The sequence below is a fragment of the Homo sapiens genome, chromosome 1 (genome assembly GCF_000001405.40).
Source record: "Homo sapiens chromosome 1, GRCh38.p14 Primary Assembly".
Lineage (NCBI taxonomy): Eukaryota > Metazoa > Chordata > Mammalia > Primates > Hominidae > Homo > Homo sapiens.
In genome coordinates, this window is record NC_000001.11 from 39,822,356 (window position 1) to 39,940,669 (window position 118,314).

Genomic DNA, 118,314 nt, shown 5'->3' on the forward strand with positions numbered 1-118,314 from the left:
TGGCTTTCAAAATTATTCATGCGGGTGACCACATTGAGGTCTAGTTTGGAAGTTGAAAAACTAAATGTTGTTTTTTCCCCTTCCTTTGTGCATTCCTACTATAAAAATACTAATTCTTGAGGCAATGGAATGCCTCTGGCTGACGAGGGAAAGGGTCACATACAAGGAAGTGTGGAAAAGAAACAGACAAATACTAGTATTTCAAGATGTTTTCCTATTACACATAATCAAATAATTGAAAATCCAGTGTAGTAGGATCTCTGGTTAGGGGTGATGGAGTTTAAGGGCTGCAGTGAAGAAAGCAGCGGACTCACCTTGCTGTGGTGTTGGGGACAGCTTGGAGGCCAGTGCAGAGGAGATGATGCTTGAGCTAGGCCTGGAAGGGATGGGTAACAATTTCCAGGGAAACGAGAAGGTGGGTTGGGGGAGAGCACTCCGGGCAGCATTAATGAGACTGAAAGAACAAGGACTAAAGAAGGAAAAGCTAATGATGTGCAAAGCACTGTTTGTTTGTTTCATTTATTTATTTTATTTTATTTTTATTTTTTTGACATTGTGTTTCAAAGTGTCCCCAGTCTAGAGTGCAGTGGTGCAATCATAGCTCACTGCAGCCTTGACCTCTTGGGCTCAAGTGATCCTCCCACCTCAGCCTCCCGAGTAGCTGGGACTACAGGCACACGCCACCAAGTCTGACTAATTTTTGTGTTTTTAGTAGAGACAGGGTTTCGTCCTGTTGCCCAGGCTGGTCTTGAATTCCTGGGCTCAAGCAACCTGCCCACCTTGGCCTCCCAAAGTGCTAGGATTACAGGCGTGAGCCACTGCACCGGGCTCAAGCACTGTTTTAATAGATACTTTTAAAGTATTAATTTAATCATCACAACTTTTGTGGGACTTTTAAAAGATGAAACTGAGGCACAGGGTGCTGGGCGTGGTGGCTCATGCCCGTAATCCCAGCACTTTGGGAGGCTGAGGCGGGCAGATTGCTTGAGCTCAGGAGTTGGAGACCAGCCTGGGCAACACGGCAAAACCCTTTCTCTACAAAAAATACAAAAATTATCCGGGCTTGGTGGTGCGTGCCTGTAGTCCCAGTTACTTGGGGGGCTGAGGTGGGAGGATTGCTTGAGTCCGGGAGGTTGAGGCTGCAGTGAGCCAAGATCTTGCCACTGCACTCCAGCCTGGGTGACAGAGTGAGATCCTGTCTCAAAAAAAGAAAAAGAAAGAAAGAGGGAGAGAGAGAGAAAGAAAGAAAGAAAGAGGGAGAGAGAAAGAAAAAGAAAGAAAAAAAAGAAAGAAAGAAAGAAAAAGAAAAGAAAGAAAGAAAATAAAGAAAGAAAGAAAGAAAAAGAAGAAACCAAGGCACAGGCATGTTAAGTTACTGGCCCAAGAATTCTAGTTTGGCAAGCTGAGACCCAAGCCTGAGATGTGTGGCCTCAAGGCTGGGCACGGTGGCTTACGCCTGTAATACCAGCACTTTGGGAGGCCAAGGCAGGTGGATCACTTTGGGAGTTCGGGAGTTCAGGAGTTCGAGACCAGCCTGGCCAACATGGTGAAACCCTGTCTCTACTAACAAAATAAAAATTAGCCAGGCCTGGTGGCATGTGCCTGTAGTCCCAGCTACTCAGGAGGCTGAGGCAGGAGAATTGCTTGAACCTGGGAAGTGGAGGTTGCAGTGAGCCGAGATCACACCACTGCACTCCAGCCTGGGCAACAGAGCGAGACTCTGTCTCAAAAAAAAAAGAAGCTCTAAAAGCCTCAGGAGCTCTAAAAGCCACACTATTCTCTGTATTGAAGCATGGAAAATAGCTTTGTGATGGCAAGTGGGGGATTTGGCTGAAGGAGTGAGCAGGATAAAGACCTCAGAAGACCTCACACACCATCTAAGGCACTCAGACTGGAGGATCCTGATGATAACAGGGAGTCAGTACAAACGCAGAATCAAGAAAGAGACACAGAAGATGCTATTAGAAGGATCATGGGTTGAAGAGGGTAGGACCAGAGGCGGAGACCAATTAGGAGGCTGTTTGAACAGCCTAGAAGGGAGATGACCTGGCCTGAAGAGCAATGACAGCTGGAACAGGTGAGTTCTGGAATGGTAAGTGGTCAGGATGGTGTGGAAGATGTCCACATCCTAATCCCCAGAACCTGTGACTGTCATTTTAAATGACAAAAGGGACCTTGCAGATGTGACTAAATTAATGATCTAGAGATGAGGAGATTATTTTAGGTTATCCAGGGGCCCAGTGTAATCATAGGGGTCCTCCACAACAGTGAGTAGGAGGAAGGCAACATGACGGCAGACACAGAGATCCAAGTGATGTGGCTATAAGCCGAGGAATGCAGGCCACCTGGAAAAGCTGGAGGGCGGGGAGTGGACTCTCCCCCAGAGCCTCCAGAGGAACTGACCCCGCCGACAGCTTAAGTTTAGTGCACAAAATTCGTTTCAGATTTCTGATCACCACACCTGTAAGAACGATCCTAAATTTGTGTTGTGTTAAGCCATAAAGTTTGTGGTTAAGAGTTGTCCCTCACTATCTGTGGGGGATTGTTTCCAGGACCCCCTAAGTATGCCCAAATCCATATACTCAAGTCCTGAAGTAATGGCAGGTACATGTGGAATCCACTGTATACACAGGCCTCGCATCCTGCAAACACTGTATTTGTGATCTGCAGTTGAAAAAAATCTGTGTCTAAGTGGACCCATGCACTTCAAACCCTTGTTGTTTAAGGGTCGATGGCATTTGTTACATCAACAATAGGAAGCCAATACAGATGGTTAAGACTTTGTGACCAGGTGGTTATCAAAGAAGGAAAGGGAGGGGTCCCAGAAAGGGTTGAGGAAGAGGTGAGGATTTTGGCTTGGGTGATGGGGCTGGCAGTGAGACTATTACAATCAGGACTGTGGATAGTGAGGAGGGGGTGGTTGGGGAATGGTGGGATGGTAACGTGTCCTGTCTTGGACATGGTGAGTCTGAAGTGTGCATGGGACATCCAGAAGGAAGGTCTGGAACCTAGGGCAGAACTTGAGAGTGATCAGTACACACAGGCTCCAATCTGAAAACTGCTGGGAGAACATGTGGCCAAGGACATGGGTTTCCTTTTTTGGCTCATACTCTGTGATGTGAGACCAAAAGTCTCTCCTAAATGCAGCTGTTGGGCACTTAAACCACCCTCCTAGCACCCTTCCTTACTCACTTCCCTCTTTGACAGTGAATAGAAGCCACATAGACTCTTCCGAGGAGTACCCATGTGTCACTTCTGGGACAGGCAGCCTCACTCCTGCCAGGGCCGTGCAGGGCAGTCCACAGGCCAAAGGTCCAAGTAGATTCAGCGCTGCTGAGTTGCTTCTGGGTAAGCTCTGCTGGCTCCTGAAGAGCCACCCCTGTCCCACGGGTGCATGCGAAGACGCTTTTTAGTGTGTGAGCCAGTTTAACTCAAGCTATACCTGTGGACAGCACCAAGGTATTTCTGATAGTAACAGAAATATCTGAGGGGAATTTCCCATGGGTCAAACTGAACATGCAAGCACTGAAGACAAAGGGCACGGGATAATAGTCACATATCATTAAAAAACAAACAAAAAAGCCTGCTCATCCTGCAGAACAGGTGGGAGCCAAAGCCTGAGAGTAGATGAGATCATTCAGGGAGGGCTTGCGGCCCAAGAGCAGAGGAGGGCCCAGGAAACCGATTTCTCTAAGGTGGGCAAAGTGAGGGACGGGGACCATGACATGTTCATCTTCATATACTCAGGGCTGATACACAGTAAAAACTCAAAGGATGCTTGATGAATGAATTCATTTCTATTTTATCTTCTGTAGGATATAAAAAGGAAAGAGGCCGGGCGAGGTAGCTCACGTCTGTAATCCCAGCGCTTTGGGAGGCTAAGGCAGGAGGATCGCTTGAGCTCAGGAGTTCGAGACTGGGCAACATGGCAAAACTCTGTTTCTATAAAAAAATACAAAAATTAGCCAGGCACTGTGGCACATGTAGTCCCAGCTACTCGGGAGGCTGAGGTGGGAGGATCACTTGAGCCCGGGAGACGGAGGTTGCAGTGAGCCAAGATCGTGCCACTGTACTCCAGCCTGGGTGACAGAGTGAGACCTTGTCTCAAACAAAAACAAAAATAGAAACAAAACAAAGGAAAGAAAGAGAATGTGGGAAAATGCAAAACCAAAACCCAAAAAAAGAAAAAAAAACCAGATACGTTTATTATCCAATAAACTGAATTGAGTATTTAAGTTTGAAACTGGATTCTACCCAGAAAGCACTTAAAATGTAAACAACATGAATATAAAGTTATCTTAGGAAAATGAAAGTCTGACCAGGAAATAAATGCAAAATCAGTTACCTTTAAGATAACCTCATAGGCCCATAAAACTAGAAAAAACAAGGCAACAAGGCCCCCAGCTGGTGAGGCTGTGGGGAAGCAAGGGCTCCACCAGCCCCAGATGAGAACAATGTGGCCGTCGAGGCCAGGAGCCCGGAAAGTGCACACCCTGGAACAAGGAGCCTTGGGGGTAAACATAAATGAAATGCACTTAGGCGAAAATGGAAATTTTTACAAGGAAATAGAGGTATCTCAGGAACCCAAGGAAGCACACTAGGCCTCAGGAGGGTCGGGACCGAGGAACTGGGAAGTCAACAGGAATCTCTCTCTCCTTTCCTCATCTGGGATTCCCTCCTGCATTGTCTGCTTTTCTCCTTCTCTGAAGATCAGCCTTCTCTGTTTTGTAGTGCACCCATTCATAACAACAAATAGTTATTTCGTGTGTATGACCAAACACAGTTCTTGTATTTCTCTGTTCAAGTGTACCCAGCTAGGACTGAGCTGCAATTTGAAATTCCTGGGAGGAGTGTGATTGGCCTGGCTGGCCCTCCGCTGGTCTAATAAGCTAGGAGGCAGGGTAGTCATTCCTTTATGAAGTTATGATCTCTGATTCCTTTTTCCACAGGAAGATAAATCAGTGAATGTGATAAGATAAGATGGGGAGGGGATGCCCCAAGGCAGAGAGACAGCTCAAAACTTCGAGCTCCAGGCGCTGGTTCCAGCCAGAACATCCCGTTAACCTTTTTCCTGCTTCCACAGTCCACATCCTTGTTATGCCTTTACAGTCTATTTTCACAGAGCAGCCAGACTTATCTTTTAGCGTGTAAATCAGATCATATTCCTCCCCTCACTAAACGAACAAACCAGCCAGAAAACTCTTTAACTCCTTCCTTTAATAAAATCCAGGCCTGGCGCAATGGCTCTCGCCTGTAATCCCAGCACTTTGGGGGCCCGAGGTGGGTGGATCATTTGAGGTCAAGAGTTCGAGACCAGCCTGGCCAACATGGTGAAACCCTGCCTCTACTGAAAATACAAAAACAAATTAGCCGGGCGTGGTGGCAGCTGCCTGTAGTCCCAGCTACTCGGGAGGCTGAGGCAGGAGAACCACTTAAACCCAAGAGGTGGAAGTTGCAGTGAGCTGAGATCGTGCCACTGGACTCCAGCCTGGGTGACAGAGTTGAGACTCTGTCTCAAAAAAAAATTTTTAAATTAAAAAATAAATAAAATAAAATCCAAAGTCCTTATCTAGTGCCTGGCTACTTCTCTGACTTTGTCTTTTACAAATCACCCTGTCATTCACTCTTCTGTAGCCACACTAGCCTTCTTTCTAGCTTGTAAATATGCCCAGCCCAATTCCTATCTCAGGGCCTCTGCATTTGCTGCTCCCTCTACTCCATCTTCTTGTATGACCAACTCCACATCATTCCAGACTCAGGTGATGCCACCTCCTCAGAGGATCTTCCCTGAGCAACCCATCTGGAGTAGAACCCCCACCTCAGGCTGGGCATGGTGGCTCACACCTGTAATCCCAGGACTTTGGGAGGCCAAGGTGGGCGAATTACCTGAGGTTAGGAGTTTGAGAACAGTCTGGCCAACATGGCAAAACCCCATCTCCACTAAAAATACAAAAATTATCCGGGCATGGTGGCAGGCACCTGTAATCCCAGCTACTCAGGAGGCTGAGGCAGGAGAATTGCTTGAACCTGAAAGGCAACAGAGGTTGCAGTGAGCCGAGATCACGCCACCGCACTCCAGCCTGGGTGACAGAGTGAGAACGCCCACCTCAGCACACACACACACACACACGCACACACACACACACACACACACCAATAACTCTCTACCCTGTTTTTCCATTTTTCATAGGACTTCATACTGAAATTTTCTTTATTGCTTGTTACTTGCATTATTTTCTTTCTCCCTATGAGAATGTAAGCTGCATTTGGGCAGAAACCCTGTCTGTATTTTCCCAGCAGCAGAGCTAAGCCTGGCACTTAGTAGACACCAAAAAAACACTTGAATGAATGACTGAACAATTTAATTTCAATGTTATACTGAGGCAGCACAGCGCAGCACTTCAGAGCAACGACTTTGGGGCCAGACCACCTGAGTTCACCAGCTCCCCATCTCCTGCCTGCATAAACTTGCACACATTGTCTTACTAATCTGTGTTTCAGTTTTGCCATATGGAAAATGGGGTGGAGGGGGAGGATAGCAGTACCCATCCTTCAGTATTGTTATGAGGATTAAATGAGTTCACACATGTAAAGGGTTTGAAAGGGCTTGCCACAGAGCAAGCACTCAACATGTCCTCACTCTTATTATTCACTATTAATCATGAGTCCACTCAGTTGAATTATCAAAATTCATCTTTCATTGTTCTGCCCTCCATAGCTCCTCTTTTATCTTATTTTCATGTCTTTTATCAGTTTCCTGTGTTCTGGGAGACCATCTGAAGTTTGTTTTCTTTACTAAATTGATCTTCTGTGTTGGACCTGGCATTCGTTGCTTCCATGCAGTTTTAATTCAGCAGCCATGTCTTTAATCTTCTCCTAATCTCTTCTTATCCCAGATTATTCCAGTTGTAGGATTGCTGGTTCTAAGTGAATTATGTACCATCTTTTGAATCCTACTGAAACTTCAATCAGGTATCACCTACATTTTCTTCTATTATTTGCAACAGGTCTATTTTCAGAGGTAGGTACTCCTCTAAATCTTCAGAGAAAAGCTAAATCACAGTCTCTGCAACTGCAGACTGTGCCTTACCTAATCCTTCTGGAAGGAGGTCTCTACAAAGGGTGACTGATCATCTTGGTTTGCCCCCACTGAGGGGTTTCTCAGGACATGAGACTTTCAGTGCTAAGACTAGTAAATCCCAAGCCAAACAGGATGACTTGGTAACCCCACCTGTAGACAGTGTCAAGGAAGAGCTGTATTATATTAAGAAAAATGGTCTTCCAAATCTTTCACAAAAGGAGGAAACCATTTTCTAGTATTTAGAATGACTAGCTCCTTCCAATTAGCATTTTAAAATGTGAAAGTCTCTTAGAAAGGGGGAAAAAAAAAAACCTGCTTCAACCCCAAGCCTCCCTTTAGCAACCCCCTCTCCTTCCTTTCCTAACTTAGACACTCACCACTTTCTCTCCTCCCATTCACTCCTCAAACCACTGGAATATGGCTTCCATTTTCTAACCCTCAGCTGACCCCTCTTTTACCAAGGTTACCACTGATGTCATCACTAAGAACCAATGGATACTTCTCATTCCTTATTGTGCATGGCCCCTACACACTTCCCTGCAGACCACTCCCTTCTCAAAGCTCTGTAAAATGCTCTGTTAATGTTCAAGGCTCTGCTCTAGATTGTTTCTCTTCTCACTACACCCCCTGCTCGAGTGACCTCATCTTCCACGGCTTCAAATACCGTCAATACTGATGACTCTGAGATCCCTATCTCCAGCCCAGAGTGCAATCTGGGCTCAACTCGAATATCCAGTTCCATGAGGATTCTCTACAGATGCCTCAAACTCCCCAAGTCTCAAACTGAACTCATCCTCAACCCAAACCTGCTCCTCCTCCAGTGTTCTTATCTTGGCCAAAGGACTTGGCCACTGTCTAATCAACTGTTCAAGTCAGAAACCTCAGCCTCATTCCTGACCCCTTCCCTTCCTTCACCTCCAACATTTCATCAAGTCCTATAAATGCTACCTGCTAAATATCTAAACTGTCCCCTGCCTCTAGGCTGTCTGCAGCCAATCCATTCTCTGCATTGCACCAGAGTGATCTCTCCAGGAAACACGTCTGATGTTTTCTCGGGATTCATGGTTTACAGGGTCCTCTATGACCTGGGTCCTGCAGACCCCTCCTGCCTTTTCCCCGAACACTCTCCTACCTGGCTCCTGCCCATTATTCTCAGGTTTTTTGTTTGTTTGTTTGTTTGAGATGGAGTCTCACTCTGTTGCCCAAGCTGGAGTGCAGTGGCTGATTTTGGCTCACTGCAACCTCTGCCTCCTGGGCTCAAGCAATCCCCCTGCCTCAGCCTCGTGAGTTGCTGGGACTACAGGCACATGCCACCATGCCTGGTCTCGAACTCCTGACCTCAAACGATCCCCTCACCTCAGCCTCCCAAAGTGCTGGGATTACAGGCGTGAGCCTTGGTGCCAGGCCTCATGTTTTTTCAGATGCCATTTCCTCAGGAAAGCCTTCCCAGACTCTTCTAGAACGAGTCAGGTAAAATCTTGTGTATTCCCTAAACGACTCTATTACAGCATTTATCATATTCACTGGGATAGCATGCAAGACTCCAGCTCTCTGAAGACAGGAACTGTCTTGTTCACTGATATATCTCTAGCACCTAGAATAGTGAATGATAAGCACTCATTTAAGTCTGTTGAATTAATAGGTATTCCTAATTATAAAGCTGTTTGACTCCTAAAGTCCTCTACTTGCCTTCATATTAGTCCAGAACTGGTTCAACTTACCACGTACCTGATGAAAAATACAACTACTTTTTAATTCAAAATAACTAGAAGTGGCATAATCCAGTAAAAAGAACACTACTGCTAAACCAGGAGACCAGGGTTCCAGGCATAGCTCTGCTACTTACTAACTCTTTGTGTTGCTGTTGGTGACTTACTTAACCTCTCTGGGACTCACTTTCTCTGTCTGCTCAATTATGTGGCTAATCTGGATCAGAGATTTTCAAAGTGTGTCCCACAGCCGGGGGGCGGGGAAGGGGGTGGGCACTAAATCAGAGGGACCAGAAGACTGTGCACCCTACCCAGACCTGAAGCCAGTCTAGTTCAGTATATATTATATATTGCAATTCATGTATGACTTGGGAGAAGGAAAAAAAAAAAAGGATCCACAGCTAAAAACAAGTTTGAAAACAACTGAAACATGATCACCGAATTCTCTGCACCCTTTACATGCTGATATTTAAAACAACAGAAAGCCACGAATGTAGTAAGAAGGTAGTTTTGCCGGGCACGGTGGCTCACGCCTATAATCCCAGCATTTTGGGAGGCCAAGACGGGTGGATCACCTGAGATTTCAGGAGTTCGAAACCAGCCTGGCCAACATGGCGAAACCCCATCTCTACTAAAAGTACAAAAATTAGCCGGAGGTTGCAGTGAACCGAGATCGCGCCATTGCACTCCAGCCTGGGCGACAGAGAGAGTCCATCTCAAAAAAAAAAAAAAAAAAAAAAAAAGAAGGTAGTTTCTAAAAAGCACTTGAAGAGTCTGACTGCCAAAGTTCAGAGAGAGTAAGCTGACACTTTTGTCTGCCATCAGGAACCCACCAGTCTCCAAGCAACTTGACTTCATTATGCAGATCCAGCAAGACACAGAGACATTTTTGAATCCACAAATAACTTCTATGTAAGTCTTTATACCTTGGAGCCGGACACAGTGGCTCACACCTATAATCCCAGCACTTTGGGAGGTCAAGACGGGAGCATCGCTTGAGACCAGGAGGTCAAGACCAGCCTGGGCAACATGGCAAAACCTCATTTCTACAAAAAAACAAAATTACCTGGGCATGGTGGCAGGTGCCTGTGGTCCCAACCTCCCTAGGCTAAGATGGGAGGATCACCTGCGCCCAGGAGTGCCACTGCACTCCAACCTGGGTGACAGAGTGAGACCCTGTCTCAAAAATATAAAAAGTCTTTATACCTCGATCCCCTTCATATTAACAAGGAGGCTCAGGCAGAAGGCACAGACTTAAATGGTTTTCCTTTATGCCTTGCTTTCAGGTCATTTGTCACTTCACTTCTGGTGACTCAGAGTCTGACCCCAGCCTCACACTTGATAATGCACCATGCACGGTTCTTGCAGAGATAGGGCCTTCCTTTTGCATGGGAAGTACTCGGTAGTTACGGTGCGCTAGTCAGGGTTGTAGTCAGAGGACCTGGAGTTCTCTCATCTGCCACCTACTCTGTGTCACTGCTATGGACACCTATTATTTGGTCTACTCAGCACCAATCCCATCCCTGCCCTCTTCCTGAAAACTCTCGTGTTCCCTGGCTTCATTCTATCATACTGTTCTACAGGGAGGGCCATGTTCTTAGATGGTACGCTGTCCTTCTTAATCCAAGGGTAGACAACAGAATTCAGCTCTACTCAATTGCGTCTTTTCCTGGGGCTTTTAAACTTGGGATTTGGTCCACTTCTTTTCAGTGAAGAAAAGCTGTAAGATGTGAGGTGTGGCAGCTTCCAATGACCACGACCACGTGAAGAAAGCTGGTTTGCATGGAGAGAAACGTGAAATCGGCACGCTGAGAAGAGATGAGGCAGTGCTGGTAGTGTCTGAGTCCTTGGGAGCAATTGTTCCTGAGGCCCAGCTGCACCTTGCCTGTCCTTTCAGGAGAAGCTCAGTTGTTTGACTTTTAGATTCCATAAGCCAACAAATCGTCTTTTATACCTAAATTAGTTTAAACTGGCTTTCAATCCCTTACAACTGAACTAACACCAACCCTGTGTTAAGTCACTGAAATACTGTGAGTCTGTTTCTTCATTTGTAGAAACGACCTCAAATGTTTTTGGCAAATACTAACAAGATATGTAGTTTTGTTAAAACCATACTGGGCCATAAATTTCTAAGGAATGACTACTACAGATATCTCATGATGAAGATAATGGCAAGTACCACCCAGAAGGCATATGGACTTAGTTAAGCTCAGCCCTGCTGCTAGAAAACCAAGTGTCTTACTGACTAGCAGACAGCAACTCCACAGTGGACACAAATGCTTGTCTGCCCAGGTGCCCTCCCCTCCTACCAACCCGCTCACCCTTCTCCTCTGGGAATCACTCCACCTCCACTCCATCCTTTCCATGGGAACTGTCCTGTCCTTTCAGGAATCCATCTCCAGACTGGCTGATGGGCCTCAGGATAAGCACTAGACTCAAGCTGGGCTAAAAGATCCCTTTCCTGGGACTTTTACTTTTAAAAAATGGTGGTAAAATTCACTTTTAAGCTTATAGTTCAGTAATGTTAAGTGTATTACAGTATGAAAGTGTATTAAGTAGTTTTAAGCGTATAGTTCAGTGGTGTTAAGCATATTCACATTGTTGTGCAACTAATTTCCAGAACTTTTGCATCTTACAAAACTGAAACTCTATCCCATTAAACTTCTCCATTTACCCTTCCCTCCACCCCCAGCCAACACCATACTGTTTCTATGAATTTGACTATTCTAGATACCTCATGTAAGTGGAACTATACCATATTTGTCTTTTGGTGACTGGCTTTTTTTTTTTTTTTTTTTGCTTTGCTGCCCACGCTGGAGTGCAGTGGCGCCAAGGCTCACTGCAGCCTTGCCCTCCCGGGCTCAAGCATCATCTCACCTCTCATCCCCGAGTGCTGGGTAATAATTCTTTTATTTTTGTAGAGGTGGGTCTCATTCTGTTGCCCAGGCTGGTCTCAAAACTCCAGGCTCAAGCAATCCTCCCACCTCAGCCTCCCAATGTGGCATGAGCCACTGCGCCCGGCCTGACTGGCTTTCATGCAGCATAATGTCCTCAAAGTTGTAGCATGCGTCAGAACTTCCTTCCTTGCTAAGGGTGAATATTCCATCATATGTACTTACATTTTGTTTATCCACTCACTCTTATTTATTTTTGAGATAGGGTCTGCCTCATTCTGTCACCCAGGATCTGGAGTGCGGTGACACAATCACAGCTCACTGCAGCCTTGACCTCTTGGGCTTAAGTGATCCTCCCACCTCAGCCTCTTAAGTAGTTGGGACTACAGGCACACACCATCACACCCAGCTAATCTGTTTATTTTTTGTAGAGATGGGCTCTTACTGTGTTGCCCAGGCTGGTCTTGAACTCCTGGGCTCAAGCGATCCTCCTGCCTTGGCCTCCCAAAGTGCTGGGATAACAGGCACAAGCCACCATGTGCAGCCCTTAGATTCACTTTTTTTTTTTTTTTTTTTTTTGAGATGTAGTCTCACTCTGTCGCCCAGGCTGGAGCACAGTGGCGTGATCTCGGTTCATTGCAACCTCCACCTCCTGGGTTCGAGTGATTCTCCTGCCTCAGCCTCCCAAGTAGCTGGGATTACAGGCCTGCGCCACACCCAGCTGATTTTTGTATTTCTAGTAGAGACAGGGTTTCACTATGTTGGCCAGACTGGTCTCGAACTCCTGACCCCAGGTGATCCACCCGCCTCAGCCTCCCAAAGTGCTGGGATTACAGGTGTGCACCACCACACCCGGCCTAGATTCACTCTTGATGGACAACTGGGCTGCTTCTACCCCTTGGCTATTGTAAAGAACGCTGCTATGCAGAACAAGGGTGTATCTCCCTGAGACCCTGCTTTCAGGTCTTTGGGATATATCCCCAGAGGGGGGACTGCTGGATCATATGGCGGTTCCCTTTTTAATTTTCTGAGGAACTGCCATACTATTTTCCACAGCAGCTGTACTATTTTACATTCTCACCAACAGTGCAAAGGGTTCCAATTTTTTCACATTCTTGCCAACACTTGTTATCTTCTGGGTTAATTTGTTTTGTTTTGTTTTATAGCAGCCATTCTAATGGGTACGGGGTGTCCTAGGGCTTTTGAACTTAGAACCAGAGAAAACATCCGCACAATCTGTCCCCAGTTGTCAAGGCCATAAGAGGTGAAACACAGGTGCTACTAGCAGCCCTGTCTCCTGCCATGTAGAGAAAGCCTGTTTACAGTGAGAGAGGAGTGAGCTGATTTGCAGAGAAAAGAGAAAGTCTCTAAAGCCTCAGATTGGGTAGTACAAGTTGTGGCTGGAGCCTAGATACTTTCCTGCCCTTGAATTTGATGAGACACCTCATTAACCCAATCATAAATCCACCTTTTTACTTAAGTTAGAGTTGTTTCATTTGCAACCATGATTCTTGCCATAAACATCTTTGTACAAGAGTTAGTTCTTCAGTCTTTTCTTTTTTTTTTTTTTAACCTTTTCTTCCTTTGATTCTTTCTTAGAAGTAGATGGGATATAAATAATTTGTACATTCAAAAACCCTAAATTTGTACATTCAAAAACCCTAAAGAAATGCCCTTGCAGAAGTAGAGGGTTGTGGTTAGAGTATGAGTTTGGAGTCAGCCCAAACTGGCTTCAAATCCTAGCTCAACAAATGTTTATGGGATGTGTTAACTAACTTGATGGTGGTATAGATAGATAGATGGATAGACAGATAGATAGATAGATAGATAGATAGATACACACATACATATATACACATATATAAAATCACTTTATATAGTTTAAATATATATAATTTTATCTGTCGATTATATCTCAATAAATCTGGATAAAAATAAAAGGCTGACTTCAAGTAAAAAAACAAAAACACAAATAAGTGCTTTTAAGCAGCAGGCCCTTGTAGATGCCAGGGATAAAGCAGTGAACAACAGACAAACATCGCTGCCCTCACCAAGCTTTATCTCTGCTACTCGGCAAATATTTGCATGTTTACTCTGTGCCAACCACTGTTCATTAAGCTGTGTTTATAAAATGGTGATAACAGATTATCTTGTCCGTTTGTTTTAAGGAATCATTATAACGTATGCATGTGCTTGATATAATGCCTGACACACAGAAGCACTCAACACAGAGAAGCCATGTCTACGTTTAGACAGGGAGGTGTGTCTTGCAGAAATTAGCCTCGATATACATTGGGTGCCCACTATATGTTCCACAATCATCTTAAAATAGTACTCAGATCCTGGCAGAATTTACTTTCCAGTGGGAACAAGAGATAAATAACAGGTGCTATGAGCTGTGGCAAAATAATGAGCCAGAACAGACTCTGGAGCCACCCACCTATTTTCAAATCCCAGCTTGCCCTTGGGAAAGTCACCTAACTGCTCTACTCAGTTTCCTCAGTTGTAAGACAGAGACAACAAGAACAATGACAAAACTACCTCATAGGGCTTTGTGAGGATTAAATGAGTTAATATGTGTAAAAGTGCTTAAAGCAGTGCCTAGCTCATAGGACTACCTAAGCACCAGCTAATGTTAACACTATTACGTATTAACTGCTAGGAGGAGAAATTAAGTCTCCCTAGAGTCAAAGAAGCTTTTTCTAAGGAGAGGACATCAGATCTGGGCCTTGAAGGATGTGCAGGAGTTCACTAGGTAAAGAGCAGGGGAAAGGACATTTCAAGGGAAGAAAACAGTTCAAGCAAATGAGCTGACCCATGGAAGAAATCATATCATTGAAACAAACAAAACTTAACAGCTGAAGCCTAGGTGGGTGGCAGCTGAAGCCCGAGGCACCGTTTCTGGCCATTAGTACTATAGTCCACCAAACTAGTCAGTCTTAAGTCAGAGCTTGCCCTGATAACTTCCAAGAAATGATACCATATCATAAACCAACATTTTAATAGCATTAACAATTTTTCCCCAATGAAGCAAATAAATCCAATTTGTACTTACCATTTACTGGGCACTACAGTGCCAAAACACTATGCTATTTACAACAGGACCTCACTTAATCCTTACCATGTCCCGTGGAATACAGATAACTTCATTTTATACATGAGGAAACAGGCTTTTAAGCAATATTCCCAAGATCACACAGATAGTATATTAGAAAGTAAAGTGTTCAGCTGCAAATACAAATAGTGGTTTCTTTCTCCCCCTGTCCCCTCCCTGCCACATAAAGTCTGAAAGTAGGCAGTTAAGTCATTAGTTCAGTTATTCAACAATGCCACCAAAACACCTTCCATCTTTCCTCCCCACCATCTTTACAGTATGAGCCACTGGCCCTGATGTTTATACAGTCTCCCATTCCCTATAATGCTTTCTTATTCTCATCTTAAAGTCCTACCAGCCAGGATTTTCTCAAGCTTTACTTTTTGAAATATTTCAGAGGTCAGCTCAATACAACTCACTAATTTCACAGATGGAGAAATAGATTTGCCCCTAGCAAACTGAGTTAAATTAATTAGTTAAATGAGCCTGGAATTGAGTGCTCCTTCCATGATACCAATCTAGTGGTGACTGTAAGTTGCCCACCAAAACCTGTCCTCCCATTCCTTCTTGGCACATGGCTTGACTACGTTTCTCAGCCTTCCTGGCAGGTAGGTGTGGCCATCGGGCTAAGTCATTGCCAATGGAAAGTGAGAATGTAGGCAGAAGTATCCGTGCCACTGCAGGGTCCAGGCCTTGAGGCAGCGGGTCTACCTCCTCCCTGTTCCTTTTCCCCTTCCCATCAGCTAGGACCAGTGATGACCCAGCTTCAAGCATGCAGCAGATGAGGACAATGCTCCAGAGGATGGAGAAGCAACATGATACGAGGAATCTGTGTCCCTGAATGACCATTTGGTGCACAGCTGCCCCAATGACCTGGATCACTCACTTCAGACAGGTTAATTCCCTTCAGAGCTGTTACGTGAGAAAGAATAAACTTCTTTGTTCTTTAAGCCACTGTATTGTTGAGTCTCTTTGTTATAGCAACTTAGCCTTTTACCTGAACTAATACAAACATGCAGCTTCCTTTGTAAGCATTCAGAGTAGCTTTACAAATAACCAGTTAGCCATCATTTTAGAAAACAGCCTTAACTGCCCAAGTAGGTGATAATCAAATACAGAAATTCCTGCTGGTGGCTATCCCAAAATTTCTTCATCCTGGTTAAAAAGTATTTAACAATTGAAGCAGATCACTTATGTAGAGACCTACTTAGTTTTTATGCTTTCATGCAATTGATTCAACAAATATTTGACTGTGTCTAGGTGCTAGGGATATTGACAAGTCACTGCATTCATAAAAGGTTGATTTCATGCATGTGTGTTTGGGGGAGGGGGTTGTTAGTTTTATTTTCTTTTTGAGCAACATGGTCTTGCTCTGCCACCCAGGCTGGAATGCAGTGGCATGATCATGTTTCACTGAAGCCTCAATCTCCCAGGCCCAAGCCATCCTCCTACCTGAGCCTTCCACGTAGCTGGGACTATAGGCATGACCCACCATACCCGGCATGCATACATATATATATATGTAAGTATGTATGTATGTATATATTTGTGCTGACTGGGTCTCACCATGTTGCCTAGGCTGGTCTCAAACTCCTAGGCTTGAGTGATCCTTCTGCCTCAGTTACCCAAAGCGTTGGGATTACAGGCGTGAGCCACCACTCCCGGACTGTTATTTTTTAATGTTATACTGGGTGTTTTGTTTTGTTTTAAGCAAAAAAATCCTCTTTGGAACTAAAGAGAGCTAAGAGAGGACAAAAAATTACTGAGAGTTAGGAAGGATCAAGCCATATTCCTGGAATACAGATGAGCTGTTCTCTTGCTTAGCCCTAAGAATCAAGCAAAGTATTTTCAAGTCTAGATCTCTCTTCAGAATCAAAGTACTTTCTACCCACTTACAACAGCACTGCCTGAACTGTGAGAAGTATCTAAAGCCTAATCAAGATTTTTACTGACAGAAGCAGATGAACCTAATAGCTCACTGAGTATTGGAATTAATTGCCAAAGCCATTTAGATAGCACTGCTGGTGTGATGGACTGGAGGCTCTGGATACCTGGACTGGAGGGCTCTGCTTGCCTTGGGATTGCTATGGCCAGATGGTACAAAATGGCATTCCTCATTCTCACTCCAGGCTGAGCAAATAGCCCAAAGCTCTATGGTACTTTTCAGCTCTCAAATGAGATTTGGTATGAGATTTAGTAATAGAGTAAGAAAGGTGATCTAAGGTTTGTCCCAGCTTTGCCTTGCTCTGTGACTGGAACATCCATGTTTTAGGCCTCAGTTTCCCCATCCATACAAGAGATAAAGAATTCTTTCATCTCTACATTTACGACCACCACAAGACAAATTACTTTCCTTCCCTACACTCAACAGCGAAGTCATTCATAGGGGAGCAGGCACAAAAGGGGAAATCTACTCAGGGCAATGCTTCAGACCAGAGCACCAGGCAGATTTCTAGTGAGTGTTCTGCCTTTCCCAGGCTCTTTGCTGCTGATAAAGGAATTTCATTTGGCTGAATTTACAATTTCTAAGAATATGAACAGTGGGCTCAACCACACTGCCTTACACTTAGTAAGTGCTTCATAAATATTAGACACTTTTTTTTTGGTAAAAAAGGCCTGATTTCCAATTGCCATAGAGATAACAATGAGTTCAATGAGAAGTTACTGCTCCAGGTATTTCAGATGGAAGGATTAAAAGCTTTTTGACGTACAATTATTAAAACTAGTTTTTCCTGCTTGTCTACTGAAACCTTTTTAGGCTTTAAAACATACTTAGCAACTTGAACGAAGAATATTTCAGAGAAACTAAAGGTTCTTCCCTACAAACTGCCAGCTTAACACAGTGCTTAATAGCTTGAGTCTACCAGCCTCACCTCAATTCCAGCTCTACCGCTTGCTAGCTGTACTCCATTGCTGAGCCTTAGTTTCCTCCCTGGTTAACAGCAAAGGAAACAGCATCTCCCTCCCAGGGCTGTGTGAGAAGATAACATATAAAAACGACTTGGCACTGCTTGGCTCACAGTAAGTACTCATCTCCACTCCCACCGGGAAGATGTGGCTTCCCACCTTGTTAGGTCCTAAAGTAGTTAATAAACTTCTTTGCCCAGAGAATAAATTTATTTTTGAGATTCAAATCAGTTAAAAGTGGGTGAGGCTCTGGAATTCAGCACTGTTTAAAAAGGTCAATCAAGTTAGATAGTTTTTTTACTCTACCTTCTCCTCTATGAAGTCTTATATGCATAGGAAACAAAACATTTATCAAGAATTGCTTTTCAAGGTGCAGCAGAAATGCTCCTCCTTCCATGATCCCTTCCCTTCCTTCTAAACTGAAATTCTACACAGCTCTTACGGCCTTTGATACTGTCTTGCCTGGATTGGTGTTTGTGTACACATGCAATTATTTATAAGCTCCCTGAAGGCAAGAACCACATCTCATCTCTGCATTCCCTTTAGCCTAATTCAGGGCCTCTCATAGAGTAGATTCTGCACAAACAAAATGTATTTGAATGGGGAGTTAACGCTTAAAGGGCACAAAGTTTGTTTGGAGTGACAAAAACGTTTTGGAAATAGTGGCAACGATTGCACAACATTGTGAATGTAGTTAATGCTGCTGAATTATACCCTAAAAATGCTATATTTGATGTTATATATAAATAAGTATCTGTTTAACATTGCTGGCAGCTCAGGTCACTCCAGAAAGAGGGCTTCAATTGGAAGTAATAGATCTCCAATAAAAGACCCTCTCTAGATGTCTTCAAGGACTATAACGTGTTAAATAAACACCCGCTACATAAATGAACAGACAGCATGATCTACAAAAAGTGTCAAATTTGAGAAAAAGCTATCACATTGATAACAGAGCATACTGTGTATAAACTAGGCATGGACTTGTATATCTTTTTAAGGATCAAAGAGGCTCTTGTAAATTTTTTCTTTATTTAAACTTCAATAAAAATATAGATTTGTAACTCAATAGAAAGACAGCAGTGATAATAACTCACACATGAGCAGCTCGCAAATTTCAAAGTCTTTGGTCTTCAAGTCCTATGTCACAGCTTCCTCAGTCTGATTCCCTCCTTCTCTGTAGAATTCTGAGAACTAGTTTGGTTCACTTAATCATCTCAATGGAGATGGCCCTTTCCTGCCATTCACTCAAATCTAGAACTCCCAATATGTGGCTCACAAATACTTCAGTCATCTACAAAAGCATCTGGAAATTAGATAATTTTAGCCAGAGTCAGGGACATAAAACTTCTTTAAAGGGATGCAGTCAATCCTGGTATTCACCACAAAGAAGATCCTCATGTATAAAAATGTGGAATCTGTGCTGCTTTTAATAATAGAACCTTTAAGGTTCAAAGAAAAAAAAAATGCTTTCCTGAACTACATCATTTCCAGACACATCAGCCACACAAGGAGCTGACAAGACCTGCTGTTTCTATTATAGAGAACGTGAGACTTTAAAACCACATCAAAAGAAAATGGTGGGAGCTTTTCTGCTATGCAGAGAATTCCGCATAGCACTCCTTTGCCCAGACTGGGAGACAAACATACCCCTCCCTCCTGAACTGGATCCCCACCACCTTTCCAAAGGCCACTGGACATGTCTCTTAAACGCTGCATTTCAGCTCTTGATCATTCTGCCCTGGGGATCCCTTCTCTTTAGGTTCTTTGTTATGGTCTGGGGAAACACTCTGACTTTCTATGGTGTTGACAGCATCTGAGTCCAATCTTCTTCTTTTCTTCAGTTGGTTCAAGTGGGATTTGGATTTTATGTGCGCTGATAAGACAAAATCAAACCAAACAAACAAAAAAACTCATTAGGAATTTTCTAGAATTAATCCTAGAAGCAAGTAAAATTAACTATACAATGCTTTTCTTCAACAATAAACAGCAAGATCAACACATGTACTAGTATAGCTGCTTAGCATTTTTAAGGGAAGAATAAATTATATGGCCAGCCAGCTAGCAAAATAGAGTGAGCTACCACATATCAAGTGCTCCCTGTTAGGTACTTTACATCACCAATCCTCATGGCAGTCTTGTAAGATGGTACTATTCTGCTCATTTTATACAAGGGAAACTGAAGTTCAGAGAGGTCTTACAAAATGTCCAAGGTCACACAGCAGGTAAACTCTTCTACTTAGACCTATAGCTCCAAAAAGAGATCCCACTTTCCAGAATCAGGTCTCTGTAGTATGGGGCTTCCTGTTATAGATGCATTTTTAACTTGTAAGGTTGAAAAGTTAGAAATTCAAATCCTCATCTGTATTGCAGGGCATTGCCTGTTGTCCTTCCTGGTCTGGCATCCCTGTGCCTGGGTCAAAAAGGTCATGTGAACGACTCTCTGGCAAGATTCCTATTCTCTAGGCACACACTGCTCCAGGGAGACAGGAAGGTGCATTTATCACCGACGATCTCTTCTGAGGGTCCAAGAAGGAAGTCAAGCTTTAGGGCCACTGTTGCCTGCTATCAACTGCTGACCTGTCACCCCTAAGACAGTTCCCACCTTCTGACTAACTCATACAGATTTATTTTCACTATCCTGTTCTTTTTTCAAGGAAATCTCATCTGGGAACACTGAAAGAGATGGACAACTAGTTTAAATTCTCTTTTATACATATTAAAAACATCATTTTTAAGAGTTTAGAAGCAAGAATAAGTAAGGTAGAGGTTAGAATTAAGAGAAAAGTTTACTTGGGGAAGAAGTCAGCTTTGTTTTCCAGCTAGAGCCTAAGGCAAAAAACGGGCTTCTGGGCTGGCTCTCCATGGCAGCAGGAGATGGGAGTAAGGACTTGACAGATGGCACTACAGAAGGGCTTACACAAGCTAAGCTCACAAAGGCTCACACATGTTGCTTCTCTAAGGCTATCCCTGAAGAACATTCAACAAATCGAACCACTAAGTTTCCTTTAGAAAAAAACAATCAGACACTCTCTTTCTCTTCCCCTTTCATCATTATAAACCAATGACAATCGAGGCTTCTTCTGCTGGTTGGGCAATCACAGCCGTCCCCAGTCTCTGACAATGGAGTTCATTTTGCCAGTTACCAGTTAATAGACCTAATCATCCTATTGGTTGCTTTGGGGAGAAAAATCTACTTCTCTGAGAATCCCATGCAAAACAGTACTCTGAACAGAAGGATCCCAGCTGCTGAGTAAACGACAAGCCCCACTGTGCCTGAAAGCAGCAAACCTTACACCTATTTCTAAATACCATGTAAACTCAAGGCTTGGGGAAGAAGTCCTGGGCTTTGACTGGATGACTACAGAAATCTGAAAATCCAATGATGTGTGTGCAGTGTGACTCTGTGGCAGAGGCAGATCCAGGCTCTAATGCAGGGATAGAGCCTTAGGGTGGGGCTGGCCCTGAGGTGGTGGGGAACTAACCTTCTTTATACATGTGTGACAGGCTTACTTTCACACAGTTTCTCTTAACTTCTTTTTATCACAGTTTTAGCAACTACCACTATGCCAACAATTACCTCAAAAGTTACTGAAGAGATACCACTTTTAAAAACCACACTCAGGAGTAGTAACTCTACTTCCTGCCCCCTCCCAGCTATGCTTCTGCTTCTTCCAGTCTCCTGGATGAGCTGCCTGGCTTCCCTTACACCCTTACTTCCTGATCCCACCCCCACTGAATTATAAACATGAAAGGCCAAGAAACTCCTCCAAGCCAGGACCACAAAGTCAAAGGAGCTCTAGAAAGTTAACTGCAGATCTCTTAGTATAAAATATTAATTCCAGCTGAAGATGGAGAGCATCTGATCTTCCTCTGAATCTCAGAATACAGAGACAAATTCCCAGAAGCCTCCAAGGAATTTGAGCACAGGCTCTTAGAGGAATCTAGCTGTCCCTTTACAAATAAATAGACTCCAGGTTCAATCTGCCAAAGACTCTAAATTTCATGAAGTCAATGTGAACCCACCCTTATAGATTTCTTCATGCCCCTCCCCATACTCTACCTGCCCATTCGCGATCCCCAATGATGATTCGATCACAGAGGTCACACAGGTGATAACTTCTCTTGTTCTCAGCTTCATTGTATGGCATCTTTATTGGAGTGGCTGTAGGCTTGTGGCCCTAAAAGAACAAGGGTGGAAGGGAGTATTCAATTCAAAGAGATCTGGATATAATTCTCTATTAAGGGAAATGGGATTTTCCTAAAATTCCTTTTTCTCAACCCAGAGAGCAGATGGGCTGTATACAGATTTTAGCAACAACCTTTCTGAATGTAAAAGTAGAAAAGCAGTCTCCAGGTATTAAAAAGCAGCCAGCCCTTCTGCTTTATTCTATGGAAAAGAAGGCCTGGTTCTTCAATATAGCAACAAAGGTGTCAGCTAATGAAAGTGCTCTGAAAACCAGAAAATAGAATGTATCATGATTCATAATTACCTGGATGAAACTTTGCACGATTTCAAGAGCAGGTTCAAGAACAGACTCTTCCCACTTCGAGACATCAGATACCTCTAAGCCATAGACAGGGGGGACAATGGGACCAGGTCCTAATGATGACAAAGAAAGGTTGTGAGAGGTCAGCCTCAAACCCAATCTATTCTGCAGCCAGGACTCTGAAATCCTCCAGGGAAATACACAGAGCCAAAGGAGTAAACATTCTGACCATGCTGTTAATTCTAACTAAACATGAACCACAATCCAAGAAAGACCTAGAGGTTTAACTGCTCTGCAGCTAGTAAGACTAGCTACATAATCTGGATACATGGGTGCAGGATCTTCCAGATCAGCCAGAAAACCAGAATAGAGTTAACAGCTCAAGTGACCATTGTGTGAGCTACAACACAAAGACAGCACATCGTAAGAAGAAATAAACTAACAGCTTTAAGTAAGTGCCTATTCTAAGTTCCATATCATCTTACAATGATGGCGATCTGTGGCAAGAGAATTCACAGCTTTCTTTAGGAGCAGATACTAGTCTCGGGTTTGCATATATTCCCTCAGCGGCCTGGGACTCATGAAATGCTCTGAAAGCATGGGCTGGGAACAGAATCATATCAACCAATAAGCCGCAGAATCTGCGAACCAGAAAGAAGTCTTAGAATTGATGTAGTTGAGCAACTTCTTTTAAAAACCTGATCTAGAGGGTATTCAAGAAACACTCCCTGGCAGACACTTTTGAATGAAGATGAGACTGAAGGTAGCAAAGAGTGCAGCTACAGGTATTTCACCCACCTGAGCCAACCATGTTGCAAGAGTTTAGTCTCTGTGGTTAGCTTCCCTGCCTATATACACACTAAACTGCCTTCCACAACTAGGTTAAGTCAGTTGCCTAAAGGCAAAGGAGCATCGCCCATGGGCAAAAACATCAAAGGCCTTCGGATGCCAACGACTGGCAGGTGCTGGCCTTTTGATTGTGCCAACCCCAAATAAGATTCTTCATAAACTGGACTGGGCTGCACCTGCTACCACAGGAAAGGTGAGACTAGGAGGGTGCAGGCAGCATCCACAGCACACCTGGCCTTGGCTAAGCTCTGCACCTGTTTCCAGGCCACTCTACATTTTCCTTTCTCCTCTAAGCCCTTTGTTGGGCTTCTGTGCCCTGTCTAAGCACCTTTCAACAAGTTCTCGGCTCCCAGCTGCTATTTCTGGCTTGGGTCCAAGGCCATGCTGGGGTGGGGAAGTCCCCCTGGCTTCCTGCCAGAACCATATCCCAGCAGACCAGCCCTGGCCAATCACGCACAGCTCCTGATTTACAGGGCAGCTGTGCCTTTCACTCCAGCACCAGGACGATGCCGGCATACACACGAATGAGGAACAGGCATATGACACACTGTGCCATCAACTCCTCCTACCACAGAGATGGAGGAATTATTGTGGTTTTACTACAGGAAGAAGTTCTAAATTATTACCCAAAAGTCTTCTGTTAAAGGCTTATTGTCAGACATGGGGATAAGAGAAGCTGCATTAGAAATTTGTAATACAGCACTGAGCTTCAACTTCAGATGACACTAAGACTTCTATCTACCAGGACATGCAGAGAAAACAGGATAAGTAGAGGAAAGCACAACAAGCCTCTTCACACCAGAACTCCACTGGAGAGCTCAGGCAGAGAGTGGGAGCTGGGAGAAAGAATGTTAGCAGTTTAGTGGTCAACAGCAGGGATCAAGGTATGTATTTTCAGAGGCACCGAGTGGGGCAGAGGCTTCAGCTGGCCCTGTCTGTAATTGAGAGCAGAAGTCTACCAGCAAAAGGTAAACACAAGATGATTCAGAAGCATATTTAAAACATGTCCACAAGATAAAACTGAAGTTTCACTTATGCTTAAATTAATCTCCTTTAGCTCATAACCACATAGTTTTTACCCATGGTCCAATACTAATGCTGTCTTGCTAAAGTTACAGCTAAAGGAAGTAAGAGTAGTATAAAGGAGTGTGGACTCTGTGTCAGGCCTGCATTCAGTTATCTACTGCCGACTAGCTGGGTGATTTTTGGCAAGTTATTTAACTTCACTAGGCCTTCATTTTCTTATCTGTAAAAATAAAAGAATAACACCTACCTTGAAGACTCAATAATATATGTATAACACCAAATTTAGTGCCAAAGACACAGTACAGGGCCAAATCAATGAGAATTTCCTTTCTTTTCCCTCAAAAATGCTGTTCAACTAAAGTTTCATTTGAAGCAATCTGAAGCACCATGTGGAGACGCTGGGAGAAATGGTGAAGGTGTCTTTTTATACAACTCATCTGGCCCCCCAAAAACACTGTAATTAGGAAATCTTCCCTACAGAAATCTGACTGCTCTTCAGGTACAAAACTGAAGCTAAAAATCAGCCCTGAACACCAACTCTCCAAAAAAGATGCTGCTGTTCTTCTTAGCTGTTTGCAGCCAGTATCCATCTGTTCAAGGCAGAAGGCAGACTCCTCAATGCAAATAATTTTTTTTTTTTTTGTGACATCCCAAGAAAATATCCCTGGATAATCATTTATGTTATAGAACTTCCCTTAGGTCAGATCCAAAATCTTAGAACAGGCCCAGAATCTAAAATTCATTTTCTGGGTGAGCTGAGGACATCTATATTCTATTGAAAACAGACCCATAGGATAAAGAAAAACATGAGACTTACTGCTCAAAAAACGGTTTTTAACCCATCGGTTTTGTTTCCGGGCATATCTCTTAGTTACTTGTTTCAGAGCCTCAATACCTGAAAGATACAGTAGATTTAAGAACATCTAGGTAAGCACTCCTTACCCTGCAGAGAGGCAGGCCCTCCCAGCCCAGCAGGAAAAAGTCAGCCACGGCAGTGCAATGTCAGACTTGGTGGACAAAAATCTCAGTTCTGAGCTGAAGGCTATTTGGGACGCTTTAAGCCTTGGCTCTTTCTCAGACCATACCAGCAGAGTACCCTGCCACCCAAAGATGTCCAAGACTAGATTAGATGGAAGAATTCACACCTTTCTTTAGAAGCTGGTTACTAGTCTCCAGTGTGCATTTTCCCTCAGTGATCAGGTACTCGTGAAATTCCTTGAAGCCAATTGATTGGAAGATACCATGTTGATAGTCCTGGCTGGGAACAGGAGGGTATCAGCAGATAAGCCATTGCTCCTAAAAGCTAGCAGGGGCTTTGGAGATGGACCTAGTTGAGCCATTTCATCTGTCAGATAAGGAAATTGAGATCCTGAGCAGTTACTGATTCTCTGAAATTTTCCCCTCCCCTACCCACCAGGTTACTTTCTTGAAAAGTTAACTCCTGGGACTGTCTGAAAGATTAAAAAACTGCATCTGCAAAGAAGGCTGATAAACAAGTAGACCCAAAGCCAGTATTAGCGTTATGGTCTTTTGATTGTCTGCAAAATATGGACAGTAGGTCAGAATAACAGCCAAATCCTCACCTATTTTCCGAAACATTCTTCTGATTATAGCGTCTGTGAAAATCTCTTAGTTCCTCCAAGAGCCCAGCAGCAAGCATGTCATCCACCCTCTTATCCAAGCGCTCATCTAGAACTTGAATCAAATTAGCCCATCAACCAGCAAGCAAGTTGTAGGTACCTACTATATACTTACATGACGAGTGAACAGGTGGTCACAAAAAAAGAGAATTTGTCCAAACGGAAGAAAGAATTCAGATTCCAAAGATTATTATAATAATTCATACGTTACTCACATTTAAGACTTTGCAACTCCAAATAAAAATGAAGCATAGTCAGAATGAAGCACATGCCTCCTCATTATATAGAGAAAGCATACAATTACAGCAACTGTGAAGGACAAATATTTTATTCTCATATGGAATGTGTTTTAGAGGTGGCTGAGGATCCCCTGGTTTACCTTTCTTATTTTTAATTTAATATGTCATTATACTGCAACTTAGTGTTACTTTATGTTTAAGAACCCCTAGATGACACCTTGGATAAGAACATGGAACTTTAATCCAAAGACATCCTAGATACGGCCGGGCAAGGTGGCTCACGCCTGTAATCCCAGCACTTTGGGAGGCCGAGGTGGGTGGATCACGAGGTCAAGAGTTCGAGACCAGCCTGACCAACACAGTGAAATCTGTCTCTACCAAAAGTACAAAAATTAGCTGGGCGTAGTGGCGCGCGCCTGTAATCCCAGCTACTTGGGAGGCTGGGGCAGGAGAATCGCTTGAACCCGGGAGGCAGAGGTTGCAGTGAGCCGAGATCGCACCACTGCATTCCAGCCTGGGCAACAGGGCGAGACTCTGTCTCAAACAAAAAAAAAAGACATCCTAGATACATTCTAAACTACTGAGCCAAGCAAAGGAGCAAAGAGTGAGAGGTCGTAATTGTTCAGATGTGACAAACAGCTTTACTATGAATCAGATACCATTATTTTATGCTGCCTGTAGAGTAAAAGTTTTTGTTTATAAAATTTCATTATTGAAAAATTACCTTTTTTATCAATTTATGGCAGATTAATTTAACAACAGATTGTCACCATTTTAATTATGTTCTTCTACATCTCTATCATTGTGATTTATTGGCCTACAGCAACAGTAACCTTCCTAGAAAGTTTGCATTTATTGAGGACCCGTCATGTGTCAGGCACATTCTGAGCACTATATATGTATTAATTCATCTAATCCTTGATGAAGCTAGGAAATATGTGTTATTACTATTATCTCTATTTTACAGGAGAATTGGGAAACAGAAAGGTAAACTAATTTGTCTTAACAATTCACATAACTAGAAGCTAGTGGAGCAGGAATTTGCTATTAGACAGTCTGCCTCAAGAGCCTGTGCTCTTCAGTGCTACACTCTACTGTTTGTCCACATAATGATGTCATCTTTCCAGGCCTATCATAGGCTACCTTTGCAAACTGGTCTCTGACTCCCCCCAAGATAATATTCGTCATCCCTTCTCTGTGGCCCTACAGCACTCTGAAAATATATCTAGCCCAGCATTTATCACATAAATAATAGACAGACAGATAGTATCTATCTCCTTGTCTGTTGTCCCACTAGACTGGGAATTCCTTAAGGAAAGGCACTGTCTCTTCAACTCTGAAACCGAAGTACCACACAGAATACCCAGCACTTCATTGAATGCTTACTGAATGTTTGCTGGATGAATAAGTTACTACTATCACGGACATAATTATACTTTAGCAACAAAATACCATCAGGCTAGCAAGCTAATTATAAGGCATACTGCTTCTAGAACATTCTAGCCTCCAGCCAACCTTCCACAAGAGACTGCCTTCTTTTTCTCCTTTGGACCTTCCCTGGATGGCAGTCTCTTTCCCATTCCGTCCATCCCATCCCACTCTACCTGTGATGTCTTCTCCTAATGCCAGGGCTATCCTTTCTCCCTTTCCAAACAGATATCTAGGGGAATGGCACTGTGCCTAAGCCAACAAATAATGATAATGATAATAAAATTAATAGCTAATACTTGTTTAGTGTTTATTATGAGCCACCCATGGTTCTCAGCATTTTCTATACAGTAACTTATTACTCCAAGTTCCATCACAGATGGACTCTAGGGCATCAAAGGGCTGTTACCTGCCTGGTCAGCATGAAGCCAAAGGATGCAAGGGTTAGAGAACTTCAGAGGACCTCCAAGGGGACCACCACCTTCTTCCGTATGTTGACGATGGAGAAATTCACTATGAGAGATTCCTGTTTCTTCAAAAACTTGCAAGCTCCTAAGTAATTTAAAAGGGGAGGGAGGGGGCACACCCATAAAAACCAATAGAAAATATTCATTCTCAAGTAAAACAAGGAGAAAGGCTGTTTATTACAGAAAGCCTCTTTCTTGAAAGCCAGTCACGACAGTGTGCACATCTGTAGTCCCAGCTACTCAGGAGGCCAAACTGGGAGGACTGCTTGAGCTCAGGAGTTCAAGACCAACCTAAGCAGCAACAGACCCTGTCTCTTCAAAAAGGGGGCATGCAGAAAGGCTTATTCTCATTTTCACTGCATTAAGTTCCAAAAGACATGAAGGTCTAGGGTTACTCCAGTCCTACAGCTACTCAGAAAAGGGTACTAAAGAAAACTTTAGGTAAAGTAAGAAATAATATTATTTTTCTAAAGATATATAAATTATTCTGAAATCAGTTAAATAGGTTCAGAAACAACAGGTTTCTTCTACACAAACAGAATGGTACTCACTCACTTTCAGATAAACAGTAAAAGAGCTTGTTTGGGACACTTTGTAACAAGCCAACAAGTCTGGTCTGGCTGGCGTGCCTTTCCCACAGTACAAAAGCATGTTGTACATCCAGCTCATCAGCTTTCTTTTTAAATATGTCAAATTAATGAAGAATGCTCCTGGCTAATCCAGTGCTCTACTGGCACAAAGATCACTGAGAAAAGAACTCACATACTTATTCTTAAGCCACCATCCACTTCTGTCCGTATCTATTATGTTATGCAGCACTAGGTAATTTAACTCCCAAATCTACACTCTACCACTCTGGGTGATTGCAACTTATCAGCCTGAAAGTGATCTTTCTCTTCCTGACCCAATTCTACTTCCTGAAACCCTAACGCAAGAGTGTAGACCCCCTTGTCTTTCAGTATCACTGGTTTCTCAAAGAAGATCTATGAGAAAAAATGTAGTAATAGATATCTCACTTATCTGGAGTTAAAATACAGCCTCAAGCCAAAAGAAAGATTAAAAAAAAAGAAAGTCCTCATTCTCTAAATGAGACTCTAGAGCTCTTGCTTAGAACCTATTGACTCTTACTAAGAAAAAATTCTCAAACTCATTACTCGTTTAGACGCAGCAAAATGAGAAGTGATAAGAAAGAACTGATTAGTAAAAGGAGAGAATAAACACCAAGCTCTAGAATCATGTAATAAAACAATATAAAAATGAATGTTTATCATAATGTTCCTAGGTTTAAAAAAAATTGAATGTTTTCTATTAAAGTGTTTAAAATGTTTGGATACTGAAAAGTATAAACTTCATTAATCTAAAACATGCATTCTTAATGAGGTTATACATTGCCTTTAAGGGGGTGAAAAAACTTAGATATTACAATTTGTGCCCCACCCCCCTGCCGTGCAAAGGACAACCCTACCTGAAGAAATCCTTTTCTTGGCTGAGTACTGTGGCTCATGACTATAATCCCAGCACTTCGGTAGGCTGAGGCAGGAGGATCGCTTGAGCCTAGGAGTTTGGAACCAGCCTGGGCAACACAGCAAAACATCTCTAAAAAAAATTAAAAATTTAAAAAACTAGCCAGGTATAGTAGTGCACACCCGTAGTCCCAGCTACTCAGGAGGCCGAGGCAGGAGGACATCTGAGCCCAGGAGGTCAAGGCTGCAGTGAGCCATGATTGTGCCACTGTACTCCAGCCTGGGCAACAAAGTAAGACTCTATCTCTTAAAAAAAAAAAAAAAAAGTAATAATAATAATGAATGTTTTAAATCCTATATTCTAACATTAAGTTTCACTGAGGGGGGTAAAATTAGGAGGAAAAATATCAAATTCATTTGAGTGGAATACTTCACAACCCCTATGAATATGAGATGTTACTTTAATATTTAATCTGTATAACCATCAATAGAACAGGTCCTTCATTAGATGTTCTACTATGCTGGAAGTGGTATCACTCCTAATACTGCAGAAAAATAAACCTAACATGAGGCTGCAATTCCAAAACAACCTAAAAAAACATGACCTTGTGAGTTCATTCACTACCTCTCTTCCCTACCAGATAGTTTCCATGTGCAAAGGTGAGCTGATCTGTGAGACAGTTAATAAAATCCACCTCCCACTGGGAAAGCTGCTGGGGCAGAACACGGCATTGCATAATCAGTTATGAAACCCAAATCACAATGTAAACAAACTGCATGCCAGAAAAAATGTATATGAAAACTGTTATACAAGCAAAGATCAAATAGAAAATGAAGCAACATTATATAGGCCCTAGGGGAAAACGATATTGTACTATGCATTTAAAATGTAACAAAGTAGGCTGCAATTATTTATTGAGGGAGTTGAACTGAAGCAATAACTCAGGGCCTCCCAACCTGCTGAGCTAGAACAACACATCAATCTCCACTAACTGCTATTACCAAATCTCTCTCATCATCTGGGCAAACTGAAGAACTGACTGCTCTCTAGTTGTAAAGGAATTTGGGGTCAGCGCGCCAGGCTTTCTTACCTGGCCACTTTGCGTTTGTCATGTGGATGCAGCTTGGCAGCCATTTCTGGGTCCACCTGGCTTAGGCGTTTGTGAAGTACAAGACCATCCTCCTTTTCAAGCTCCACTTTTCGGTCAATCACTTTCTCAGTGCCCATCTCCTGGGGCTATTAAATGATGGTTTAGAAGTATATTTAATTCAACCAACACTGAGACAGTGTATGTGCCAGGCACTTTGCTAACTGTCAGGAATACAGAATAATCAGAAGATCTTGCCATATAGTGAGAGATCATAAACAGAAAATTCCAATATGCTGTGGTAAGTGCTATGAGGCCACAGCAAACAAAAAAGACAGAAGACTTACAGCATAGGGAAACACCTGGCTATTTGCTTCCCTGTCAGAAGTTCAAACAGGTACCAGGGCTAATATGTCTATTTTAGCATATCCAGGAGTCTAGTCTTCTCAGCAAGGGTGAACAAGGAGACCAGGATTGCCAGTGAATTACAGTTTACACAGTCTTACCCTACATAGTAGCACCTACGTAAATAAGGTCAGTGTTGGACATCTCCCTAATATACATACTGTGCTGCCAGCCAGGAAATACTGAATCAGGCTAATGGCTAACGTACTGGGTTTTTTTTAATATAATTTTTCTAAAGAATTATACATATTTTTTTCTTGAATCGCATCTGTTTTTTTTTTTGAGACAGGGTCTCGCTCTGTTGCCCAGGCTGGAGTACAGTGGCGCAATCTCAGCTCACTGCAACCTCCGCCTCAAGCCTCAAGTGATCCTCCCACCTCAGCCTCCCTAGTAGCTGGGATTACAGGTGCGTGCCACCATGCCTGGCTAATTTTTGTATTTTTAGTAGAGACGGGGTTTAGTAGAGATGGGGTTTCACCATGTTGGCCAGGCTGGTCTCGAACTCCTGACCTCAGGTGAGCCACCCACCTTGGCCTCCCAAAGTGCTGGGATTACAGGTGTGAGCCACCACGCCTGGCCTAATGAACTGTTAATTTATATGGAGATGCTAATTAATCCACACAGCAACATTTTTCCCACACAGAGCCCCTTCCCATAGACCAGCCTGGAGGAACACACTTCACACATGGAGGTGGCATTTGCTTGAGAATATTAAGTAGGAAAATTATAGTTGCTGGGTATAAGAAATAGGCAAGAGTCAACCTTTCTCCCACTGAAATTAGACAGCAAGAAAGAGCAATCCATTTCCTCAGTGAGTTACGAGTGAACTAAACTTACCTTGGTATTGACAAGAACTTTCCAGAGCAGAGATTCAATGTAATAATTGGTTCCTCCCACAACAATAGGAATTTTGTCTCGGGCAAATATATCTTCAATGTGAACATTAAGAAAGATATCACGATATCAAGAGAATCCTGACTCACTTTGGAAGGACACCATTAGCAAGAAACCACATTCATTTATCTGCAGAGCAGAGGAGAAAGGGTGGGAACCAAAATGCGTTGATACCAGCCCTCAGTGTTTCCAACAAATTTCCAGAATCATGTCCAATCAGTTCTGGAGGGACTTGCAGAAACCAGAGACAAATGCATAGTGGTAATTCCTTCCAGTTCTAGAACTTTCTAGGTCTTGCTGCTAAAAGTCAAAGTTTTATTAGTATTCCAAATCAGTTCAATAAGCACAAGCCCAAGGACTCTCACAGAACCAAGTGTCAGCTGCTCAGGAGGCCATCAAGGTGACATCCATTGCATGACTTTGCCTTCTAAGGCAAAACACAAGCTGGTTTCTCTAAGGTTCTTAGACTTAGTCAGTCTCTACCATCATGGAGAGACTATCACATTTTGCCACTTGAGGCTTGACCAAATTAAGTGAGATGCACAGGTTCTGAAGATAAATAGACTTCAATTTCCAGGTTCAGCTCTTGGACAATTACTCAGCCTGTCTGAGTTTCAGTTTTCTCACCTGTAAAAATCCCCATGAGCCTTAAATGTGACAATTCATAGAAATCCCCTATCACAATGCCTAAAAAATAGTAAGCACTCAATTTACTATAGCCACTATTGTTTTTTCATCTCTGCTACTTTAAATTTTTCTCTTTAGAATCTCCGTTGAACAGATAATTATCTGCTTTAAGGCGGCCTTTGCTCCTGAGAATAATTTTTTTTTTTGAGACAGGGTCTCACTCTGTCACCAAGACTGGAGTGTAGTGGCGCGAAAACAGTTCACTGCAGCCTCAACCTCCCAGGGCTCGAGTCATCCTCCCACCTCAGCTCCCGCCACCAAGTAGCTGGGACTACAAGCACATGCCACCACATCTGGCTAATTTTTGTATTTTTTGTAGAGGTAAGGTTTCACGATGTTACTTGCCCAGGCTGATCTTGAACTCCTGAGCTCAAGCAATCCATCCACTGCAGCATCCCAAAGTGCTGAGGTTACAGGCGATAGCCATCGTGCCTGGCCGAAAATAACTTTTTTTAAAAGACTTTCAATATCCAGGTAAATAATCATTTACACATTTCTCCTTGCCAGCCAATCTGCAGGCATAGAGACAGACCACCTCTTTTCTACTAGAATCCCACTAACCCTTAAGCGGCTAAGGCAGGGTGGGAAGAAAGATGTTACCAATCAAGGATCATAAAGAAAAAACACTGTTTGCTTTAAAAAGAGAAAACAAATTCTCTATTTCCCCCTTTAAATTAAGTATAGGGAGCATACAATTTCCACAGTAAGATAAAATGTCAATTATACACAAGTTAAATATCCCTTATCCAAAATACTTGGGACCAAGGAAATGTTTCAGATTTTGAATTATTTGCATTATACTTACTGGTTGAGCATCCCAAACCTGAAAATCTGAAAACTGAAATGCTCCAATGAGCATTTCCTTTGAGCATCATCTCAGCACTCCAAAAGTTTCAGATTTTGGAGTATTTTGGATTTTAGATTTTCAGATGTTCAACCTGTAGTATGATTAACAAAGGGAAAGTGAGCAAAGAAATGAAAAGGGGAAGGGAAAAATGTTAAGATTCCAGAAGAGGAGAGAGTGGAAAGAGGAAAGAAGATGGGATAGGACATACTTCACGGGAAAAGGTTTAACTTATTTGTGCAAGCCATGAAATGACTGTGATATTGAGCAAACACCCTTCTACTCTTTGGGCCTCAGTATCTAGTACCTTCACCTGTCGAATCAAGAAGGCTGATTGGGGCCAGGCGTGGTGGCTCACACTTGTAATTCCAGCACTTTGGGAGGCCGAGGCAGTAGGACCACTTGAGCCCAGGGGTTCAAGACCAGCTTGTCAACATAGCAAAATCCATCTCTACAAAAAATAAAATAGCCGGGCATGGTGGCTCATGCCTGTTATCCCAGCACTTTGGAAGGCCGAGGCAGGTGGATCACGAGGTCAGGAGTTCGAGACCAGCCTGGCCAACATGGTGAAACCCCGTCTCTACCAAAGATACAAAAAATTAGCCAGGTGTGGTGGCATGTGCCTGTAGTCCCAGCTACTCAGGAGGATGAGGCAGGGGAATCACTTAAACCTGGGAGGCGGAGATTGCAGTGAGCCAAGATCGCGCTATTGCACTCTAGCCTGGGTGACAGAGCAAGACTCCGTCTCAAAAAATAATAATAATAAAATGAAAATAATCAGCTGGGTGTGGTGGTAAGCACCTGTAGTCCCAGATATTTAGGACGCTGAGGTGGGAGGATCACCTGAGCCCAGGAGGTCAAGGTGGCAATGAGCCATGACGGTGCCACTGCACTCCAACCTAGGCAACAGAGTGAGACTGTCTCTAGGAGAAAAAAAAAAAAAAAAAAAAATTCACGTACCTCCATTTGAATCTATATCTGGGTTTTCTATTCTGTGCCACAAATATATCTAGTACTAAATAAGTTCCATGCTATTATAATTATTATGACTTTTCAATCTTTTAATATATAGCAATCCAGATACTAAAGGCAGTCTGCATGTTAAGACATAAGGGCAATCCCCCTTATATTATTCTTTTTGCAAAAATTTCTTGGTTTTACCCAGAACTATATTTTCCAGTCCTCTCCCATCTAACAACCCCTTTGAAATTCTAACTATAACTCCATTATATTTATAGATTAACTTCGTATCTCCATTTAAAGGATAGAAAACCGAAGCTCAGTGGGGTTAAGGAAATGCTTTACCCAGTAAAATTCACATGGTAAAAAAGGCAGTTCTAGGACTGTAACACAAATTTTCTGATTCTTAAATTGGTGTTCTTATCACTAAAACAGTGCTTCTCAAATTTTAATGTGTATATAAATCACTGGGGACTCCCGTTATAATGCAGATTCTAATTCAGTAGGTCTGGAGTGGGGCCCAAGAATCAGCATTTCTAACAAGTTCCCAGAGAATGATGATGCCACAGTCTAAGGACAAGAATTTGGGTGACAAAGACACTGTATCTTTCAGTCCATAGTCTGATGGGGATGGCATCCATCAGTATTTAGGCCTTGGGTGCCCCTTCTGAGAAGAAATTGCCACTAGAAAGAAAACTTCTCTCTTGGCTTGGGCTGCTTTCACCCACCAAACCCAGCTGCTGCCTTTCCTAAGGATATCAGAGCAGTTGCTCTATTTCTGAAGTCCACCACTGTGTAATTGGTCACAAGAGGATCCACAAAGCTGATCATGTGGTGCCGGCAGATTCTCTGCTCTTGGGCAGAAACCTTGTTGGTGATGATGTCTAGGCCTTCATAGACCTAGGGGAAAGAAAATTAACATGAGAAAGTCAACCACCTCCATAAAAGATGCATACTTAATGAATAGAAATTTTGATCTATTTCTCCCTCCTGCCAAACACTTCACTGACCCAAAGCACCAGGGTAGATGTATTCTAACAAACAGCACAGCCAGATCCACGAAACCCAAAACAAAGAAAGAAGAAAATACAGCATTGGTTTTCTTATCAAATAGTAGCTATTAGCTCAGATTTAAAGGTAAGAAGGATATGTAAATACATGCCCAGAATTAGTAAAAACGAATTCTGCATGGCCAGAACTTTAAAGCACTGAAAATTGGGCAGGTTGTTTTACTTATCACAAGACTCCAGAAAGGTAACATTTGCATTCATTGCTCATAGTTCTACTTCAAAATGCTTAGGTATTTCTTGGATTTAAATAGCTCTAAAAGGTTTTCAGAATTTGTGTAAGATTGGTTCCATTTGTGGAGAAGGAGTCTACAAAAATACATATAAAACATACACATACACACTTTGAAGTCAGAACCCCTAATACTGCTGTACTCTAGTGGAAACATTGTGATCTATCAAAATTACTGCTTCAGGGGTCAGCAAGGACAATCTAAATACTCAAAGGCAATATCCTGTCTGTGAGCTCTTGATCTGCCAATTCGACTAAAAAGTTCAAGTGTACTTTTTCTAAATGCAAGGTCTCCAAGAACAGATCTGAAAATACCAGTTTGAAAATAGGGATGAATACTTTGAGATTAAATGTTCTCTGTAATCACTGATTCTACAGGGAGCACTGAATGAACAAATAATAAGTTCCGTAGAGCCCACAAAGATGTTAAAAGCATTTTTATCTCACGTTTCCCTTTACTTACACGGGTGTCAAATAAGTACAGTACAGTGTAATGGTTAGGAGGAAAGACCCTGGCGCCAGGCTGCCTCAGCTCATTTCCTAGCTCTACCACTTACTAGTTATTCGTAGTTGAAGAAGTCAGTTACTAACCTCTCTGGGCCTCAATCTCTCATCAGTAAAATGAAAATAATAATATCTACCTCATAGGGTTGTTGTGGGGATTAAATGAGTTACTACTAAAAAGCACTTAGTTTTTGCCTGGCACATTTTAAGGGCCACATTGAGGGTCACTATTACCTAATTGCTATCATTATCACTACTACTATCACAATAACTAAAGGAGAAAGGGAAATAATTTTAGTGTTACTGTTTAATACTCAGAAGGCTCTATGCTCTTAGTGACTGAGGTCATTTACCAAGCAAGGATATAAGCTATCTTCAATGAAATAAAATCGGTAAACAGTAAAACAGCATATAAATAAAAAATAATGTAAATAAGAGCCATAAGGAAAGCATCAACTCTGCCTTTTTAACTCATTTAATTTGTGCCTGACAGCAGACTCACATTCTCATACCTGAAAATTAATGGAATCATAAATCATAGAGTATTCTTTTCTGTGTATCTTGAACAAGACTTCCTTCTAATGTTATACAAGGTCATATGGTTATTATACACTGGTGTCTTCTATGCACATTAAGAAAACTAAAGGGGAGGCCGGACGCAGTGGTTCATGCCGGTAATCCCAGCACTTTGAAAGGCCAAGGCAGGCGGATCACGATGTCAGGAGTTCGAGACCAGCCTGACCAACATGATGAAACCCCATCTCTACTAAAAATACACAAAAAATTAGCTGGGTGTCGTGGCGTGTGCCTATAATCCTAGCTATACTCAGGAGGCTGAGGCAGGAGAATCGCTTGAACCCAGGAGGCAGAGGTTGCAGTGAGCCAAGATCACGCCATTGCGTTCCAGCCTGGGCAACAGAGTGAGACTCGACTCCGTCTCAAAAAAAAAAAAAAAAAAAAAAAAAAAAAAAAAAAACGAAAGAGGCCAGGTGCGGAGACTCACACCTGTAATCCTAGCACTTTGGGAGGCTGAGGTGGGTGGATCACTTGAGCTCATGAGTTCAAGACCAGCCTGGGAGACATGGCTAAACTGCGGCTCTATAAAAAATGAAAAATTAGCCAGGTGTGGTGACACACACCTGTAGTTCCGCTACTGGGGAGGCTGAGGTGGGAGGATCCTTGTGCCTGGAAGGCGGAGGCTGCAGCGAGCCGAGATCATACCACTGCACTCCAGCCTGGGCAATAGAGCCAGACTTTGTCTCAAAAAAAAAAAAGAAAGAAAGAAAGAAAAGAAAACTAAAGGGAGGAAAAGAGTTAATAATAACTGTTTATTCCTCTCTCTCTCTCTTTTTCTCACAGCCCTTGGTTGGCTCTGCTGTAGCTTAGAATTCCAAATGATCCCATTTTAAAGAGCTCACATAGCAACAACTTGATTTTGCTAGTAGAGGATTTCTAAATCCTGTTAAGTATGTTACAGTAAAAAGGATTCTAAATTTTTACACTGAGATTAATGTTAATCAGTGTCAAATGCATAGCTGCAAATGTACAATTACCCACACCTCCAACAAGGACAAAATGTAAATATCTCTACCAGCACCTTCTATCAGAAACCCTAGAAGGCTAGATAAAATTTCTTCCTGTAATCTGCCTTTAGGTGTATCTTCTAGAGGCCCTTAAAATGGTGAGCTTAAACAAACGGACACATAAATATAATTCAAACAGAAGGTAACCCAGAGCTAGCTCACCTTATTTACTAAAGGAAGTGGCCTATGGTACTGCTTATGATAGATAATACAAATGCCACCAAATATCAGGAAGAAGAAAAGAGTATTAATGGTTTAAAGAAAGCAGAGCTCTTACTCATAGTTAACAAAAACTGTAACTCATAAAAGTACTAAATCTTGGTTACTAATATAAATTGTCATCTTTGGGTAGTCTGTTAACTCTTTGCCTCTTACACATTCAGATTAAAAGAAATGGGTCATAAAGATGTGGGTGATACAGACTAGACATCTGATTTACATATAATATGGTTTTATGGGTATGTTTTATAGTCGTTAACTAAATCTAAAACTGAAAACTTCTGAGCACCAAACACACAACTCGGAGGAAACGCTCACTGGAGTATTTTGGATTTTAGATTTTCAGATTTGGGATGCTCAATTGGTAAATATAATGCAAATATTACAAAATCAGAAAAAACTAGGAAACCAAAACACTTCTGGTCCCAAGCATTTTGCATAATGGATACTCAACCTGTACCACAGTACATTAAAGTACAATAAATGAAAGTATATGACTGTGACCTGCATTGCAACAATAGGGAAAGGAGAGACAAACTCTAAGTGAAACAAGATTGGCCAAGTGTTCATAATTATCGACTCTAGGTGATGGATATATGGGTAGTTCATTTCATTATTTGCCCTTCTTTCTTTATATGTTGGGAAATTTCCATGACAAAAAGTTTATTTTAAAAAAGCCGCGTGCAGTGGCTCACATCTGTAATTCCAGCACTCTGGGAGGCCGAGGCAGGCAGATCATGAGATCAGGAGTTCAAGACCAGCCTGACCAACATGGTGAAACCCCGTCTCTATTAAAAATACAAAAATCAGCCAGGCGTGGTGGCGCACGCCTGTAATCTCAGCTACTCAGGGGCTGAGGCAGGAGAATCGCTTGAACCCGGACGGCAGAAGTTGCAGTGAGCTGAGATGGTGCCACTGCACTCTAGCCTGGGCGACGGAGCAAGACTCTGTCTCAAAAAAGACATGGATGTACTTCACACTCATTATAATGGCTATTAGAAAAAGAAAAAAGAAACAGATAATAGCAAATGTTGGCAAGGATGTAGAGAAACTGGAACCCTTGTGCATTGATGAGGGGCATGTAAGATGATGCAGCTATTACGGAAAACAATATGGCAGTTTCGGGAAGGGCAAGGTGGCTCATGCCTGTAATCCCAACATTTTGGAAGACTGAGGCAGACCCAGGAGTTCAAAATCAACCTAGGCAACATAACGAGACCCGATCTCTAGAACTTAAAAACAACAACAACAACAAAAACTGGAAGAAAAACAATATGGCAGTTCCTCAAAAAATAAAACAGAATTAACATACAACTTAGCAATTCCACTTCAGGTACATACCCAAAAGAATTGAAAGCAGGGTGTTAAACAGATATTTACACATCCATGTTCACAGCAGCATTATTCACAATAGCCAAAAGATGAAGTAATTCAAGTATCCATCCACAGATAAACAGACAAACAAAATGTGGTCTACGCATACAAATGAGTATTATTCAGCCTTAAGAAAGGCAGGAAGTTGGCCGGGCGGTGGGTCGTGCCTATAATCCCAGCACTTTGGGAGACTGAGGTGGATGGATCACCTGAGGTCAGGAGTTCGAGACCAGCCTGACCAATATGGTGAAACCCTATCTCTACTAAAAATATAAAAATTAGCCAGGCGTGGTAGCAGGCACCTGTAATCCCAGCTACTCAGGAGGCTGAGACAGAAGAATTGCTTGAACCTAGGAGGCAGAGGTTGCAGTGAGCTGAGATCGCACCACTGCGCTCCAGCCTGGGCAAGAGAGCAAGGCTCTGTCTCAAAAAAAAAAAAAAAAGAAAAAGAAAAAAAGAAAGGCATGAAATTATCACACATCCTACAACATGGATAACCTTGAACATACTATGCTAAGTTAAATAAGCCAATCACAAAAGGACAAACACTGTACGATCTCATGTATATGAAGTACCTAGAGTAGTCAAATTCATAGAGACACAAAGTAGAATATTAGTTACGAGGAGCTGGGGAGAGGGGAAAATAGGGATTTATTGTTTAACTGGTACAGAGTTTCATTTTAAGAAAATAAAAACCTATTGAGATGGAAGGTAGTAATGGTTGCAGAACAATGCTATTGTACTTAATGCCACTGAAATACTGAAATGGCTAAAATGGCCACCGAAATGGTTAATGGTCAATGTTATATCACAATTTAAAAAAAAAAAAAAAAAGACTTGGATGATAGCTTTTAGGCACAATAAGAAACTAGTGAATAGCAGCAATGAAATAAAATTTTCAAAATTATTAAGAGCTGGTAATGTTCTATTTCTTGTGATATTCCGTTTCTTGAATTGAAATTCAGTTGAGTTGTGGTTACACAGATATTTTAACTTTTTATTATTGTATTGAGCTGTACAGTTATTAATTATGTGTTTTTATGGGTATCCTTTATTTATCAAATAAAATCATACTGCACAGTTAAGAAGCAAAAACACAACATTTTTCACATTTGTACCAGGCATAAATATCTAAACAAACTTAGAAATTAATCAATTTTGTAAGTATCACATTTGGTCCAGAGGTTTAGGTCACATCCATGCTCTAAATGCCACAATCAGGCTTATTATTTTATTACCAGCCTAGAAAACATTCACATGTGAGATTTGTAGCTGAATCTCTTACACTTACCCTATTTTTCAGCTTCAATTACAGTTTCAGCATCACTCTACCTACAATCAGCCTGAATGCTGGGAAGAGCCAAAAGGATCTGTGTTATCTTTCAAAGACAGCATGCCACTCTGCTCCATTTCCCCTTCTCCCAAAGGATACTTGTGATCTGTGTGCATGGAAATGATTTGGAATGAAATGCTTTTCTCTGCACAAACCATATTTTGACAACTAAGGGACAACTGGCTTCTTTGTAAGGCCTGATGACTGAAATATTCTGAAAAATTCCAGGTTTAATCCACTTCATCAATTATCTAACATAATTGACTTATCTCTACAAACATTTACTAAGCGTCTACTATGTGTTAGGTATACTGCAACATGTTAGTTATGAAAAGAAGATTAAGAAAGTCCCATGGACGGGCATGGTGGCTCACACCTATAATCCCAGCACGTTAGAAGGCTGAGTAGGAGGATCACTTGAGACCAGGAGTTCAAGACCAGCCCGGCCAATATAGTGAGACTCCATCTCTACCAAAAATTTAAAAATTAGTTGGGTGTGGTGGCACGTGCCTCCCGGCTACTTGGGAGGCTGAGGCAGGAGGACTGCTTAGGCCCAGGAGTCCAAGGCTATAGTGAGCTAAAAAGGTGCCCCTGCACTCCAGCCTGGGCAACAGAGCAAGACCCTGTCTCTTAAAAAAAAAGAGTCCTAGTCCTCAGAGTCCAAGTTAGACACAAATAGCTGTAATTAAAGAAGATACATGATACAAGAGTGTATAACCACTAAACATTTAATGTTCTAGGCATTAAATTGGGCATTATAGAAAAATATACCACTTTGTTGCACCTCTATTGATGGTTTATTTCCACACTGAAAAAAAAAATTTGTAAAAATGGTACAACGCTGAAATAACCTGAACTCTCCAAATCAACAGAGCTGAAATGCCTGGAGGAACTAATGAAGGTAAAAGAAATCTACAACAGAGAAAAAAAAAAAGAGATATGAAAAAAAAACTATAAACAACAACAACAACAAAAGATATGGAAAAAACAAAAAACAAAAAAAGAAATCCATAACAGAGAACTAGAAGAAGAAAACCAGCAGAATCCAGACCCATGGTTCTCAATTCAAGTGATTTTGTTCACTGGGAGACATCTGGCAATGTCCAGGCTGGGGTGCAGTGGTGTGATCTCAGCTCACGGCAACCTCCACCTCCCAGGTTCAAGCAATTCTCCTGCCTCAGCCTCCCAAGTAGCTGGGATTATAGGTACCTGCCACCACGCCTGGCTAGTGCTTGTAGTAGAGACGGGGTTTTGCTATGTTGGCCAGGCTGGTCTCGAACTCCTGACCTCAGGTGATCTGCCAGCCTCGGTCTCCCAGAGTGCTGGGATTACAGGTATGAGCCACTGCACCCAGCCAGAAACATTTTTGATTGTCACAACTGCAGGGCTGGGGGTGCTACTAGCATTTAGAGGGTAGAGGCCAAGGATGCTGCTACACATCCAATGATGCACTCTGGTCTAGCCTTCAGCCCCAAACACAAAGAATTATCCATCCCCAGGCCAGGCGCGGTGGCTCATACCTGTAATCCCAGCACTTTGGGAGGCTGAGGCAGGTGGATCACGAGGTCAGGAGATCGAGACCATCCTGGCTAACACAGTGAAACCCCATCTCTACTAAAAATACAAAACATTAGCCGGGCGTGGTGGCAGGCGCCTGTAGTCCTAGCTACTCGGGAGGCTGAGGCAGGAGAATGGTGTGAACCCGGGAGGCGGAGCTTGCAGTGAGCCAAGATTGCGCCACTGCACTGACAGAGCGAGACTCTGTCTCAAAAAAAAAAAAAAAAAAAAATTATCCGGCCCCAAAATGTCAACAGTCCTGAAATTGAGAAACCCCGATCTAAAGAAATTTCACCTTGCAGATACTCCCCCCAGTTTTTTACGTGTACAGCCAAAGATCCCATCCTTTTAAGGCTCCATCCTTTTGGGCTGCCTTGCTGTAGGGTGGCCCTGAGTGTGCTAATCAGCAGCAGTGTCCGTGGCAGTGGGCAGATCCCAGAGCTCTGAGTGCTGGCTGTGATGTCCCAACATAGCTGTCTACAAGCAAAAGGAAAAGCTGCCCCCTGGTTTGGTTCCTTCCCTGCAAGTTATCTTCCACCTTTTCACTTATGTCCTTCCCATTTCAAATTAGATCCTAAAGTCCTTCAATCACTTTCTTGCCTCAATGGATTACACCTGCCTTGAAAACCACAACCTTGGATTATGGCTCAATATAATCACTGCTTGCTGCCCTCCACTGCCCTATGGATATCTTACTGAGATCATTAATGAACACTGACTGCCAAATATAACACTTTTCTACTAAGCTCTCAAAGCAAGTAATGGAAAAAGCAACAATCTGATACTATTGAGCTCTCTCCCCTTCATAATCACTCCCCTTTGGGGCTTCAAGGGCACCATTCTTTCCAGGTTTTTCTTCCTATCCCACTAGGCCTTCCTCCATCTACTTTACTGAGGCCAGCCACTGATCTATTAGCAGTATCTGTCAGGAAACAATATTGAGAAATGGCAGTCTTTATGGCATCCATCTGCCTTTTTGTATTATGAACTTTCTCTGGGTGACACCCATGGCTTCTACAACCACTGTTGTGCTGATAACTCCCAAAATCCATATCCACAATCTAGTTCTCTTTTTGTGGTGCCAGACCTGTATATTCAACTGTCTAGTGGACATTCCATCATTGAGAGGCACATAGCATATAGAAAAGTGGTTAACAGTAAGGATTCTCATCAGGCATGGTGGCTCACGCCTGTAATCCCAGCACCGTGGGTGGCTGAGGCAGGCAGATCACTGGAGCCCAAAGTTTGAGACCAGCTGGGCAACATTGTGAGACTCTGTCTCTACAAAAAAAAAAAAAAAAAAAGAAAAGAAAATTAGTCAGGCATGGTGGTGTGCACCTGTAGTCCCAACTACTCAGGAGGCTAAGATGGGAGGGTCATTTGAGCCCAAGAGGGTGAGCTGCAGTGGGCCATAATTGCACCACTACACTCCAGCCTGGGCAGCACAACGAGACAAGAAAGAAAGGAAAGAAGAGAGTGATAAAGGAAAGAAGAGAGTGATAAAGGAAAGAAAAGAAAAAGAAAGGAAGGAAGGGAGGGAAGGAATGAAAGGAAAAAGAAAGAAAAGAAGAAAAGGAAAGAAAGAAGGAAAAGGAAAAGAAAGAAAGGGAGGAAAGAAAGGGAAGGAAAAGAAAAGAAAGAAAAGAAAAGAAAAGAAAAAGAAAAGAAAGGGAAGAGGGAGAGAGGGAGGGAGGGAAGGAAAGAAGAAAGGAAGGAAGGAAGGAAGGAAGGAAGGAAGGAGGAAGGTCAAGTTTTTCTTCTGGAACCTCAAGTTTCTCACATCTAACATCTCTTCTAGTTCTTTTTTTTAGACAGAGTCTCTGTCTCCCAGGCTAGAGTGCAGTGGCATGATTTTGGCTCACTGCAACCTCCCCCTCCCAGGTTCAAGCGATTCTCCTATCTGAGCCTCCCAAGTAGCTGGGATTATAGGCACCTGTCACCACGCCCAGCTAATTTCTTCTAGTTTTAATAGTCCAAGCTTCGGGAGAAAAGATAGTTTTAGCATAGGTAGATGAAAGGAAAAATTATTTTCTTAAAGATGTTGACACTCACTGGGAAGTTGATTTTCCTTTAGACAAATTCAACTGAAGAGATGTTGAAGAGTACGGGAAAGGCTGATTTCTTGACTCACTTTACTTTTTTAATTAAAAGAAAACTTTTTTTAAACATAACTTCAGTAGGTTAGGACTAATAAGTTTGCTGCAGGAACATCAAGGCAATTACTCTTTTCAACTCTGGCAGAAATTCAACTGTAGATATGCTGAATAAACTGGACACATTAAGATGCTCAGAAAGCAGGAGAAGGCCAGGCACAGTGGCTCACACCTGTAATCCCAACACCTTGGGAGGCCAAGATAGGAGGATCGCTTGAGCTCAGGAGTTTGAAACCAGCCTAGGCAACACAAAGACCCCATGTCTACAAAAAAAACAAAACAAAAACAAAAAAACAGTTTTAATCAGCCAGGCATGGTGGCACGTGCCTATAGTTCTAGCTGCTCAGGAGACTGAGGTGGGAGGACTGCTTGAGCCAGGAGGTCAGGGCTGCTGTGAGCCATGATTGCACCACTGCACTCCAGCCTGAAGTGAGACACTGTCTCAAAAAATAAAATAAAAAAGCAGGAGAATCTGTGCCTGATCTGTTGAGTCAGTGTGATGAGACTCATGGTTTGGAATTTATAGTGCAGATTATGGCTTTTATTCTTTCCTACGGCTCTTCTCTTTAAGGGAAAAGGGACCAGAATCATATAAGGCCATAGTTTTCTTCTTTTGTTTTTTTGAGATGGAGTTTCGCTCTTGTTGCCCTTGCTGAAGTGCAGTGGCACAATCTCGGCTCACCGCAACCTCCACCTCCTGGGTTCAAGTGATTCTCCTGCCTCAGCCTCCCGAGTGGCTGGGATTATAGGCATCCACCACCATGCCTGGCTAATTTTGTATTTTTAGTAGAGACGGGGTTTCTCCATGTTGGTCAGGCTAGTCTCGAACTCCCAACCTCAGGTGATCCGCCCGCCTTGGCTTCCCAAAGTGCTGGGATTACAGGGGTGAGCCACTGCGCCTGGCCAAGGCCATAGTTTTCAAACTGAGATGTGTATAACATACATGTGATACATTCTTCTGAAGTATCAATCTTACTAGGTAGCAGAAAAAAAAAATTGAAACATTTTTACATCTAAACAAACATTAGGGCAGAGAATGCAAAATTGGCACATATTTTTAAGTTAAAACATGAGAAACTGCGACACAGAGCTTCTGCAGTGGCTGCTTGGAGTCCACCTGCAAACAAACACTGGAGAAGCTCTGCATCCAGTCCAAACACCCAACATTTTATATTCGAGAATACTCAGGCTCCCCTGGCCATATAACTGGCTGGAAGCAGAGACAGGACTAATGCCAGGCTGCTCTGCCTATAACCCAAGCTATTTCTGCTGCCACTCACTAGAATTTTTATCCCCATTTGACTCTGGTATATTTGTTTGCTTCAAGTAATGAATTCCTACTGAGGTGAAATTAAATTCCAGAAACTGAGGAAAAGACAGCTACCACACACTGAACCCCTTCAAGATTCTTTTTTTTTTTTTCGAGATGGAGTCTCGCTCTGTCGCCCAGGCTGGAGTGCAGTGACTCCATCTCGGCTCACTGCAAGCTCCGCCTCCCGGGTTCATGCCATTCTCCTGCCTCAGCCTCCCAAGTAGCTGGGACTACAGAAGCCCGCCACCATGCCTGGCTATTTTTTTTTGTATTTTTAGTAGAGACGGGGTTTCACCGTGTTAGCCAGGATGGTCTCGATCTCCTGACCTCGTGATCCATAAAAGAAAAAAAAAGATAAATTAAATTAGGCATTATAAAAATGTAGAACTTTTGCTCTGTGAAAGATACTGTGAAGAGAATGAAAAAATAAGCCACAGATTGGGAGAAAATATTTGCGAATAACATATCTGATAAAGGATTTATACCCAGGATATATATAAAGAACTCTTGGCCAGGCACAGTGGCTCACGCCTGTAATCCCTGTACTTTGGGAGGCTGAGGCAGGTGAATCATCTGAGGGCAGGACTTCGAGACCAGCCTGCCTAACATGGTGAAACCTCATCTCTACTAAAAATACAAAAAATTAGCCAGGCGTGCTGGCAAGCACCTATAATCCCAGCTACTCAGGAGGCTGAGGCAGGAGAATCACTTGAACCCGGGAGGTGGAGGTTGCAGTGAGCCAAGATCGCGCCATTGCACTCCAGCCTGGGCGACAAAAGCAAAACTTCCTCTCAAAAAAAAAAAAAAAAAACTCTTAAAATTCATCAATAAGAAAACAACCCCACTCCCGTGGGCAAAAGATCTGAGAGACACTTCACCAAGGATATACAGATGGCAAATAAGGATATGAAAAGAAGCTCAACACTGGCTGGGCGTGGTGGCTCACGCCTGTAATCCCAGCACTTTGGGAGGCCGAGGCGGGTGGATCACCTGAGGTCAGGAGTTCTAGACCATCCTGGCCAACGTGGTGAAACCCCGTCTCCACTAAAAATATAAAAATTAGCTGGGCGTGGTGGCAGGCATGTGTAATCCCAGCTAGTCGGGAGGCTGAGGCAGGAGAATCGCTTGAACCGATGAGGCAGAGGTTGCAGTGAGCCGAGATCGTGCCACTGCACTTCAGCCTGGGCAACAAGAGCAAAACTCTGTCTGAAAAAAAGCTCTCCCTCTCCCTCTCCCCCTCCCCCTCCCTCTCCCCATGGTCTCCCTCTCCCTCTCTCTCCAGGGTCTCCCTCTGATGCAGACTGGAGGCTGGACTGTAGTGCCGCCATCTCGGCTCACTGCAACCTCCCTGCCTGATTCTCCTGCTTCAGCCTGCCGAGTGCCTGGGATTGCAGGCGCACGCCGCCACGCCTGACTGGTTTTCATATTTTTTTGGTGGAGACAGGGTTTCGCCGTGTTGGCCGGGCTGGTCTCCAGCTCCTAACCGCGAGTGATCTGCTAGCCTCGGCCTCCCGAGGTGCCGGGATTGCAGACGGAGTCTTGCTCACTCAGTGCTCAATGTTGCACAGGCTGGAGTGCAGTGTTGTGATCTTGGCTCGCTACAACCTCCACCTCCCAGCCGCCTGCCTTGGCCTCCCAAAGTGCCGAGATTGCAGCCTCTGCCCGGCCGCCACCCCGTCTGGGAAGCGAGGAGTGTCTCTGCCTGGCCACCCATCGTCTGGGATGTGAGGAGCCCCTCTGCCCGGCCGCCCAGTCTGGGAAGTGAGGAGCGCCTCTTCCCGGCCGCCATCCCATCTAGGAAGTGAGGAGCGTCTCTGCCCCGCCGCCCACCGTCTGAGATGTGAGGAGCGCCTCTGCCCAGCCACGACCCCATCTGGGAACTGAGGAGTGTCTCTGCCCGACCGCCACCCCATCTGGGAGGTGAGGAGCGTCTCTGCCCGGCCGCCCCGTCTGAGAAGTGAGGAGCCCCTCCGCCCGGCAGCCGCCCCGTCTGGGAAGTGAGGAGCGTCTCTGCCAGGCAGCTGCCCCCTCCAGGAGGTGGGGGACAGCCTCTGCCCGGCCAGCCGCCCCGTCCGGGAGGCGGGGGGCGCCTCTGCCTGGCTGCCCCGTCTGGGAGGTGGGGGGCCCCTCTCTCCGGCCGCCACCCCGTCTGGGAGGTGTACCCAGCAGCTCATTGAGAACGGGCCATGATGACGATGGCGGTTTTGTCAAGTGGAAGGGGGGAAAGTGTGGGGAAAGGAAAGAGAAATCAGATTGTTGCTGTGTCTGTGTAGAAAGAAGTAGACATGGGAGACTCCATTTTGTTCTGTACTAAGAAAAATTCTTCTGCCTTGGGATGCTGTTAATCTATGGCCTTACCCCCAACCCCGTGCTCTCTGAAACATGTGCTGTGTCCACTCAGGGTTAAATGGATTAAGGGCGGTGCAAGATGTGCTTTGTTAAACAGATGCTTGAAGGCAGCATGCTCGTAAAGAGTCATCACCACTCCCTAATCTCAAGTACCCAGGGACACAAACACTGCGGAAGGCCGCAGGGTCCTCTGCCTAGGAAAACCAGAGACCCTTGTTCACATGTTTATCTGCTGACCTTCCCTCCACTATTGTCCTATGACCCTGCCAAATCCCCCTCTGCGAGCAACACCCAAGAATGATCAATAAATACTAAAAAAAAAAAAAAAAAAAAAAGAAGCTCAACATCATTGGTCTTTAGGGAAATGTAAATTAACGACAATGAGATACCAGTACATAGAACTGCGGAAATTAAAAGAAAAAAAAAAAAGCCTGACAATACCAAATGCTGGAAATAATATAGAGATACAGAAGAACACGAATTCTCATTCACTACTGGGAGAAATACAAAATGGTACAGTCATTTTAGAAAACAGTTTGGTAGTCTCCTGTAAAGTTAAACCATAAAGTTACCAAACAGCCTAGCAATCCCACTCTTAGGTATTTACTCAAATGAAATTTCACACTAAAACCTGTACATGAATGTTTACAATAGCTTTCTTTATAATCACCAAAAACCAGAAACCCAGATGTCCTTTAATAGGTGAATAGACACCAGGCGCGGTAGCTCACGCCTGTAATCCCAGCACTTTAGGAGGCTGAGGAGGGCGGATCACCTGAGATCAGGAGTTCAAGACCAGCCTGACCAATATGGAGAAACTATGTCTCTACTAAAAATACAAAATTAGCTGGGCGTGGTCGCACATGCCTGTAATCTCAGCTATTCGGGAGGCTGAGGCAGGAGAATCATTTGAACCCGGGAGGCGGAGGTTGCAGTAAGCCAAGATTGCACCACTGCACCCCAGCCTGGGCAACAAGGGAGAAACTCCGTCTCATAAAAAAAAAAGGTGACTAGACAAACTATGGTACATCCAAACAGTGGAATACTACTCAGCAATAAAGAGCATTGGACGCATGCAACAACATGGAAGAATTTTAAACGTATTTTGCTGGCCAGGTGCAGTGGCTCACGCCTATAATCGGAGCCTGAGGCAGGTGGATTGCTTGAGCTCAGGAGTTCCAGACCAGCCTGGGCAACGTGGTGAAACCGTCTCTACAAAAAATACAAAAATGAGCCAGGTGTGGTGGCACAGGCCTATAGTCCCAGCTACTTGGGGTGCTGAGGTAGGAGGATTGCTTGAGCCCAGGAAGTTGAGGCTGCAGTGAGCCGAGATGGCGCCACTGCACCCCACCCTGGGCAACAGAATGAGACCCTGTCTCCAATCAATCAATCAATCTACCTTTTAAAAAAATGTATTTTGCTAAGTGAAAAAAGCCAAACCTCAAAGGCTACATATTGTATGATTACATTTTAAGACATTCTGGAAAAGGCAAAACAATAGGGATGGAAAACAGGTAAGTTGTTGCCAGAGATTGAAGGAGATAGAGGGGTTGACTACAAAGGGGCCACTATAAGGGATTTTTTAGGGTGATAGAACTGTTCAGTATGGTACTGTGGGGTATATATCTGACTCTATGCATCTGTCAAAACCCATAGAACTAAACATCATAAAGAGTACACTTTACTATATGTATGCAAAAAATTTTTAAAAATGTTTTTTTGGGACAGAGTCTTGCTTTGTTGTCCAGGCTAGAGTGCAGTGGCACCATCATGACTCACTGCAGCCTTGACCTCCCTGGCTCAAGCCATCCTCCTGCTTGAGCCAGGAGAAATTGGGACTACAGGTATGTGCTACCAGGCCTGACTAATTTTTTTTTTTTTTTTTTTTTTTGTAGAGATGGGCTCTCACTATGTTACCCAAGCTGATCTCAAACTTCTAGGCTCAAGCAATCTTCCCTCCTTGGCATCCCAAAGTGCTTGGATTAGAGGTGTGAACCACTGCAGCTGGCCACTGTATGCAAATTTTTTAAAATAACCAGAATATCTGGGAACCCAGGATAGACTACAGACTGTAACAAATGAAATCTAACTGCATTACAAACGTCTGATATAACCTCAGAGAGGAAAACAAAAGGAGCTGATCTAAGTAACTTCATAAAACAATGTTACTACTCGATACTGTAAGGATAAAAACAAACAAACAAACTGTAGGCAAACATTGTACTCTAGTTGGTAAATCTGTTTCTCACAGGAGTAATCACTGAAACTACAGGTTACACAAATAAGTAAATATACTATAGGGAATGAGAGCTAAATTTCTTACTCTGAGAAAGAAGTCACAAATAAGCAAGGGGGGAAGACTAGAATGAATCTTGTGGTGCTGGATTAGTCAGAGATACCAGTATAAACCCATGCTTATTTTAATATACATACAGATAGAGAAATAAATATAAATGTGTGTATATATAGATTAATATACATACATACATTTCCTAGCTCTTTCCACTGAAAGGGACTAGAAGCATCTTGTAATACCAGACAGGAAGTACTAAACACACACACACACACACACACACACACAGAGAGAGAGAGAAAGAGAGAGAAAGGAAGGAAGGGAGGGAGGGAGGGAGGGAAGAAGGGAAGAAGTGAGGGAGGGGAAGGAAAAGGAAGGAAAAGGAAGAAAGGAAGAAAACAAAAAGAAAGAAAGAAAAGAAAGACTCTGATGAATGCTAAAATCAGAGGGTGAAACTTTAAGGAGAAATAGGACATCTGCATAGCCTGAGGGTATCTCCCCTAAAATATTTATTAATTACTGTGGTGCTTTTAACATATGTCCGCAAATTATTTGATAAGCTTTCATCCTGGAAATGAAGCTTAATTCTCCTTCTATTCAGTGTGGGCCAGACTTGGCAAATGATTTCCAACAAATAAGACTAGGTACTGTCATTTTATGGAAATGGAAAAGAAAAATAACACAAAAAGAGAAAAATCGTGACTTTTTCAGTGGAGAAACGTGTATACAATCTCAACCAAATGATCAAAGTTACCATCACCAGTAATAAGCCATGCTAATACTATGTTGATATCATACTTTGATATGATCCAATGAGAAGGGTACTTCACTTCTGTGGTATACTTTCCCAAAATCCATAATGCCAAGTCTAATCATGAGAAACCAAAACCCAAATGGAGAGACATCTACAAAAGAGCTGACCAGTACCCTTCAAAAGTATCAAGGTCGTAAAAGACAAGGAAAGACTGAAAACTGTCAAAGATTGGAGGACACTAAAGATACATGATGACTAACTGCAGTATAGTATCCTAAATTGAATCCTGAAATGGAAAAGGGACATAAGTGAAAAAACTGGTGAAATCCAAGACTATAATTTAGTTAATAGTATTGTACCTATATCAATTTCTTAGTTTTAATAAATGTACCATGATGATGTAAGATATTAATATTAGGACAAGGTAGATGAAGGGTATACAGGAACTCTTGGTACTATCTTTGAAACTCTTGTGTAAATCTACAACTATTTCGGGCCAGGCACAGTGTCTCACACCTGTAATCCCAGCACTTTGGGAGGCAGAGACGGATGGATCACCTGAGGTCGGGAGTTCGAGACCAGCCTGACCCACATGGAGAAACCCCATCTCTACTAAAAATACAAAATTAGCTGGTTATGGTGGCGTATGCCTGTAGTCCCAGGAGGCTGGGGCAGGAGAATTGCTTGAACCCGGGGGATGGAGGCTGCAGTGAGCCGAGATCACACCATTGCACTCCAGCCTGGGCAACAAGAGCGAAACTCTGTCTCAAAAAAATAAAAATAAAAATAAAAATCTACAACTATTTCAAAATCAAAATTAAACCTGTAATCTCAGCTACTTGGAAGGTGAAGTGGGACGACTGCTTGAGCCCAGGAGTTTGAAACCAGCCTGGGTAACACAGTAAGACCGTGTCTCAATCAATCAATCAATAAAAAATTATAAAAACAATAATATAGGACAGTTTCTTAACTTTAGTACAATTAATATTTGGGGCCAAATAATTCTGTTATGGGAAGTTGTCCTGTGCCTACTAGAATGTTAGCAATGTCTCTGGCCTCTACCCATTAGATGCCAGGAACCCACCTCCCCAGTTATTAGAACCAAAAATGTCTCCAGGGATTGCCAAACGTCCCCTAGGAGGCCAAATCACCCCAAGTTGAGACTACTGATATAGCTATATACATTAACATATAAAGATATCCATAACATAGTGTTAAAAGAAAATAGAATAGTATCTAACCTCTGAGTCAATTTATGTAATAACATATACACACATGACACATGTGCTTAAATATATATACAAATGTCTGGAAGGATGTGAACCAAAATCATTACTCCAGGATGCTAAGACTATGGTTAAATTGTCTCTGTACTTTTCAGTATTATTGGATTTTTTTAATAAGCATGTCTCATTTTTCTTTTCTTTTTTTTTTTGAGATGGAGTTTCGCTCTTGTTGCCCAGGCTGGAGTGCAATGGCGTGATCTCGGCTCACTGCAACCTCCGCCTCCTGGGTTCAAGTGATTCTCCTGCCTTAGTCTCCTGAGTAGCTGAGATTACAGGCATGCACCACCATGCTTGACTAATTTTTTTGTATTTTTAGTGGAGATAGGGTTTCTCCATGTTGGTCAGGCTGGTCTCGAGCTCCTGACCTCAGGTGATCTGCCCGCCTCAGCCTCCCAAAGTGCTGGAATTATAGGCGTGAGCCACTGTGCCCGGCCCCCGCATGTCTCATTTTTCTGAACACAAAAATGCTTTGTTCTCATTTTTTTCATAGTGCTTCCAATTCAATAACCAAAATCCTGTTGGTTCTGTTTACAAAATATCAAAATGGTTACCTATTCTCTCCAGCCAAAGCCCAACTCCAGCCTCTCTCACCCAGACTAATGTAACAGAATCCTAAACTGTTTTTCCTTCTCTAACCCACTCTCCACCCAGTTACTTCATAAAATAGATTTACAGGCCAGGTGCAGTGGCTCACGCCTGTAATTCCAACCCTTTGGGAGCCCGAGGTGGGCAGATCACGAGGTCAGGAGTTCGAGACCAGCCTGACCAACATGGTGAAACCCTGTCTCTACCAAAAATACAAAAATTAGCCAGGCGTGGTGGCATGCGTCTGTAATCCCAGCTACTCAGGAGGCTAAGGCAGGAGACTTGCTTGAACCCGGGAGGTGGAGGTTGCAGTGAGCTGAGATTGCGCCACTGCACTCCAGCCTGGGTGACAGAGCGAGACTCTGTCTTGAAAAAAAAAAATAGACTTACTACCACTTCCCTCTTTAAAACCTCAAACCTCATGGCATGACTTTTGAGGGCCTCAAAAATTTGTTCCCAGGGTCTATATTTTTAGTTTTACCTCCTACCACTGTCCCTCAAGTACCCTCTATGCCAGATAGTTGCTGGTCATTCCTTGAAAACATACCATGCATTTTCTTAACTTTGCCCATACTGTTCTTTTGTCAGTAATATTATTCTTCCCACTTTTCTGCTTGATAAAATGTACACAGTGGTACAGAGGAAAAGAATGGGATGGAGGATGAATGAATAAATAAATAAGAGTTAGAGGAAAAAGTATAAAACAGCATGGAGATGAGGATTTAATAAAGTAATTTTTGGTAGGGAGGAGACAATAACAGCACCCACGGCAAAAGGCTACGGTAAGGATATTAGATAATATTTGTCAAACTTTTAGAACTGCCTGACATATATATTATTCTTGCTATTATCTTCAGTAGTATAATTATTATGATCATTCCTGTAATGAGGGCTTGAACTCTGACTGCCACAATGAGGGAGGTACAGGGAGGCTGCTACTCACAAGCAGAGCCCCAAAGGGATCAAGAGGCCAACAGGGTCCTGGTCTGATTCAAGTTTCTGAGGAATCCAAAACTACACAGAAAAACAAAACCAATTCCATTAAATCATAATGGAGCACATATGTGAATTCCTATATACCCCAAGTAACTTTTACTCCTCAAATATATCTTTTTGAAGTGGAGCTGCTTCAACACCCTGCCTCAGGCACTGAAACATCAGGGTAGCACTCATCCTCATGAATCTGAATCTGCAAGCCTCATCTGTGCTCTCCTATGGTTTCCTGTTTGGCCAGTAGTCACTTCTCCTTCCTTATATAACACAGATTTGACTCCAAAGTTCTCCCTGTAGGTGCAAAAACATGACCACATATGTACAACATACACAGCTTAATACTGCAGCCAAAAGAAAACTAAATTCACTTACAATGGAGGTGAACCAAGGGACCTAGAAACTCATTATTTATATGTGTATCTATCTATCTATCTATCTATCTATCTATATATATATATGAATGATGAGTCGAAAATTTTGAGATTTCCTTTTTAGCCTCTTGTAAGTCTCAGTCCTTCTAAAAGACTGCCTTTGGCTGGGTGCAGTGGCTCACGCTTGTAATCACAGCACTTTGAGAGGCCGAGGCTGGCGGATCACCTGAGGTCAGGAGATTGAGACCATCCTGGCTAACACGGTGAAACCCTGTCTCTACTAAAAATACAAAAAATTAGCCAGGCGTGGTGGCGGGCGCCTGTAGTCCCAGCTACTCAGGAGGCTGAGGCAGGAGAATGGCTAGAACTTGGGAGGCTTAGGTTGCAGTGGGCCGAGATGGAGTCACTGCACTCCAGCCTGGGTGACACAGCAAGACTCCATCTCAAAAAAAAAAAACAAAAAAAAAAGGACTGCCTTTGTCAGTTGTGGCAAATACCTTCCAGATAGACCCCTTTTCTCCTGGTTAATGGGTCTTCAAAAAAAAAAAAAAAAAAAAAAAAACAGGTCTTCAAGCCTTTTATTTCACATTTTATTAAGCCACTGTGATCCACCATCCCATCTCTCCTTTCATATCCCTCCCCCAAGCATCCCATATCTCCCTTGATCAGACAGTCTTTTGGTACAAACACTGCTCCTACAGTATGTCCCAAAGCAAACAAAAAGAATACAGAGGCCAGGTGGGGTAGCTCATGCCTGTAATCCTAGCACTTTGGGAGGCCAATGCAGGAGGATCACTTGGGGCCAAGAGTGTTCAAGATCAGCCTGGGCAACATGGTGCTTCTATTAAAAAAAAAAAAAAAAAAAAAAGAACAAAGAGCTCCACATCTATTGGATGACGAGATGACACATATTCTGCTTGCTTACTAGTCAGACTGCCAAAAATCATTTGTTTCTCCTCTTGTAGGTTTAAACAAACACAAAAGGAACTGTGCTCCTATGTACGGCTACTGCTTCTCCACAGGACTTGAAAAACTGAGGCATTAGAGACACTTCCTCTCTATAAACCCGAACAGAACACTTTGTTTCTTTTCTCTTAGCATATAGTTGGTAGTTTGTATTTCCAGGCCATCATTGTACATGTTTGGCAAGGGCCTTCAATTTTCTCAGTACAATGTTTCATCCAGTCACTGAAGGCCCGGCACTGTACCTTGAATTTACAAGCCAAGAAAAAGACTCAGACTGAAAAGAAGACCTTCGGTATCATCTTCCTGAAATACATCAGACTCTACAAATGAGTTAGAAGACCCAGATCCAATTCCCAGTGTCTTGCAGTGTGATCTCTAGACAGCTCTTTAATCTTCTGTAGCTCCAGTTTTTCCATCCTGGAAAACAGGGATTGTATTACCTGTCCCTCCTTGAATTCAGACTCTTACTACTGAATGAGAATATTTTTATTTCTATAATTTGTGAAACAACCAGCATTCAGAAGACTCAGAAAATAAAGCACAAATGTTGTTTCTCACTTCTGTCAGAATGGCCATGTAGAAATCCTCAGCAAAACCCAAGAGAAATCCCAAAGAAGGTAATCCCCTCAGAAAGTAGTTCTGACTTCCCAATCCACAACTACCTTGCATAAGAATCATGGAAGGGCATGTGTTTTCAGGACCTCCTGGGGCTGTGTCATAGAAAAAAAAAGAAAAAGAAAAAAGAACACTGGGAAGAAAGAGGACAGGCAGTACCTTCAGATGCTAGATGGCTACAGAAGCAAGTCACTGCATATCAGGCTACATGAAGAAATGATCACCATAGACACAATACCTTTAACAACCCCATTGTAGTTTTACCTCAAAGCTTAAAGTACTTATTCAATGTTTACAAAAACAAATACTTTCTCTGGATAGGAACTGCCCTGTAGGTGCTGTAGGGTTGACCTTGGGTAGGTGTTGCCTTGGATGACCCTACATTTTAAAGCAGGACAAAGGGATGACAAAAGCAGTATGAAGTACGAGACAATTTAACATTTAAGATAGTGTTGTACAATAGTTTCTGAGTTACTGGTACACTTCTGAATAGAAAATTTTCAGCAGCACACCAAAAGGAATTATTAAAATGCAAATATTGGTTTTAAAAAACCCAATTTAGAAACTTGAAAAAACTTTCTATGATCACACTTTCTATTTGGTCACCCTTTGGTGTGTTACAACAAAGAAGTTTACTGTTCTGTCTAGGCTCTCCACAAGTCCAAGTTTACCCTTTGTTCCAATAAACACTATCTGTCTTTGATACGAACTTGACATTAGATTCTATTAATATCTCTTAGCTGCAGCAAATTTTATCCCCAAAGTACATCAGGTGGCTTCCAGTCAGCTCAACACTCCACTTGACAGATATCACTATGAATTAACACTGTGATTTACAATATGAATCCTAAAATACATCTTTTTCCTGATCAAAATGTTGCACACTCCTAAGAAGGATAACTGGCATACAAGTTAAAAACTCCTGGCCTGGCGCAGTGGCTCATGCCTGTAATCTCAGCATTTTGGGAGGCCGAGGCTGGCGGATCCCGAGGTCAAGAGATCGAGACCATCCTAGCTAACACAGTGAAACCCCGTCTCTATTAAAAATACAAAAAATTAGCCAGGCGTGGTGGCACACGCTTATAGTCCCAGCTACTCGGGAGGCTGAGGCAGGAGAATCGCTTGAACATGGGAGGCAGAGGTTGCAGTGAGCCAAGATCATGAGCCTGGGTGACAGAGCGAGACTCCATCTTAAAACAAACAAACAAACAAACAAACAAAAAACTCCCTACTGATTGAACCCCACAGCCCCTGGTCATCTTAAAGGAAATGGCTTTGTGTAGCAGATATGCCACTGGGGATGGAAAGCAGACACTTTCATGTTCAGACTCCAGGTCTGCTACTTATTCTAAGACCTTAGGCCTATTTTCTTAACTGTGAAGTGATAATATCCATTTTATGAGACTATTGTGAGGATTTTAAATATATATATATATATATTTATCACCAGCACAGTGTTCCATGCCTATAGTCCCAGCTACTTGAGACAGGAGGACTGCTTGAACTCAGGAGTTCAAAGTTACAGCAGTGCCAGGCGCAGTGTCTCACACCTGTAATTCCAGCATTTTGGGAGGCCAAGGCAGGCGGATCACCTGAGGTCAGGAATTCCAGACCAGCCTGGCCAACATGGTGAAACCCCGACTCTACTAATAATACAAAATTAGCCAGGTGCAGTGGTACATGCCTGTAGTCCCAGCTACTAGGGAGGCTGAGGCAGGAGAATCACTTAACCTGGGAAGTGGAGGTTGCAGTGAGCCAAGATGGTGTCATTGCACTCCAGCCTGGGCCACAATAGCGAAACTCCATCTCAAAAAAAAAAAAAAAAAAAAAAGGTCAGGCATGGTGGCTCACACCTGTAATCCCAGCATTTTGGGAGGTTGAGGTGGGCGGATCACGAGGTCAAGAGATCAAGACCATCGTGGCCAACATGGTGAAACCCTGTCTCTACTAAAAATACAAAAATTAGCTGGGCCTGGTGGCATGTGCCTGTAGTCCTAGCTGCTCGGGAGGCTGAGGCAGGACAATCACTGGAATCCTGGAGGCGGAGGTTGCAGTGAGCTGAGACAGTGCCACTGTACTCCAGCCTAGTGACAGAGCAATACTCCGTCTCAAAACAACAACAACAACAACAAAAACAAAGTTATAGCAGTGAGCTATGATCACACCACTGCATTCCAGCCGGGGCAACAGAGCAAGACCTCAAATAAAAAAAAAAAAAAAAAAAAAAAAAGAAGAAACTGTAAACATTTGGTAAACAATGCTTTGAAAATTTGAGTTGTTGATATTTATTATTGCTTTGCCTGTGGAGTTACTTGAAATTGAAAATGTTATTTCAAGTAGCTGGTGATTCAACATCAACAATATCATTTTGTTTACATGTTTACCAAATACTAGTGAGTCAACCTCAAGTCACTGAAAAGCAGCATCTCCTTTCACTGGTTGAAAACACAAGTTGGGCCAGGCGCAGTGGCTCATGCCTGGAATCCCAGCACTTTGGGAGGCCAAGGCGGGCGGATCATGAGGTCAAGAGTTTGAGACTAGCCTGGCCAACATGATGAAACCCTATCTCTACTAAGAATACAAAAATTAGCCGAGCATGGTGGCGGGCGTCTGTAATTCCAGCTACTCGGGAGGCTGAGGCAGGAGAATTGCTTGAACCTGGGAGGCAGAGGGGGCAGTGAGCAGAGATTGCGCCACTGCACTCCAGCCTGGGCGACAGAGCAAGACTCCGTTTCAAAAAAAAAAAGAAAAGAAAAAAGATAGAAACATTTCTTTGGTACACAGCTATGAGTAACGAGACATAATAGCTACTATAGAGCTATATCCAACCCTCACTGCCAGAACCCAGTAACCTACTTAAAAACAGATGTAAGGCTGGGTGCAGTGCCTCACACCTGTAATCCTAGCACTTTGGGAGGCTGGAGCGGGTGGATCACCTGAGGTCAGGAGTTCGAGACCAGTCTGGCCAACATGGCGAAACTCCGTCTCTACTAAAAATACAAAACTTAGCTGGGTGTGGGACAGGTGCCTGTCCCTCACCCTAATCCCAGCTACTTGGGAGGCTGAGGCAGGAGAATCCTTGAACCCAGGAGGCAGAGGTTGCAGTGAGCCAAGATCGCGCCACTGCACTCCAGCCTGGGCAACAAGAGCGAAACTCTGTCTCCAAAAAAAAAAAAAAAAAAGAAGAAAGAAATGATAGAACATAAATATTGGCATGGACCTTAGGTGTCATCAGTGTAACTCCATCTTACTGAAACTCTTATTACTTAAGTCTCTGAGGTATCAGACCACAGATCTACTATTATACCATTCTTGGATATTTTTTATCCAAGTACCATACGTACTGCTCACAAATGAATGTTCCTTACACACTGCCTTCATCATGTTGCTCATCTCACATTCCATATCTGCAATTGAACAGTCTCCTTTTACTATCCTACCTACACACTATGGCCATTTCACCTTCTAAATCTTCATCTTCATTCATGTTCCTTTTTTTTTTTTAAGACTAGTCATGTACAGTAGTGAGAAAGGGCCAAAGAGTAGAAAAGGGAGTTCCATCTGTAACTGACTGTGAACAATCAACTGAGACAACTCAATACCTTTGGACCAGCTTCATGTTCTTTCCTTTAATAAGCTTTTTCTTCTTTCTTACCTATCCAAACTTGACCTATTTTTCAAGCCCTTTTTCAGAGAGCTTTCCATACTAAGCCAGCCTTCGATAATTTCTCCTGTCTCAGAAATTCTATAATACTTGTCATAAAATCTAGCATCTGTAGTCTCTCTCCTCCCATCATCTTGCAAATCCATTAATATCTCTGTCCAAACATTTATTAGCTCTGCCTTGTTTTATGTTCAGCTGGACTAAAACTCAAGGGCAGAAATTATGATTTTGTCTCTCCAGTAGGGCCTCGCAGAAGATAGCAGCTGCTGTATTTTTAGCTCTTATTATGTGCCATATATTGTATTAAGTACTGCACATACTTTATCTCATTTAATCATCACAATAATGTTGTGTTATTGATATTATTCTTCCTACTTTACAGAAGAAGAAACAAAGGCATGAAGAGGTTAGGCTATAGCTGCATATCTTGGAAAAGACAGCTGGGATTTGAGGTAAATTGTCTTCTGAAGCTGGCACAAAGTAGACTGCAAACAAATTATTTTTTGAATTATCCGATCGTTTCATGTGTGCTGATGGTCTTGTCATGCCACATAAACTAATGAAAGCAGAAACTATGCCCACTGGCTTCTGGGTGAGTTGGGGAAAGGAACTGCCCTTCTTTGCTGAGTACTCATCAGGTGCTATGTTCAGTGCCAGGCATTTCATGTTCAACATCTCATTTACTCTGTGAAGACTCATAACTGTAAATTCTCCTCAACAAATAGCTGCTGTAGTTCCTCCATCAGAGATTTACCCAAAATGTCACCCACTACCCACTCTTAATGGAGCAAAATGCTCCCAGATGTGATGTACACCCCTTCTGGGCCTCCCAGTTCGAAGAAGAGGACAAAGCCCCTTCAACTTTAAATCAGCCATTATGATTTAAAACCTCTACTTAAAAAAGCATTTACCACAAGTCTGGCCTTATTCCGGACAGGGCACTCTGTTCTTCGTTCTAACGCTCATGATCCCATTTATTAAGCACTATAACCTTGTGCGGTAGGTGACATTTTCCTCACTTCACAGATATATAAAATAACGTCCAAATAAACGACATTGTTGATCCGAAGTCACATGGCCAATGGCAGATTCAGGACTAGAATCCAGGTCTCCTGACTGTCAACCCTATTCCACTCCCCCAGCAGACACCATAGGTGGTATCCAATTTATCCTGATCTCGCTGGGTTAGGGTTAGAGTTACAACAAAAGCTCTGGAATAATTTTTATTCAAAAGATATTTACTGGATACCTATCTGTCGACCTTGTAGGTTCAAATACCATGTCTTCCACTTATTCGCTATGTGACATGGAAAAAATCGTTTCACCTCCCTAAGCCCCAATTCCTTTCTCCATAAAAGGAGATAATAGTATCTACCAAATAGTAACGTCGTGAGAAGTTGATGAGACGATGATAAGGGAAACATCTGGCACTGTGTCTGGCATGCGGCGGGTGCTTAGTAAGTATGGGCTCCCTTTACCTACCCCCTCCGCCCCTACAAGCCTCGGGGTTCACCCTTTAAGACCTTTGCCACAGGGTGTCCACGCGGCCTCCGGGGTCCCCAGGCGCCCGGGCCAGCCGCACTGCCATACCTGCATGGAGTCAGCGCTGACGATCTCACCGCCGAGCCGCTGGCCTAGCTGCAACGCCAGCGTGGATTTGCCGGTGCCCGTGGCCCCGAGAATCACTACAAGAGGTAGGGTCCGTTGCAGGCCCCTGAGCCCACTGCCCACGGGAACTGCTCGTGCAGCCGCCACGGACGCCATCTTATGGCAGTCTGCGCTTGCGCCGGAGCAGCTGTCCCCATGGCAACCGTCTATGCGCCTGCGCGGATCTCAGGCTTTGTAGCGAGGTTGCTTAGGGAGGAGGGAGCGGCAGGACCCAGGCGACGTGACTGCAGTCAACTAACTGGTGTCAGAACCTCAACTACCCGCCGTCTTTTTTTTTTTTTCTTCTTATTTGGAGACGGGGTCTCCCTCTGTCGCCCGGGCTGGAGTGCAGTGGCGCGATCTTGGCTCACTGCAACCTCCGCCTTCTGGGTTCAAGAGATTCTCCTGCCTCAGCCTCCCGAGTAGCTGGGACTACAGGCGCCCACCACCATGCCCGGCTAATTTTTTGTATTTTAGTAGACACGAGGTTTCACCATGTTGCCCAGGGTGGTCTCGAACTCCTGAGCTCAGGCAGTCCACCCGCCTCGGCCTCCCAAAGTGCTGGGATTACAGGCATGCGCCACTGCGCCAGACCACCTGCCGTCTTAAATGGTAGATGGCAACCCTATCTAAATAGATCCGTCCCTATTATTCTTTCACAGCACTCAAGTTATTTTTCTTTACAGTACTTATTACAATATAAAATTATAAATAGGTCTCTTGTTTTTTTGTCTGACTTATTGGGACAAATTCTGCCTAGATCATTGCTGTATCTCCAGTGTCTAGCACAGTACCTGGTACCCAAGAGACACCCAATACTTGTTCAATGAAGAGGAGAATGACCTGCCGGTCTAGTGCCCGGGGCAGTAAGCTCAGAGGTGTGGCATTCTCCAGAATGAGGTCTGCCCAGTTCTCAGGCCAGGGCAGCTGCTCTAATATTTTCATCCCATAGTACGACCTCATACTCAATCACAAAGCAAACCTTTGGCCCGGCACAGTGGCTCACGCTTGTAATCCCAGCATATTGGGAGGCCAAGGCTGGTGGATCACCTGAGGTTAGGTGTTCAAGACCAGCCTGACTAACATGGTAAAACCCCGTCTCTACTAAAAATACAAAAATTAGCCGGGCGTGGTGGCGCATTCCTTTAATCCCAGCTACTTGGGAGGCTGAGGCATGGGAACCGGGGAAACGGAGGTTGCAGTGAGCCGAGATCGCGCCATTGCACTCCAAACCTGGGCAACAAGAGCGGAACTCCGTCCCAAACAAAACAAAACAAAACAAAAAAACAGAAGGCAAACCTTTTCATCTCCTTGGCCAAAGAATGCAACATGTGGAGTGAGAACAGAGAAAAACAAGCAAGTAAACTACAATCCGCAAAATAGGAAAGGGAAAAGGAACGCAGGTAGAAAGGATTAAAGTTGGCCGGGAGCCGTGGCTCACGCCTGTAAACCCAGCAATTTGAGAGGCTGAGGCGGGTGGATCACCTGAGGTCAGGAGTTCGAGACCAGCCTGACCAACATGGTGAAAACCCGTCTTTACTAAAAATATAAAATTAACTGGGCATGGTGGTGCACACCTGTAATCCCAGCTACTTGGGAGGCTAAGACAGGAGAATCACTTGAACCGGGAGGCGTAAGTTGCGGTGAGCCAAGATCATGCCATTGCACTCCAGCCTGGGCAACAAGAGCTAAATTCCTTCTTAAATAAATAAATAGCCAGGCGCGGTGGCTCACACCTGTAATCCCAGCACTTTGGAAGGCCAAGGCATGTGGATCACAAGGTCAGGAGTTCAAGACCAGCCTGGCCAACATGGTGAAACCCCGTCTCTACTAAAAATACAAAAATTAGCCACGCGTGGTGATGGCATATGCCTGTAATCCCAGCTACGTGGGAGGCAGGGGAATCACTTGAAGCCGGAAGCCGGAGGTTGCAGTAAGTCGAGATCAGCCACTGCACTCCAGCCTGGGCGACAGAGCAAGACTCAGTCTCAAAAAAAAAAAAAAAAGAAAAAAGAAAGAAAGGATTAAAGTTGTAGCAACCCTGAGGTTAAAATGGAGGTGGAAAAAATTAGGACCAGAGAGGACCAAAATTCCAGAGACCACACCATTTTAAGAAAGGCCTTTGGAGTCATATAGAGCTGGGTTCAAATCCCAGCTCTGCCATTTATCAGCTCTGTGAACTTCATTAACTTCACCTCTTTTTTTTTTTTTTTTGAGACAGGATCTTGCTCTGTTGCCCAGGCTGCAGCGCAGTGGTGCAATCAATCACAGCTCACTGCAGCCTTGGCCTCCTGAGCTCAAACAATCCTCCCACTCAGCACCCGATCACCCCACCCCAGCTGGGACTGCAGACCCATACCACCACGCCTACTATTTTTTTTTTCTTTTTGAGAGATGAGGTCTTGCTATGTTGCCCAGGCTGGTGACCGACTCCTGGGCTCAAGTGATCCTCCTGCCTGGGCCTCCTAAACTGCTGGGATTACAGAAGTGAGCCAGCACTTCTGGCCTAACTTTACCTCTTAACCTCGGTGTTCTTATCTTTAAATTCCTCTAAAGATTGCCATGAGGAGAAAATGAAGTAATATCTGAAGAGTGCCTGCTACAATGCCCTGGCACATAACACCCACTATTTGTTGAACACTTTGTGTTATTATAATGGTAACACCCCATCTGCCTCTCTAAAGAGGTAAAAGCAGCAGCCTAAGGGCAGAGAAATTTTCAGTAATGTGTAAAGGTGCCTAAATACCTATTCTACTAACCCCTTGTTAGCCAATTTAAGAGTTCTAGGCCAGGCGCAGTGGCTCACGCCTGTAATCCCAGCACTTTGGGAGGCCAAGGCGGGTGGATCACAAGGTCAGGAGATCGAGACCATCCTGGCTAACAAGGTGAAACCCCGTCTCTACTAAAAAAATACAAAAAACTAGCCAGGCTTGGTGGCGTGCACCTATAGTCCCAACTACTCGTGAGGCTGAGGCAGGAGAATGGCGTGAACCCGGGAGGCGCAGCTTGCAGTGAGCTGAGATCGCGCAACTGCACTCCAGCCTGGGCGACAGAGCGAGACTCTGTCTCAAAAAAAAAAAAAAAAAGAGTTATAATTGCTTTTTCACTGAGATTGGCTCTAACTCTCAGGTCATATCACCAGGATCCCCTGGGCCAAAGGAGTGACCCCTGCAAGTTTCAAGCATTTGACAGGCCTGCTGGAATGACTGCTAATACATTTATCAGTCACTTGAATCCCCATTGGCATAATGACCACTCTTGCAGATCCAGCCTAAACCTTGTTGCCACGTACATTGTTTGGAGAATACCAGTTCCCAGTTCTGGGTCCCCTGTCCCTCCTTTTCTCAATCCAGCCTGCTTTGATCAAAAGCCCTGTTCTCTCCAATTTGTAGTACCCGCCTGGGGCTGGGTTTAAAATGGAGATGCATGGCCACATATTGGCAGACACTCTCACATGATGGTTGTTAACTGTAGAACCTTTGCCTGGAGACTTTCAGAGGGTACAGTTACCATGACAACCACCAGAAAGATGGCAGGCCAGAGAAATGATGCAATTAAAGGAAAAGGGAGGCTGATTTCATGATGACAATCTGACCATGACAGAGTATGCTCACTCACAGATGGGATAGCACTGTCTAAGTCATGAACCAGGTGACTATTACCAGAAAGAGAAAAAAAGATGGGGGTGGAATTTACCACCAAGAGACCAGAAGATGAAGAGACTCGTTACCAAGGCAACTAGGGAGAAAGGAATGGAAAAATGGAGCTTCACCATAGCAGCAGAAAATTGCTTCTAGCCAAGCAACACAGGACTGTTGCTATAGAAACAAAGAGAACAGGGATCCTACAGACCATGGGGAGAATTATCACCAAAATGCTGAGCAGGAAAGACTCCTAAATCAGAATGGAGCCTGTGGTCCAAAACAAATGAGGAGAAGTGAAAAAAAAAAAAAAGGACCATTTCCATTCATCGTAATTCTATTAGTCCTACCAAAAGAGAATGGGAACATATTTTTTAAAATACCTTAGGCTATTTTATTTGTAGCTTTGTTTGTCTCCCTAGCGATCTTCTGAACTCTAAATTATACTAAAAATAGGTCCTGAAAGATATTCTGTAACTTGAAATCCTAATTGGAGACATTAAGTTCAAGGGAAAATTGGGGAATTGAAGTCTATGACCAAGAGATAATAAGTATTTCTTTAAAAAACTACATAAAACCCTCTAATGGGAAGCTTTTCAGGGTAAAAAAGAGATAAAAGAAGGCAATAGGGAGTCAGGGAAGCTAGTTGTACTCATGCCTAGGTATTGGCTCTGACTCCCCTTTCTGTGAGGCCAGAGGGGAAGGAGCTCATTGTGTTCTGGAAGGGAGGCTCAGAAAGAAAGAGAGTCTCTCACTTAAAATGTATGTATATGTCTAGAGGTGATAGATGCAGAATCCCATCTCCAACGTGCTCCACGCATTACAGATTATTATGGGCAAAGAAATCCTGGTTTTAAAGGCAAATGTATCAGGATAAGTTCAGTCTGGAAGAGCATATCTAAAATGTAGAAATGAGGTACCAGGGATACTCAAATTACTTGGAGAATAATAATTCCTTGCCTGCCCTACTGAAAGCCCACAGTCAGTCATTTAATTCTCATCCCCACTGTGTGTAAGTCATACCCCAAGGGCAGATATATAGTTAGGATTTCTGCACCTACCTCACCTTCTTTAGGAAATTGAAAGCAATACATAGGGTGGGATGGGCACAGAAAGATGGCAGAAAAGGAGAACGTAGGAGGTGCAAAAAGATAGGGAGGAAAATCTCAGTGATGACCCATGAGTGTTTATTCAGTAGTATTTCCTATCCTCTGTATACTTTAAATAACTCATTCAAAATCTCTTTTAAAAAGAAAGAAATTTGGCCGGGTGCGGTGGCTTACGCCTGTAATCCCAGCATTTTGGGAGGCCGAGGCCGGCGGATCACCTGAGGTCAGGAGTCCGAGACCAGCCTCAACATGGAGAAACCCCGTCTCTACTAAAAATACAAAATTAGCCGGGCGTGGTGGTGCATGCCTGTAATCCCAGCTACTCGGGAGGCTGAGGCAGGAGAATTGCTTGAACCTGGAAGGCGGAGGTTGCGGTGAGCTGAGATTGCACCATTGCACTCCAGCCTGGGCAACAAGAGCGAAACTCCATCTCAAAAAATAAAAGAAAGAAATTTACAGGGAGAAGGCAAAAGATGAAGCCATTACAGTAAAAGGGCCATTTAAAGCAGATCATCCAAAAGGTTCCAGATGGAATTTTAGAGTATGTGGTGACATTTAGGACAGAAAAAGGAACATGCTATGGGAGGCCTGAAGCATCTAACTCCAAGGTAAGGAAGAAAGTTGGGTCAAAGACCAACACTAGCTTTTTAAAAAATTGATTTATACAAGTTTATAATAGAGATGAAGTTTTGCCATGTTGGCCAGGCTGGTCTTGAACTCCTGGCCTCAACTAATCTGCCCACCTCACACTCACAAAGAGCTAGGATTACAGGTGTGAGCCACAGCACCCGGACAACACTAGCTTTTTGGTACAACCTAAGATGCCTTTGCAGCCCAATCTTCACACTAATTAGCTACCCCAAGTAAAAAATATTTTCTGTGGGAGATATTTTATGATGAACGTTATTCCTATATTAGATTCCTAGGCTTGTCATAAATTACTACAAACTGGGTGGCTTAAAACAAGGGAAATTGGCAGGGCATGGTGGCTCACCCCTGTAATTCCAGCACTTTGGGAGGCCGAGGCAGGAGGCCAGGAATTCAATACCAGCCTGACCAACATGGCGAAACTCCATCTCTACTAAAAATACAAAAATTAGCCGGGCGTGGTGGAGCACTCCTATAGCCCCATCTACTTGGGCAGGGGCAGGGATTAGGCACGAGAATCGCTTGAACTGGGAAGGGAGAGGTTGCAGTGAGCAGAGATTGCACTACTGTACTCCAGCCTGGGCAACAGGCTGTTTAAAAAAAAAAAAAAAATCTCAAAAACAAACAAACAAACAAAATAAAGGGAAATTTATTTTCTTGTGGTTCTGGAGGCTAGAAGTCTGAAATCAAAGTGTCCACAGGGCCATGCCCCCATGCTTCCCTTTAGGGAAGAATCCCTTCTTTCCTCCTCTAGCTTCTGGTGGTTGCCAGCAATCTTTCATTGTTCCTTAGGATTACAGGCTTGCACCACCACACCCGGCTAATTTTTGTATTTTTAGTAGAGATGGGTTTTCACCATGGTGGCCAGGCTGGTCTCGAACTCCTGACCTCGTGATCCACCCGCCTGGGCCTCCCAAAGTGCTGGGATTACAGGCATGAGCCACTGCGCCCGGTTTCATTTTTTTTTTTTTTAAGAGACAGAGTCTCACTATGTTGCCCAGGCTGGTCTCAAATGCCTGGCCCCAAGTGATCCTCCAGCCTCAGCCTCCCAGTGTCAAGATAACGGCTTTTTAGGGCTGGGCATGGTAGCTAATGCCTGTAATTCCAGCACTTTGGGAGGCTGAGGTGGGTGGATCACCTGAGGTCAGGAGTTCCAGACCAGCCTGGCCAACATGGTAAAACCCCATCTCTACTAAAAACACAAAAATTAGCTGGCCATGGTGGTTGGCGTCTGTAATCCCAGCTACTTGGGAGGCTGAGGCAGGAGAATCACTTGAACCTGGGAGGCGGAGGTTGCAGTGAGCCGAGATTGTGCCACTGCACTCCAGCCTGGGTGACAGAGCAAGACTCTGTCTCAAAAAAAAAATAAAAAATAAAAATAAATAAATAAATAATAACAGCTTTTTAATTTATTTATTTTTCTTTTGCAGAGACAGGGTCTTACTATGTTGCCCAACCTGATCTTGAACTCCTGGCCTCAAGTGATCCTTCTGCCTCAGCCTCCCAAAGTGCTGGGATTATAGGCATGAACCACTTTACCCTGCCATCTTTATATCCTGATGAGTCTCAAGCCTGTATCTTCCATTCAAATCCCTTTCTAAAGCCTCAGTATCACATTTTCAACTTGCTGGGTACTTCATTTTGGATGACCCCATCACTTTAATTTCATCATGTCCCAAACCACAATCAGTTTCTTCCCCTGACTTCCCTATTTCAAAGAGGATGTTTGCTCTTGAAAGGATCCCCTTAGAAATCTAGTGCAATCCTCCTTATTTTGTAAAAATGAGACTACCCAGCCAGCAAATCAGACCAGATTTCTCCCCTGTCCCCAGATTTGACACAACCTTCTTAACTGCTCTTCCCCAAAGCTATTCTCTTAGCCTAGAACATCCTTCTTTTCATTTAGCCAAATACTACCTGTACTTCTAGTTCTGGTTAATGTTACAATTTCCAACAAAAACTTTCATGATGACTCCAAACAAAATGTTCTCTTCCCCTTCTGAGGTTCATAGCACTTCTTTGAGACACATATTGCCTTAGTTTGTGATCATGTGTGTTATCTTTTTGTTATTATTATATTACTTCAGACCAGAATATTTTCTGATTGTGTTTCTATGCTCATAAACTTCCAGAAGGAAGGAACCATACCTTCATGTATCATTGCAAACATATTGCTGTCACTATGTAGCTGGCACTGTTCTAAGAACTTTACATGTAACAACTCCTTTAATCTTCACAACAGTCCTGTGACATAGATATCATTATTATCTCCATTTTACAGAAGAAGGATACTTGTAGGACTCAGAGAGGTTGAGTGATTTGCCCAACATCACACAGGTAGTAACCCCAACTCCTTGTTTTTTGTTGTTGTTGTTGTTGTTTTAGAGATAGGGTCTCACTCTGTCACTCAGGCTGGAGTGAAATGGCACAATTATAGCTCACTGCAGACTCCTCAAACTCCTGGGCTCAAGTGATCCTCCCATCTCAGCATCAGCTTCCGGAGTAGCTGGGACTGACTACCGGCACAGGCCCGCTTGCCAGCATTTTTTTTTTTTTTTAATTTCTTAGTAGAAATGGGATTTTGCTATGTTGCCCAGGCTGGTCTCAAGCTCCTGAACTCATGTGATCCTCCCACCTCTGCCTCCCAAAGTGCTGGGATTACAGTCATAAGCCACTGTGCCTGGCCCCAAGTTCTTAACCATGGCATCTACACCACCTTCTGTGAATACTTTTTGTCTTTGCAAAACCTGGGCTCCAACCCCTTATATCAATATTTTTTTAAGTGTGCCCTCAGGAATTCACCTCCCTCCTTGCTTGTTAGCAATGCAGATTCCTGGCCCTGACCTACGGTAGGCAAATTCTTTTTTTTTTTGAGACGGAGTCTCGCTCTCTCTCCCAGTCTGGAGTGCAGTGGCGCGATCTCGGCTCACTGCAAGCTCCGCCTCCCGGGTTCACGCCATTCTCCTGCCTCAGCCTCCCGAAGAGCTAGGATTACAGGCACACGCCATCATGCCTGGCTAATTTTTGTTTTTAGTAGAGACGGGGTTTCACCATGTTGGTCAGGCTGCTCTCGAACTCCTGACCTCGTGATCCGCCCGCCTCAGCCTCCCAAAGTGCTGGGATTGTAGGCATGAGCCACCGCGCCTGGCCGGGTGGGTAGATTCTTAAGACACACTCAAGTTTGAGAGTCACTGTCTTAATAATATAGGCATTAATGACTAAATGGAGTCAGTTGACTGTGGCTCAGTTTAAAGGCACCACAGTGCCCAGTAAGGAAAAGTAGAGGGTTTGTATGTGCAATGGCTTTGCTGATGCACAACCTCTGCTGGCCATGGGCTGTGAATGCTGTGAACCAGTCTGAGGCTCCAGTCTTTGCCCTCCCTCCTCCGCTGCCTATTTCAAGCTCCCCAAACCTGGCTATTTCTTTCCTAATAATTTACCACCTCTTGAAGCATCAATATGTGCACTCTGGGAAGATTTATTATTTTACCAATTCCTTCTATCATCTTTCAGATATGACTAATCTATATTCTGGTTGTGGCTTGTTAACATGGTTTAAATAATACTAATCATTTACTGAGCACTTACTATTGCCCTGACGACCCAAAGAAGTGCATGCTATTATTTCTACCTATTTTATAGATAAGAAAACTAGGGTTAGGAAAGGTTAATAATTTGCCCAAGGTCAAGAAAATGCTAGAAAATGCAGGGCCAAGATTTGGAACTGAGACTGTTGGGTGTGGGTGACCACTTAACCATACTGCTTCCCACAAGTTTAAAAGAAATCCATTATTTACTGGGCACCTACTGGACCCTTGGCACTGAGCCTAATCATTTAATAACACACCTGATTAGAGACTTTCTTTTTTAAATATTTACATTTGCTTGCCAAGAGAATGGTAACATTAATACAGTTGCTCCCTTTGGCCAGGAGTGTAAATAAACAGACATTAACAAGAGCCGCCCACTGGGCTTACAGTAGAAATGCCCACACACCAACCAACAGAACTCTAGCTGACACATTTAGACACCTCCTCTTTCCTCCTTCCCAGTCACCCGGTCATCAATCATCTCCCAGCTGGTTATCTTATCCTTAAAAAGAAACCTCTCTCACACTCCCTCCTATCACTTATCACAGATCAGCAAAGCCATCCCCATCCTCTTTTTCCCCTTTTAAAGTTAATATTCTGGAATATCCTGACCTCGGGAGCACTGTAGACAAATTCAGCACGTCTAAGATAGTTCAACCTGTCTCAGTTCCCCAAAATAACTGCCAACAGAGGCAGAAGTTAAACATACACTTTAGCCTTTTATTGTCTAACAGAGATGATGTCCTTCTCTCTTTGCTACACCAAGTGTGGCTTCTGGGTCACCCCGTATTGTCTATGTCCTGAGTTGGGAGTGTGATCCCTTAGGTGCATTATTCAGAGGCAAACCTAATTTGTAGAAATTGTCCTCTGAAATCCAGGAATAAACTCCTGACTATTTTCAGACAAAGATAGAGGTAGGAGTCTGTAGAAAAGAGCTAGGAAGGAGCTTAAAATACTTCGCATTCCAGAAACACCCTCCCTTCCCCCAGGAGATGGCTTTATTCCCACTCCTTTCTCAGCAGAGTTGACTCAAAAGAGCTGAAGCTTGGAGTCAGGCAGCTGGTACTAGGTGTGTGGGCTTAGGCAAACAACTTAAATGTCTCTGAGCTTCAGTTGGCTTTTCTGTGAAATGGGGCTGACAGCATCCTGCTCTCCAAGTTATTGTAAGAATTAAGATATGCAAAACTACTAACATTCATGCCTGTACCCATGGGTCCATACTATTGTACTAAGTGCTTTCAAAAATTTTTATTGAATTCTTTCAAGGTCCAGTAAAGGGAGATACGTCCTACAAACCAGACCCTTGACTAATGGCCTCAAAAAAGGAAGAAAAATACACTGGGAGTTTTAAGAAAAGAGTTCCAATAATCCATGTCAGTTTTACCAAACAGTTTCTTAGGTTCTAAGTGTGTTACCTATGTGCAGTGGGGGACAAGTGGAAAAAGCTTACCTGATAGGAGACTGGGCTTGGAATCCTGATTTTGCTATGACTTTGAGCAAGAAAACTCTCTGGGCTCCAGTACCATCAGGCAGATATTGCTTACTTACCAGGTTGGAGGGTCACAAGAGGGTCATTTTGTAAATGTGAGGAATTAAGAGGAGCTTTTTGACCGTACTGAGGCTCCATAGGAATTCGGGTGGGCAATACCAACCCAAGTCCCATCTGTAAGGAGGAGTTAGTGGAGGCTTCTTTCACCATGATGCTCATGGCCATCCTGAACAGCAACTGATTGCTTTTCAGTCCCAGATGGGGCCCCTTTGCAGCAAGACTATGCCACCCAGCACACATATGCCTCAGAGTTGCTGGTCATGGGACATTTGCTCCATTTCATCCCAATAAGTGGCAGGCACAATAGCCCCAAAGAGAGTTACAACAAGCAGTTAAATGACGGAATTCCACGTTTACCTTCTCCACATACCCCGTGCTAACAAACAAGCTGATCATCATAATATAGTGACTAAGACCTCTTGCTCTGGAGATAGGCAGAGCTGGTTTCAAATCACAACTGAATTACAAGCTTGTGAATTTGCATAGCTTTGTTTACTCTTAGAACCTCAGTTTCTTCATCTGTAGCCCTGACACATGGTTGATATGGCAGAGTGTTCAGACATAAGCAGTGCCCTATGAGGAACAGCTATTACTGAATTCCCCTGTCTTGCATTTACAGCAAGTTTATGAGAACTATGGGAGGAAAATGAAGCTTAAACTTTCTTTCATTAATTAAGGAGGAAGAATGTTTTTTTTGAGACAGGGTCTGGCTCTGTTGCCCAGGCTGGAGTGCAGTGGCGCAATCTTGGCTCACTGCAACCTCTGCCTCCCAGGCTCAAGCCATCCTCCCACCTCAGCCTCCCGAGTAGTTGGGACTACAGGCGTGTACCACCATGCCTGGCTAATTTTTGTATTTTTTGTAGACATGGGTTTTTGCCATGTTGCCCAGGCTGGTCTTGAACTCCTGAGCTCAAGCAGTCTGCCTGCCTCAGCCTCGCAAAGTGCTGGGATTACAGGCATAAGCCACTGCACCCAGCCAGGAGAAAGAATTTTAAAACTATCTTTCTGTAAGAAAAAAGTACATTGCAACATAAATTCTCAGAAAAAAACTTTAAAAGACATCTTGCAGAAGGTCATCATACCACTAAGATAAGAATAACACCATCCTAAAGAGTATAAGGCTTTATAGTTTAGAAAGCAGTTTTAAGTCTACCCCTTCATTTAATACCTGCAAAAACCCAGTGAAGTAGCATTTATCCCCATTTTACCGATAAGGAAACTAGGACTCAGAAAGATGAAACTAAAGGCTGCAGAAGTGGTGGAGCCAGGATTTCAAGCCTTCTAAAGTACAAATTCAGCACTCTTTGCAATTCACAAGAGAATTCCGTGTTCACTGAGTACTGAGCCTACATTGTTTCAACATGTCTGAAATGGCATTTCAGGAACCCAGAGTGGAATGACCAGGTTAGCAACATGGTTAGAGAAGTGCAGCCCTCTGGATCACTTGTGGCTACCCTGAAATAGTTTTCCGTGGTTGAGGAGGACTCAGGTGGCATAAGCTGCCCCCACTCTGACATGTTTGAGAAATCTTTTATTAGAAGATGTCCCAGAAGGCAACATTTTAAAATCAGGCAATCAGTAATCACAACTAAATACAAAATTTCAGGTGAACTTGCCTTTCAAAATAAATCAGACCCTTGCAACAGGAAATTGCCCCAAGAGTTTTTTTCCTTGTACAAAAACAGTTAACACCACTTTGCAAAAGGCATACAAAAATACAATATAAAAAAAAAAGACTCCCCCAGCATAATAGCCAACAGCAGCTTATAAAACACAAGCTATTCAGTTGAGACATCAGTAACCTACACCCAAACTGTCCTCCATAGACAATTCCAGAAGTCAGCTGGCTTTTGTAAACCATGCTCCAGAAGGGTAGAGAGGCTATTTCCAAACATCCCCTGGGGTCCTCTGAGGCCAAGAAGCAACCTCAGAAAGAAACCATTATGGACAATAGATTTGGAAGTAGCAGCTGGTTTTCCAGAGCCATATATAGTACTTACCACCCCCTACCCACCCCAACTTCCAAACCCAGAGCCAGCAGGCACCTGCTGTCCTGGGCAGAGTTCTGGAGGGGCTGCTGGTCCTTCTTCCAGGACAGGCTTAGAGGTGCCTGAGGTTACCCACATGACAACTGCTAGGTTGGGTGACTTTCCCAGACTAGAAGCTGCACGTGGATTCCACTTGGAGCTGCCGAGTCCAGCTGGGGTAAAATCCATCATGGTTGGCTAAGCATATCTCCTGGAGGCTCCTTTAAAACCCACCAGAAGCAAGTCCACCTTCTGGAGCACTGGATGAGTCCCAACAGCTCTCCCCAAAACTTCAGAAACGCCCAGATTCTGGGAAAGATATCTGATTCATGGCAGGCTGGAAGGGGCCCAAGGGTGGCTGCAGAGCCAGCAAGCTCCTTGGAATTGCATGAGGAGGACAGATTTGCATGGTTCCAGAAGAACTTCAAACTTGCCGCTCAAGGATTGAGATGAGGCAGGTGGGAAAGAGGCAGCAGTACAGTTCTCCCTCTGAGGTGTCTTACACCTGCCTTGAGAAAAGACTGGGCCTCAAGTGCCCCTCGGAAAACACCTGGGCAGGGATCAAGTTCATGGGCCAGGACTCCAAGCTATCCCCAGGCCCCAGGCTAGGACCGATTTCCCTGTGTCTTGGGGAAATATTTCTGACCTGTGGGAAAGGGTGCTGTAGAGCCCATTGCATAACAAGGCATAATGGAACAAAAAAGTCCCTTGTGAGGAAAGAAAGGTCCCTCCCTCAGAGGAGAGAGCCCAGAGGGCTCTGAGACAAAGAATCTAGAGGCCAAGCTTTTTAAGTGTTCCCAGGGTCGCAGCATTGGGAGTGGGAGGAAGGGGGTCAGCTAACATCATAATATATAAAGGTTTCCAACTCCTTGGCTACTGTAAAGTGTCTGACAGTGAGGTAATGGTCAATGTTGATCAAGTCTGCAAGCTTGTCTTCACCCAAGACAGCTCGTGTGTCTTCTGGAAAAAGGAGCCTCAGGGAGAGCATCCAGGCCCAGCTGTCCTTGCATCACCCCAGAGACACCAGTTGGGAGCATCCTTTCCTAGCCTAAAGCTCATGCAGAGTGTGAGATTTCATGCAGGCTGGAGCCCCTGACAACATCCACCACCTGTTGCATAGCATCTGTCAGCCTTTTCTTCAGAGCTAGTGAGCTAGGCAGACCCCAAGGCTCCTCAGTCAGCTGCCTGCTGGGAAGCCAAAGGCGCCAGAGAACATACAGCACTCCCATGAGTCAGGGAAGAGGGAGAGCTGGGTTTCAAGGTTTCCAAGAATGCAAGCCTTTATTGTGTGTGCACCGGCTGCAATGCATTCTGGGATCTACTGTCCAGACTGTCCCACCATAACCAAAATGTGCAAATTACTAAAGGGGAGAGGGAGGTTAAAAAATAAACTTGTGTCTTCGTAAGACAGAACTGTCAGGCTTTTTGGTCAGTTAGTAGCCAGTGAGGTATGCAATTCTTTTCTGCAACTGCTGCTGCCGGCATCGGAGCTGTCTTTTCTCTGTAGCCATCCTCTTCTCAGCCCCCACCAGGGCTTGCAAGTATTCCAAGGCCTTGCTTAGGATCACTACTTTGGGGGCCTTGGAGCAGCTGGCCAGGGTGGGCACCTGGTCCCTCAGCGCCAAGAATCGCGAACGCAGGTCATTCCGCCTCTTGCGCTCCAGGAAGTTGTGATTCTTCCTCTTGGTCACATCCTCAGTATCAGAACTGACAGGTTTGGGGTGGCAGGACTGGGCAGCCTCACTTTCTACAGGTGGGGGACTCACAATCTCTTCATCCTCCTCATCTTCCTTTTCCCCTGCAGCATCTCTCTCCAGAACCTCTTCTTGGGGACCCCTCTCTGAAGCCTCTTCTTGGGAGCAGCTTTCTGGAGGAAAACGGGCAGCATAGTTGTGCTGTTGCTGATGGATGGAGATGTGGAAATGCTTCATGCAGGGATCCAGGGGGTCTGCTCGCACCGTGATGGTGACCGGCTTCCGAATACCCAGAGACTGCCTCTTCTCTACTGTCACAACATCAATTTCTTCATTCTCTGTCCGAGAAAAGAGATCAAGAGAAGAAACACATCCCATGAGAAACACAAACATAGACCCTACAGCTTTAGCTGTCTACGCTGGTGCTTGGGAAGGTAGGAGACATTTTTCCAATTTAGATATATACAAATCGAGGTGAGCAGAAAGCTGATTCATTTGTAATGTGGTAAGGGCACAGTGAAGGAAAGGAGGGGACATTAGCAAGAAGGAAAATATTCTCCAATTTCCTTTTGCACAGCAAGGCTTAGATAAGAACAAAAGGCAGACCCAAGCCAACAGCCCCCAGTCTGCAAAGGCTCTCCCCTCCCCCACGGAGGGGTTGGAGAGAAAGAGCTACCGGCCTGGGACAAAGTTTAGCTATAAAGATCTTCCCCAGTCGGGCTCTTTCATGCCCCATCAGAATTGTAAATGAGGGGTCTGTGGGCAGAGCTGCCCTTTGTTCCTGCCCAGCACAGCCTGCACTTGGGGAATTGTTACTTTTCACAAGTTATAAATCCTATTATTCCCCCACCTCTCTATTCTGCCATCCCTTTCAGCTGAAGATTCAGAGAAGGGAGGGCTACAACCCATCCCTCTTCACCCACAGAGGGGAGGGAAAGGGTTTCCCTTAGGAGCATTTTGCTCCTGGGTTCAATGGGTTTCTAAAGTCATCCATCATTTATAGGTCGCCTGCCCCACCTCCTTCCCTGGACTAGAAGGTTAGATTTGTAATCATAGGTCGGCGAAGCTGCAGGAACTTCACAAAGGTACAAGCGACCATTTCCAAACTACCTGCACCAGAGGCAGAGACTGGGCAGCAGAATGTCCCAGATATGGGGCTCATAACACCAGAGACCTGGAGACACCTGGACACGCCCTTCTCATTCACTGGCTTGAAGGTCTCTTAGGTTAACCTAACCAGGAGAGGGGCAATTGGGAGAAAAGTCTCCTCCTGCTCCACACATTTTGCAGCCTCCACACAGAAGTCCACCTTAATGGATCTCGGCCTCGCAAAGGAAGAGCTCCGTTCTCAGCTTCTTTGCATATCAGGAAGCTTGAGCCCCTTTGTCAGGAAGGCTTCCATTGTGTGGACAATCGCATTATTTCTCCATTAATAAACCTGACCATTCAGCCCTCCTGGCCCCAAAGCCCATGATTGGCTGATTACGCTGTGTTTGGACTTCTGTCTTACCCAGCCCCTAGCCCCTATTGGGTGAGCTCTGCTGCCAATCACTTTCCCCACCCCCCGCCTCATTGTTTGCAATCTGTTGCATTTTGTTCCAGGCCATGTGGCCTGTGAGTGAACTAGAAGCTCACAAACAGGTTCAGGTTAAAGGGTAGGTTAGAAAATGATTCAGCAGGCTTCCCTACATCCCAAACCTTTAATTTTCAGTGTTAAGCCTCGTGGCTCAGGAAGATTCTATCTAAGAAAGAAATAATTTAAGACACCATTCTCCCTTTCAGAGAGTAGTGTCTTACTCTATCCAGACAAGGAAATGTCATCAGCAGGACAATCAAGTCCAACCCCATCGTGTGCAAATGGGGAAACTGAGGCCCAGATCAGCGAAGTCCACATATCACCTTTGTAACGTTCTGGATCTCAAACTAAAATGTCCAACTTCCAAAGCAATGCTCTTTCCACTCTACCACTCCACCAGCCGTTGTAGAGATACATCTTTATTGGTTTTTTGATCTCAAGATTCTCTTTCCAGCCATTAAACAAACATAAACTCTTGGTGTAGAAAGCAAGCTGGTTAAAAATGACCTTAACACAGTGGACCAGGAAAAAAAAGACTTTTAATTTTTGTTATCCTATTTTTTCTCTCAAGTGTAGGAAAACTTCCATACCCCATTCCCCAGTTCCCTATCAAATGGTCGTGTAAAAGTTATTCCTAAAAGCTACAGTGAGCTTTCTTGGTCCTAATTTATTTGTCACTAGCCACAGTCTACACTCTACAAAAATACCCTCTCCAGGATTTCTCACGGGTGTGGAGGTCTAAGATGCCAGAATAAGAACAATGTAGTTTAGTGGCACAGGATGCCCCAGTCTGCCCTCAGCGAGGTTGCACTTGCATCAAGGATGGGAGAGGAGGGCCTGGAGTTCTACTGCCTTGACCCCAGCATGTAGCCCACAGATTGCCACAAAGTAGGGGCCAGTGAATATTTGTTGAATGCCAGGGAGCAGCTGACGCTGGAGATCTATTGAGGGGGAGCAAGAAGGACACTTTTCCATCTCAGGACAAACAGCAAGGCAAGGTGTAGTGCTTCTAAGATAAGCTACCACAAAGACCCCAAACATCAAGGAAGAGGTGCCTGGTTGGGATGGAGCATTGGGGAAGAGGGGCTGGCTAGATGGCAGAAAGCTGGAGCTGACTTGTAGTGATTGTCTATCTCTAAGCCTCAGTTTTTCCATCTGTTAATGGGGAGTGTTCATTCTTCCCTCCCTGTCTCAGGGATGCACGAGTGGTAAGTGGTGGTGGGGAGGCACGAGAAGAGGGCATTTATTATTGGCATTTTAAAGTAAAGCCAACTGGAGACCTAGGTTTTTAAAAGGACGAAGGTTTTGGCTTTGCACAAAAGGCTCTCGGCTTCTTCTCCCCCTAGGGGAGTGTGAGTTTCCTAGGGAAAGAGGCAGCAGCAAAAAAACTTCAGGTTTGGAGTGTCTCTTAAGGTACCCCCTTCAATCCCTTACAGTCCAACCCCAGTATTGTCCTCTCTAAGCGCCAACCCTCACCTCAAATCCCTTGTCCCCTGGGGCTCCAATAATCATCAAAGGGAGGCTGGCTCCCACGCCACTTTTCCAAACTGTTTACCAACACACCCACGTGCCAGACAGACACGGTTGGGGACTACACGGGCAGCTTCAGCCAAAGAGAGGCGGAGATGGCCCAAGAGCTTGAGAAGAGCCAATGCCTGACCTCAGGCAGGGGCAGAGCTTTGGCCACCCATGGGGTGGCCCCCTCTTGGATGGCTCGGGGAGGTCCTTACCCGAGTCGCTTGGGCTCTCGGACCCGGAGCAGGCCTGGGTCTTGGGTTCGCCCAGCGGACAGGGGGCGGCGGGCGCCGGGTTGCCGGCTTCGAGGCTGGGAGTGCAGTCCGGGGCGGCGGACGCCTTGGGCGGGTTCCCCCGGGGCGCGCCAGGAGCGAGCCGGTCGCTCACAGCTCTCTCCAGCCGTTCCCGGGCCGAGAAGCCGCTCCACATGCAGTCACGGCGTATGATGGAGGCGTAGTTCCTGCCCCAGCCTTTCGAGTGGCCCCGGGATTCCGCTTCGTCTCCGGTGCACCCTCCGGGCCACGGCTCCGGGGGACCAATCCCGGGGGCCGGGTCCCCTGCGCCGGGACCCAAGCCCCAGGGCGGCGACGTGGGGGGCGATGGCACCAGCTCGAATTTCTTCCAGATGTCCTCGCTGGGCGCCGTGGAGCGGTAGAAATCCTCCCCGCAGTCATAGTCGTAGAAATAGTGCTGGTACGAGTCGTAGTCCATGTCCGCTCCCTGCGGGAGGGAAGGGGGGACGTGCTGACCGGGTGCCGGCCGGGCGAAGGAGGTGTCCCCGGGTCCCTCGGCACAGTCGGCTGCCGGGCTCTCGTTCCTCCCCAACCCCACCAGCTTGCAGCCTGCGCCCAGTCCTCGCGTCCCGGGAAGCCGGGCCCCGGGTCAGAGTGGTAGGGGAAGCCAATCGCAGCGCGCGGACCCGACTGTGGGCAGCGAGTTCAAAGCAAACTTTGCCAGCGCCGCCCGGAGCGCAGCTCCCAGGGCCCGGCGGGGCCGGGCGGGGGCGCGCCGTGCCCAGAAGGCAGCCTGCAGCCAGCCCGCACCGCGGGACCCGCGCCCGTGCCCTGGCCACCCGCAGCCTCACCTCGCTCCAGCCGCCCGCCACCTGGAGCGGACCGGCTCCCCGCCGGCTCGGGGCAGCCCGGCAGCCAGCACACACGCACATGCGCGCCGCCGAGAGCGCGGCCCGCACTCACAAGCGCGCCCCCCCCGCGCGCGCGCCCTCCCTCGCTCGCGCACGGCGGCCCGGACGCTCTCGGGATCGGCGCGGGAGCGCGAGCTGCAGGCGCATTGTTTCCTGACTGCCTTATATCTCGTCGCGCGCCCGGGACCCAGGGACTGGGGGGCGGGCCCTATGGGACAAACCCCGCCCTCTCCCTGCCTACTACGGGCAGTCGACAGGTGGGGCCGGCCCCACCTCCTGGCAGCGCTCGCCCGCTCCGTTCAATCCCCGGTAGCCCCCCAAATAAATTGCACGCTGGGGAGCGCAAACAGGAGGAGGGCTGATGCGGCCCGGCGGCCGCTTGGCGGTGCCAGCCGGCTGAGCTAAACCGTGCTCCTTGCCCACTCCGAGCTGGGGAATTAGGGCTACTCCCCGCCCCACCCTGCGCGCCTACTTTCCCCGGCGCACCCCGCTGGGTTCAGGTGCGCCCGAGCCGCCGCGAGGGGTAGGGGGAGGGAAACGCGCCACCTGGCGGCCCTCAGCCCTGAACTTGGGCTGGTCCCGGCGTCCGTCTGGTCACCCGTCGGCCCGTTTCTTGAGCTCAGTGGCCCAAGCCTGGATGGCATCGAAGCGAAGATTCCGGGATTTAGAGCCCGAAACGTAACCTTCCTGAGCTTCAGTTTCATCTGTAAAATGAAGGGATGGTAATGCTTACCTCACAGGGTTGTTGTGAGGCTTCAGGGAAATAAGAGCATCTAGGGAAGGGGTCTGGTCTAGGTGGAGAGGCAGACGGCGCTGGCTTAGCCCCCGCTTTGGGGAGGCGGTGCAGAAATGAGGAATTTTTCCCAGGGCAAAGCCAGCTGAGACCCGCCATGCTCCCTCTCATCTCACACAAAACACTGTAGGAGCTGTACAGTAGAGAATGAGGATTTGGCATCTGGAAAATACTGCAGGACCAAGTTGTTTCAAGTTTTGCCCTGCATTGCTGGCCAAGATGATAGATAACCCCTTTGTATAATCTTCTTTTTAAATTTTAAATATATTTTGTTAAGAGACAGGGTCTCACTCAGCGTCAAGGCTGGAGTGCAGTGGCTCGATCATGACTCGCTGCAGCCTCGAACTCCTGGGCTCAAATGATCCTCCCTCCTTAGCCTCCGAAAGTGCAGGGATTACAGGCACGGGTCACCGTGCTGGGTCCCCCTTTGTGTCATCTTCTACACAGATGACCTTTGGTGGAAGAGAAAAAATTAAACTATACGGCCAGTCTGAGATTTAGGCCAGAGGAGAGTAACTTGGGACAGCAGCCAATACATCTAGATTCCTCCACCTGGCATCAAGGTCTGGTGTCTGTCTACCCCAGCCTGATTGTCTGCTGTCTCTCTCTTTCCCTCCCACCCCTGTGGTCTAAGAACACCAAACTACTCACTGTTGGCAGACGGAAGTGAGAAGGGCAAGCAATTCAGTGTGGTTGGAGCATGGGACACGGATGTGTGTTGTTATATGGGTTGGGAAGGCAGGGAAAATGACAGCCTTCCGTTTTAGATACGTTGGGTCTGTGCTGCATGTGGGACATCTTGAAGGCAGAAACCTGCTCCTACTTGCTTTGTGATTTCTGCACCTAGAACAGCTTCTGGCAGACATTTGTGAACTAACTGACTTACTGAGGGACTCAGCTAACCAGATTTCACTGAGACAGCTTGTGTGCCCTGCTTTGTGCTAAACGGAAGACACAAATCAGAAGGGTTCCAGGTTTGGTTGCAGCCCCAAGGCACAGGCATTGGATTGTCCTTTAGTGACTTTTCTCTGGTCCACAGATGTCTGAGATGGTTGCTGTACTAGTCTGGGTTATTGGTTACAAATAACAAAAACCAACCTTAGGCAGGGCACAGTGGCTCACGCCTGTAATCCCAGCACTTTGGGAGGCTGAGGCGGGCAGATCACAAGGTCAGGAGATCGAGACCATCCTGGCTAACACGGTGAAACCCCATCTCTACTAAAAATACAAGAAAATTAGCCGGGTGTCGTGGTGGGCACCTGTAGTCCCAGCTACTCAGGAGGCTGAGGCAGGAGAATGGCGTGAACCCGGGAGGCGGAGCTCACAGTGAGCCGAGATTGCGCCATTGCACTCCAGCCTGGGCGACAGAGCGAGACTCTGTCTCAAAACAAAAAAACAAAACAAAACAAACAAACAAAAAACCAACCTTAGACAAATGTAAGCAGAAAATGACTTTATTGGAATAATTGGTGGTATAGACCTCAAGGGAGGCTGGAAATTTATGTTTGGAGAATGGGCCTTCTTTACCTAGACTACAGCCCCCACCCTGCAGCTCTTCCCATGGTTTCATTGTAGATGATATATGGGGGCAACCAGGAGGTGCTGCCCCTCCTCAAGAAGTAGGAAAAAGGAAATTAAGTTGTCTTCTGAGAGTTAACACTGCTTCTTCACTTTGCATACTTTTGTTTGTTTAATGTCTTCCTCGTCAGACTGTAAACTGAATGAGGGCAGACAAATGTCAGCCTTATTCATGGCTGTACCCCAGGGCTTTAGAACAAAGCCTGGCACATCATGGGTGCTGAGTATATGACTGAACACAAAACTCTAATGTTTTAGTTTTTGCGTTTTTTTTTTTTTTCCTTTAAGACAAGTCTCACTCTGTTGCCCAGGCTAGAGTGCAGTGGCGCAATCTCGGCTCACTGTAACCTCCGCCTCCCCGGTTCAAGTGATTCTCCTGCCTCAGCCTCCCGAGTAGCTGGGATTACAGGCACCTGTCACCACGCCTAGCTAATTTTTTTTTTTTAAAGATCATACTGCTTCTGTCCCTTTTTTTTTATTATTATTATACTTTAAGTTCTAGGGTACATGTGCACAATGTGCAGGTTTGTTACATATGTATACATGTGCCATGTTGGTGTACCCATTAACTCGTCATTTACTTTAGGTATTTCTCATAATGCTATCCCTCCCCCCTCCCCCTAATTTTTTGTATTTTTACTAGAGATGGGGTTTCACCATGTTGGCCAGGCTGGTCTTGAACTCCTGACCTCAAGTGATCCACCTGTCTTGGCCTCCGAATTTTTTTGTTGTGTTTTTTTGAGACAGGGTCTCATTCTGTTGCCCAGACTGGAGTGCGGTGGTGCAATCATGGCTCACTGCAGCCTTGACTTCCTGGGCTCCAGGGATCCTGCTACGTCAGCCTCCTGAGTAGCTGGGACCATAGGAGGCATGCACCACCACACTTGGCTAATTTTTTGTAGAGATGGGGTCTCCCTATGCTGCCCAGGCTGGTCTCAAACTCCTGGGCCCAAGTGATCCTCTCACCTTGGCCTCTCAAAGTGCGGGGATTACATATGTGAGCCACCACATCTCACCTCTAATGCTTTAAAGTAGAGATATGCCAATTGTATTAGTTTGTTTTGACACTGCTGTAAAGAAACACCTGAGATTGAGTAATTTATAAACAAAAGAGGTTTAATTGACTCATAGTTCCGCATGGCTTGGGAGGCCTCAGGAAACTTACAATTATGGCAGAAGGGGAAGGAGAAGCAAGCATCTTCTTCACAAAGCAGCAGGAAAGGGTGTGAGTGCAGGAAAAACTGCCATTTATAAAACCATCGAGTCTCGTGAGAATTCACTCACTATCACAAGAACAGTATGGGGGAAACTGCCCCCATGATCCATCACCTCCTACCAGGTTTCTCTCTGGACACATGGGGATTACAATTCGAGATGAGATTTGGTTGCAGACGCAGAGCCAAACTATACCTTATAGAGACAGAAGAACTCTCAGGCCCAGTCTAGACTACAACCTGGTTAAAAGTATTAATGCAGCTAAAGAAAGAGGGTGCCAGTTAGGAGGGTCTGGGCAGCCAAGGAAGCCAGAGATCAGGGAGAGTTGCCAAGACAATCACCAGCAGTGTCCCTTCTCTGGGGACAAAGATGCTGGTCCAGGAAAAAGGGAGATGGAAGTACCATTCTTTGGAGCCACTCAATTCACCCCCTACCTCACTCATGCTCTGGATCACCAAGCAACCCTCTAAAAACCATTCTGTTTCCTATGTAGATCAGTCCACAGGGAGAGAATGCACTCATCATTGAACAGGAAGATCCAGTCTGCTTCAAAGCCCTGCTTCCTCTTATAAATTAATGAATTGGCATCTGATTTGCAATATCAGTCTCATGAACCTGGTTAATGTGTGTCTGTTCTGTAGAGATGCTGCTGCTTTTAGGGCTAACAACTCTGGTTTCTAAGCTGGACCCAGGATGCTGATGAATTTACCAAGGTAACAAATGCTACCCCAGGGACCTTCCATTTTTCTGCAATATTTTATTTCCTTTATTTTTTCTAAAATATGTTTTTAATCAAAATACATGTAATAATTTTTTAAAAAATCAATTAGGCATATGGCAAAGTTAAAAAAAAAAGGCCATCTTCTGTCTTGCCATCAACTGATTCCCACTCCCCAAAGGCAGCTATTGTTTTAGCTTTTTGTTTTTTGTTTTTGTTTTTGTTTTTTGAAACAAAGTCTCACTCTGTCGCCCCGGATGGAATGCAGTGATGTGATCTCAGCTCACATCACTGAGTGTGTGTGTGTGGTGTGTGCCACCATGCCCGGCTAATTTTTATATTTTTAGTAGAGACAGGGTTTCACCATGTTGGTCAGGCAGGTCTCAAACTCCTGACCTTGCGATCTGGCTGCCTCAGCCACCATGCCAGGACTGTCCCTCATATTTCTTTCCATATTTTGACCAATACAGAGATCTACTTTTTCCTGATTTTTAAATTTCTTTCTTTTTCTTTATTTTTTTGAGATGGAGTCTTGCTCTGTTGCCCAGGCTAGAGTGCAATGGCATGATCTCTGCTTACTGCAACCTCTACCTCCTGAGTTCAAGCAATTCTTCTGCCTCAGCCTCCTGAGTAGCTGAGACTACAGGTGTGCGCCACCATGCCTGGCTAATTTTTGTATTTTTAGTAGAGATGGGGTTTCACTATGTTGGCCAGGCTGGTCTCAAACTCCTGACTTCAGGTGATCCACCCACCTCAGCCTCCCAAAGTTCTGGGATTACAGGCGTGAGCCACCATGCCCGGCCCTTTTTCTTTTTCTTTTCTTTTTCTTTTTTTAAATTGCCCTTGCAGAGCAAGCCTAACTCATACTCATAGGTAGAGCTTCCAGAGCCAGCCTAAATTTCCTTTACTTTCTTTTTTTTTCTTTTTTCAAGACAAGGTCTCACTCTGTTGCCCAGGCTTGAGTGCAGTGGCACCATTTTGGCTCACTGTAGTCTCAGCCTCCTGGGCTCAAGCGATCCTCTTACCTCAGCCTCCCTAGTAGCTAGGACTGCAGGTGCACACCACCACACCTGGCTAATTAAAAATTTTTTTTTCTTTTCTTTTCTTTTTTTTTTTGTAGATACAGGGTCTGACTATGTTGCCCAGGCTGGTCTTGAACTCCTGGGCTCAGTGATCCTCCTGCCTGGGCCTCCCCAAATGCTGGCCTAAGCCACTGTACCCAGTTTATAATTCCTTTCTTATACAATATTTTTTTTCAGTGTTAAATTGCCTCAGTTTTTCTTTTGCTTAGATTTCTACATATCTATTATGAATTTAACCCTACACATTCCCACTAGAGCTACAAAGATTACTCCATATGGTCAAACACACTAGGTAATCAGTCTATCAGTTACATTTTTTTTCTAGGAATCATCTTGGTTGGAGTCCTTTGTCTTCCTGTTCTAGTCTGAACTTATTGATCTCTTGGCCTGCTTCACAATTGTCATCCTGTGACTTCCCTTTACCATCATCTTGGAAATTCCCTCTGCTTCTCTCCTGTGTCGCATCCCCTGTTTTCTGGAGCTTGTTTCTTCCTCTTTCTCGTTTTACTTCCTCACTTTGGTGGAGCATATCCTCCAGCAGCTGCTTTGAGAAAAGGTACTTGGGAAGTAAAAGTTTTGAGACTTTGTGTTTCTGAAATTTTCTTTGGTATACCCTTTGGTTGATGGTTTGGCTGGCTAGAGAATATTAGATTAGAAAATAATTTCCCCTGAGAATTCTAAAAGTACTTTTTTTCTGTTTCTTAGCAGCCAGTATTGCTATTGAGAAGACTGATGTCATTTTATCTACAAACCTTTGTATGTGACCTGTTTCTCTGGTAGCTTTTAGGATATATTCTTTGTCCCTGGCATTTTAAATGTTTTCAATGATGTGCCTTGGTGTGGGTCTGTTGGAATAAAGAATTTATTGGCCTTTCTCCCCAGTTCCTTGGAGGTAACCTCTAAATCCTTGGAATTTCCCAGGTAATAGGTGTGTCTGTTATTTATGGCAGGCACTGATAGCTTATGCTAATAAGGTGGCCCATGGGGGACCCCTAGATAGTTTAAGATGACTCATGATAGGGGCTGTCCATGCCAGAAAGACAAACCATGTGATTAGAGTGCTGGGCTTTTGAGCCACTTGATAATCAATCTGACCTCTGGGCAGGGGAAGAGGGCTGGAGATTTAGTTAAATAATCTGGACAATGATTCAGTTAATCGTGCCTACATAATGAACCCTCAATAAAAACTCTGGACACTGAAGCTCTGGTGAGCTTTTCTGGTTAATAATAGTCTGTGTGTATTGTTACACATCAATGTGCCAGAGGATGATGCATCCTGACTTCACGGGAAAAGGACACTGGAAGCTTTAAGTTTGGGATCCTCCAAGACCTTGCCTTTTGTGTCTCTTCTTTTGCCTGGTCCTGATTTGTATTGCCTTTGCTATAATAAAACTGTAACTATAAGTTTAGTGCTTTCCTGAGTTTGGTGTTCTGTGGAATTATTGAACCTAAGTAGGTAGTGGGAACCCCCAGATTTGTAGTCATTTGGTCAGAAGTGTGGGTGGCCTGGGAAACCCTGAGCTTCTATTAATAGCTGGTTTCTGAAGTGAAGGCAGTCTTGTGGAGACTGTGCCATTAACTTGTGAAGTTTGGCCTAACTCTAGATAGTGTCAGAATTGCATTGCAGCATCTTTTTGAATTCTTTGCGCTAAGCCTTTTTATTTATTTATTTATTTATTTTATTTTTATTTTTTTTAGATGGAGTCTCGCTCGTCTCCCAGGCTGGAGTGCAGTGGCGCAATCTTGGCTCACTGCAAGCTCTGCCACCTGGGTTCACGCCATTCTCCTGCCTCAGCCTTCCGAGTAGCTGGGACTACAGGTGCCCATCACCACGCCCGGCTAACTTTTTGTATTTTTAGTAGAGACGGGGTTTCACCATGTTAGCCAGGATGGTCTCGATCTTCTGACCTCGTGATCTGCCTGCCTCAGCCTCCCAAAGTGTTGGGATTACAGGCGTGATCCACTATGCCCTGCTATTTATTTTTTTTAAATTGAGACGGAGTCTTGCTCTGTCACCCAGGCTGGAGTGCAGTGGCACAATCTCAGCTCACTGCAACCTCTACCTCCTGGGTTCAAGCAGTTGTCCCACCTCAGCCTCCCAAGTACCTGGGATTACAGGTGCCCATCATCATGCCTGGCTAATTTTGTTATTTTTAGTAGCGATGGAGTGTCCCCATATTGGGCAGGCTGGTCTTGAACTCCTGACTTCAAGTGATCTGCCTGCCTTGACCTCCCAAAGTGCTGGGATTACAGGCAGGCGCCACCACACCCAGCTGCCCTAAATCTTTTAATATGGAAACCAATTCACTCTGTAATTATTCCTTTGGGAAATTCCTCCCCTCCATTTTTTTTCCCTTCTCCCTCTCTGAAACTCCTGTCTTGTCTTTTCTTTTCTCTCATCTCTACCTTTATGTGTTCTGTTCAACTTCCTAGGAGTCAAACTTCTAATCCTTTTTTTTTTCTAAAATAAAAATAGAGATAGGGTTTCCCTATATTTGCTAGGCTGGTCTCAAACTCCTGAGCTAAGCAATCCACCTGCCTCAGCCTCCCAAAGTGCTGGGATTATAGGTGGATTATTAGTGTGAGCCACCACACCCAGCCAAACGTCCAATCCTTTTATTCATGTTCTCAACTTCCAATCCTTTTCTCAACTTAAACATTTTTTGACTGATATTTTTTAATTTTTAAGACCTCTTTTTCTTGTTGTTCCCTAAATGTTCCCTTTTTGGAGCTTCCTGTTCTTTTTCCATGGACACAATCTTTTTCCCATTTTCCTCTGAGGCTATTAATAATAGTTTTCATACTTATTATAAATTTTGAAAGTCTTTCCTGCTCCCTGTTTTCTCTGACTTCTCCCTTGCTTACTTTGCTCTGTGTGTTTCATTAGAGGCTTTCTCAAACATCCGATAATCCTTGGTATAGATGTTTATGTATATTACAGAGTAGAGCCAGGCATGGTGGTGTGCATATGTAATCCCTTGGGAGACTGAGGCAGGAGGATTGCTTGGGCCCAGGAGTTCAAGATCAGCCTGGGCAATATAGTGAGACCACATGTTAAAGAAAACAAAACAAAACAGTGAGGCATTAAAAGCTGATTGAAAGCTCTATATGTGTGTGTGGGGAGGTATTTGATTACTGAGCTTCACTAAAGGGTTTTAGGCAGGTACCTAGCAGGGGACTCCTCAACTGTCAGTATGAGTACATCTTTCTTTTTCTTTTTTTTCTTTTCTTCTTTTCTTTTCCTTTCTTTTCTTTTCTTTTCTTTTTTCTTCTTTTCTTTTCTCTTCTTTTCTTTTCTGGGACAGAGTTTCACTCTTGTCACCCAGGCTGTAGTGCAATGGTGCAATCTCGGCTCACTGCAACCTCCGCTTTCCGGGTTCAAGCTATTCTCCTGCCTCAGCCTCCCAAGTACCTGGGGATTACAGGCGCCTGCCACCATGCCCAGCTAATTTTTTTTTTTTTTGAGACGGAGTCTTGCTCAGTCGCCCAGGCTGGAGTGCAGTGGCACGATCTTGGCTCACTGCAAGCTCCGCCTCCCAGGGTCACGCCATTCTCCTGCCTCAGCCTCCCAAGTAGCTGGGACTACAGGCGCCTGCCACCATGCCCGGCTAATTTTCTTTTTTTTTTGTATTTTTAGTAGAGACGGGGTTTCACTGTGTTAGCCAGGATGGTCTCAATCTCCTGACCTCGTGATCCACCTGCCTCAGCTTTCCAAAGTGCTGGGATTACAGGTGTGATCCACTGCACCCAGCCGCAGCTAATTTTTTTTATTTTTAGTAGAGACGGGGTTTCACCGTGTTGGCCAGGCTGTTCTCGAACTCCTGACCTCAGGTAATCCACCCACCTCAGCCTCCCAAAGTGCTGGGATTACAGGCATGAGCCACCTACCTTTCTATTTTCACATATAGAAGGCCTCTAATCTACCAGGGCGAGGTTAGAAACCTGGCTGCCAGCCTTCTGGGTACCAAGAGGGGAAAGGAGATGAAGGGATCTATCTTATGGTTCAGCTAATCCCTCCCTGACTTCAGTACAGTCCATCACTCTTGTTCTCAGCTGTGCCTGGTGTTCCCAAATCCACAGCCTCTCAATTCAACCTGTCTCCCGCCAGGTAGGAAGAGGGCAGTCACCTGATTACAGAAGTTGAGGGAGAAAATTTAGGAGTCTAATTCCTTTTACTTTCATCCAATCTTCTTCTTTTCAGCCCCATCCTACCATCCTGCCTTTAGAAATATCCAGTGCCTCCAGTTGATGAGCTGTTCTTGGGTTCTGATGCACTCATGGGCTTGCTCCTTGTTGATACTTCTCCTTCTCCCACTCCCACCATAAGCAGTTAGTTTCTGATTTTTCTGGCCTTTTGCTAAATCAGCCAGCCCTTATCTGTCTGCTTTCAAGCTTCACAAGGTTTGTATATATCTGTCAATTGCTGTTGTCTCCTCCCCCTCATTTTCTTTTTTTAAAAATTGAGGAAAAATTCACATGCCGTAAAATTCAACATTTTAACCATTTAAAGTGTGCAATTCAGGCCAGGTGCAGCGGCTCATGCCTGTAATCCCAACACTTTGGGAGGTCAAGGTGGGCAAATTGCTTGAACCCAGGAGTTCGAGACTAGCATGGGTAACATTTCTACAAAAAAAAGACAAAAATATTAGCTGGCCAGCATGGTTGCTCACACCTGTAATCCCAGCACTCTGGGAGACCAAGGTGGGCGGATCACCTGAGGTCAGGAGTTTGAGACCAGCCTGGTCAACATGACAAAAACCCATCTCTACTAAAAATACAAAAAATTAGCCGGGCATGGTGGCACAGGCCTGTAATCCCAGCTACTCAGGAGGCTGAGGCACGAAAATCGCTTCAACCCAGAAGGCAGAGCTTGCAGTGAGCCAAGATCGCGCCACTGCCCTCCAGCCTGGGCGACAGATCGAGACTCTGACTCAAAAAAAAAAAAAAATGTATTAGCTGGATGTGGTGTTGTGCGTTGCAGTCCCAGCTGCTCACTCAGGGAGCTGAAGCGGGAGGACTGTTCTAGCCCGGGAGGTTGAGGATGCAGTAAGCCATGATTGCAGTGCTGCACTCTAGCCTGAGCAACAGAGTAAGAACTTGTTGCAAAAAAAATAAATAAATAAAAAATAAAAAATAAAGTGTGTGATTCAGTGGTTTTTTTATTTGCCTATTTGTGCCAACATTTGTTATTTTCTTTTTTTTTTCTTTTACGATGTTTCTTTTTTATTTATTTATTTATTTTTTATTGATATTCTTGGGTGTTTCTCGAAGAGGGGGATTTGGCAGGGTCACAGGACAATAGTGGAGGGAAGGTCAGCAGATAAACAAGTGAACAAAGGTCTCTGGTTTTCCTAGGCAGAGGACCCTGCGGCCTTCCGCAGTGTTTGTGTCCCTGGGTACTTGAGATTAGGGAGTGGTGATGACTCTTAAGGAGCATGCTGCCTTCAAGCATCTGTTTAACAAAGCACATCTTGCACCGCCCTTAATCCATTCAACCCTGAGTGGATACAGCACATGTTTCAGAGAGCACAGGGTTGGGGGTAAGGTCACCGATCAACAGGATCCCAAGGCAGAAGAGTTTTTTAGTACAGAACAAAATGAAAAGTCTCCCATGTCTACCTCTTTCTACACAGACACAGCAACCATCCGATTTCTCAATCTTTTCCCCACCTTTCCCCCCTTTCTATTCTACAAAACCGCCATTGTCATCATGGCCCGTTCTCAATGAGCTGTTGGGTACACCTCCCAGACGGGGTGGTGGCCGGGCAGAGGGGCTCCTCACTTCCCAGTAGGCGCGGCCGGGCAGAGGCGCCCCTCACCTCCCGGACGGGGCGGCTGGCCGGGCGGGGGGCTGACCCCCCCACCTCCCTCCCGGACGGGGCGGCTGGCCGGGCGGGGGGCTGACCCTCCCACCTCCTTCCCGGACGAGGTGGCTGCCGGGCGGAGACGCTCCTCACATCCCAGACGGGGTGGCTGCTGGGCGGAGGGGCTCCTCACTTCTCAGACGGGGCGGCTGCTGGGCGGAGGGGCTCCTCACTTCTCAGACGGGGCAGTTGCCAGGCAGAGGGTCTCCTCACTTCTCAGACGGGGCGGCCGGGCAGAGACGCTCCTCACATCCCGGACGGGGCGGCAGGGCAGAGGTGCTCCCCATATCTCAGACGATGGGCGGCCGGGCAGAGACGCTCCTCACTTCCCAGATGTGATGGCGGCCGGGAAGAGGCGCTCCTCACTTCCTAGATGGGATGGCGGTCGGGCAGAGACGCTCCTCACTTTCCAGACTGGGCAGCCAGGCAGAGGGGCTCCTCACATCCCAGACGATGGGCGGCCAGGCGGAGACGCTCCTCACTTCCCAGACGGGGTGGCGGCCGGGCAGAGGCTGCAATCTCGGCACTTTGGGAGGCCAAGGCAGGCTGCTGGGAGGTGGAGGTTGTAGTGAGCGGAGATCACGCCACTGCACTCCAGCCTGGGCACCATTGAGCACTGAGTGAACGAGAGTCCGTCTGCAATCCCGGCACCTCGGGAGGCCGAGGCTGGCGGATCACTCGCGGTTAGGAGCTGCAGACCAGCCCAGCCAACACAGCGAATCCCCGTCTCCACCAAAAAAATACGAAAACCAGTCAGGCGTGGCGGCGTGCGCCTGCAATCGCAGGCACTCGGCAAGCTGAGGCAAGAGAATCAGGCAGGGAGGTTGCAGTGAGCCGAGATGGCAGCAGTACCGTCCAGCTTTGGCTCGGCATCAGAGGGAGACCGTGGAAAGAGAGGGAGTGGGAGACCGTGGGGAGAGGGAGAGGGAGAGGGAGGGGGAGGGGGAGGGAGAGGGAGAGGGAGAGGGAGACGGAGAGGGAGAGGAATATCTCTATTTTCTTTTTTTTTCCTTTTTTTGAGATGCAGTCTTGCTCTGTTGCCCAGGCTGGAGTTCAGTGGCACGATCTCGGCTCATTGCAACCTCCACCTCCTGGGTTCAAGCGATTCTTCTGCCTCGGCCTCCAGAGTAGCTGGGATTATAGGTGCGCGCCACCACCCCCAGCTAATTTTTTTTGTATTTTTAGTAGAGATGGGGTTTCACCACGTTGGCCAGGCTGGTCTTGAACTCCTGGGCTCAAGTGGTCTGCCTACCTTGGCTTCCCAAAGTGCTGGGATTACAGGTGTGAGCCACAGCCCTGCCCGTTATTCTCGAGCTTATTATTATTATTACTACAGCCATCTTTAATGGGTGTGGAAGTGGTATCTCATTGTGGTTTTTTTGTTTTTGTTTTTATTTTGTTTTTTTTTTTTTTTTTTTTTTTTTTTTAGACAGGGTCCCACACTGTTGTCGAGGCTGGAGTGCAATGGCATGATCTCTGCTCACTGCAACCTCTGCCTTCTAGTGGGCTCAAGCAATCCTCCCACCTCTGCCTCCTGAGTAGTTAGGATTATAGGCATGCACCACCAAGGCTGGGTAATTCTGTATTTTACCAATTTATTTTATGTTATTATTATTATTATTATTTGAGATGGAGTTTCGCTCTTGTTGCCCAAGCTGGAGCGCAATGGCATGATCTTGGCTCACTGCAACCACTGCCTCCTGGGTTCAAGTGATTCTCCTGCCTCAGCCTCCAGAGTAGCTGGGACTACAGGCGTGTGCCACTATGCCCGGCTAATTTTTGTATTTTTAGTAGAGGCAGGGTTTCACCATGTTAGCTAGGCTTGTCTTGAACTCCTGAACTCATGTGATCTGCCCGCCTTGGTCTCCCAAAATGCTGGGATTATAGGCATGAGCCACCACACCCGGCCTATTATTATTTTTTGATACGGAATCTCGCTTGTTGCCCAGGTTGGAGTGCAGTGGCATGTCTCAGCTCACTGCAACCTCTGCCTCCCAGGTTCAAGCAACTCTCCTGCCTCAGCCTCCTGAGTAGCTGGGATTACGGACACATGCCACCACATCCAGCTAATTTTTGTATTTTTTAGTAGAGACTGGGTTTCACCATGTTGGCCAGGCTGGTCTAGAACTCATGAACTCAGGTGATCCGCCTGCCTCAGCCTCACAAACTGCTCTGATTACAGGCATGAACCACTGTGCCTAGCCCTAATTTGTGTATTTTAGTAGAGACAGGGTTTCACCATGTTAGCCAGGCTGGTCTGGAATTCCTGACCTCAAATGATGCGTCCACCTTGGCCTCCCAAAGTGCTAGGATTACAGGAATGAGCTACCGTGCCGGGCCTTCTTGTGGTTTTGAGTTGCATTTCTCTAACAACTAATAATGTTGATTATCTTTTCATGTGCTTATTGGCTGTTAATATATCTTGTTTGGATAAATGTCTATTCAAATCCTTTGTCACTCCCCACTTTTTTTTTTTTTTTTGAGACAGGGTCATATTCTGTCACCTAGGCTGGAGTGCAGTAGCACCATCACAGCTTACTGCAGCCTTGACCTCCTGGTCTCAAACAATCCTCCCCGTTCAGTTTCCTGAGTAGTGTAGCTGAGACCACAGGCATGTGCCACCATACCTGGCTTGCTTATTTATTTATTTGAGATATTGTCTCGTTCTATGGCCCACACTGGACTGCAGTGGCATGATCATGGCTCACTGCAGCCTCTACCTCCTGGGCTTAAGTGATCCTTCTACCTCAGCTTCCTGAGTAGCTGGGACTAGAGGCCAGCCACCACACCCAGCTAATCTTTTTTTTTTTTTCAACACACAGTCTCACCCGGTCGCCCAGGCTAGAGTGCACTGGCTCTATCTTGGCTCACTGCAACCTCTGCCTCCTGGGTTCAAGTGATTCTCCTACCTCAGCTTCTCGAGCAGCTGGGATTATAGGTGCATGCCACCATGCCCGGCTAATTTTTGTATTTTTAGTAGATACCCAGATCTTACCATGTTGGCCAAACTGGTCCCCAACTCCTGACCTCAAATGATCTACCTGCCTCAGCCTCCCAAAGTGCTGGGATTACAAGTGTGAGTCACCATGCCTGGCCCCAGCTAATCTTTTGATCTTTTGTAGAAAGGAGGTCTCTCTATGTTGCCCAGGGTGGTCTTGAACTCTTGGACTCAAAGGGTCCTCCTGCCTGGGCCTCCCAAAGTGCTGGTATTATAGGTGTGAGCTACCACACCCAGCCACCTGGCCCATTTTTAACTGAGTTGTCTTTTTGTTGTCATGTTGTAAGAATTTATTATATAGTCTGGATACTAGACTCTTTTTATAAAATTTTATATATTTTTAAGAGCCACTCAGAGCTCAGTGTCAGTGGGGATAAAACTGGATACTAGACTTTATTTTTTTCTTTTGAGGTGGTGTCTTGCTCTGTCACCCAGACTGGAGTGCAATGGCGTGATCTCCACCTCCCGGGTACAAGTGATTCTCCTGCCTCAGCCTCCAGAGCAGCTGGGATCATAGGCGCCCACCACCATGCCTGGCTAATTTTTTTTTGTATTTTTAGTAGAGATGGGGTTTCACCATGTTGGTCAGGCTGGTCTTGAACTCCTGACCTCAGGTGATCCACCCGCCTCAGCCTCTCAAAGTGCTAGGACTACAGGCGTGAGCCACCGCGCCTGGCGTTCCTTTTTTTGTGTGTGTGCTCGTAAATTAAAACAATTTCTTCTAATCCACTTGCTGTCATTTTAGTGGAATTTCAGGAGTGGAGATAAGCACATGTGAACAATCTTCATATTTAGCCAGAAATTTGTTCTTCCATTTATTTATTGATTGATTGAGATAGGGTCTTGCTCTGTCACCCAGCCTGGGGTGCAGTGGCACAATCTTGGCTCACGGCAACCTCCACCTCCTGGGCTCAACGGTTCTCCCACCTCAACCTCCGGAGTAGGTGAAACTACAGGCACACGGAACCACACCCGATTAATTTTGCATTTTTAGTAAAGACAGGGTTTCACCATGTTGGCCAGGCTGATCTTGAATTCCTGGACTCAAGCGATCCACTTGCCCAGGCTCCCAAAATGCTGGGATTACAGGCATGAGCCACTGCATCTGGGCTGTTCTTCCTTTTAAGCTGCAACAATTTCTTTTCTTTTCTTTTTTCTTTTCTTTTCTTTTCTTTTTTTTCTTTTCTTTTCTTTCTTTCTTTCTTTCTTTCTTTCTTTCTTTCTTTCTTTCTTTCTTTCTTTCTCTTTCTCTCTCTTCCTTTATTTCTTTCTTTTCCTTCCTTTGATGGAGTCTCGCCAGGCTACGGTTCAGTGGCACGATCTTGGCTCACTGCAATCTGCACCTCCGAGGTTCAAGCGATTCTCCTGCTTCAGCCTCCCAAGTAGCTGGGATCACAGGCATGAGCCGCCATGCCCAGCTAATTTTTGTATTTTTAGTAATGATGGGGTTTCTCCTTGTTGACCAGAATGGTCTCGATCTCCTGACCTCGTGATCCGCCCACCTTGGCCTCCCAAAGTGCTGGGATTACAGGCGTGAACCACTGTGCCCGGCCAACAATTCTTATTTTCATTAGGCAGATTCCTGATCCAGGTTGTCTGAGAGGGCTTTCTGGAGGAGGGAAATTTGATCTGATCCATAAGATGTCTAGGATTTTAGTGGAAGTAAGGAGGTGAAGAGGGGAGAGGAGGAGAAAAAAGATTTAGGGAGGGGAGAGTTAGGAAGAGGAAGGGCTCTGGAGCTGGCCCCAGAAGAATTAACCAGGTGTAAAATCTGGTTTCTTATCCTATATCTGTGGCTCTGTTACCTTGGCTTGGGTTTCACTGCAAAGCTGTGCTTTCCTTAGAACCCTAAGGAATGTGGCCTTGCTTTAAGTTCAGTGAAAAAGGGGTTCAGGAGATCTTGTGTCTCCCTCTGCAGCCAACCTGGGGAAGGGACCAGGCTTAGAGAGAAAACAGCAGCTTTCAAGAACAGGCCAGGAGTGGTGGCTCCCGCCTGTAATCCCAGCACTTTGGGAGGTTGAGACAGGCAGATTACCTGAGGTCAGGAGTTCCAAGACCAGCCTGGCCAACATGATGAAACCCGTCTCTACTAAAAATACAAAAATTAGCCGGGTGTGGTGGCGGGCACCTGTAGTCCCAGCTACTCGGGAGGCTGAGGCAGGAGAATTGCTTGAATCTGGGAGGCAAAGGTTGCAGTGAGCCGAGATCACGCCATTGCACTCCAGCCTGGGTGAGAAGAACAAAACTCCATCTCAAAAAAATAAAAAAAAAAAAATAAACAGAAGTAGGATGAAGGAAAAACTACTCTGAAGCAGTGTTACGGTGAGCAGGCTTGTACTGACCCTTAGTTTTCTCATCTCTAGAGAGGTTTTTTCCTATCTAGCAGCATTATTGGAGAATTAAATTAAACTGCAAAGTTTTAGCACAGTGCCTGGCACAGAGGAGAATTCCAAAAATGTCAGTTTTCTTCTCTTCTTCTTTTTGTTTTTTTAATTTTGAGACAGAGTCTCGCTCTGTTGCCAGGCTGGAATGCAGTGGTGCGATCTTGGCTCACTGCAACCTCCGCCTCCCAGGTTCAAGGGATTCTCCTGCCTCAGCCTCCCAAGTACCTGGGACTACAGGCATATGCAACCATGCCCAGCTACTTTTTATATTTTTAGTAGAGATGGGGTTTCACCATGTTGGCCAGGATGGTCTTGATCGCCTGACCTCGTGATCTGCCCACCTCGGCCTCCCAAAGTGCTGGAATTACAGTTGTGAGCTGCCGCACCTGGCCTGGACATTTAAGGTAAACAATCTGGGTAAGGTCCCAATCAAGGCCCTCAAAGCCTGGCTAAGGAACTTGTACTAAAGCTGAAAGCATTGGAGAATCATAGGAGGCTTGTGAACGGAAGAGTGACAGATATATCTGTGCTTTGGAAAGATCACTTCTGGGAGAAAAGAGTCCTGGTGTAATGCAGGATGCAGCATCCTGAGCCCCAGATCTGCATCTAACAGACTCCATGGTTTCATCTTTGCCCAACACATGAATGGCCTCCATCAGTGTTTCCCCAGTGGGCTATGAATTGTGTGAGAGCTTGATTCCTAACACAAACTGAATCTTCCAGTTTACCTTCTCAGAGATAGAGCTAATTAATTGCAGGGGTCAGGGTCAGGCGGGGTATTCCCCAAACCTGAAGGGCTAATATAGCCAGCCTGAGCTGCCACACAGAGGATGAGATGGGATTTCTGAGCAGCTCTGGAGATTGTGATAATGACTAAAGCCCAAGGAGGCCCTCCTGGCACTCCCCCTCACGGGGACATAATACTAAGTGACTTGTGCTTGAGGGCAATTGTGAGACTGTTATGTACCCTTTTTAAGGTACTTTTTTTTTTTTTTTGAAGTGAAAGCAAGTTTATCAAGAAGGCAAAGAAATAAAAGAATGGCTATTCCATAGGCAGAGCAGCCCCTTAAGGTCTTAAGGAGGATTGATGACAAACTTCCTCCGCACCCTTCTTAAGGTGCTGAGCTCTGGGCACAGGTGGAGCAAGATAATCACCTGGAAATAACAATTCTGTCCACTAGAGGGAAACCCAGTCTAGAGAGATGGGGAGGGAAACCCAGGCTAGAGAGATGGGGAGGGAAACCCAGGCTAGATGCGTGGGAGCCCTGAGGCTGGAGGAAACAGAAGGAGCTGACGGCCCCAGGAGCCAGTGGACCCAGTGATCTAGGTTCAGTGCTGTGCTGGAACTGGCTTGTATCAGCTTAGTGAGAATTGACTCTTGCATTTTCAGGAATCTTGAGAGCTGGTTGGTAAACTTGGTCATTAAATATTAAATTATAGCTGGGCACGGTGGCTCACACCTGTAATCCCAGCAATTTGGGACGCCCAGGTGGGAGAATCGCTTAAGCCCAGTGCGAGACCATCCTAAGCAACATAGGGAGACCCTTGTCTCTACAAAAAAATCAAAAAATTAGCCAGGCATGGTGGTGTGCACCTCTAGTCCCGGCTACTCAGAAGGCTGAGATGGGAGCATCACTTGAGTCTGAAAGGTCCACGCTGCAGTGAGCTATGATTGCACCACTGCACTCTAGCCTGGGAGACAGAGCAAGACCATGTCTCAAATTTAAAAAAGAGAGAGAAAAAAAAAAAAAAAGGCCAGGCATGGTGGCTCACGCCTGTAATCCCAGCACTTTGGGAGGCCAAGGCGGGCGGATCACGAGGTCGGGAGATTGAGACCATCCTGGCTTACGCGGTGAAACCCCATCTCTACTAAAAATGTAAAAAGTTAGCCGAGTGTGGTGGCAGGCGCCTGTAGTCCCAGCTACTCGGGAGGCTGAGGCAGGAGAATGGTGTGAACCTGGGAGGCGGAGGTTGCAGTGAGCTGAGATCATGCCACTGCACTCCAGCCTGGGCAACAGAGCAAGACTCCGTCTCAAAAAAAAATAAATAAAAAATAAAATTAAAATTAAAAAATAAAAATTATAATGTGTCATGGAATTAGGGCACAAAATTAATAAAGTAAAAATTAAACTATATAAATTTACATTTAAATAAACTATATTGGCTGGGCATGGTGGCTCACACATATAATCTCAGCACTTTGGGAGGTCAAGGTGGGCAGATGACTTGAGCCCAGGAGTTTGAGACCCACCTGGGCAACAGGGTGAAACCCCATCTCTACAAAAAATACAAAAATCAGCTGGGCATAGTGGTGAGCGCCTGTAGTCCCAGCTACTTGGGAAGCTGAGGTGGAAGGATCACTTTAGCTTGAGAGATCGAGGCTGCGGTGAGCTGTGATTGCGCCACTGCGCTCCAGCCTAGTGATGGAATGAGCCCTTGTCTCAAAAATAAATAAATAAAATAAAAATCAATCCCTAATTATTTTATTATGTTTTACTATTATCTGCCTATCATATCAGTTATGGTGAAAGTACTATGTAGTGGTTTGCTACTGTCCAACTTCAACTTTGATTTTTTGTTTTGTTTTGTTTTGTTTTGTTTTGTTTTGAGATGGAGTTTCATTCTTGTTGCCCAGGCTGGAGTGCAATGGCGCGATCTTGGCTCACTGCAACCTGTGCTTCCTGGGTTCAAGTGATTCTCCTGCCTCAGCCTCCCAAGTAGCTGGGATTACAGGTGCCTGCTGCCACACCTGGCTAATTTTGTATTTTTTTAGTAGAGACGAGGTTTCACCATGTTGGCCAGGCTGGTCTCAGACTCCTGAGCTCAAGTGATCCACCCGCCTCAGCCTCCCAAAGTGCTTGGATTACGGGCGTGAGCCACTGTGCCCGGCCCAACTTCAACTTTGGTAGCTTGCAGTTGGTCATGGCAGATTATTTACTTCATGGAAACCCACAAATGCTACAAATCAGGGTTCCCCACCTCCTGCCGCCCACCTTCCAGTTTGTTAAACATTTGCCAGGCTATCGCTGCTTAGGCATCCCCACATCAGGTGTTATGGGGAGGACATGGAATTTTCCAGAGGTCTTGCTGACACAGACACACTCAGAGATATCCCTGTGGAGGGAGCACCCCATTTCAGCTGGTAGAAGTTGTTGGGGGCATCATGGGAGCATTGTTGTGTTGTTGCAGGAACGTGACCTGGAAGTTCCCACCCTGACTCCAGCTTTGCGCAACTGTTCCATCCACCGGAAATTGGTCTATACTTAAGTGCTCAGGCATCCCTTTCTGTCTGCCTAGCAACGAAGTAAGGTTGGTGATCATCCAGTGCTAGAACGATCATCCCCCATCAGAAAGGAAGCTTTATGAAGGGCAGGGAAGCCCCCACCTCGGTTCATATCCTCAGGCCTGGCTCAAGTCCCTGGGCCTAAGTATTGGAGCCGCCACACAGAAAACCCAGGAACAAGCAAGACACTGGAGTTAGGCACATCTAGGCTGCGCCACCCCTAACTGTGTGACCTGAGAAAGGCACCTAAACCAAACTGGTCTTGTCTCCTAACCTGTCAAATAGGGAGATTCCTGCTTATCATGCCTGACCGTGGTGAAGATTAAATAGGATCATCCATGCAAAACTCTCAGCTGGGCGTTTCCATCACCTAGAAGGTGTTCCATGATGTCAAAGCTATTATTGTTTTCATACTTGGGATGGGGAGTGCCGAATTCAAATCGGTTCTGAGTGCGGGTCTACTCTGACACCCTGTGTGTCAGAAGGAGGGGCGGGACTAGGAGGCAACAAATCCATTACAGCACAGTTGGCAGATGTGTCCAGTCACACAGCCGGGAAGTGGACCAGGGACTGGACAGCAGCCCTCCGCCCAGGACTCGGCCAGATGTTCCAAGCCTAGCAAGGGGCGCTTCTACCCCCACCCATCCTCCCCGACAACCTAGGCCTGTGGCTTGGAGGAGGCAGAGGTGGGGGTCGGCAGCCGGACGTCGCAGGCCCCAGGCTGCGCGCAGGAAGCGGCTCCAAGGTTGTCCTAGAGCCTCAAAGCGGCGGAAGGGAGGGAGCAGCCGGCACCTGCATTGTGCGAGCCCCGCTCCCCGCTGAGCTTCTGTGACCTCTGGCTCGCGCTCTTGGCATCCGCTGCTGGGGCAGGGCCCGCGGCTTTCAGACAGGTATTAACCGGGCAGAGGATACTAGATCTGCGCTGGCTTTCATTCATTCACGCATCCACTCATTCGTGCATCCATCAGTTATCGAGCTGCGGCAGGAGTTAGTGCACAAAAACATAGTCCATGATCGCAGGGACCATACTCCTGCTAAATCATGGAGGTTTGGGGAGTTCCTTCAGACTCTCAGTAAACTTATTCGTGGAGGTCTGATTTTTTTTTTTTTTTTTTTTTTTGAGACTGAGTCTTACTCTGTCGCCCAGGCTGGAGTGCAGTGCCGTGATTTCATTTCACTGCAACCTCTACCGCCCAGGTTCAAGCGATTCTTGTGCCTCAGCCTTCGGAGTAGCCTAGCTAATTTTTGTATTTTTAGTAGAGATGGGGTTTCGCTATGTTGGCCAGGCTGGTCTCAAACTCCTGACCTCAGATGATCCGCTCGCCTCAGCCTCCCAAAGTGCTGGAGTTGGTTACAGGCATGAGCCACTGCGCCTGGACTGATTGTCAACATTTAAAAGTTATGAAATTTCATTTAAAACTCAGATTTTGGCTTCTTTTGAAGGGATTGAAGATCTGAGATGCTTGTGTTATATAAGTTGCTGATGAGTGTCATGCTAGAGAGGGCCGGGTGCGGTGGTTCACGCCTGTAATCCCAGCACTTTGAGAGGCCAAGGTGGGCAAATCACCTGAGGTCAGGAGTTCGAGACCAGCCTGACCAATATGGTGAAAACCCGTCTCCACTAAAAATACAAAAATTAGCTGGGAGTGGTGGTGCACACCTGTAATCCCAGCTACTCGGGAGGCTGAGGCAGGGGAATTGCTTGAAGTCGGGAGGCAGATGTTGCAGTGAGCTGAGATCACCCCACTGCACTCCAGCCTGGACAACAAAGTGAGACTCCGTCTCAAAAAAAAAAAAAAAAAGAGTGTTATGCTGGGGGCAAGGGGCTTTTTAAAATAATGTAATACATTATTTTAAATATTATTTGTAGCCTCTTGCAAAGTGGTGTTAGTTGTACAATAAAAAACTCTTAGACAATTTCCCTGTTACAAGGGTCTGAAAAGCAAGTTTATTTTGAAAGGCGGATATTTTATTTAGTTGTGATTTTTTTAAATTTAATTTTATTTTTGAGACAGGGTCTCATTCATTAATTTTATTTTTGAGACAGGGTCACCCAGGCTGGAGTGCAGTGGTGTGATCTCAGCTCACTGAAACCTCCGCTTCCCGGGCTCAGGCAATCCTCCCATCTCAGCCTCCTGAGTAGTTGGGACCACAAGCACACACCACTACGCCTGGCTAATTTTTTGTATTTTGGTAGAGACAGGGTTTCACCATGTTGCCCAGGCGGGTCTCAAACTCCTGAACTCAAGTGATCTGCCCTCCTCGGCCTCTCAAAGTGTTGTGATTACATGTGTGAGCCACCCAGCCCAGCCTTATTTAGTTATGATTCTTGATTGCCTGATTTTTAAAATGTTGCTTTCTGGAAATAATCTCCTTCTCCTTCTCCTTCTTAACAAGGTCTTGCTCTGTTGCCCAGGCTGGAGTGCAGCTGTGCCATCATAGCTCACTACAGCCTCAAACTCCCTGGCTAACTGATCATCCCACCTCAACCTCCTGAACAGCTGGAACTACAGGGATCTACTACGTTACCCAGGCTGGTCTTGAACTTCTGGGCTCAAGCAATCTTCCCACCTCAGCCTCTCAAATTGCTGGGATTACAGGCGTGAGCCACCACACCTGGCTCTGAGACATCTAATGAAAGATTTCTCAAACATGTCAGAATGAGCTGGTTATGCCATCTGAGTCCCCTGAACCAAGGAAAAGATTTGTAGGCCTTTAGGTTTGCATAACTGGAGGTTAGAGGGCAGAAGTTAGTAACTGGGTGGAAGAAGTGTTTATCTCACCTGAAAGTAGAGTGGAGATGGAGAGAAGGGGCAGACAGGGGACAGGTATTTAGAAGGAAGAACTGATAGGATGTGGGGTCTGGAGGAGAGAGAGGAGACAAGGTTGACTCTTGGGTTTCTGGCCTGGGAGAATGGGTGGAAGGAGGAGCCATTCACTGAACTGAGGATCCAGAGGAGGAGAATGGGCTTGCTTTTAGCTATGTGGGGTCTGCAAGTCTGGGTCAGCAATGAGGAGATCAGTGGAATATTGGGGCTCTGGTGCTCAGGAGAGGAAGCTGGGCTTAAGATTCACCATTGGTAAGACAGAGGCTCTGGGGAGTGGTAAAATCACCCTCACTGAGCTGTCTGCAAAGAGCCAGAGGCCTAGGATGCACAGTGAGGATCCATTTGTATTTAAGGGATTAAAGATGTGTGGCCAGGTGCGGTGCCTCAGGGCTGTAATCTCAGCACTTTGGGAGGCTGAGGTGGGTGGATCACCTGCAGTCAGGAGTTCAACACCAGCCTGGCCAACATGGTGAAACTCCAGCCTAGGCAATGAGAGCGAAACTCTGTCTCAAAAAAAAAAGAGGTTATGGGGTCTGGGCACAGTGGCTCATGCCTGTAATTGCAACACTTTGGGAGCCAAGGTGGGTGGATGGCTTGAGTCCAGGAGTTCAAGACCAGCCTGGGCAACATGGTGAAATTCTGTCTCTACAAAAAATACAAACTAAATTAGCTGGGAGTGCTGGCACACGCCTGTAGTCCCAGCTACTCAGGAGGCTGAGGTGGGAAGATCACCTGAGCCCAGGCGGATCACCTGAGCTGAGGCTGCAGTGAGCTGTGATGGTACCACTGCACTCCAGCTTAGGTCACAGTGAGGCCCTGTCTCCAAAAAAAAAAAAAAAGTTTTTAAGGAATTGGAAGAAAGTTAAAGGAGGAGGAGAGGAGCCCAAAAGACTGCAGGTCCAGCTGCCCCACAGGTGGCCTTAGCCTCCATCCTGCTGGGCTGGACCTATTCCCAAAACCTTACTACAGAGGCAGACTGAGGAACAGTTGGGAAGGAGGGATTCTGACCAGAGCCTGCTGTCATCAGATAAAGTGTGAGGTGGGACAAGATTCTAGGCAAGTTCAGGATACCTAAGTGCCCTTCAGCAGCTCCCTCCTGCTCTCCAGGGCCACTTAGTGGGCCTCTGGGACACTGCTGAGAAGGGAAGCTGAGAAGAAGGCCCCAACTGGGCCCCACTGGTTAGAGAGTGAGCAAACAGGACACCCAGGACATTCTTCTCAGCTGTGGGGAAGTTGGGAGGCCAGATGTACCCAGGGCTGCCATACTAGCTCCTCAGACTGCCCCCAGTGAGACATCAGGCTGGCTGCAGGCCAGGGTAGTGAGCTCCACTCCTTGTGGCCATGACGCATGGAGATCATCATTGACAGAAGCCAGCATCTTGCTTGGGAGCTGGAGATCTGGGCTGAGTAGGGCTGCACATGCAGCATGCATTGACTTTCACTATATGCCAGACACTCTCATACATGTTCTGTCTAATCCTCATGAAAAACCTAGGAAGCTAATACAATTTCCCCCATTCTACAGAAGAGAAAACTGAGGCTCAGAGAGCACAAGTCCCAAGCCAAGGATTCACAGCTGGTGACAGGCATAGTTGGGAGGACAAGCCTGGAGTTCAGGCTCTGTGTCTCTGGTTTTCCCTGGGGTGGCCCCACTTCTGCAACGGCCTCTTGCCTCCCTGACACCTGGATGTCTTTCTAGCCTTCACCCTCTCTCACACTCATCCTCCAAATCATCACCAAGTCCTGTCAGCCCTCCCCTTCTACAGATCTTGCGTCTGTCCCCTTCCCTCTACCCCTGGCTCACTCGCCCAGCTTGTGCTTCATGGTCTCCTGCCCTGGCTATGACGTCAGCTTCCTCCTTGGTCTCCCTGCCTGCCAGTTCTCCCACCTCCACCCTGCCCCATCTCTCCTCCACATCAGCAGCCAGAGGGCCCTTCTAAAACACAAGTCTGACCTTCTTAGTGCCTGCTAATGATATCCCATTGTTCTCTGGCTAAAGTTCAACTTCCCGCACAGGTCACCAGGTTCTGTGGGCTCTTGTCACTGACCTCAGCAGCCTCATGCTGACTGCTCTGCTGGCCTGCTGTGCACTCTCACCAAACAGAATGCTGACTCTCCCTCCTGGGAACAGGCCCTGGGCTGGGCCTTCTTGCCTCTGGGCCTTCGTTCCCATCACCGACCCTGCCCACCACAGTCTCTCTCACCCATCTCTGATGACTGAAGTTCTGGCCACCCTTCAAAGCCCAGCTTCATGGAGTGCCTTTTGGCCAGAGCTCGGTGTGCCTTGGATTAAAGTTCTTTGCGTTCCTCTCTCTCTCCCCTACTGAGCAGTTTGAGCTCCTGTGTGTCCCTTCTTCTGTGCCCGGCGTGGTACCTGATATGCTGAGGAGTTCTGAGAGTGTGTGGAGGGGGCACCTGAGCCTCTGTCTCCCGTCCCCTTCATCTCTGGCTCCTTGCCCTAATCTGGATCTGTTCCAGCAGCAGCAGCAGTTCCAGGTTTGGCTCCTGGCTCAGCATCAACTTCGATTCTAGCTCTGACCTGCCTCAAGCTGTAGTTCCAGCCCCTAGCCTGGCACCAGCTTTGGCTCAATATCCAGGACTAATGTGGGCTTAGCCTATGGCATTGGGACCAAACTTATAACCCATCTGTTTGCCTCTCTCCTGAGCCCAGTGCCTGGGCTCAAGTTTCCTGCCTCAGTGCTCCCCACTTAGGGGGAGGCAAGGAGGCAGAGGCCCAGAACAGAGCCCCATCCAGCCAGGGATCCTTACCCCTGCCCTGGGGTCGCCTGGCTGCAGCATCCCAGCCCAACTCTAGGGTGCTGGCCAGTGCTGTAGGAACAGGTAGTCCCTGGTCCAAAGTAAGACCTTACCATTTACAGTCTGTGAGGCTTTGAGCACTTCCTTGGACTCCAGTTCTCTTGTTTATAAAATGGGATAATATTTGGTATGAGAATGACAGGAGACAATGCTGTGGAGCTCTGGGTACAGTGCTTGGCACAGAGTAGATGTCAATAACCGTGAGGGCCTTTCCTCTTTACTGTTTTCCCGGCCCGTTGGGTCAGCTCCTGTGGGTTCCCTGTACATTCCCCAGTGCCTGTTGCATAAGGGCTTTTCCTGCCACTGTGACATTGGTAGGCCTGGCCCAGCCTTGATTCCAGGCTGCTGGCTGTGACTGTTGTCCCTAGGGCATCTTGGGCAGGGCTGAGGCATCACACTGGATCTCCTGCCCAGAACTCCATGTCCTCAATGTCAGGGGCAAAGATAGGTCCATGAGGTAGTGGGGGAAAGGTTGGTCTCCCTTCTTTGCTGTGGGCTGAGGATATGTATTTGAGTTGGGGAGGTAGGAGTGCTTCCTTCTCCCCTCTAACTGCACAGCTGAGTCTCTGCCCCATCAAAGCTCTGAAGACAAGGGTTCCTATGAATATGAGAACTTGGAGATCCTTGCCCCCCAAACATAGGAACCAATATTGATGGGGGTCTGGGTGTAATGTTAGGTGAGTGTTTGGGTATGGATGTATGTGTGGGATGTGTACATATGGTATGGTGTGTCATGAGTGGAAGCATGTTAGACTATCATGTGTGTAGTGTGTAGATGTCTGTATGTAATGTGGGTGTCAGGGTGGGTGTCTCTATGTGTGATGTGGGTAGTGATGTGGGTACATGTATCTACATGTAGCATATGTGTAGTGTGTGTGACTTTTGTGTGTGAATAACTGTATAACTGTATATCTGGAGATAGATGAGGACCTGGGTATGTGGTATAAGCCGGGGGTCCTCAACCCCTGGCCTGCAGACTGGTACCGGTCTGTGGTCTGTTAGGAACCAGGCTGCACAGCAGAAGGTGAGTGGTGGGTGAGCGAGCATTACCACCCGAGCTCTGCCTCCTGTCAGAGCAGTGGCTGCGTTAGATTCTCATAGGATCGCGACCCCTATTGTGAACTGCACTTGCAAGGGATCTAGGCTGCACGGTCCTTATGAGAATCGAACTAATGCTTGATGATCTGAGGTGGAACAGTTTCATCCTGAAACCATCCTCCCGCACCCCAGTCTGTGGAAAAATTGTTTTCCATGACACCAGTCCCTGGTGCCAATAAGGTTGGGGACCACTTGTGTCAACAATATGTTTGGTGTGTCTGCATGTGATGTGCATCTTTGGGAGAGGGGACAGGAGCCACTGGGAGCTGGAGGGCTTTGCCAGTTGGTGGACAGGTGCTAGAACATTTGAGATTCCCTGCTGAACTCTCTGAGGTGACGTGGGCCAGGGTCATTGTCCACTTGCTGCAGGAGCAGAGAAGGGCAGTGGAAGCAGAGCCACGGGGGTTGAGTTCATTCCTCCAGAATGCCAGGCACCCTGTGCCCAGCCAGCTGCCTTGCCCTGATGTCTGCAAACACATCAGGGAAATAAACACAACCTTTGGAAGTCCTGGTGATGTGTCTGGGGAGGAGCTCCAGCTGGCAGTCCATACGGGCTCTATTCCCTTCCCCACTGCCCTGCCATTGACCAGTGGCTGAGGCTGGTGGGGCCAATGGCCTTAATGCCACTAGCCAGTCCTAGACTCTTATCTCAGCACTTTAGCTAAGCTCCAGAGCTTCCAGGACCTCCTTGCTAAGGGGAGTTGTCCTAATTGCAAATCAGCGTTTCTTGGACCTTTAGGCCTGTGAGGGAGGAGAGTTTAGGGACTTCTAGGGCCAAGCCATACCCAAGCTGCCTCCTCTACCGAAGAATCTAATTTTAGCCCAGGCTGGCCCCCCAGTGCTCCACCTCTAGGTGTGCCTCTTTCCTCAGAATGGGCCATGCTTCCCCTCTCAGAATGACTGCTTAAATGAGGTGATCTTGTTGGTGTGTCGTACTACACTCCAATATGTACTTCATGCTGGAGACACCCAGAATCACTTGCATTTCCAAAAACGCACTCTGTAGCCTACTGCCAAAAACATTCTACTCTGCCTGGCTAACTTTGATTCATCTCTCAAAATTCAGGTTCAGCGTCAGCTCGTCCGAATGCTTTCTGAAGCTAAAACTACTAGTTTCCCCCTAATATCCATATCATCTTGCTTGTCCTTAGTCATAAAAGGCTGATTTTTAGCTACACACATGGTTGGCCTGCAGTAAAAACCGTGTTTTCTGGAATTCCTGGAGCTAGGTGTAACTAAGTGCTAGCCAACAGATTGTATGCAAAGTGTTTTGTGCAACTTCCAGGAACTGTTTTTAATTAATTAATTTATCTTTTCTTTTCTTATTCTTTCTTTCTTCTTCTTCTTTTTTTTTTTTTCGAGATGGGGGTCTTGCCATGTTGCCTAGGCTGGTCTTGAACTCCTGGGCTCAGGCAATCCTCCCACCCCAGCCTCCCAAAGTGCTGGGATTACAGGCGTGAGCCACCGCAACCAGACTTTTCTTTGTTTTAGAGTCAGGGTCTTACTATTTTGCCCAGGCTGGACTTGAACTCCTGGGCACAAGTGATCCTCCCACCTCAGCCTTCCAAGTAACTGGGACTACTGTCACATGCTACTGCACACAAGAAGCTGTTTTGTTGTTTTTCTTTCTTCTTCTTCTTCTTCTTTTTTTTTTTTCCGAGGCAGTTTCTCACTCTGTTGCCCAGGCTGTAGTGCAGTGATGCAATCATGGTTCACTGCAGCCTTGACCTCCTGGGCTCAGGTGACCCTCCTGTCTCAGCCTCCCAAATAGCTGGGACTATAGGTGTGTGTCACTACGCCCAGCTAATTATTTGAATTTTTGCAGAGATGGGGTTTCACCATGTTGCCCAGGCTGGTCTCAAACACCTGGGCTCAAGAATCCTCCCATCTTGGCCTCCCAAAATGCTGGGATTACAGGTGTGAACCACCATAATTATGGCTGTTTAAATAGTTCCAGGACCGAGGCTGGGTGCAGTGGCTCATGCCTGTAATCCCAGCACTCTGGGAGGCTGAGGCAGGAGGATCACCTGCGGTCAGGAGTTCGAGACCAGCCTGGCCAACATCATGAAACCCCTGTCTCTACTAAAAACACACAAAAAAATTAGCCGGGCGTGGTGGTGGGCACCTGTAATCCCAGCTACTCAGGAGGCTGAGGCAGGAGAATCATTTGAACCTGGGAAGTGGGGTTGCAGTGAGCCAAAATCATGCCATTGCACTCCAGTCTGGGCGACAAGAGTGAAACTCCGTCTCAAAAAAAAAAAAAAAAGTTCCAGGACCGGGCCATTTTTCACCCCTTCCTCCTTTGGGCTGGCTGGAATGCAGATGTGATTACTAGAGCTTGAGCAACCATATTGGACAATGAGGTAGAAACATCGTGTTAAGGACGGCAGAGAATGGTAGAGCAAAACAACATAAAATATGGGGCTCTAATGATCATGGATTCACCATACTAGCACTGTACTAGTTATTTCCAGACTTCTAATTGGTGGTAATGACTGTGATTGGGGTTTTCTGTCACCCACAGCCAGGCGCAAGCCTGATACATTTCCTTTGGACCAGCTGTCTCTTCTCTTGTCCCATCAGCTCTCTCTGCCAACACACTTTATTCTAATTTCTTTATTTTTTTCTGTTTTTTTTTTTCTTGACATGGAGTCTTGCTCTGTTGCCCAGGCTGCAGTGCAGTGGTGCAATCTCAGCTCACTGCAAACTCTGCCTCCTGGGTTCAAGTGATTCTTCTGCCTCAGCCTCCTGAGTAGGTGGGACTACAGGTGCCCGCCACCATGCCTGGCTAATTTTTGTATTTTTAGTAGAGACAAGGTTTCACCATGTTGGCCAGGCTGGTCTCAAACTCTTGACCTCAGGTGATCCACTTGTCTTGGCCTCCCAAAGTGCTGGGATTACAGGTATGAGCCACTGCGCCCGGTCTATGTATTTTGTGGTTTTTTTTTTTTTTTTTGAGACAGGGTCTCACTCTGTTGCCCAGGTTGGAGTGCAATCGTATGATCTTGGCTCTCTGCAACCTCTGCCTCCCAGGTTCAAGTGATCTTCCTATCTCAGCCTTCCAAGTAGCTGGGACTACAGGGTGCAACTACTGCACCTAACTAATTTTTCTATTTTTTTTTAAAGACAGAGTTTCACCATGTTGCCCAGGCTGGTCTCGAACTTGTGGGCTCGAGTGATCTGCCTGCCTCGGCCTCCCAAAGTGCTGTGATTACAGTGTGAGCCACTGTGCCCAGCCTCATTCTAATTTCTTGGTTATATCTGCTCACTGGATTGGGAGCTCACGAGGGCAGTGTCCATGTCAGTGTCTAACAAGCCAAAAAAATGTCAGTTGTATGAACAAATGTGTGAAATACACATTCAGGTATCCAGATTTGGGCAGAGTTATAGATTTGGGAGTTATTGGTATAAATATGGTCACTGAGGTGGTGGGAGAGGATGCGGTAAAGAGAAAAGAGAACTAAAGGAAGAGGTCCTCAGAGCTTTATGATTTAAGGTCACGTTGAGGAGATAAAGCCCTAGGATATGGCCGAGAAAGAGACAGAGAGCTGACAAGGACCAGGCAAAGGGCTGCAGAGCAGGCAAGCTCAGAGATCATATGCCTTCCTCCAGCAGCTCACAGTAGACTGGGAGAGGAATCACTTGGGCCTAACCCAGGATGAGGGCAAGGGAAGGTATAGCAAGAGAAATGCCAGCCCTGTGGGAGGAAAAACAAAGTACAACTAGGACAGGCTTCTAGGTGAGGAGAAGATGGAAGGGTGGCAGGATGGATGGTCCTGATGGTGTTAAAAAACAGGTGGCTGGGTTGGGCGTGGTGGCTCACGCCTGTAATCCCAGCACTTTGGGAGGCCAAGGCAGGTGGATCACCCATGGTCAGGAGTTCAAGACCATCCAGACTTATCAATATGGTGAAACCCCATCTCTACTAAAAATACAGAAATTAGCCAGGCGTAGTGGTGCATGCTTGTAATCCCAGCTACTTGGGAGGCTGAGGCAGGAGAATCGCTTGAACCTGGGAGGTGAAGGTTGCAGTGAGCTGGGATAGTGCCATTGCACTCCAGCCTGGGCAACAAGTGTGGAACTCCATCTCAAAAACAAAACAAAACAAAAACAGGTGGCCGGGTGCAGTGGCTCACGCCTGTAATTTCGGCACTTTGGGAAGCCGAGGCAGGCAGATAAGCTGAGGTCAGGAGTTTGAGACCAGCCTGGCCAACATAGTGAAACCTCATCTCTACTAAAAATACAAAAATTAGCTGGGTGTGGTGGTGTGTGCCAGTAATCCCAGTTACTTGGGAGGTTGAGGCAGGAGAATCGTTTGAACCTGGGAGGCAGAGGTTGCAGTCAGCTGAGATCATGCCACTGCACTCCAGCCTGGGCGACAAAGCGAGACTCCATCTCAAAAAAAAAAGAACAAAAACCAAAAACAGGTGACAGGCCAGGCGTGGTACCTCATGCCTGTAATCCCAACACTTTGGGAGGTGAAGGTGGTTAGATGGCTTGAGCCCAGGAGTTTGAGACCAGCCTGGGCAACATGGCAGGAGCTCGTCTTTACCAAAAATAGTATCCAAAAATTAGCTGGGCATGGTGGTGGGTACCTGTAGTCCCAGCTACTCAGGAGGCTGAGATGGGAGAATCGCTTGAGCCCAGGAGGCGAAGGTTGCATTAAGCTGTGATTGCACCACAGCACTCCAGCCTGGGCAACAGAGCAAGACACTGTCTCAATAAAAAACAAAAACAACTACAACAACAACAAAAAAAAAAACAGGTGACATGAGAAGGAATGCAGGTGTGAGTGAACAGAAGAGAATTTGACATTTTTCAGGGTGTGACCAGGCTACATCATGCCCAGGATAAAAAACAATTTCAGGCCAGGCATGGTGGCTCATGCCTGTAATCCCAGCACTTTGGAAGGCCGAGGCGGGCGGATCACTTGAAGTCAGGAGTTCAAGATCAGCCTGACCAACATGGTGAAACCCCATCTCTACTAAAAATACAAAAATTAGCTGGGCGTGGTGGCACGTGCCTGTAGTCCCAGCTACTTGGGATGCTGAGGCAGGAGAATCGTTTGAACCCGGGAGGCGGAGGTTGCAGTGAGCTGAGATCATGCCACTGCACTCCAGCCTGGGGGACGGAGCAAGACTCCGTCTCAAAAACAAAAAACAAAAAACACCCAATTTCACCAAATAGTGTTTTTCTGGCTCTGCAGGACCCTGCCTCCCTCAAATTCCTTCTGGAGAGCTCTGGGAATCCCAGAGGCTTTTCATATATGCAGAGAGAATTAGCTCATGAGGCCCCCTCCCCATTTTCCCCTTTTCCTGCTCCAGGTCTCAGTGGAGTTGACCCTTGTCAATGCCAATACCCACAGAGAGCCCTGCTGCTGGAGAAGCTTAAAGGGGGCCTGATGTGACTTCTGGTCTCTTCCTCGGTCTGCACTGAAGCCACGACTGCCCAAAGTCAAGGACACTAGTATTGAGGGAAGTAGTGGTCAAGGGCCCAGTGTTCTAGAATCAGGAGATCCAGGTTTCCAACCTGGCTCTGCAGTTCACTAGTTCTGTGACCTTAAGCAAGTTGATTAATTTCTCTGAGCCTCTGCTTCCTTATCTGCAGAGAGGAGGGTAATAAAGAACCTACCTCACGGGGTTGTTGTGAAGTTAGAATGAACAAATGCATGTACACCACTTAGCACGGTGCCTGGCATAGACAGAGTGGTTAACAAATGTTGGTGATTATGATTTTTATTATTATAGTCATTAATTCATTTAACAAGCAAGCTCTAGGCATTCTCCCACATGTACCCAGTACGTCAGCCAAAATGTATTTCCTGATATTTCCCAACATTTAACATGTTTCCTCATCCCGCTGTGGCTTTGCACATGTGGTTTGTTCTGCCTGGATTGCCCTTCACTCCCCATCTGCCTGGCAAACTTGCCCTTTGAGCCTCAGCTAACGCCTGGTCTCCTTGAGGCGCTTGCCTGGACCTCCCACACTGGATGAGACTCCTCCTCTGGTCTTGCGCATGACCAGGGCTCATTGCACAACCCCAGAGGAGACGAGTCATACGGACCCCCAGAGTTGTGCAATGTGGCAACTTTGCCCATATTTTTCCTCTGTTTTCTTCTATCATAATTTTTATCACACTCTTACTGCAATGATTTATTTACCTGTTGGTTTCTCCCTCAGACTCTGAACTCCTCGAGGACTCTGACACAGAGTCAGGGCTCAGTAAGTGCCTGCCTGAATGAAGGGATCCTGGCCCAGTTCCTGAACCCAGAAGCTGCAGCCTGGTCAGGGAGACAGAATGAATCAACGTGAGACATGTCAAGAACTGAGCATGACTAGAGGTTCACACCCCTGAGGCTTTCCTAGGAGAGACCAACAGAGCTGTAAGGGAGGATGTGGTGGTCAGAGTGGGAGACTGGAGTGGAGATGGAAAGAATGAGGAGGTACTTAGAAAATCCAATAGCGGTCGGGCGTGATGGCTCACGCCTGTAATCCCAGCACTTTGGGAGGCCGAGGCGAGCAGATCACCTGAGGTCAGGAGTTCGAGACCAGCCTGGCTAACATGGTGAAACCTCATCTCTACTAAAAATACAAAAAATTAGACGAGCATGATGGTGTGCACTTGTAATCCCAGCTACTCGGGAGGCTGAGGCAGGAGAATCACTTGAACCCAGGAGGTGGAGGTTGCAGTGAGCCGAGATTGCGCCATTGCATTCCAGCTTGGGCAAAAAGAATGAAACTCTGTCTCAAAAAAAAAAAAAAAAAGAGAAAAACCAATAGCTAACACTTCTGGATTGTTCTGCTTAGGGGTGGAAGAATTTCAGCCCCCTCCCCCATGATTTTCATCTGGTCTAAGGTAAAGAAAGTACATTTCAAAGCTCTTACAAGGACATTATGTATCCAGGGAGGGCCACTGTGGGTTGATGCTCTTTACTAGGCCCATTTTTTGCACAGGATAGGTGGAGGCACAGCCTGGAAGCAGGACAATGCACCCAGAGCATCTGACATCACCCTGAAAAATAATTTGAGTGTTAGCCCCACTGCAGGCAGGGATCAGACTATAGGGCTCTTAGGAAAATGTTTCTCTTCCTCAGGATGGATTTAGACTGCATCTTTGCTGAGAATAAACACTTGTCTTTTGTAAGGGTGTATGTGTCTGTATATTGGATCTGCATTTAAGCACCCTACGGTCATCCTCACTTGCTCTAAAAGGCCAAGTCTGAACAATGAGGAGGAGGCATAGCTCATCACTTCTCATTGGTAGAAAGACATTAAAGGAACAGGACCACGAGGATCAAAATTGCCAAGCCTACCCTAGACTGTTTGGCTGAAACCTATTTTCTGCACCCTTCCATCCTCCTTCTTTGATACTATTCTAGACTCATGGGAAGAAGAAATACTCCTACTAAGTGTTTCTTATCCTTTTGATCCTATTGCATGTGGCTTACTAGGTGAGGTTTCCTGCACAGAGTCTGGTGGATATTTTGCCCAGTGGAGAACTGAAAAGGTAGTCTTTTTGTGGGTGTGGAGAGGGAGGATCTGAGATGAGAGAACAAAGTTAGGAACCAAGTGTACCCATGAGGGACGCTGTGAAAAACTATAACAGGTTTTGGTTGTTTTTTCCTTGGGCAGTTATGTGATATGTGCAATTTTAAATTATTTCTTCTAGTTGTATTTTCCTACAAGAATTCCTGCCTCTTCGGGAAGTCTTGCATGCACATGGGCCTTGAGTTTGTGGCGCTAGAGGGGCAAGTCAGGGGGTGGGCAAATAAAGGGGGTGTAGCCCACTCCTGGCCGTCTCCTGTGGAAGTCTATGTTAAGGAAACTTCCTTGACAGGCGAGCGTGACCAGCAGTACAGCTGCGGATGAATCCTGCTGGGTGGGAGGCTCAGGCAGAGGTGGGAGGAAGGGGACCCTGACGGGGAACAAAAGGGGTGCAGTTTTCTGTAAAGGACAAGGCGATCAGGATAAGAGGCAGGGCTCCAGAAGAGGCTTAGGAGAGCCCTGGAGAGACTGTTCTGGGGACTGAGAGCTTCAAGTCTAATTCCTGGCTGGAATGGAGGGTGGGGCAAAGTCTCTGAGAATGAGGTAGGACAGTGATGGGGGGAGCTCCTCAGACTCAGTCCCGGGCCCTGGTTGCTGCCTACCCACCCTGCCTTCCCTCGTGGAGCCAGGCTGTGGGCCTGCGCTTAGGCTTCCTTACTGCTCTCTGCTCTGCAGAAACATCCTTGATAAGCAGGATGGCTTCTGGCCACCTCAGGATACACTCTTGTGCCACCTGCCCTATGCTTTACCTACCGCTTTTTCCTGGTGGCCAGGGGAGTCCTTACGCAGCTTGAGGAAGTCTACTACCACTTTCACTTTGACCATCTCTCCTAGAGGGAGGGGGCAAGGCTGAAAGTTTTGAGGAAGAGGAGTGGAGAGAAGGGACAGGCTCAGGAAGTTACCACTCTCCCTTCTGTGACCCTCTCCCCCAACCCCCACTTCCCATCATAAGCTTAGAGCCTGGAGTTTAGAGGACAGAGACCATAGCTTACTGCTTAAGGTCTAGAACCCAGCCCAGCCCAGCCCAGCCCAGAGCCTAGATCCAGAGCCCTGAGCTCAAAACCCATCCTAATGCTCATACCAAAACCTAGAGCCTAGAACCCAAAGCCCAAGCCAGGCTGGTCCTAGTCTAAGGTCCAGCTCAGAATCCAGAACTAAAGCCCAGAGCCCAGAACCCAGACCACAGAACTACAAGCACAACACAGTCCAGGCACAAAGTCCAGCCAGGTCCAAAGACCAGAGCTCAGAACTTGGAGCCAAGCCCAGGATCTACAGCCTAGCCCACAGACCCAGAGCCCAGAATTCAGACTAAAGCTAAGCCCAGTCTGGGGACCAGAGGAGCCCAGAGTCCAGCTCAGAACTCACTCCAAAGAACCTAGGATAGACTCCATCTTAGCTCCAGAACTGAGTCCAGCCTAATAGTCATTGTGGCCTAGAATCCTAACCCCAGCCTAGCAGTTCCTTGATGCTCCTCCTAGAGGCAGCCCCAAAGAAAGAAGCCAAGCCTGCACATTCAGGAGGGGAGATTCCAGACCCCAACCCTACTACTGGCAGGAGAAAACAAGGGAATGGTGTTTGTGTGTGTTAGAAGGGGAATGTTCTGTGGTCCTCCTGGTAGTGGTCTGGAGGGTATATCCTGGGGATTCAGAGACCAGGCAAAACATGGCCTGGGGTTTTCTCTGCAAGGGCTCCCCCTCAGAACCCCAAGGGGATAGAATGCAGAGGGCTGGCACTGCTAAATTGCAGTGTGACCTTGGACAAGGCCCTTACCTTCTCTGGGTTTACTTTTCCCAGAAAGGAAATCAAGAGGAAATCAGAAGATGCTTTATTTAGACCCACAGACCCAGAAACATGGAGGAAGGGACTATTACAGATAAGCCTTTTAATCGTGTCTTTTCTTTTTAGTGACAGGTCTTGCTATGTTGTTTAGGCTGGTCTTGAACTCCTGGGCTCAAGAAATCCTCCTGCCTCAGCCTCCCGGGTAGCTGAGACTATAGACATGCACTACCATGCCCAGCTAATTCATTTATTCTTTTATTCGTCAAACAGTTATTGAGCACATATAATAAGTAGATTTATATTATTTAATTTTTTAAATTTGTTTTAGAGACAGAGTCTTGCTGTGTTGCCTAGGATGGAGTGCAGTGGTGCCATCATAGCTCACTGCAGCCTCGAACTCCTGGGCCGAAGTGATCCTCCCGCCTCAGCTTCCTGAGTAGCTAGACTACAGGTGCACGTCACCATGCCCAGGTAATTATTTTATTTTTGTAGATACAGGATCTCAGTGTGTTGTCTGGGTTGGTCTTGAACCCCTGGGCTCATGCCATCCTCCCACCTCAGCCTCCCAAAGTGCTGGGATTACAGGTGCCGGCCCAATAAGTAGATTTTATTTTTTATTTTTCTTTTCTTTTTTTTTTTGTTGAGACTGAGTTTCACTCTTGTTGCCCAGGCTGGAGTGCAATGGTGCAATCTCAGCTCACTGCAACCTCCGCCTTCCAAGTTCAAGCGATTCTCATGCCTCAGTCTCCTGAGTAGCTGGGATTATAGGCATGTGCCACCACACCCGGCTAATTTTTTTGTATTTTTAGTAGAGACGGGGTTTCTCCACGTTGGTCAGGCTGGTCTCAAACTCCTGACCTCAGGTGATCCGCCCGCCTTGGCCTCCCAAAGTGCTGGGATTACAGGTGTGAGCCACCACGCCCAGTGACAGTAAGTAGATTTTAAACAGGGGCATAAAATGGTCTGATTTTATTTTAAAAATTGGTCTGTTTTTGGAGATGGGATCAGAGGGGAACACTTAGGCATTGCTGCAACAGTCCAGAAGAGATGGGATGAAGGTCTGAAGATAGCAAGTGGCAGTGTCATCTTTATAAAGCACAGATGTGGTCATTTGACTCTTCTGTTAAGAATCCTTTCGGTGGCTCCCCACAGTCTTCAGGATGAGAATGCAAGGCCTCCTTCTATCTTCTTGGCCTCAGGGGCCACCAGTTTCCCATACAGCAGCCCAAGCTGCTCACTGATTCCGCTCCCCACACCCTCCATCATGCCTCCATGTCTGTGGTGTTCCCTTTGCCGGGCATGCCCTTACCCATCACGGGAACTCCTTCTCAACCTTCCGCGCTCAGCTCCATTATCACCTCCTCTGTTAAGCTTTGCCAGACCACCACGCCCAAACGGAATCTGGTGTTCTCAGTTTTGTACATGCAGGCCTTTGCCAAATCATTTTGTTAGTTAGTTTGTTTTTTCACAGAGTCTCGCTCTCTGTCGCCCAGGCTGGAGTGCAGTGGCGCAATCATATCTCACCGTAACCTCCACCTCCTGAGCAATCCTCCCATCTCAGCCTCCTGAGTGGCTAGGACTACAGGGGTGCACCACCACACCCCAGCTCACTTTTTTATTTTTTATTTTTCATAGAGACAGGATCTCCCTATGTTGCCCAGGCCCCTGTCATCCTAGCTACTCAGGAGGCTGAGGTGGCAGAATTGCTTGAGCCCAGGAGGTGGAGGTTGCATTGAGCCATGATCATGCCACTGTACTCCAGCCTGGGTGACAGAGTGAGACTCTGTGAAAAAAACAATTAAATCAATAATAAAAATCTCCCTATGTTGCCCAGGAGTTCAAGCCCAGGACAACATAAGGAGATTTTTGTTCTTTTATTTTTGAGATCCTCCCTATGTTGCCCTGGTCTCGAACTCCTGAGCTCAAGAGATGCTCCTGCCTTGGCCTCCCAAAGTGTTGGGATTATAGGTGTGAGCCACTGTGCCTGGGCCAAAATAATTTTGTAACAGTCTGCTGTGTTTATCTCCACAACTAGATGTGACTCCTTCAAAGGACAAGATCATCCATACCTCATTCATATATATTGCTGGGTGGGCCAAGAGTAAATTTAATGAATATATTGACAAGGCCACCTTTATATCTCCAAGTATCCTTTTACATAATTTTTTTCCTTAAGGTTCCCATGTTCTACATTTTTAATCTTGGAACATGGTAAGGAACTTGTTTTGCCATTTTCTATTAATCGAAGACATATATCCTGCCAATCAGAGGGAAAGGATAAAGGAACAAAATGAACATTTGTTGAGAGCGAACTGTAACGCTTGTTTTGCACACATATTGTCTCACTGGATCCTGAGGATGCCACTATGAGGTATTATTACAGATCATATAAATAAGACTCAGAGAAGTTGTGACCTGCCTAAAGTCACATGGCTAGCTAGTGACAGAAATGGATTCAAACCCTGATGGGGCTGACTCCAGGCCCACATAGCCCCACCTATGCTGTTATCTCTTGCTCTTAATCAGCATGAGATCACAGCGTCGCTGTGCTGATTCTGAAGCCAGCCACCCAGAGCTGGAGGTCTTGGCTTGCCACAGTGGAGGAAGTAGCCGTCACAAAGCTCTGGGTTGCCCAACATGCTTTTTGTGCAGATGGGCAAAAGGAGGCCCGAAGAGGGGGAACGACTCCAGGGGTGCCCAAGGCAGATTCTGCTTCTGCCACCCTGGTCTGAGTCCAGCAAGTCACTTACTCTAAAAGGCCCTTCCAACTCTGAGAGGGTCCAGGCTAGCAGACCAAGGCAATGTCTCCTTGCAGGAATG

The 118,314-nt window shown here is 45.6% G+C and overlaps 2 protein-coding genes and 2 long non-coding RNA genes across 25 annotated transcripts, besides 11 other annotated features; 2 read left to right on the plus strand and 2 right to left on the minus strand.

The window, feature by feature from the left end:
* The first annotated feature begins 1,790 nt into the window (after window positions 1–1,790).
* LOC105378667 (uncharacterized) lies at window positions 1,791–15,600 on the plus strand. 2 transcript variants are annotated; one of them, XR_947221.3, is made up of 4 exons: window positions 1,791–2,077; window positions 3,208–3,348; window positions 9,616–9,702; window positions 15,522–15,600. It is a non-coding gene; the product is annotated as an uncharacterized LOC105378667 (long non-coding RNA). The 2 variants fall into 2 exon arrangements; XR_947222.3 differs by lacking the exon at window positions 1,791–2,077 and adding an exon at window positions 2,812–2,842.
* Window positions 14,548–14,748: a silencer, noted in NCBI's record as "peak189 fragment used in MPRA reporter construct". NCBI's record gives its function as "represses an SCP1 promoter by STARR-seq MPRAs in K562 erythroleukemia cells {active_cell/tissue: K562}" and the evidence as "EXISTENCE:reporter gene assay evidence [ECO:0000049][PMID:32103011]".
* TRIT1 (tRNA isopentenyltransferase 1) lies at window positions 15,755–61,156 on the minus strand. Of its 18 annotated transcripts, none has more exons than NM_017646.6 (11): window positions 60,963–61,149; window positions 34,922–35,062; window positions 31,615–31,713; window positions 30,376–30,521; window positions 27,764–27,906; window positions 25,631–25,742; window positions 25,193–25,305; window positions 24,865–24,942; window positions 22,176–22,285; window positions 21,746–21,863; window positions 15,755–19,558 (listed from the first exon to the last, which is right to left on the minus strand). In NM_017646.6, the coding sequence occupies exons 1-11, from the start codon at window positions 61,134–61,136 to the stop codon at window positions 19,389–19,391; spliced, it is 1,404 nt and encodes a 467-aa protein (NP_060116.2). In that variant the 5' UTR covers window positions 61,137–61,149; the 3' UTR covers window positions 15,755–19,388. The 18 variants fall into 18 exon arrangements, 4 of the variants coding, with proteins under 4 accessions (NP_060116.2, XP_047279181.1, NP_001299620.1 ...); NR_132401.1 differs by having other exon boundaries at window positions 18,676–19,558; window positions 27,768–27,906; window positions 60,963–61,156; NR_132415.1 differs by having other exon boundaries at window positions 18,676–19,558; window positions 25,193–25,392; window positions 60,963–61,156.
* Window positions 23,626–23,675: an enhancer, noted in NCBI's record as "active region_821". NCBI's record gives its function as "activates an Ori minimal core promoter by ATAC-STARR-seq in GM12878 lymphoblastoid cells {active_cell/tissue: GM12878}" and the evidence as "EXISTENCE:reporter gene assay evidence [ECO:0000049][PMID:35858748]".
* Window positions 24,146–24,235: an enhancer, noted in NCBI's record as "active region_822". NCBI's record gives its function as "activates an Ori minimal core promoter by ATAC-STARR-seq in GM12878 lymphoblastoid cells {active_cell/tissue: GM12878}" and the evidence as "EXISTENCE:reporter gene assay evidence [ECO:0000049][PMID:35858748]".
* Window positions 60,381–61,201: an enhancer, noted in NCBI's record as "H3K27ac-H3K4me1 hESC enhancer chr1:40348408-40349228 (GRCh37/hg19 assembly coordinates)". NCBI's record gives its function as "activates a minimal SCP1, AML or CMV promoter by ChIP-STARR-seq in primed H9 embryonic stem cells {active_cell/tissue: H9 hESC(primed)}" and the evidence as "EXISTENCE:reporter gene assay evidence [ECO:0000049][PMID:30033119]".
* Window positions 60,795–76,743, plus strand: MYCL-AS1 (MYCL antisense RNA 1). 2 transcript variants are annotated; one of them, NR_183424.1, is made up of 3 exons: window positions 60,795–61,066; window positions 75,388–75,711; window positions 76,281–76,743. It is a non-coding gene; the product is annotated as an MYCL antisense RNA 1 (long non-coding RNA). The 2 variants fall into 2 exon arrangements; NR_183425.1 differs by having other exon boundaries at window positions 60,795–60,829.
* Window positions 61,202–62,020: an enhancer, noted in NCBI's record as "H3K27ac-H3K4me1 hESC enhancer chr1:40349229-40350047 (GRCh37/hg19 assembly coordinates)". NCBI's record gives its function as "activates a minimal SCP1, AML or CMV promoter by ChIP-STARR-seq in primed H9 embryonic stem cells {active_cell/tissue: H9 hESC(primed)}" and the evidence as "EXISTENCE:reporter gene assay evidence [ECO:0000049][PMID:30033119]".
* Window positions 65,849–66,047: a silencer, noted in NCBI's record as "fragment chr1:40353876-40354074 (GRCh37/hg19 assembly coordinates)". NCBI's record gives its function as "represses an EF-1alpha promoter that drives an FKBP-Casp9 reporter gene in an ReSE screen in K562 erythroleukemia cells {active_cell/tissue: K562}" and the evidence as "EXISTENCE:reporter gene assay evidence [ECO:0000049][PMID:32094911]".
* Window positions 73,073–79,562, minus strand: MYCL (MYCL proto-oncogene, bHLH transcription factor). 3 transcript variants are annotated; one of them, NM_001033082.3, is made up of 3 exons: window positions 79,453–79,562; window positions 78,584–79,088; window positions 73,073–75,615 (listed from the first exon to the last, which is right to left on the minus strand). In NM_001033082.3, the coding sequence occupies exons 1-3, from the start codon at window positions 79,531–79,533 to the stop codon at window positions 75,017–75,019; spliced, it is 1,185 nt and encodes a 394-aa protein (NP_001028254.2). In that variant the 5' UTR covers window positions 79,534–79,562; the 3' UTR covers window positions 73,073–75,016. The 3 variants fall into 3 exon arrangements, with proteins under 3 accessions (NP_001028254.2, NP_001028253.1, NP_005367.2); NM_001033081.3 differs by having other exon boundaries at window positions 78,584–79,562; NM_005376.5 differs by lacking the exon at window positions 73,073–75,615 and having other exon boundaries at window positions 77,257–79,088.
* Window positions 75,844–76,415: an enhancer, noted in NCBI's record as "NANOG-H3K27ac hESC enhancer chr1:40363871-40364442 (GRCh37/hg19 assembly coordinates)". NCBI's record gives its function as "activates a minimal SCP1, AML or CMV promoter by ChIP-STARR-seq in naive H9 embryonic stem cells {active_cell/tissue: H9 hESC(naive)}" and the evidence as "EXISTENCE:reporter gene assay evidence [ECO:0000049][PMID:30033119]".
* Window positions 76,662–76,956: an enhancer, noted in NCBI's record as "tiled region #6057; HepG2 Activating DNase unmatched - State 4:PromP, and K562 Activating DNase unmatched - State 5:Enh". NCBI's record gives its function as "activates a minimal TATA promoter and a strong SV40 promoter by Sharpr-MPRA in HepG2 and K562 cells {active_cell/tissue: HepG2 | K562}" and the evidence as "EXISTENCE:reporter gene assay evidence [ECO:0000049][PMID:27701403]".
* Window positions 78,816–78,935: a silencer, noted in NCBI's record as "silent region_714". NCBI's record gives its function as "represses an Ori minimal core promoter by ATAC-STARR-seq in GM12878 lymphoblastoid cells {active_cell/tissue: GM12878}" and the evidence as "EXISTENCE:reporter gene assay evidence [ECO:0000049][PMID:35858748]".
* Window positions 79,346–79,665: a silencer, noted in NCBI's record as "silent region_715". NCBI's record gives its function as "represses an Ori minimal core promoter by ATAC-STARR-seq in GM12878 lymphoblastoid cells {active_cell/tissue: GM12878}" and the evidence as "EXISTENCE:reporter gene assay evidence [ECO:0000049][PMID:35858748]".
* Window positions 79,926–80,135: a silencer, noted in NCBI's record as "silent region_716". NCBI's record gives its function as "represses an Ori minimal core promoter by ATAC-STARR-seq in GM12878 lymphoblastoid cells {active_cell/tissue: GM12878}" and the evidence as "EXISTENCE:reporter gene assay evidence [ECO:0000049][PMID:35858748]".

Coding starts and splice junctions, on each gene's coding strand:
- TRIT1 (NM_017646.6), bottom strand. CDS start 61,136: ATGGCGTCCGTGGCGGCTGCACGAGCAGTTCCCGTGGGCAGTGGGCTC. Junction 30,522..31,614: donor AAGTTCTTGTCAATACCAAG/GTAAGTTTAGTT, acceptor ATCATTTAATAG/CCCCAGGAGATGGGCACTGA. Junction 19,559..21,745: donor TGGGGATCGCGAATGGGCAG/GTAGAGTATGGG, acceptor TTGTCTTATCAG/CGCACATAAAATCCAAATCC.
- MYCL (NM_001033082.3), bottom strand. CDS start 79,533: ATGTGCGTGTGTGCTGGCTGCCGGGCTGCCCCGAGCCGGCGGGGAGCC. Junction 79,089..79,452: donor TGGCGGGCGGCTGGAGCGAG/GTGAGGCTGCGG, acceptor TCCCTCCCGCAG/GGAGCGGACATGGACTACGA. Junction 75,616..78,583: donor CGAGAGCCCAAGCGACTCGG/GTAAGGACCTCC, acceptor TTTCTCGGACAG/AGAATGAAGAAATTGATGTT.